Source organism: Capra hircus, chromosome 19, assembly GCF_001704415.2.
Source record: "Capra hircus breed San Clemente chromosome 19, ASM170441v1, whole genome shotgun sequence".
NCBI classification, from domain to species: Eukaryota; Metazoa; Chordata; class Mammalia; order Artiodactyla; family Bovidae; genus Capra; species Capra hircus.
Genome location: NC_030826.1, coordinates 44,658,504 through 44,780,399, shown reverse-complemented (window position 1 = coordinate 44,780,399; position 121,896 = coordinate 44,658,504). Strand labels below are relative to the sequence as shown.

The following is a 121,896-nucleotide window of genomic DNA, read 5'->3' as shown; positions in this document are numbered from 1 at the left end:
ACTCACCGCAACCAGAGAAACCCCGTGCACAGCAATGAGGACTCAGCGCAGCTAAAAATAAAAACATTCATTAATTTTAAAAAGGGGTTTAACAATGAGAATACTTTGCCTCTATATCCTTCTTTCTAATCTTCCTGATAAACAATTAACTCTGGTGAATGCACTCAGCAGTCAGACTCAGCAAGCCTAAAGCCAAAGACGGGGTGGTTTTCACTCCTGGACAATTTCAAAAGGGGCAGACCACAATGCCAACAGCCAGGCAGGTGGTTATTATTATCATTATTTTTTCTGAGAAGAGAATAGAGTTTATTAGAGTGGGAGACGCGATTAGAACAACAGGCTAGCTCAAGGGAGAGCCAACTCTTTTCAAGGGTTAGTTGCAAATCTTTATAGCCTTAAGAAGTGAGTGAAGTGAAGTCATTTAGTCATGTCCAACTCTTTGCAACCCCATGGACTGTAGCCTACTAGGCTCCTCCGTCCATGGGATTTTCCAGGCAAGAATACTGGAGTGGGTTGCCATTTCCTTCTCCAGGAGATCTTCCCAACCCAGGGATTGAACCTGGGTCTCCCTCATTGTAGGCAGACACTGTACCATCTGAGCCACCAGGGAAGTTCTTAAAACAGAGACAAATTCTACTGGAAGGGTGGTATTAGGATGGCTAGGATGTTATACTATGGGTAATTAGTGCAAAGCAATAGAGGAAAACAACAGAATGGGAAAGACTAGAGATCTCTTCAAGAAAATTAGAGATACCAAGGGAACATTTCATGCAAAGATGGGCTCGATAAAGGACAGAAATGGTATGGACCTAACAGAGGCAGAAGACATTAAGAACAGGTGGCAAGAATACACAGAACTATACAAAAAAGATCTTCAAGACCCAGATAATCACAGTGGTATGATTACTCACCTAGCCAGACACCCTGGAATGTGAAGTCAAGTGGGCCTTAGGAAGCATCACTACAAACAAAGCTAGTGGAGGTGATGGAATTCCAGTTGAGCTGTTTCATATCCTAAAGGAGGATGCTGTGAAAGTGCTGCACTCAATATGCCAGCAAATTTGGAAAACTCAGCAGTGGCCACAGGACTGGAAAAGGTCAGTTTTCATTCCAATCTCAAAGAAAGACAATGCCAAAGAATGTTCAAACAATTGCACAGTTGCACTCATCTCACACGCTAGTAAAGTAATGCTCAAAATTCTCCAAGCCAGGCTTCAACAGTATATGAACCATGGACTTCCAGATGTTCAAGCTGGATTTAGAAAAGGCAGAGGAACCAGAGATCAAATTGCCAACATCTGCTGGATCATTGAAAAAGCAAGAGAGTTCCAGAAAAACATCTCTTTCTGCTTTATTGACTATGCCAAAGCCCTTGACTGTATGGATCACAACAAAATGTGGAAAATTCTGAAAGAGATGGGAATACCAGACCACCTTACCTGCCTCCTGAGAAATCTGTGTGCAGGTCAGGAAGCAACAGTTAGAACTGCACATGGAACAGCAGACTGGTTCCAAATAGGGAAAGGAGTACGTCAAGGCTGTATATTGTCACCCTGCTTATTTAACTTATATGCAGAGTACATCATGAGAAACCCTGGGCTGGATAGAGCACAAGCTAGAATCAAGATTGCCAGGAGAAATATCAATAACATCAGATACGTAGATGACATCACCCTTATGGCAGAAAGTGAAGAAGAACTAAAGAGCCTCTTGATGAAAGTGAAAGAGGAGAGTGAAAAAGTTGGCTTAAAACTCAACATTCAGAAAACTAAGATCAGGCACCTGCTCCCAGCACTTCATGGCAAGTAGATGGGGAAACAGCGGAAACAGTGAAAGATTTTATTTTGGGGGCTCCAAAATCACTGCAGATGGTGACTGCAGCCATGAAATTAAAAGATACTTGCTCCTTGGAAGAAAAGTTATGACCAACCTAGACAGCATATTAAAAAGCAGAGACATTACTTTGCCAACAAAGGTCCGTCTAGTCAAGGCTATGGTTTTTCCAGTAGTCATGTATGGATGTGAGAGATGGACTATGAAGAAAGCTGAGCACCAAAGAATTGATGCTTTTGAACTGTGGTGTTGGAGAAGACTCTTGAGAGTCTCTTGGGCTGCAAGGAGATCCAACCAGTCCATCCTAAAGGAAATCAGTCCTGAATATTCATTGGAAAGACTGATGCTGAAGCTGAAACTCCAATAATTTGGCCACCTGATGAGAAGAACTGACTCATTTGAAAAAACCCTGATGCTGGGAAAGATTGAAGGCAGGAGGAGAAGGGGATGACAGAGGATGAGATGGCTGGATGGTATCACCAGCTCAATGAGTTCCAGAAAAACATCTATTTCTGCCTTATTGACTATGCCAAAGCCCTTGACATCTCTTGGGCTGCAAGGAGATCAAACCAGTCAATCCTAAAGGAAATCAACCCTGAATGTTCATGGGAAGGACTTATGCTGAAGCTGAAGCTCTAATACTTAGGCTACCGGATGTGAAGATCTGACTTACTGGAAAAGATCCTGATGCTAGGAAAGATTGAAGGCAGGAAAGGGGGACGAAAGAAGACAAGATGGTTGGATGGCATCACAGACTCAGTGGACATGAGTTTGAGGAAGCTGGTGATGGACTGGGAAGCCTGGCGTGCTGCAGTCCACGGGGTGGCAAAGAGTCAGACACGACTGAGCGACTGAACTGAACTGAACTAGGTTTGTTATTGCTTTTCTTCCAAGGAGCAAGTGTCTTTTAATTTCATGGCTGCAGTCACTGCCTACAGTGATTTTGGAGCCCAAGAAAATAAAGTCGGTCACTGTTTCCATTGTTTCCCCATCTATTTGCCAGGAAGTGATGGGACTGGATGCCATGATCTTCATTTTTTAAATGTTGAGTTTTAAGCCAGATTTTCACTCTCCTCTTTTATCTTCATCAAGAGGCTCTTTTATTCCTCTTCACTTTCTGCCATAAGGGTGGTGTCATCTGCATATCTAAGGTTACTGATATTTCTCCCGGCAATCTTGATTCCAGCTTGTGCTTCGTCCAACCTGGCGTTTCCCATGAGGTACTCTGGCTCAGATCATCAACTCCTTATTGTCAAATTCAGACTTAAAGAAAGTAGGGAAGACCACTAGGCCATTCAGGTATGACCAAATCAAATCCCTTATGATTATACAGTGGAAGTGAGAAATGGATTTAATAGACAGTACCTGATGAACTATGGACAGAGGTTCATGACATTGTACAGGAGACAGGATCAAGACCATCCCCATGGAAAAGAAATGCAAAAAAGCAAAATGGCTGTCTGGGGAGGCCTTACAAATAGCTGTGAAAAGAAGAGAAGTGAAAAGCAAAGGAGAAAAGGAAAGATACAAGCATCTGAGTGCAGAGTTCCAAAGAATAGCAAGGAGAGATAAGAAAGCCTCCCTCAGCGATCAATGCAAAGAAATAGAGGAAAAGAACAGAATGGGAAAGACTAGAGATCTCTTCAAGAAAATTAGAGATACCAAGGGAACATTTCATGCAAAGATGGGCTAGATAAAGGACAGAAATGGTCTGGACCTAACAGAAGCAGAAAATATTAAGAAAAGGTGGCAAGAATACACGGAAGAACTGTACAAAAGAGATCTTCACAACCCAGATAACCATGATGGTGTGATCACTCACCTAGAGCCAGACACCCTGGAATGTGAATTCAAGTGTGCCTTAGGAAGCATCACTACAAACAAAGCTAGTGGAGGTGATGGAATTCCAACTGAGCTATTTCACATCCTGAAAGATGATGCTGTGAAAGTGCTGCACTCAATATGCCAGTAAATTTGGAAAACTCAGCAGTGGCCAACAGGACTGGAAAAGGTCAGTTTTCATTCCAATCGAAAGGCAATGCCAAAGAATGCTCAAACTACCGCACAATTGCACTCATCTCACACACTAGTAAAGTAATGCTCAAAATTCTCCAAGCCAGGCTTCAGCAATACGCAAACTGTGAACTTCCTGATGTTCAAGCCAGTTTTAGAAAAGGCAGAGGAACCAGAGATCAAATTGCCAACATCCGCTGGATCATCGAAAAAGCAAGAGAGTTCCAGAAAAACATCTCTTGCTGCTTTATTGATTATGCCAAAGCCTTTGACTGTGTGGATCACAATACACTGTGGAAAATTCTGAAAGAGATGGGCATACCAGACCACCTAACCTGCCTCTTGAGAAACCTATATGCAGGTCAGGAAGCAACAGTTAGAACTGGACTTGGAACAACGGACTGGTTCCAAATAGGAAAAGGAGTATGTCAAGGCTGTATATTGTCACCCTGCTTATTTAACTTATATGCAGAGTACATCATGAAGAATGCTGGTCTGGAAGAAGCACAAGCTGGAATCCAGATTGCCAGGAGAAATATCAATAACCTCAGATATGCAGATGACACCACCCTTATGGCAGAAAGTGAAGAGGAGCTAAAAAGCCTCTTGATGAAAGTGAAAGAGGAGTGAAAAAGTTGGCTTAAAGCTCAACATTCTGGAAACTAAGATCTTGTCATCTAGTCCCATCACTTCATGGGAAATAAATGGGGAAACAGTGGAAATAGTGTCAGACTTTATTTTGGGGGGCTCCAAAATCACTGCAGATGGTGATTGCAGCCATGAAATTAAAAGACACTTACTCCTTGGAAGGAAAGTTATGACCAACCTAGATAGCATATTCAAAAGCAGAGACGTTACTTTGCCAACAAAGGTCCGTCTAGTCAAGGCTATGTTTTTTCCAGTGGTCATGTATGGATGTGAGAATTGGACTGTGAAGAAAGCTGAGCGCCGAAGAATTGATGCTTTTGAACTGTGGTATTGGAGAAGACTCTTGCGAGTCCCTTGGACTGCAAGGAGATCCAACCAGTCCATCCTAAAGGAGACCAGTTCTGGGTGTTCATTGGAAGGACTGATGCTGAGGCTGAAACTCCAGTACTTTGGCCACTTCATGCATATAGCTGACTCACTGGAAAAGACCCGGATGCTGGGAGGGATTGGGGGCAGGAGGAGAAGGGGACGACAGAGGATGAGATGGCTGGATGGCATCACCGAGTTGATGCACATGAGTTTGAGTGAACTCTGGGAGTTTGTGATGGACAGGGAGGCCTGGCGTGCTGCAATTCATGGGGTAGCAAAGAGTCAGATACGACTGAATGACTGAAGTGAACTGAACTCTGCATAGAAATTAAATAAGAAGGGTTGACATACTAAATAAACAGGTTGATAAACAATATATAGCCTTCACGTACCTTTCCCAATTTGAAATCAGTCCACTGTTTCAGGTCCAGTTCTAACTGTTGCTTCTTGACCTGCATACAGGTTTTGCAGGAGGCAGGTAAAGTGGTCTGGTATTCCTATCTCTTTAAGGATTTTCCACAGTTGTTGTGATCTACACAGTCAAACGCTTTAGCATAGTCAATGAAGCAGAAGTAGATGTTTTTCTGGAATTCTTTCACTTTTTCTGTGATCCAATGGATGTTGGCAATTTGACCTCTGGTTCCTCTGCCTTTTCTACATCTAGCTTGTACATCTAGAAGTTCTCAGTTCACATACTGTTGAAGCCTAGCTTGAAGGATTTTGAGCATTAGTTTGCTGGCATGTGAGACAAGTGCAATTGTGCAGTAATTTTAACATTCTTTGGCATTGCCCTTCTTTGGGTCTGGAATGAAAACTGACCTTTTCCAGTCCTGTGGTCACTGCTGAGTTTTCCAAATTTGTTGCCATATTGAGTGCAGCACTTCCACAGCATCATCCTTTAGGATTTGAAATAGCTCAACTGGAATTCCATCACCTCCAGTAGCTTTGTTTGTAGTAATGCTTCCTAAGGCCCACTTGAATTCACATTCCAAGATGTCTGGCTCTAGGTGAGTGATCACACCATCATGGTTATCTGGGTCGTGAAGATCTTTTTTGTACAGTTCTTCTGTGTATTCTTGCCACTTGTTCTTAACATCTTCTGCTTCTGTTAGGTCCATACCCTTTCTGTCCTTTATTGTGCACATCTTTGCATGAATGCAGGAGACCCAGGTTCAATCCCTGGGTTGGGAAGATCCTCTGGAGAAGGAAATGGCAACCTCCTTCAGTACTCTTGCCTGGAAAATCCCATGGACGGAGGAGCCTGGTAGTTTGCAGTCCATGGGGTTGTAAAGAGTCGGACACGACTGAGCAACTTCATTTCACTTTGCATGAAATGTTCCCTTGGTATCTATAATTTTCTTGAAGAGATCTCCAGTCTTTCCCTCTCTATTGTTTTCCTCTATATCTTTGCACTGTTCACTTAAAAAGTTTTTCTTATCTCTCCTTGATATTCTCTAGAAGCCTGCATTCAGATGGGTATCTTTCCTTTTCTCCTTTGCCTTTTGCTTCTCTTTTTTCCTCAGTTATTTGTAAGGCCTCCTCAGACCATTTTGCCTTTCTGAACATGCGTATTTCATGAAGGGGCTTGGGTAGTATATGCACCTTCATGAAGGGGCTTCAGCAGAGGGATTTAATATAGAATAACGGAAAATGTTGACAGAGTTCAGGTTTTAGTTGATAGAAGTCACAAAGTCAGAAAAGGTCAACATTATTCCTTATTTTTCCTTCAGGCTGGTAACTGAGCATGCAGTTACCACCCTCCACTTGGTGGGAGGAAGGGTGGGGATGTGGGGGTGAGGGGGGCAAGGGGACTTAGTTCCTGTAGCACAACTCAAAGATGTATATCAGATTATGTCCAGCCCTTGAGGAGGAACTAGGATTCTTGTTTCATAGCTGAATTATTGTTTCCTGATTGCAATCCTTTGTTCCTTTCAGATCATTAATTACTGAGACCTGTTCAAGGGTAAGCATTGTGGCCAGGCTTAGATCACGAAACAGCTTATGCAGAAAATGGCTTCTCTTATGTCAAAAAGCTATATTGAGTTCTTTTCCTCCTAGGACTTCCCCATATCCCCCCATTCTATCTGCTTACACTGGGACCTCAACCTTTCCAGAGATATGAGGGACATCTTCCCTGAAGAGGTGGGTGGAGCATAAGATCCCAGCAGGGATCAGCGGAGCTTCCTCCCAAGAACTGGTGTGTCCCCCATCCCCCAGTCCTGTAAAGCCACCCCAAAGTCCCACGGCCCTGCGTGTAGTGGTACCTCTTCCACACGCAGGCCCTAGTCTCACTCGATAGAAACCTGCTCGTGTTAAATGTCTCAAGAATGTCAGGACCCACCCCCCACCCCCACTTTTGACCTTTGGTTCTCTGTACCCCTCCTTTTTAAAAAAATATTTGGCTGCGTCAGGACTTCATTGGTTTGTGGGAGCTAGTTCCCTGAGCAGGGATGGAACCCCCTTCATTGGCAGCATGGAGTCTTAACCACTGCACCACCAAGAAAGTCCCTATTCCGATTCCATTTGAAAGAGAAATATCGCTTCTACGACGGAAAGCAAACAACCACAAGGCTACGTGAGAATAACTGCTTGAGCGAGTGTGGCGCAGGCATGATGGTAAGTTACTAGATAATGCCGGGGGACCTCAAGGTGTTCCCTTGATACAAGCTGTGCTTAAAACATACAGGCTTTTCCTGAGAAACGCCAGGCGGGACAGAAGCTCCAAGTTGGGCCTGGGCTCTGCCCATTTGGCTACACTGATTCCCTGGGGGAGGCAAAAATAGGGTAGGCGTTGGTCCCATTTTACAAGCGGGGAACCTTCTCTGGAGGCCAAGTGACGGCCCCAGTTCTACGCAGATGAGGTCGGGAACTCAGAAGCCAGGATCTCGCCTGACACAGATCCAGCGGAAGGCGGGCAGTGCAGCGGCAGGCGGGCAGTGAGGACGCATTCCGCCGGGGGCCGGCGGCCTTGCTTCTCCGTGCCCTGCTAGGGTACAGTGACCGTGAGCCTCCCAGACCACGTATCTACTCCGGGGCTGAGAATCCTCAGGCACGGGAGCGCTGGCCCCGCCCCGTAGCCCCTCCGGGCCCCACGATTGGCTCCACGGGCAGGGGCGGGGCCGGACGCAGAGCTGACGTTACGGCGTCAGGCGCCGCGGGAGTCGCTTCCTGTTGTCAGTGGCCGGGAGGCCGCGGCGTCCCATCCGAGGCTTAGGGGTTGCAGCGGCTGGCACTGCCCCCGCCCCCTCGCTTCTCCCTTCGGTGAGTTAAGGATCCGGGGCGAGGCGGGCAGCAGAGGGGCGGCGAGGCCGGGACGCATATGGGCAAGGGGACACCAGCCCTTTCCCTGAATCCAGACCCCTGGTTGCCTTGAGACTGCCTTGCTTCTGAGCCCTCACCCTTCCCAGCCCAAGCTCCGCGCCCCACTCCAACCCTAGCCTTCGGCCCGCTCTGCCGCTGCTGGCCTGTCCCCTCCATTTGCCACTCGTGACTTGACCCTAGGGCTTACCACCCGACCCCCTCCCCCCACCGGTCTTGCGTAAATGCAGCCTCATCCTTGACCTCACTGTAGCCCAGTTCCACCCCTGACCTTGACCACATGCCTCTGCTTCCCCCCAACCCCTTTGGCGATCCTCATGCTGCACACTAGCCTCGATTCTGGTTCGGTTCGCCCTTTTCATGATCAGCCTTCTTATCCTAATCTTACACACCCTCTGCTCAGCTCCCCAAGGTATGCCCATCCTGAACACCCCATCTCTGTCCCACTCTCATTTAAGACCCACCACCAAAGTAGATGCCCTGTTGAGCACACGCTTTTCTTTTTGGTAACTGATCTCAGCCCTTTCTCAAGTCTTACACACCTCTTGCCTTCACAGACTCAACCCCTCACTTCTTAGCCCACCATAGACTTCCTATCCATCTCCAACCATCAGAGGACACTCCTGTCCCTAAGTCTTTGCTAAACTGCCCGCGACTCTTGGTGCCCAGTTCTTAACGTCCTCACCCAATCTTACTAAAAATGAGGTCTCCTGCCCTCTCACCTCTGCTGTCCCCATCTCAGTTCTACACCCGTTTTTCCCTTAACCCAGTCCCCACTCAGTCTGAGAATTAGTGAAGAGTCCCCCTGCCAGCCTCACCAGCTGCCCCTCAACAGCCAAATGTCACTGCCTGCTGGGAACCCAGCAGTTAGACACTGAGGGGCTTGATGGGTACAGGCAGGGCTTCAGGTGGTAGGTTAAGTGTGGAGAAGTAGAGCTCCCTGCCTTGGGTCAGGGTCAGGGATATTTTGCCCAGGTGTCTGGTCCCCTGGACTTGCCCCCTGAAATTGTATGTCTAACATTCATATTAAATGACTTGTGCTGCTGCTGGAATGGTAGGTGTCACCAGATACCTGGAAGGTGAATAATGGCCGCTCACCTGGCTCCCACATAGCCTGGGGCAGTGGAAGCCATCACTTCCTGTTGGTTGGTTTTCTGGCCGGGAATAAGCTCAGGGAGTACCACTGTGTAGCAGTGTTCACAGAGCCGTGTCCATGAGTGTGGTCACTTGTTATGGACCTTCGCCGGGTGCTCCTGCCAGCTAGAGCTGAGAGCAGGCCTGTCCTGACACTGAACACAGGGAATGCAGTGGATGCCAGAGATGATGTTACACGTTGTGAGGAGCGTAGGTGAGAGGGCTCCCAGGGGGCTACAGGCGCGTACAGCGGCTGTTGAATCACTTCCTCTTTCTGCAGGTGCTGGATCTTTGAGTTTGGGCTGTTTGGTTACCCATGAACATGGGGAGCCCAGATATCTGAGTAGCTGAGGCAGAGGGACATTCCTGAGGCCCCACTTTCAGCATTTATCATCGCCTGGGCTTTGGGAGTACCTGGCTTTAGAGGCCATTTGGTAGCAATTTTAAAGGGTCCCCAATAGGACCTGTTGTCTTTGTTTGCCATTCCTAGTCTCTTTTTTTCATATTTATTTACTTATTTGGCTGCACTGAGTTCTAGTTGTAGCACGCAGGATCTTTTTAATTGCGGCATGCAGGATCTAGTTCCCTGACCAGGGATCAAACCTAGGTCCCCTGCACTGGGACCATGGAATGTTAGCCACTGGACCACCAGGGACGCCCTCTTGCCATTTATAGTCTTGTTCCTTTGAAAAGTTGAATGCTCTCCTCCCTTCAGTGTCCCCCTCGGCACCCTATTAAGGTGGCATACATTGAAATAGCTTTAGCCAGCTGGCAGGGTGGTTTAATGGAAGGTGTTCCATCCTGGCTGAGAACCATATACCTCAGCTTCCCTCAGCCTGTGAAATGGAGATTCGTGCCCTGAGCCTTATTTTTGTTTTATTCTTCTGTACATCCAGTAGATATTTTTTGAGCACAACTGTGTGCTGTGTGTTGCTCTAGGCACCAGAAATGCAATGGTGAATGAGTCAGACAAAATTCCTGTTATCATTCATTCAGAGTTAGTTGGTCCTTGCTGGAATCCTAAGGATGAGACAAGAATATGGGGCAGATGGGTGTTATTGATGGAAGGAAGGAAGAAGGAAAGAAAATTGCTCTGTCTTCACTGACTTCACATTTCTGGCCTTACTCACTAGCCTTTGGTTTGGGAATCACGGGGCTAGAAATTTCTCTTCCTCTAGCTGGCATCTGATGACTTCAAAGCCCGTTCCACACTCTCCCCACTCACTTCTCCTGCCTCAAGACACTTGTCCAGAAATGCAACAGTCTTCAGGTGGAAAGAGGTATACTTTACTCACTCAGCACTCACATGTCTGAAAGATCAGCTGCCCTTCTGAATCAGAAGATAACTTTGTCCTTCTTTTCCAGCTGTAAACCATGACTCATCAGTTCATACAGCAGCTGGATGGCTTAAATGCCAGACTGTTCTCAATAGCTCCGTACAGGGTTGGATTCAGGCCGTAGAGAGCAGGCTGTTGGGAATAGCTGAGAAGTCTCTAAGGAGAGGAGGCTGCTGTTTACTGATGGATGGAGTGTTTCAGAACTGAAGAAGCCCAGCAGTTCTTTCCTTCCTTTAGTGTAAGTCTCATCTAAGCCATTCTTTTCTTTTCTTTCTTCCTTGGTGAAGTGAAATTGGACATACATAGAAGGCCAGGCAGCATAAGAAAGAAAAGCAACCAGAACAGTTCCTTCCTGTGTGTCGGAACATTTAAGAAGAGACAACTGTGAAACCTGGGTACCATGGAAAGGACTTGGCCTCAGCTGGTTGGGACTACAGACTTGATGGGTAAGATTGTTTGAGTTTCTGAGTGCAAAGTTAATTATTACTTAGTTCCAAAGTAATAAGTTTTGCCTGAAACTCTTAGAATCAAAGACCTGAGACACTTTGATCTGGCGAAAGACACAAGACTTAGAATGAGGAAACCAAAGAGTTCTATCCCTACTGAGCCTCAGTTTTCTCCTCTGTAAAATGGGGATAATCACCCTTCTCTCACAGGATTGATTTAAGAATTACATGAGATTAGAGAAGCTTGAAGCGTTGAGTCCAGGTGAATTGATACTTGGGGGGAGAGGTAGACTTTTCAAGGTTAGGATTTGCCTAAGGGGCAGACAGAAGTCACCTTTTCTGTCAGACTCCACCAGTGGTGTTTGAAGAACCTTTTAGCAGTGTTCCCCACATTATCCCCTTACTCTTCTTAGCCTAGGTCTCTTTGCAGCCCCGCCCCGGCCTTTGGTTTGGTTTTTGGTGTCAGTGAAGAGTGTTCTGAGGACAGGAAGTGAAACCCGTCCCATGGGAAGGTAGACTGGGGGGCCTGGAGAGGGATGGAGTGCTGACCCAGCAGTCAGGAGACCGAGCCCCATTCTGGTTCCATCAGCAAGTTCTCATGGCATCACCCATCACACTCCTGCCTCTGAGCTGATTCCCGCCTCCCTGAGGCATGCTGGGGCAGACCCACATAGGCGGGGTGCTTTGGCTTCTTGCAAAGAAAGGTGTGCCCTAAAGTGTGGCATGAACCCCAAAGCCTCAGTCCTGTTTTGTGAATTATCAAGTGGCCATTGCCTTCTGAACTCCTCTGCGCTGTCATTCTGTAGCTTTTCTGACACTTGGTTTTAAAAGTGACGGGTACTTGTCTGGCCCTGCTCTGACCTCTCAGCATCAGTCTATGTGCGAAGAGACCCTTTCTGGCCTGGAGCACCTGCTTACTAACAAGGTTACCCTCCCCCCACACACACACCCATGAATATTATTTTCAGTTAATTCATTATGAAGCCTTAATGAACCCAGGCTATTGTTTGAGTTGCTGAGGCCTAAGCCTTTCCTGTCCTGACCTGTGGCTGGTTGAGGGAAGGGCAGCTGTGGGGCTTGAGGCTCCTTCCAGAAGAAGCAGGCCTGAGGGGAAGCCTGTGGCCGGAGGGGAGGCCTGTGGCCACTGGAATTACTGAAGGGGATCGGTGCCCAGGGTCTTGGAGCCAGAACACCTGGATTTGGCCTCCTGAGCCATACAAGTTGGCCTGGAAGGAACGTTGTCCAGAGGGACTGTCTGCAATACCGGTCCTTCCGCTTGGGGTGCTGGTGGCCGGAAACTGGACGCGGCCCAAGAATCCCTGTAGGTGGGAGGGGGAATGAAGTGAGGGTGAGGCGGTAAGACAGGGCCTGAGGTCAAGGGTTGCATCCTGTGGTCCGTCACGCCCTGACCAGGGCTGGCTCTGCAGGGGCCACCCTCCAAACCCCTCCCTCACTCCGTGTGTCTTCACTGGGGGAGGTCAGCTCTGGGTCCTGTTTACCCTCTGCCAGCTCCAGGGACCAGGCACTGAATCAGACCATCTCCCACCGTTAAGGGCCACGCTGCCTCTGTCACTTCCAGATGTCGCGCTCATGTCCTCCTGTAAACCTTTCCCTCCAGGCTGACCTCAGTGTCCCACTGCAGCCCCTCACCTGGACCCCCAAGGCCTCCCTGCCCCCTTGTCCCTCCCTGCATTCCCCCTCACCTACACCCACCTCTTCCAGAAGGGAGGTGATCATACTCCATCAGTCTGAGAGTTTCCCTCGAGCAGGTGTGACCCTTGTCCTGGCAGTGGGTGGTAGAGTTGGCCACTTACCAGCCCTGGAATCTTGGGAATTTCCTTTACCTGCATCAGCTTCTGTTTCTTATCTGTCAGACTAAGATAATAAAACACTCCCAGGGTGGTTATGAGAAATGAATGAGGTGATATATGTAAAAGGTACAAAACCCACTGAGCGTGCCTTGGTTTTAGTAACGTCTTTGGGCCGTGAGTTTCGGTTGATTGTTTTTTTGGATGCACCACATGGCATGTGGGATCTCAGTTTCCCAACCAGGGATTGAACTCACAGCCCCTGCAATGTGGAGTCTTAACCACTGGACTGCCATGGGACTCCCATGGGCCATGAGTTTTTGAGAGCAGAGACAGCAATAACCCTTTTTTCTTTTCTTTTTTTTGGTGTCCCCTCATGCTCAGTTGTGTGGCCACTCGAGATTTGTTTAGATGTGAGTGTGCCTGTCCCGTCCTGGTCTGTACAGGTTGCTGAGGTGGGACCAGGCAGCAGCCCCCTCAGGTTCAGGCCAAAGTCCCCACCATCCCCCAACATGCCACCCTTGGCCTAGTTGCCTCAGGAGAAAGCCAGCTGCCCCAAGAGATGTCTCTGCATACTGACTTGAGCTGCCTACACACGCTTATTTAGGCAGTGGCATCCTTTGCCTATAAATTTGAATGACCGCATCCCCTAGGGTTAGAGATACCATTTATCCTTGGTAAATATCAGGCCCTGTGCTTGGCGCTGTCCACACTCATAGTCGCCATCCAAGAGGTCTGATACATGCCCCAGTGTGCCAAGTTGGCTAGTGGCAAATCAGGATTAGAACCCATGTTGTTACCCTTTAGACATGTGCCTGTGCTGTTCAGGCTGGACCCTCATGGCCCGAAGGAGAAGCAGCGGCGTGGCAGGAGTGCCATTCCGTCTGAAGCCATGCCAGTTGTACTTTTCCCCACTGAGCTGGCCAAGCCTGGGCTAGGAGAGGAGTCAGGGGACAGTTGCAAGGCCCAGGCCCCGAATGTGAATTGTGAGCTGCTGTTTCTCAGCCCCTGTGGGTTCTTGGCGCCTTCAGCTGCAGCAGCGCCCTTGCACCCTCAGCTCTGTATCAGATCTGCCTTTCGTCCCCTGCCTTTTTGTGCCAGTGTTTGGTGTGGCATGAAGGGCCCTTTCTGGGCTTCTCTGGTAGCTCAGCTGGTAAAGAATCCACCTGCAGTATAGGACACCCCGGTTTGATTACTGGGTCAGGAAGATCCCCTGGAGAAGGGATAGGCTACCCACTCCAGTATTCTTGGGCTTCACTGGTGCTCAGACAGTAAAGAATCCACCTGCAATGTGGGAGACCTGGGTTCAGTCCCTAGGTTGGGAAGATCCTCTGGAGGAGTGCAGGGCAACCCACTCCAGTATTCTTGCCTGGAGAATCCCCATGGACAGAGTAGCCTGGCGGCCTACAGTCCATGGGGTCACAAAGAGTCAGACATGACTGAGCAACTAAGTACAAAGGGCCCTTTCTACCCGCCTTTTGGGACAGACCCACCCTTGGCACCCAGGGCTCCTCTCCTCATGAGGTCCAATCCATCAGCCTTTTTTTTTCTTCCTATTTCCTTCCTTAAAATCCACGCTCAGTTTTCACATTTGTATTAAAACTCCTCTCAGTTGCAGTTTGCGTAAGATAGGGGTGAGGTGTGGTGAAGACGTGGGCCGGCACAGTGATTATCCCTACAGCCGTGTCTTCTCTGCAGGTGTCATGTGAGTCTCTTGGGGAGCTGCTGCTGGAGTGGAGATGCTCTCAGGGGTGGAGAATGGACTGGACCCCCGGGCTGCCATCCCGGTAGGCAACAAGGGAAGATCAGGGTGGGAGAAGGGGTGCCTTGGACAGCCATGTCTTTGTTTTTTCTGACTTTGAAATGAATTAGCACTGTTTAGAAAGAGAAGCCTCGGGTTGAGAAAAAGTTGTACCCAAAAGATCCTGCCCAAAATCATCTTATTGGTGATAAAATGGGGATTTACATAAAACAATGGGGATTGAATATAGGTTATCTGAAGACCAAGGATTTCTCCGAAGAAGATATACAGATGACCAATAAATACATAAAAAGATGCTCAATATCATTAGATGTTAGACAAAGACAAATCAAAACCATAATGAGGAAAATAGAAGTAAAGTCACTAGTGTAGGAAACAAACATGGTTATCGGGGGATAAGGGTCGGGAAGGGATAAATTGGGAGATTGGGACTGATATACACACTAATATATATAAAACAGGTAACTAATAAGGACCAATACTTTGGCCACCTGATGCAAAGAACTGACTCATTGGAAAAGACCCTGATGCTGAGAAAGATTGAGGGCTGGAGGAGAAGGGGACAACAGAGGATGAGATGGTTGGATGGCATCACTGAATCAGTGGACATGCATTGGGGACATGTCTCCTTCTCCTTCACAAACTCCAGGAGATAGTGAAGGACAGGGAACCTGGCGTGCTACAGTCCATGGGGTTACAAAGAGTTGGACATGACTTAGCAACTGAATGACAACAACAATAAGCACCTGCTGTGTAGCACAGGTCAATAGTCTGTAATAGCCTTTATGGGAGAATAATCTTTATATATATAGTTATATATTTATATAGTTATAGTTATATATATAGTTATATATATATAACATTATATATAAAGTTGTATATATATAGTTATATATATATATATATACACACACACATCTGATTCACTTTGCTGTGCCCCTGAAACTAACACATTATAAATCAACTATACTCCAACAAAAATTTTAAAAATAAAAATTTTTCCAGTAAGGAAAAAAAAAGCCATAATGAAGGACTTCCCAGGTGGTCCAGTGGTTAAGACTCTGAGTTTCCATTGCAGTGGGTGTGGGTTAACTCCCTGGTAAGGGAACTAAAATCCCACATGCTGAGCAGTGTGGGGGGAGAAAAAAACCATATTGAGGTACTTCTTCATACCTACTAGGATGGCTGTAATGACAATGGCAGACAATAATAAGTGTTGGTGAGGTTGTGGAGAAGTTGGAATCCGCATCCCTTGCTGGTGGGAGTGTAAAATGGTATAGCCACTGTGGAAAACACTTTGATAGTTCCTCAAAAAGTGAAACAGTGTTACATACAACCCAGCAATTCCATTCCTAGGTATATACGGAAGAGAACTGAAAACATATGTCTACACAGAAACTTGTATGTGAATGTTCATAGCAACATTGCAGCTAAAAAGGTGGAAACAACCCAGATATCTATTAATTGACGAATGCATAAATAAAATGTGATATATCCGTGCAATGGGATATTATTTAGCAATAAAAAGGAATGACCTACTGATCCATGCTACTACACCGACTAACTTGAAAACATACTAAGTGAAAGAAGTCAGACACAACAGGCTGCATGTTGTGTGATTCCATTTATGTGAAATGTCCAGAAAATAGGCAAATCCATAGAAACAGAAAGTAGATCAGTGGTTGCCAGAGGTTGGGGGAAGAAGGGAATAGTGAGTGATTGCTAATGGGTACAAGGTTTCTTTTGAGGGCAATGAAATGTTCTAAAATTAGATAGTAGAAATGGTTGCACAGTTCTGTGAATGTACTAAAAACCACCGAGCTGTGTGTTTTAATGAGCGGATTTTATGATATGCAAATTATTTCTCATTAAAGCTGTTCTGACAAAAGAACATTTAACTTTTCAAAGAACATTAACAGGGATTGTGTTGTCTAAAATAAAAACCAGTGAGATATTTGTCCATAATCCTGTCACCTAATAATTCAAACCAGTTTTTCTGTAATCCCTTCCAGTCCTTTTCCAAACCCTTAGGTAATTTTGACATATGTACTTCTATTATGCTAGAACAATCTTAACTCTGTATTTCCAGAGGACTTTATGTATGTTTAAATATAGGCTTTCTCTAGTTGCAATGTGCGTCGGCTTCTCTAGTTGTGGCTCACGGGCTCTTTTTAGTTGCCCCAAGGCATGTGGGATCTTAATTCCCTGACCAGGGATCAAACCCTGGCTCCTTCTTCTGAATCCAAAGGTGGTTTCTTAACCGCTGGACCACCAGCGAAGACTCCTGTTTATTCATTTAGCAAACATTTACCGAATATACATGCCGAGAACCAGGACCATTGTTGAGGGCATGAGGATGAATAAAAAGCTAGTCCTGCCCTCAAAGAGTACCCCCGCTCCAGTGCTGTGAATCACAAGGTATTGTTTCTGTATAACAGATAGGAAATTGAGGCTCAGAGAGGTTAAGCGGAATATCGAGGTGACCCAGCTGGTGACTACCAGAACTGAGCCTAAACCCAGGCTCTGACTGCCAGGTCTAGGATCTTTCTTCCTATAAACCATGCTCCTGTTTCTGGGTGTTTTTATTGTTCTAACACAGCACTTTTTGCCTCTTAACTTATTGACTCTCTGTGGAATGTTGGTCATATGATTAAGATTGGTAAAATCTCACTCCCGCCCTAGATGAATTACTTCAGCTCCCATATCTGTAACTATAGTGGAGTCAGTACTTAAACACAAGGTTTATATGGCTGTCAGCTCACTGCTGTTTGGTTTAAAAAGCAAGCAAACAGGCCCTGGCAGTCCAGTGGTTAGGACCTGGTGCTTTCACTTCTGTGACCTGGGTTCAATCGCTGGTTGGGGAATTAAGATCCTATAAGCCTCGCAGCATGGCCAATAAATAAGTACATAAATTTAAAAACTGAAAACCAAGCAAAAAAAACCCCACAAATATCTTTGCAATAATTAATAATAATCGCAACACTTCTCAGTGTGATTTTTTTCTTTTTCTTCTTTCTCTTTATTTTCTACCATTAGCCCTACTAAATTTTTTCTTTTATTTTTAATTAAAAATTTTTGATTTTCTTTTTTTAAAAATTTTAAAAAAGAAAAAATTTTAATTTATGTATTTGGCTGCACTGGGTCTTTGTTGCTGCATGCAATATATTTAGTTGGGGCATCTGGGCTCTAGCTCCCTGACCAGGGACCCCTGCATTGAGAGCGCACAGTCTTAGCCATTGGACCATCAGGGAGGTCCCGGCCTGTCTTAGTCATGTTGCAGAGATACACGGATTTGTGCTTGCGTGGGGACCCATGTGTTTGGCAACAAGCAGAATGACATTGCAGGGGTCGCCGCAGGAGCCTCTAAAGACCTGTGTTGTGTCTGGCGCTGCCCAGGTCATCAAGAAGAAGCTAGTGGGCTCCGTGAAGGCGCTGCAGAAGCAATACGTGTCCTCGGACGCAGTGGTCACGAGCGAAGACGGAGATGCCAACAGCATGTGCAGCGCCCTGGAGGCCGTCTTCATCCACGGCCTGCATGCCAAGCACATCCGCGCCGAGGCCGGAGGGAAGAGGAAAAAAGGCGCCCACCAGAAGCCTCTGCCTCAGCCCGTCTTCTGGCCTCTCCTGAAAGCTGTCACCCACAAGTGAGAGCTGCTGGGTGGGGACGGGGTTCACGTCGGAGTGGAGCTTCAGAATGTGGGGCTCCGGGCTCTTCCTTCCAGGACTTTTCTGTGGAAAGCCACAGGGAGCCCCGTGGTGTGGAGAGGAGATGGCCCAGAGGAGGGTGGTGTTAGCCCAGGCCTCAGTGGACCCCTCAGGCAGTGGCCCGGCGCAGTGTCGAGCCCCAGGCTGGGCACCCTGAGTGGAAGCAAGAGCTGTCTTTTTTCCATCCTCTGGCAAATTCTGTAGTTGCAACAGAAGCTATGTGGCCTGCAAAGCCTAAAATCTTTACTGTCTGCCCCTTTCCAGAAATTTGCTGACCATGCCTGAGGATGTTTGCATATTTGTGTGCTAAGTAACATACTTGTAAGGAGGTAGGGCCTTTTTTTTTTTTTTCAATTTAAGAAGAGCAGCCTCCAACCAGAGCGTCTGAATGTGTGCCCTGAGACATTTGTCTTGTCTGCCCTGCCCTGAACCGCCTGGGCTTTGGAGCAGGCAGCTGGCATGGAGCCTCTCTGGTCTATTAAATGCCCCTGGTGTCTTGTCAGTCCTGCCCCAAGGAGTCATGTCAGTCTCCAGTCTTCCTTTTTGTGCCTCCTGCCACTGCCCTGTCTCAGGCTCTCACCTTAATTCTGGGTGGAAGTGCCTTTCTAAGTGTCCCCCTTATCTCCTTCTGTCTTTTCTTCGGTCAGTCGGCCAGCCTTTAGTGAGCTCAAGCTGACCCGAGCTCCATCCCTGGGTTCTGCAGAGTATGGTCAGTGCTCCTGCGGGGGAGCCATACACTGGGGATGGTGTAGTCAGAGGAGGGGCATTTACAGCAGACACACATTTTAGGAGCTGAGTTTGGTACACATGGGGCCAGGACGGAACACCCTGCCCTGAAGTCTGCATAGCTATGGGCGTGTAGCTTTTCTGAGCAAAACCCTGTAGCCATCTGTCAGGCTGGGGTCTGATTCACTTGCCTGGGGCCCCGGAACCTGTATCCTGGTCTCATTCTCTACAGAGTTCTAATGCACAGCCAGGTGTGGGTACCATTGCCCCATTCTGCTTCCCCCATTTGATACTCAAGACTCTGTATTATTACCTCGCCTTGCAATCGGATCTTCCGCTCCTCCTCCCCAGGCTGCAGCCAGAGCTCCCCACTCCTGTTGTAGTCTGTTGCTCTTCTCCCCTTTATGCCTTTTTCTCCATCGGTCTCTTACACCTTGGAAGTTCCCCTTCCGCCTTTGCCTCTTGAAATCCCTTAAGGCCCAGCGCAGAGACCCCCTTTCTATGGCATTTTTCTTATTCCAACCCAGAAGTGATTGCTTGGCCCCCACCACAGTGCTGCTAACAATAGGGCTCACCTCAGTATGCCCTTGAAAAGTCATTACCTAGACCGAGGGTAGGGACCATGTCTCGACCCTGTGTCTTCACAGCTCCAAAGACCTTGCCCTGGGGGCTCAACAGACGTGTCCCAGATGAGCAGATGTTGTCGGGCCGGACAGATAGTTGTCATGAAAATGGAAATGATCCTTCATGATACCAGCCTAAGAACACTGGGGGTTATAGCTGAATCTTTCTGAATTTCCCTTTAAATGCTGTCATCCAAGAATTTTTCATGCCTATGTATACTTGCAGTCATTGTTCTTGGCTCTTGCTAACCAGTAGATAAAATGACATCTCGGTGACTGGCAGTCGTTTCTTGAAATGTGTCTGTTCTCCATCTTCCCAGACACATCATCTCAGAGTTGGAGCACCTGATCTTTGTGAGCACGGACGTCGGCCGCTGCCGGGCCTGGCTGCGGCTGGCCCTCAACGACGGCCTGATGGAGTGCTACCTGAAGCTGCTGCTACAGGAGCAGGCCCGCCTGTGCGAGTACTACCAGCCCACAGCCCTGCTCCGCGACGCCGAGGAGGGCGAGTTCCTCTTGAGCTTCCTTCAGGGCCTGACGTCCCTGTCCTTTGAGCTCTCCTACAAGTCTGCCATCCTCAACGAGTGGACGCTCACCCCACTGGCCCTCTCGGGGCTCTGCCCACTGTCAGAGCTCGACCCCCTCACTACCCCTGGAGCTGAACTGCAGCGGAAGGAGTCCCTGGACTCCATCTCCCATTCCTCGGGCTCAGAGGACATCGAGGTCCAGCACTCAGGCCACAAGATCCGACGGAGCCGGCAGCTCACTGCCTCCTCCCTCAGCCTGGACACGGCCAGTTCATCCCAGCTTTCCTGCAGCCTCAACTCTGACAGCTGCCTCCTCCAAGAGAATGGCTCCAAGAGTCCAGACCGTTCCGAGGAGCCCATGTCCTATGACTCAGACCTGGGGATGGCCAATGCCGATGACTCGGACATGTCTCTGCAAGAGTGAGTTCCCCTCCCCCACCCCTTCCCCTTCCTTCCTGCTTCTCTTCTTGTTCTCCCGCCCTTCCTGGAGCACATGATTGCCTGTCGCTGAGCTCAGGATTTCTTGTTAGAAAGACAAACAGAGGTCATAAACTCTCCCTCAGGGACCAGAGTTACTGGGAGCTGTACCTGGAGACAAGCTGGGGCTCGTGGGGAGAATGCATAGAATGCATTTAAAAATATATATTTATTTATTTATTTGGCTGTGCCAAGTTAGTTGCAACACTTGAACTCTTCCATCTTCATTGTGGTATGCAGGATCTTTAGTTGTGGCATGGGAACTCTTAGTTGTGGCATGTCAGATCTAGTTCCCTGATCAGGGATCAGACCCTGGCCCCCTGCATTGGGAGCATGGAGTCTTAGCATGGTCCAGCAGGGAAATCCCTGGAATGCCTTTAGATGGGGCTTAGAGCTGGTTCCAGCCCCAGCTCTGTCCTAGGTGACCTGTGACAAGTTAGTTAGTCTCTCTGAGTTTCAATGTCAAATATCATTGTCATCTTCATCGAGAGAGAAGGAAACCAATAGTTCAGAGCTCTGTGTACAATTTCCGAAAAATACAGTGAAGCAGAGTGCACAGCGTGATCTTCTGGGACCTCATGGAAGGTCTTCTGGAGGACATAAAACCTAGGTGATGCCTGCACGGGAGTGGCAGGCAGATGGGGACGAGTGAGTGTGTGGAGGAGGAGGACATAGAGTAACAAACTTGGCTGGAAACAGGAGCCTGGGCAGAGCCTTCCTTCATTCAGGCTTTTTAACATTGATTTTTGATAATCTATTTTTATAGTTAAAAAAAATCTAAAATGTGTACAGTGAAAAATCTCTCCCACCCCTGTAACCATAAATATTAATTTCTTACATATTTTTCCAGTGTCTCTAAATCCAGCTGTAGCATGCGTGAATATATAGATTTGAACTTTTTCTTTCTTATTTCTTTTTTTTTAATTGAACTATAGATGATTTACAGTACTGTGTTAGCTTCAGATATATATATCCTTTTATAGATTCTTTTCCTTTATAGGTTATTATCTTTCTTATTTCTTTTTTGGCTGCGCTAGTCTTCGTCGCTGCACATGGGCTTTCTCTAGCTGTGACGCACACAAGCTTGTCTGGTTGTGGCACATGTGGCTCACGGGCTCTGGAGCGCAAGCTTAGTAGTTGGGGTACACGGGCTTGGTTACCTCATGGCATGTGGGATCCTAGTTCCCCAACTAGGGATTAAACCCATGTCCCCTACATTGAAGTCAGATTCTTTACCACTGGACCACAGGAGAAGTCCTTTATCTCTTGTTTCTTATTTCCCCACTTCTTTCCACAAAAGCTAGTATAAATTATAAATATACCATTCTATAGCTTACCAGGGCTTCCCTGTGGCTCAGTGGTAAAGAATCTGCCCACAATGTAGGAGACCCAGGTTTGATCCCTGGGTTGCAAAGATCCCCTGGAGAAGGAAATGGCAACCCACTCCAGTATTCTGGCCTGGAGAATTCCACGGACAGAGGAACCTGGTAGGCTATACAGTCCATGGGATCACAAAGAGTCAGACACGACTGAGTGATTAACACACACACATATACCTTATTTGGGAGATCTTGTCATATCGGAGCTTCTTTTTCTATTACATATTTGTTCACTGTATGAATGTACCTTAGTTTATTGAATCAGCCCCGCGTTTAATGGACATTGGAGTTCAGGGTTTCTACAGATAACCTGTGAATGTGGTCCTTTAGCTCTATGCGAGTTCTCTCTGTTCAGTAAATTCCCAGAAGAAAAATTACTGAACCAAGGGGTAGATTAATTAATGATTTTTATAGATGTTGCCTATCTACACTTCATCAGGGGTATGCCTGTGTCCTCTCAGCCTTGACAACAGAAGGTATTAGCAAACTTTTGGATGTTATCTCATCTGATAGGTAAAAACGGTAGCTGTTTATGAAGCATTCCCTCTAGGTAGGACTCATTTTTCCATCAACTGTGTTAGGACCTTCCTTCCACAACTGCTGTCCCCACCCTCACCCCCACCTTGGTTCAGGTCTTTACAGGGCTTGTAGGAATCACACCAGGACTGGGTGTCCTGGACTGGCCCGGAAGCAGATCCAGTTTCAAGCCAGTTCTACCACTTACAAGCTCAGTGGTGTCCTGCATATTACTAACTCTTTTGGAGGTTCTGTTTATCTTTTTTTTTCCCCAGAGTATAGTTGATTTACAATGTTGTGTTAGTTTCTGCCGTACAGCAAAGGGATTCAGTTGTACATATACATCTATCCACTCATTTTTATATTCTTTTCCCATATAGGTCATTAGAGTATTGAGTAGATTTTCCTGTGCTGTACAGTAGGTCCTTATTGTTACTATAGTTACTGTCTCATTGCTTCTTTATCTTTAAAATGGAAATTCCCTCATAGGGCCGTTTGAAAGTCAAATGAGATGCCCATCAATCAGTTGCACACATAAGAATGTGTGGTAGTTCCCAGAAACGGCTTCTGAACTTTGAACACATCAGATGGAATTTTCATGTGTCCAAATGGAAGGATTAGATATAATGTTCTGAGGAGTGACCCCTGCCCCAGAGATGGCAGGGCCCGAGGCGTGCCTGACTGTCAGCCACCTGTCCTAGCCTTTGGTGCTTCTCCCCCCACAGACCAGCCAGGCTTCTCTCTGTCATGTGTCTTGCCTTTATCTTTCATGTGTCTTGTGATTGGAAAATTCCAGCCTAAGGTTGTTGAATCAGTGACCATCCGCCCTCCTTCAGGGGAAGTGTTGTCCTGGGTATTCTGGGGGAACGGAAGGGAAGATGAGGTCAGGAAGTGTAGACCCAGACTGGACAGTGATGTGGGGAACCAGATACCACACACACGCAGAAGCAGCCATCACCACCGTTCTTCGAGCATCCACAGAGACCAGCGTTTCTTGGAGTGTACGTTTTAAGGGAGATTCTCACCAACACTTAAAGAGTTTACTTACGTTAATGTGTTACTGAAATGTATGTGACTTAAAATTGGGTGTAAACACATTGTGCTTAAACTCTTACATCTATGAAAATCAGAACATCTGCAAATTGGGAATTCCCTGGTGGTCCAGCGATTAGACCTCCATGCCTTCACTGCTCTGGGCCCAGGGTTCAATCCCTGGTAGGGGAACTAAGATCCAGCAAGCTGGGCTGTATAGGAAAAAACAAAACAAAGCTACATATCAGACCTGAAATGCAAAACCCATTTCAAATGAAATTTATCAATGTTTGGCAGAAACCAATCTACAGTTTACCTTGTGAAGAGATTAACTGGCTCTCACAGCCTCTTTTGCATTCGTTAGGTCTGAGTTATAATTATCGCTGAGAAGCACAGGTACAGTCTAGTGGTAAAGAGTGTGGACTCAAGAGCCAGGCTGCCTGAGTCCTTCATCAGCCAGCTTTACCAACTCAGGCAAGTTAGTAAACCTTTCTGACCTTGATGTCCTCATCTGTAAAATGGGGGTGAGAATGCATCAAAGGAATGCTGGGGCGATGCAGCGAATAGAGATCTTCAAGCGTTTAGAACAGTGTCTGACTCAGCATGCGTGCTGGTGGTGTGATTTTACTTTTGGGTGCCTGTGACATCAGCTCTGCTTGTCCCCATATCCACTGCTGAAAAACCTTGCTTAGTAATATTTGTCAGAGGTCACCGTCATGAGGCCTTCCCTTGGGGGAGAAATGATTCTTGAGTATATGTAGCCCACCTCTGTGCCTTTATTAGTGGCTCTTGACTGCCAAATAGTACCGTGTATCACCACCATAGTTGGCATGTTCAAGAAAACCACAGGCTCAGAATTGCTTATGAGGAATCCTTTATAAGGTAACCATTCAGATTCTCCAGGCCATGCTTTTTATTTATTTTACACATGTAAATACTCATAATACATATATTTTCCCACCAGATTGCCCTCTAAATGAAAGCACAAAGTTAGAAACTTCAAATAGAAAGTTTTTGGTAAACAGGGCCTTGCACCAGACCCCAGTGGAAGGACTGTAGCAGTTTCACAGTTTCATTTCTTGGTTTTTCTTTTTTTCACTGTTTCATTTCTATGTTGTATTTTATAAATCCAAATATAAAGCTGTCAAAACGTATGACAGTTTTCTTTCTTTGCCTTTGCTTCACGATCTCATCTCTATCGCTTTATCCCACTTGATGTACATGCCTCTTATTCTCACTGGATCCTGAAGACTGGTACCAGTTCTGATGAAGCACTGTGAACTTGATTTCACCTTGCCTTTAGTTTTGATTTGACAGAAGCTCTAATTGATCACACAGGCCTCTTGCCGTTTAGTGGCATTTCTCTAGGCATTAAATCACTCACTTATTCTAACACGCCATCCATTCTTCTCATTAAAATCTTTTTTCTAGATCAGGATTCATGTCTATTTGATAACCATTTTGGCAATGCTAGTGAGTGTTTCAATAAATCTGCTCCTTTGCTTACATTTTTATGTTTGTGTACAGGGAGGCTAAGCAGCCTAATCAGTGATAATGAGGTTAGTGTTTATTGAGTACTTATTTTGTGCCAAACCCTGTACTAAGCACTTTACCTGTATTATCTCATTTAATCTTTGTCAGAGTCATAAAAGATGGATGCTGTTACCACATCTGTTTTTCAGATAAGGGAATTATGTCTGTGAACTTCATGTTCACATTGTGGGGCCCACAGCCACGTGCTAACCAAGGCCAGGTGGACTCAGGGGCCCTGCTCTTAATCACTCACCACACCACCTCCTGGGAGCCCACAAGGAGTTGAGACCTCACAGAGGACCTTGTGAAAACTCTGCCTCGCTAGTTCATTTTGGATGAGGCCCCATTCTGTCCCAGCGGTTTGGACACATACAATTGGTTAGCAAATGTCCCTTCCTCGTTTGCTGGTGGAAACTCCCCTTTTCTCTCCAGAACTCATCATTGCCTTCTCCCTACACGCTGCACTCTTGGATTTCTCATGGGTCTGTTTTCAGAGTGCAGCTTTAGAGCAGGAATGAGCCCCACCTGCCTCCCCCCATAACTCCCACAAATACAACTGTGCCTTTCTCTGACAGGTCATCCATTTATTTGCTGTGCTGTGCTTGGTTGCTTAGTCACGTCCAACTCTTTGTGACCCCATGGATTTCTTTGTCCGTCGGGATTCTCCTGGCACGAATATTGGAGTGGGTTGCCATGCCCTCCTCCAGGGGATCTTCCCAACCCAGGGATCGAACCCAGGTCTTCCGCATTACTTATCGAGACAGAATTCACATACCATAAAATTCACCATTTTAAAATGTCGTTTTCAGTGGTTTTCACGATAGTCTCAAGGTTGTGAATTCAACATCTATACTATCTTTTTTAAAAAAGATTTATTTAGGTGCATTATGTGTTAGTTGCGCCACACAGGATCTTGTATCTTTGCTGTAGCCTACGTGATCTTCAGTTGCAGCACGTAGGATCTAGTTCCCTGACCAAGGATCGAACCCAGTCCCCCTTCGTTGAGTGCAGAGTCTTAGCCACTGGACCACCAGGAGAGTCCCCAGCATCTACTACTATCTAATTCAAGACTATTTTCATCCCTTACCCATTAGTTAGAAATTTACCTATTTTGGACGTTTAATATCAGTCAGGTCATGCAATATGTGGCTTTTTGTGACTGTCTGCTTTCACTCAGTACCGTGTTTTCAAGGTTCATCCACGTTATAGCACATATCATGGCCAAATACTATTCCATTGTCCATTGTGTAAGATATACTACAGTTTGTTTATTTATCCATCAGTTAATGGGCATTTGTTTTCTTTCTGCTTTTTAGCTATCGTGTTGCTACGTGTATTCATGTACAAGTGTTCTGTGTGGACATGTTTTTAATTCTCTTGGGTATGTACCTAGGCATAGAACGGCTGAGTCCAGTAGTAACTCTATGTTTAATATCCTGAGGAACTATCACATCATTTTCCACAGAAACTACACCATTTTACATTTCCACCAACAACGTGTAAGCGTTCCAATTTCTCTACATCTTTGCCGATACTTGGTATTTGCTACCTTTTTTATTATAGCCATCCTACTGGGCATAGAGTAGTATCTCATTGTGGTTTTGGTTTGTATTTCACTATTGTCTCATGATTTTGAACACTTTTTCTTGTCGTTGTTGGCCATTTGTATGCTTTCTTTGGAGTTATATCTATGTAAACCCTTTGCCCATTTTTTAAGTGGCTTTAAATTGGGTTATTTATTATTAAGTTGTAAGAGCTCAATATTCTGGGTACTAGACCCTTAGATATATGGTAATATTTGCATATTTTGTATGCAAATATTTCTATTAGATATATTTTTTATTAGTTGCTTATGCATTAGATGTCATATCTAAGAAACCATTGCCTGATCCAAAGATATGAAGCTTTATGCTTGTTTCCTTCTAAGAGTTTTATAGTTTTACTTCTTACCTTTAGGTCTTCGATCCATTTGGGGTTAAATTTTTCTTTTTTGGCTGTGCCACGCAGCTTGTGGGAACTTAGTTTCCAGACCAGGCATTGAACCCAGGCCAAGGCAATGAAAGGGCCAAATCCAAACCCCTGGATCGCCAGGGAATTACCTAGGTTAATTTTTTTTTTTTTTTACTGTTCATTCATTTATTTAGCTTCATCAGCTCTTAGCTGTGGCATGTGGGATCTTCATTGCGACACGCAGATTCTCTAGTTGTGGCCCATGGACTCAGCAGTTGCGATACACAGACTCTCAAGTTATGGTTTCTGGGCTTAGTTGCTCTGTGACATATGGGATCTTAGTTCTCCAGCCAAGGATTGAACCCACATTCCCTGCATTGCAAGGTGGATTCTTAACCACTGGACCAACAGGGAAATCCCTTGGGGTTAATTTTTTTTTTTTTTATGTGGTGTGAGATAGGGGTCCAACTTCATTCTTTTGCATGGAACTATTCACTTATCCCAGCACCATTTGTTGAAAAGACTGTTCTTTCCCCACTGAAATGTCTCAGCACCTATGCTGAAAATCAGTTGCTGAGAAATGTGTGGGTTGGTCCCCTCTTCTTGACTAGAATCCTTTAAAATGTTGTTTGGGGTCATGATGGTATAAATAAGAGCAGAGCTCACCTAGAAGGCAGTCAGATGAAAACCTGAGATCTGAAGTCCTTGTTTCCATGAGCCCACACGCAGGGGAGCTTGATCTGTCTTCTGCACCCACTCCAAGCCTTTAAGGCAGATGTGTGTGATCTCTTGGGCTCCAGACAGCTCTTTTGACACCAGACCCTGCATTTGTCTATAGCATCCTCACTGGGTTCATAAGCAGAGGTGGAGACAGCAAACAGGTTTACTTCAGAAACAGAACTCAGATCCTCTGAAGCCTCAGGAGAGGGAGGGAGGGAGGAGCAGCCACTAGCCAGTGCACATTCCAGAAGGTATAGCTGTGTGTGTGTGTGTGTGTGTGTGTGTGTGTGTGTGTGTGTATACACAAGGGCAGTGACATTGGCCCCCTTAGCCCCAGACGTTGCCACTGAGGGGCAGGAAGCACAGTCCCATCAGGCACACCCCCCATGGACGTGGGCACGCATACCACATCCCCTGTGTGCACTGTTCTCCAGCAGCAGCTTCTGGAACTGTGAGGCTTCTCTGGCTCGACGCCCGGCCCATCACCCCAACCCTGCTGCCCAGTTACTGTTCCAGGGACAAAGAGGATCCTCACTTCACCCCAGCCCACATCCCAGCGAGTACAGTGCTGGAGCCCAGCCCGGAGACACCATTCACCGGGGCTCTACCAAGGTCACCGTGGGGTGGGACAGGCCACACGGCCATTTGGCTGAGCAGACTTGCCCGACCCACAGTTAGCCCGCTCAGAGGGTAAAAGACAAGCAGTTCCCATTCGCCTCAAGTTCAGCTTTTGTCACCCAAGACCCTGGGCCGCACAACTCACCTGGCCACCGAACCTGCCCAAGTCCCAGCTGGAGAAAAACTTTGGTGGGAGGGTCTGTGTGTGGGAGCTGGGAGCACTGCCATGACTAAGAGGGTTGTTTTGTTCAGTCACAAAACAGCAGTTTTCCACTTAGCCTTGGGCATTCCAGCTGACAGCCCCATCACACGGGTTTCTTTGTTTAAAAACTTCTAGGGTGTTGTCGGAATTCAGCAAAGCCCAGGTAAACTCTGTGCCAGCCAATGAACCGAGCCGAGAAACGGAGGTTCTCACGCTGCAGGCCCCGCTCCCCCTCCCTGGCCTCGACACCAGCACGTCCCTGCACTTGGAGGAACCAGCAAAGCCCCGCCACGCCCAGGCCTCCCCTGGGACTGGAGATGGGGACCACAAGCAGGAGCCACTTGCCCAGGTGCCTGGCGCCCTGGGCTGGCCGCAGCTGGGCCCTGCCCAAGCTGTCCTTTCAGGGAGCGCTTCAGGCCAGCAGCCTCCTCATCCGATGAGAGATGCCACCAGAGCAGCCAGCCAGGAAAGCGGCCAGCAGAAGCCCCCGGAGGATGGCGGACCTCGGCTCAGCCTTGCAGTTCCCTCCCCCACCAGTCCGGTGAGTGGTATAAGCTGAGTTTGGGGGGAAGGGACTGGAGGAGGCAGGTGTTGGTGCATGTCTCAGAGCCAGTGTAGGGTTTCCCCAGCTAGTGACCCAAGTGGCCTCTGCCTTCTCCCTCTGAGCCCCCTCGCCTTGCATGGTTCAGTGTTAATAGAACATGGTGCTGATGGAGCTAATGTTCTGTGGGGTGTGAGTAGTGGATGGGAGCAGGGCTCCTTGCCCATCACTTCCCATGGGGATCTCTATCACCTGCACACCCACGCCGTGGAGAAGGTAGTTCTCTCCCGACCACAGGCTCTGCTCTTCACCACGGACACTCACCAGCTTATGCCTCACTGAGCTTTGGTTTCCTCCTCGGTGCTTGTTATTGTTTATTTATTTACGTAGCTGCATCAGGGCTCAGTTGCGGCATGCGGGATCTTTTGTTGTAGTGCAGGGATTCTCTAGTTGTGGCTCATGGGCTGACTTGCTCCACAGCATATGGGATCTTAGTTCTGCAACCAGGGATCGAACCCGAGTTCCCTACATTGCAAAGCAGATTTTTTTTTTTTTGGCCACTGTGTCTTTTTTTTTAATTTTTTGAACTTTTTATTTGGTATTGGGGTATAGCTGATTAACAATGTTGTGATAGTTTCAGGTGAACAGCAGACGGGCTCAGCCATACATATACATGTATTTATTCTCTCCCTAATTCCCCTCCCATCCAGGCTGCCGCATAACACTGAGTAGAGTTCCATGTGCTATACAGTAGGTCCTTGTTGGTTATCCATTTTAAGTATAGCATCCCAAACTCCCTAACTATCTCTTCCCTTCCCCTTGATAACCATATGTGTGTTTATTGATCACATTAAAATGAAAGCATTTAAAATATGTATTTTTAATAAAATATAAAATTAAAGTTTTAATCAGTTAATTAAATGATATTTTAATTAAAGTTTTAACTAAAATTAAAGTTATTAAAATTAACTTCACCTTTTTTTTTGAACTTTCTTTAATGTGGGTCCTAGAGCATCTAAGATGACCTATGTGGCTTGCATTGTGTTTCTTTGGGACGACACTGTTCTAGAATAAGCTATTCCAGTGTGTTGAAGACCTGAAGAAGCCAACCCTGGAACTGTCTTGGAAAGACCCCTGAGGGTAGAGGCTAGAACTAGGGGCCCTACTACTGCAAAGCAGTAATCAAACTGTGAACTCGAGTTCTTATGCCATTTCACATTTGTTCTTGGGTCATGAAAAGCAGAAGTAGGAACTGAAGTGCACGTGTACCCACACAAAACCCAGAGCTCATCCCAGCTATGTCTGGGGCTCATGTTGGGCATACAGTCTTACTCTTTCAACTCTATCCACAAACGTCCCTCCTCTGGCCTGTAGCTTCCAGATTCTATAACTCAGGATGGGCCAGGGCCATGAAATTGACTACAGGGGGCACCCCCACCCCCTCTTTTAACAGCTTTATTGTGATATAATTCACATACCATACTATTCACCTAATTAAGTGTATAAATCAGTTTTTTTATTCATACTTGTACAACCATCGCCACAGTCTGAGTTTAAATATTTTCATCTTCCATTAAACAATCCCCCTCCTCATTAGCAATGACTCCTGTCCTTGCCTCCCACTCTCCTGCCTCTCCTCACCTTGCTCAACCCCAAGCAACCACTAATCTACTCTGTCTATAGATTTGCCTGTTCTGGACATGTTACATATATAGAATCATATAATCACATTCGTGATTGGCTTAGTTTCAATTAGCAAAATGTTTTTTAAAGTTCATCCATGTTGTGGCATGTATTAGTACTTTGTCTTTTTTTTTTTAATATCCCATTGTAAATTCCATCATATGGATGTATCACGTTTTATTTATCCATTCATGAGTTAATGATCATTGGCATTTTTCCTACTTTTTTGACTGTTGTGAATAATGCTACTATGAACATTCATGTATAATTTTTTGCTTGGACATATATTTTTAACTTTTTTGGATGCATAGCTTGAAGTACAATTTTGGGATCATATTGTATCTCTGTATTTAACCTTTTGAGAAACTGCCAAACTGTTTTCCAAAAGCAGTTGTCTTGTTTTATATTTCAACCAGCCGTGTATTTCTGTGCATCATCACCAACAGTTCTTACTTTTTTTTTTATACGAGTGGTATCTCATTATGGTTTTGATTTACATTTCCCTGATGACTAATGATGTTGAGCATCTTTTCATGTGCTCATTATCATTTGTGTTTTTGTTTGAAGAAATGTCTATTCAAAACATTTGCTCATTCTTGGGAATTCCCTGGTGGTCCAGTGGTTAAGACTCTGTACTTCCAATGCTGGGGGATACAGGTTCAGTCCCTGGTCAGGGAACTAAGATTTCCACATGCCTCGTACCATGGCCAAAAAAGATTGCCCAGACTTAAACAGGGTTATGTAATAAGTTACAGTTTTTTTGTGTGTTCTGGACGCTAGACCTTTCTTAGATAAGTGATTTGCAGATTTTTCTCCCATTTTGTGCATGATCTTTTCACTTTCTTGATGGTATCATTTGAAGCATGAAAGTTTTAAAATTTGATATAGTCTCTTTTTTGTTAAGCTTGTACTTTTGGTTTCATCTCTAAGTACTCCTTTTCTAATCCAAGGTCATGGAAAGTTACTCCCATGTGTTCTAAATGTTATAGTTTCATCTCTTACTTTTAAATCTATGATCCACTTAGAGTTAATTTTTGTATTCAGTAGAAGAATGGTGCCTGACTTCATTTTTTTACATGTGCTTATGCAGTTGTACGAGCACCATTTGTTGGAAAGACTGTTTTTTTTTTTCTCACATTTTTATTTATTTATTGGCTGGGCTGGGTCTTCACTGTGGCTCAAGGGCTTCTCGTGTTGTAGCACATGAGCATGGTTGCCCAGCAGCATGTGGGATCTTAGTTCCCCAGCCAGGGCTCAAACGCATATCCCCTGCTTTAGGAGGCAGATTCTTTACCACTGGACCACCAGGGAAGTCCCTGCTAAGACTACTGTTTGCCTGTTGAATTGTCCCACTTTCCCCTTTAAACATTTTTTTTGAGAAATGAAGTATTTAAAGCACCCAGATCCTCAGTGTACACCTCAGTGGATACTTATATATCACATGCACTCTGTAACCACCATCCAGATTGAGATATAGAACATTTCCAGCCACCAGAAGTTTCGCTTCTGCCCTCTTCCACTCACCGCCCCCCCCACTCCAAAGGAAACCACAGTTCTGACTTGTAGCCCATAAAGTCTTTCCTGTTGTTGAACTTTATATAGATAGAATCATATAGTATATATTCTTTTAGTTCTTTCACTGAACGTTATATGTGTGAGCCTCATCTATAGCCTGAGGTTCTTTTCCATTGTTCTGTAGTATGCCACCATAAGAATACAGATTCTTTACCACTAGCGCCACCTGGGAACCCCACAGAATATATCACAATGTCCCATATAGTCAATTCCCGTAATGTATTCACTGTCCTGTAACAGACGTTTGAGTTGTTTTCAGGTTTGGGCTATTATGAAGAAAGGAGATATGAGCATTCCTATACTTGCCTTTCAGTGAACCTGTGTGTTCGTTTCTGCTGCTGCTGCTGCTGCTGCTAAGTCGCTTCAGTCGTGTCCGACTCTGTGTGACCCCATAGACGGCAGCCCACCAGGCTCCTCTGTCCCTGGGATTCTCCAGGCAAGAATACTGGAGTGGGTTGCTATTTCCTTCTCCAGTGCATGAAAGTGAAAAGTGAGAGTGAAGTCGCTCAGTCATGCCTGACTCGTAGTGACCCCATGGACTGCAGCCTACCAGGCTCCTCCGTCCATGGGATTTTCCAGGCAAGAGTACTGGAGTGGGGTGCCATTGCCTTCTCCATTCGTTTCTGGGTGTGCCTCTAAGAATGGAATTGCTAGGTCACTGGGGAGGCATGTGTTGAGCTCTAGACAGGGAAGCCTGGCGTGCTGCAGTCCATGGGGTCACAAAGAGTCGGACGTGACTGAGCGACGGAACTGAACTGGACTGAACTGAGATACTGCCAAACAGTTTTCAAAGGGCTTGTACTAACTTATACTCACATTTGCAACGTGAGCATTTTCATTGTCCTTCGTCATAGTCAGTGGTATTGGCAATCTTCTACATTCTGGCTACTCTGGTAGGTGTGTAGTGGGGTCTCACTGTGGTTTTAATTTGCATTTCCCTGATGACTAATGATACTGATGCCTTTTCCTCTGCTTTTTGGAAGCATTCTTTAAAGTCATTGTCCCATTCTTGAATTGAGTTGTGTTTTCCTAATTGATTTGTAGCAGTTCTTTATATACTATGGGTGTGTCTTTTATTGGAGGAAAAAATATATATATAATAGCAAATATGTTCATATAATCTATGGCTGGCCTTTCAGTTCAGTCGTTCAGTCATGTCTGACTCTTTGCAACCTCTCAATGGTATCTTTTTAGTATTATTTATTTAGCTATGCTGGGCTTTGATTGTGGCATGTGGAATCTTTTTTTTTAATATTTTCAGCACGTGGGGTCTGGTTCCCTGCCCAGGATCAGACCTGGGACCCTCTGCATTGGGAGTGCGGAGTCTCAGCCGCTGGGCCACCAGGGAAGTCCCATCAGTCTTTCTGTTTTTCAATCAATGTGTTTTGTGTCTATTTTTAAAATCTCTTTCTACCCCAAGGCTATGAAGGCTGTGGAAATCCCTGTATTTTCTTCTAGAAGCTTTCTTATTTTACCTTTTACAATTAGGTATATGCTCCACCTGAGCTTATTTAGATCTGGTGTGAGGTCGGTGTTTTCCACATGGATGTCAGGTTGACCTCGCGCCGTTTATTGAATACGACTATAAATCATGGCGCCGTGTACGTGTGGGTCAGACTGTCCTTTTTTGCTATCCCAAAGGTGACTTCAAGCCCAGAATGTCACAAGGCCCTGAAGGCTGTGACTGAAAACAGCAGCACGCTGAGGTTGAAGAGAAAGGCTCTGTGGCCCCCGCTAAAGGAGAGGGATGTCCCCTGGGGTTGGCGGCTGTGGGCCCCAAACAGGGTTCCCCAGAGTGCCCTTGACCGGGGTGCATTCACTCCTGTCCAGGGCTGGCTTCTGCTTTGCAGGCTCAGGCATCCTATCTTGCCAGGGTCCCAAAGCTGGTGGACGGACAGCTTGCTTTGTCAACGAAAATCTTCCTGTGCTCACCAAGTTTTGACACCTCCCCCAACGCCACCCCAGCCTCCATGCAGCTGCTCACAAACCGAGCACCTTCCAGCCCTGGCTTTTACATTTTTTAAAATAAGGTTACTTATTTATTTTCGACTGTACTAGGTCTTCGTTGCTGTACACAGACTTTTCTCTAGTTGCGGTGAGTGGGAGCTACTCTTTGCTGCGATGCACGGGCCTCTCACTGCGGTGGCTTCTCTTGTGGAACACGGGCCCTAGGCTGTCAGGCTTCGGTAGTTGTGGTTTGCAGGCTTAGTTGCCCTGAGGCATGTGGGATCTTAGTTCCTGGACCAGAGATCGAACCTGTGTCCCATGCGTTGGCAGCTGGATTCTTAACCAGTGGCCCACCGGGGAAGTTCCTGCAGCTTTTGCGTTTGCTGTTCCCTCTGCTTGAACGGTTTCCCATCTCGCTGCTTTTCCTCAGTGTCCTTTCAACCTTCCCTGACAACCCTGTTTCAAAAGCACCCTCCCCAGTGACTCTCTTTCCCTCTCACCTGCTTCACTCTATGGCACTCTTCACTTGGTTAGATTCTATCTTTGTCTACTCGTTTATTGCCTTATTTCTGTCTAGAATATTATCTGCATGATACAAAAGACCATGCCTGGTCCCTTAGCTCTGAGTACTGTACCTGAGAGAGAGTAGGTATCGGTGAATAGTTCTTAAGTCCTCCAAAGACTCTCAAGATGCCAGCTTGTAAGTTTACATGGAGGAATGCTCCACTGGGTGCATGGGGCAGGCAGGTCAGTCCAACCAGGTCACCCGCTGCATCCTGGCCAGCCTCAGGGCAGTCTGGTTGCTGGAGGGTTGCTTGGGGAACATGGCATCAAGGCACCAGAGGCCGAGCCCAGTGTAAGGTGCTGGTCCCTCCCGGGGCCTGTCCCCAGGGGGCAGCTGTGTGCCCATCCGTCCCCCTTTCCCAGGAGACAGTCCCTGTGCTGCCCCTGGGATTCGACTCTTTCTCTGCTGCCGTCACTTAGTCATTGCTGTTTATCCGAGAGCCATTCAGCCTTGCTTTAAAAATTTGTTTTTAATTAATTTTATTCAGAACCCCAGCTATGGGCCCAGCGCTACGCTTGGTAGGGTGATGGAGCAGGACAGAGGCCCTGCTCTCTGGAGACAGACACTGGATTAGACAAAGGCCATCTGCATCACAATTACACTTGTGTTGAGTGCTGGGAAGGACTGGAGTGACTCTGCGTATGTGGCATCTGGAAGGTCATGAGTTGGTTTCTCAGTTTGACTCCCAGAGGACAGTCTGACTTCTAAGACTTGGCTCTAATCACTCCCTTCAGGGACCACTGACAAGTCAGGCTACAGGCAGTCCTTTCACCTGACAGGATGAGGACAGACTGAACAAAAGGGATGTTTTGAAAGTGGTCTAGAGACCTGACATCTCACCCCTTTGCCAGACCCCTCTCAGGGATTCAGCTGTTGTGCGTAGCATCCTGGTACCTGTAGTAACTCCACGTGGCATTCTTCCGTCTTGGGTGCTGGTGGCAGGTGCTGCTCTGGCTTAGATCCTGGGTCAATGGTGATCTCCCCCAACAAAGGAACAGGCCAGATGTGGGGCCCTGAGTGAGCAGGAGGCAGGAAGGTGGTGGGGGGAGGGTGGGGGAAGTGGTGTGCTTCCCCCTCCCTGTAATAACTCGAGATTCTGGAGTGGGGCACAGCTAAAGAGCTCAGTCCAGGCTCATGTGCAGAAGCTCCCAGTGTTCCCACTGTTTTTCTCTATTGCTTAAGAGAACAAAAGCTTTTCCCCAGAGTCTTATTTCCTGGTGGGCAGCCTGTGGTCACTGGGCCATGTGTGGACACTTCCCAGCAGTGTCCCTCTCCTCCCTGGAGAGAGAGGCCCTCACCAGTGAGCATGTTGTTGCTCAGTCGCTAAGTCATGGACTGCAGCGTGCCAGGCTCCTCTGTCCTCCACCATCTCTGGGAATTTGCTCAGATTCAAGTCCATTGCACTGGCGATGCTCTCCAACCACCTCATCCTCTGCTGCCCCCTTCTCCTTTTGCCTTTTCTCTTGCCCAGCATCAGGATCTTTTCCAATGAGTTGGCTTTTCGCATCAGGTGGTCAAAGTACTGGAGCTTCAGTTTCAGCAGCAGTCCTTCCAATGAATGTTCAGGGCTGAATTCCTTTAGGATTGACTGGTTTGATTTCCGTGCAGTCCAAGGGACTCTCAAGAATCTTCTCCAGCACCACTATTTGAAAGCATCAGTTCTTTGGCACTCAGCCTTCTTTATGGTCCAGCTCTCACATCCATACGTAACTACTGGAAAAACAGTAGCTTTGACTATACAGACCTTTGTCGGCAAGGTGATGTCTGTGTTTTTTAATATGCTGTCTAGGTTTGTCATAGCTTTCCTGCCAAGGAGCAAACGTCTTTTAATTTCATGGCTGCAGTCGCTGTCCAAAGTGATTTTGGAGCCCAAGAAAATAAAATCTGTCACTGCTTCCACTTTTTCCCCTTCTATTTGCCGTGAAGTGATGGGACCTGGTGCCACGATGTTAGTTTTTTGAATGTTGAATTTCAAGCCAGCTTTTTTACTCTCCTCTTTCACCCTCTTCAAGAGGCTCTTTATCCTCTTCACTTTCTTCCACTAGAGTGGTATTGTCTGCATGTCTAAGGTTGTTGATATTTCTCCTAGCAATCTTGATTCCAATTTGTGATTCATCCAGTCCAGCATTTCGCCTGATGTACTCTAAGTTAAATAAGCAGGGTGACAATATACAGCCTTGACTCACTCCTTTGCCAGTTGTGAACCACTCAGTTGTGTATCCAGTTCTAACTGTTGCTCCTTGACCTGCGTACAAGTTTCCTGGGAGGCAGGTCAGGTGGTCTCGCACTCCAGTCTCTTTAAGAAGTTTCCAGTTTACTGTGATCCACACATTCAAAAGCTTCAGCATAGTCGGCAAAGCAGAAGTAGATGTTTTCCCATCCAATGCCGCTAAGTCGCTTCAGTCGTGTCCGACTCTGTGCGACCCCATAGACGGCAGCCCACCAGGCTCCCCTGTCCCTGGAATTCTCCAGGCAAGAACACTGGAGTGGGTTGCCATTTCCTTCTCCAGTGCATGAAAGTGAAGAGTGAAAGTGAAGTCGCTCAGTCGTGCCCGACTCTAGCAGCCCCATGGACTGCAGCCTACCAGGCTCCTCCATCCATGGGATTTTCCAGGCAAAAGTCCATCCAGTAAATGTTGGCAATTTGCTCTCTGGTTCCTCTGCCTCTTTGAAACCCAGCTTGTACATCTGGAAGTTCTCGGTTCATGCAGCTACATTGAACGATTTTGAACGTAACCTTGCTAGCATGTGAAATAAGCACAGTTGTATGGTACAGCAGCATACAGCATCACAAAATCCACATCTGTCTCCTTCCTTGTTTCCTCACCCCACCTTTGTTATTTTACATTGAAAACATTTGGACAGTCAAGATTTATTCCCTCATGTTTTTGGGTTTTGGGGGGGACCATGCTATGCCTGTGACTTGTGGGATCTTAATTCTTCAACTAGGGACTGAACCCTGGGCCCTCAGCAGTGAAAAGCACCAATTCCAATCACTGGACCACCAGGGAACTCCCACCTTATCTTTAAAATATATATATATATATATAAAATATATATATTATATATGTGTAAATATATATAATATATGTAAATATACATATATATATATATATTTTTTTTTTTTTTTACTGTGTTGGGTCTTAGTTACTGCATCAGGTCTTAGTTTCAGCATGTGGGATCTTTAGTTGTGGCATGTGGAATCTAGTTCCCTGACCGAGGATTGAACCCAGGTCCCCTGCTTAGAAGGTGCAGAGTCTTAGCCACTGGACCACTAGGGAAGTACCCCCCTCATCTTTTATAATTCTGTACCAGGCACAAAGAATGACCATTCCAAACAGCTTTGTAGGTGCTAGGATGGAGGTAAGCGTAAAATGCCATAGGAGCCCAGAAGGGATCTCAAACCTACCTGGGGGTGGGTTGGAGGGGGTGTAGGCTGAGGATGAGTAAGGACAGCTTCCAGGAGGTGATGAATGACCTCTGAGCTGAGTCTTAAGGAAGAGTGGTCTCTCCCATAAGGGTTTCCCAGGTTGTGTGCGCCAGGCTCCAGGAATTTCCCTGGGTGGCCACGGGATTGCTCCTGCAGCCCATTTTCCTTGGGGAGTTCCCCTGGGTCTTGATGACTTAGACAGGCTTTGTTCAGGATCCTGAGTTGTGAGTGGTCCCTGGCAGTCACCCTGATTGACACATTGTCCTGTCACTGGCAGAAGGAAGCACCTGCTGGTTCTGAGGGTTTTGGAAGAAGCTTTGGAAACCAAGCTCTGTGAGCCTCTCTGCCACCAAGCTCCTGACTTAGAACTCACCACTCTTGGCTTAAGGAACTTGACAGCATCTGAATGGATTAAGCTGTTCAAACCAATCCTTCTGACATTCTGGGCAGCTCCAGCCCCCCTCCCCTTCCCTGTCTGTGGGAGTGGGGAGGGCAGTGTTAATTTAGGGGTTGGAAATAGCAACATTAGGGTGAGGTTTTTGGCACTTAACACAACAACTGGGCTGGTTGCAGCCCTTGGGTGACTCACTTCCTCTGTGTAGACAGCCACTGAGGGCATCCAGCCAGCTTCCTTGCCTCTGCTCTCCCATGATGCTTAGGCACAAAAAGACAGGGAGCACTTGAAATAGTGAAGAAAAAGAGCCAGAATTCATTCCCACGAGCCTCCTGACCCCCCACCGCACTTCCGTCAGCCCAGTGAGTAACATCAGATTCAGGGAGATAGCAGCAGAAGGGAAGGGGCATGGCCTGGCTGCCTGGAGCCTTGGGGACCTGCTCAGAAATGGGAAGTAGACGCAGAGGAGCTAGTGATATCTCTGGGTCTTGCCTGCCCATGCCTCCTCCATCTCAAACCCTACAAGCAGCGCTGAAAAATTCAACATCCCTTTAACAAATGGTGCTGGGACAACTGGATATCCACATGCATAAAGGTGGATCCTTTCCTCACATCATATACAAAAATTAACTCAAAATTGATCACAGATCTAGGGATAAAAGCTAAAACTGTAAACCCCTTTGCAGAAAACATAGGAGTAAATCTTTGTAACCTTGGCTTAGGCAATAATTTCTTTTTTTTCATGTATATGTGTTTATTGATTTGGCTGCATCGGGTCCTAGCCACAGCACGTGGAATCCTTTCATTGCCGCCTGCAGGCTGTTCACTGCAGCATGGGGGCTCTCTAGTTGTGGCATGCTGCCTTAATTGCCCCATGGCACATGAGATCTTAGTTCCCTGACCAAGGGTTGAACCACTGGTCCACCAGGGCAGGCCCAGGCAGTGGGTTCTTAAGTGTGATACCAAAAGCATAGAGACAAAAGAAAAAACAGAGAAATTGGTCTTCATCAAAATTTAAAAATTTTCTGCCTTAAAGAAAGTGAAAAGTGAAAGTGAAGTCGCTCAGCCGTGTCTGACTCTTTTCGACCCTGTGGACTGTAGCCTACCAGGCTCCTCCATCCACGGGATTCTCCAGGCAAGAATACTGGAGTGGGTTGCCATTCTCGTCTCCAGGGGATCTTCCCAACCCAGGGATTGAACCCGGTCTCCCGCATTGCAGGCAGACGCTTTAACCTCTGAGTCACCAGGGAAGCCTTAAAGGGCACTATCAAGAAAGTTAAAAGGTAACTCACAGAACTGGAGAAATGATTTGCAGATCATGTATCTGATATGGGCCTAGTACCCCGAACTTAGAAACCTTGCAACTTGTATTTGCTTCCTAGGGCTTCTGTAACCGGAGAAGGCAATGGCATCCCAATCCAGTACTCTTGCCTGGAAAATCCCATGGATGGAGGAGCCTGGTAGGCTGCAGTCCGTGGGGTCCCTAAGAGTTGGACACGACTGAGTGACTTCACTTTCACTTTTCACTTTCACGCATTGGAGAAGGAAATGGCAACTCACTCCAGTGTTCTTGCCTGGAGAATCCCAGGGACAGGGGAGCCTGGTGGGCTGGCATCTGTGGGGTCACACAGAGTTATACATGACTGAAGCAACTTAGCAGCAGCAGCAGCTTCTGTAACAAACGACTATAAACTAGATGGCTTGCAACCACAGAAATGTATTATAGTGATTACGCCTTATCCACAGGGATATGTTCTAAGATCCCCAGTGGATGCCTGAAACTGTGGATAGTACCAAATCCTATATATACTATATTTTTTCCCATACACACATACCAATGATAAAGTTTAATTTATAAGTTAGGCACAGTAAGGGCCATCCCTAGTGGTCCAGTGCCTAGGATTTCACCTTCCAACGCAGGGGGGTGCAGGTTCAATCCCTGGTTGGGAGGCTAAGGTCTTACATGCCTGGTGATCAAAAAATCAAAACAGAAAACAGAAGCAATATTGTAACAAACTCAATAAAGACTTTAAAAATGGCCCACATCAAAAAAATCTGTTAAAAAAATTAGGCACAGTAAAAGATTAACATAATAATAAAATAGAGCAAGTATAACAGTGTTCTGTAACAAAAGTTACGTGAATGTGACCTCTCAGCCCCTCAATATCTTATTGTACCAATGTAATGCCTTTTCCATCTTAACTTTAAGCACTTATTCACGTGCTGTGGGTATAGCTTCTGTAGTTTGAGGTGCAGCAACAAAGCTGGCACAAATTTATTTTTCCTTCTTCATCATCTCACAGATAGAAGACTTTCTTACCGTAGATCTTAACAACTTTTGAATATCATTTCTTTCTTTCCTTATTTAGTGGAGAACTTTTACTGTGTTACTTAAAGACAGCGCTTTACGGCTTCTCTGGCAGATCCGAATTGCCAGCATCTTGTGCTTTGGGGCCATTATTAAGTAAATCAGGGTTGCATGAGCACAAGCACTGCGATGTCACAATGGGCGATCTGATAACCAAGAGGGCTACTAACGAAGTGACTAATGGTGGGACAAAGGGGTGATTCACACGTCCCAGGCAGGATGGAGAAGGCGGATGAGAGGTTTCATCACACTACTCAGAATGGTCACAGTGCAAAACTTGTGAATTGTTTACTTCTGGAATTTGCCACTTAATGTTTTTGTGGAAAATATAGTTGGCTGTGGGTGATTGAAACCATAGATAAGGGGGAACTGGTGAATCTGATGGTTCTGGAGGCCAGAAGTTCACTGTCCAGATGCTGGCAGGGTTGGTTCCTTCGGGAGATTCTGAGGAAGAATCTGTTCCACGCCTTTCTCTCGGCTTGTAATGTCAGCAGCAGCCTTGGGCATTCCCTGGCTTGGAGACACATCACTGCAGGCCCTGCCTCTGTCATCACACGGGGTTCTCCCTCTGTATCTCTGGCTTCACTTGGTGTTCTCTGTGTGTTCTCTTTTCTCCTCTTATAAGTAGATGAGTCACGTTGGATGAAGGGCCCACCGTACCCCAGTATGACCTCATCTTAACACATTTGCAACAACGCTACTTTCAAATAAGGTCACGTTCTAAGGTCCTGGGGGGTAGGATTCCAGCATATCTTTTTCAGGGTTGTGGGGGGGACACACACAATTCAACCCATTACACGACAAAAGAACAAATAAACCAATTTGAAAATCGGCAAAGGATTTGAATAGACCTTTCTCCAAAGAAAATTTACAGATGACCAATAAGCATATGAAAACATGCCCAGTGTTTTCAGACATCAGAGAAATGCAAATCAAAGCCATAAGTTTGCACTTCATATTATAGCCATACATTCATCTGACTATAATCAAAAGTACAGATAATAATGATGGAGAGGATGTGGAAAAATTGGAGCCCTCATACATTGCTGGTGGGAAGGTAAAATGGTACAGCCACTTAGGAAAACAGTTTGGAAATTCCTCAAATGTTAGACGTAGTTATCATCAGTTGAGTTCAGTTGCTTAGTTGTGTCCAACTCTTTGTGACCTCGTGGACTGCAGCATGCCAGGTTTCCCTGTCCATCACCAAGTGCCAGAGCTTGCTCAAACTCATGTCCATTGAGTCTGTGATGCCATCCAACCATCCCATCCTCTGTCGTCCCCTTCTCCTCCCGCCTTCAATCTTTCCTAGCTTCAGGGTCTTTTCTAATGAGTCAGTTCTTCGCATCAGGTGGCCAAAGTATTGGAGCTTCAGCTTCAGCATCAATCCTTCCAATGAATATTCAGGATTGATTTCCTTTAGGATTGACTGGTTGGATCTCCTTGCAGTCCAAGGGACTCTCAAGAGTCTCCTCCAACACCACAGTTCAAAAGCATTAATTCTTCGGCACTCAGCTTTCTTGCTTTCTTTATGGTCCAACTCTCACATCCATAACACAGCTACTGGAAAAACCATAGCTTTGACTAGACGGACCTTTGTTGACAAAGTAATGTCTCTGCTTTTTAATATGCTGTCTAGGTTGGTCATAGCTTTTCTTTCAAGGAGCAAGCGTCTTTTTTATTTCATGGCTGCAGTCATCATCTGCAGTGATTTTGCAGCCCAAGAAAATAAAGACTGTCACTGTTTCCACTGTATCCCCATCTATTTGCTAGGAAATGATGGGATCAGATGCCATGATCTTCATTTTTTGAATGTTGAGTTTTAAGTCAGCTTTTTCACTCTCTTTCACTTTCAAAAAGAGGCTCTTTAATTCCTCTTAGCCTTTTGCCATAAGGGTGGTATCATCTGCATATCTGAGGTTATTGATATTTCTCCCAGCAGTCCTGATTCCAGTTTGTGCTTCATCCAGCCCAGCGTTTCTCATGATGTACTCTGTATATAAGTTAAATAAGCAGAGTGACAATATGTAGCCTTGACATACTCCTTTCCCGATTTGGAACCAGTCTGTTGTTCCATGTCCGGTTCTAACTGTTGCTTCTTGACCTGTATACAGGTTTCTCAGGAGGCAGGTAAGATGATCTGGTATTCCCGTGTCTCGAAGAATCTTTCACAATTTGTTGTGATCCACACAGTCAAAGGCTTTAGCATAGTCAATGAACCAGATGTTTTTCTGGAATTCTTTTGCTTTTTCGATGATCCAACAGATGTTGGCAATTTGATCTCTGTTTCCTCTGCCTTTTCTAAATCTAGCTTGAACACCTGGAAGTTCTCAGTTCACGTACTGTTGGAGCCTGGCTTGGAGAATTTTGAGCATTACTTGCTAGTGTGTGAGATGGGTGCAGTTGTGTAGTACTTAGAACATTCTTGGCATTGCCTTTCTTTGAGACTGGAATGAAAACTGACCTTTTCTAGTCCTGTGGCCACTGCTGAGTGTTCCAAATTTGCTGGCATATTGAGTGCAGCACTTTCACACATCATCTTTTAGGATCTGAAGTAACTCAGCTGGAATTCCATCACCTCCACTAACTTTGTTTGTAGTGATGCTTCCTAAGGCCCACTTGACTCGCATTCCAGGATGTCTGGCTCTAGGTGAGTGATCACACCATCATGGTTATCTGGGTCATTAAGGTATTTTTTGTTATTGTATTATCCATCAATTCCACTCCTAGGTGTGTGCCGAGAGAGTAGAAAACATGCATCCACAGAAGAACTTATGCATCAAGGTTCTCTGCAGCATTATTCATAATTGTCAAAAAGTAGAAAACTACTCATATGTCCATCTTCTGAGGAGCAGATATATAAAACATGATAAATCCATAATTGGAATATTAATTGGTAATAGAAAGGAATGAAGTAATGATACATGCCAGGACATGGATAAACCTTGAAAACATCATGCTAAGGGAAAGAAAGTGAAAGTGAAGTCACTCAGTCGTGTCCGACTCTTTGCGACCCCATGGACTGTAGCCCACCAGGCTCCTCCTTCCATGGGATTTTCCAGGCAAGAGTACTGGAGTGGGGTGCCATTTCCTTCTCCAGGGGATCTTCCCGACCTAGGGATCGAACTCGGGTCTCCTGAATTCCAGGCAGATGCTTTAACCTCTGAGCCACCAGGGAAACCAGTTTCAAAAGACCACATGTCATAAAGTTTCATTTATACATATTCAAAATGGGCCAACCTAAGGAAACGGGGTTTCCCAGGTGGCACAGGGGTAAAGAATCTGTCTGCAATGCAGAGACACAAGAAAGGTGAGTTTGATCCCTGGGTTAGGAAGATCCCCTGGAGGAGGAAATGGCAAGCCACTCCAGTATTCTTGCCTGGAGAATCCCATGGACAGAGGAGCCTGGCAGGCTACAGTCCATGGGGTCACAAAGAGTTGGACATGACCGAGTCCTCACACATGGAAACAGAAAGTAGATTATTGATTGCCTGGAACTGGAGTGGCTGCGGGGAAACAGGGAGTGGCTGCGGATGGGGTTTCCTTATGGAACAATGAAAATGTTCTAAACATAAATTGTGGTGATGGTTGCACAACTCCATGAGTATGCTAAAACTACCGAATTACACTCTTTTTTTTGTTGTTCACATCATGTTAGATCTTAGTTCCCCAATCAGGGATGGAACCCAATCCCCCTGCAGTGGAAGGGCTGGAGTCGTAACCACTGAACTGCCAGGGAAGTCCCTGAGTTATACACTTTAAATGGTTTAATGTTATGGTGTGAATCATGTCTCAATAAAGATGCTTTTAAAAACAAACAAACCTGCCTTTCCTTCTTTCCCAATAGAAAAGCAAGAGCTGGATCTCAGAAGATGACTTCTACCGGCCTCCCCGGGAACAGCCCAGAGAGAGTCCTTCTGATGCCACCACAGCTTCTCCCAGAGGGATTCCCGAGTCAAGGCCTGGCCTCCTTGTGCAAGAACCAAGACGAAGCTGCTCCATGGAGGCCTTAGACAAAGCTTGCGCGCCTTCCCCAGGAAGCGAGAGAAGCAGGGCTGCCCCAGCGCCGCCAGATCACAGGAACTTCAGGGTGGTGCATCGCCGGCAGATGGGTAGGCAGCTCAGCGGGCATCTGGGTGCCGCACTGCGCCTGAACAGTGCCTTTCGGAGAACAGTTTGAAAGTCCTCTCTTGCGTAACCAATTGGGCAGCATCTTCTCCCAAGAAAAACCTCATCCCAAAATGTAATAAGGAACACCCTTGCAGAGTAATTCAGGAAGGCATTTCAGGAAGAGTACTGTATTTTCTCATAAAATCTTTTTTTAAAATTTTATTAGAATATAGTTGATTTACTCTGTCTTGTTAATTTTAGGTGTACCGCACAGTGAATCAGCCACACAGATACATACATCCACTCTTAAAATCTTAAGAAAGTAATGCTCAAAACGGCCTGCAAAGTACATGAATGCTGTTTCATACACGAAAATGGAAAATAACTTCCCTGAAACTCTCCTATAAATCTTAATGATTATACATAAGATTATATGTAAGATACATAAGATAATCTTATGAGTGTATAGGCCTCTGGACTCTGTCTGGAGCCCAGAACGAAAGCCCCACCTCTTGAAGGCTCAGATGTTTCAACTGCTCCTCCCTAAGGCCCTTCTCTCAGATGGTTTATTTAGCAGCTCTGGTGGGGTTTATCAGATCTGCAGTTTGTTCAGTGTCCTCTGTGTGCAGTTCACAAGGAGGCCAGCTTGACCTCCACACCCTATGAAATTCCATAAAGCATTAAATAACCATAACCTAATTTTTATGTCTGGCACAGCCCTGGTTTCCATGCCACCTCCTCTTAGGTTTTTCTTTCAGCCCATGTAATGGTTACAACCATACCAGAGAAGGTGTGCTTTATACCTGCGTCATCAGGTACCCGGAAGGATAGGAAGGCCCTGCACAGTGGTTTGAAATCTCTAAGGCTAGTCCAAGCTGGGAGAGAGAATTGTGTGTCCTTTGGACCCCCCTTTTTTCAGGAAGATGGCTAGCCCCCAGGGATCAGGGAGCCTTGGGCTGTGTGTAGTACACACACGCCCTACTCAACAGATACTTATTGGGCACCTGCGATGTGCCAGGTACTATTCTAGGTGCTGGGGACACAACAGGAAACCAAGCCAGGTCCTTATCTTCATGGGAGTTGTATTCTAGTGTGAGAGACAGGAAATAAGCAGATGAACAAGTGAACGTATAGTCGGGGCGGGTGATCATTCCTGTGGGGAATAGTAAACGGGAGGTGGGCAGGGTACCATTTCATAAAGGACGGCCAGGGACTTCCCTCATGGTCCAATGGTTACGAGTCCACACTTTCACTGCTGGGGCCCACGTTCAATCCCTGTTCGGGGAATGAAGATCCCGAAAGCTGCATGGCACGGCCAGAAAGTAAATAAATGAATAAAGGCTGGCCAAGGAAGCCCTCACAAATTAGGTGACATGTGAGGTGGCTTGAAAGGTGGGGAGAGAGGCATGAGGCGATCGTTGCATTTCAAGCAGGGAGAACGTGTGCAAAGGCCCTGCAACAGGAACATACTTGATGTGTCCAGTAAGCAGCAGAGACCAGAGTAGCTGGAACAGAGGAGATGGGAAGGGGGTGGCTAGAGATGAGGTCAGAGTGATGGGGGGGCCTCATGGGCCACAGTAAGGACGTTGGCTTTTGCTCTGAGAGAGACACGATCTGACTTGGTGGACTCTCCGGGGGAGTCATCCTGGCTCATTTCTTGAGGCGCTTCAGGGGGACATAGACCAGTCAGGAGGCCACAGCCATAAGCCTGGCCAGGAATGATGGTGAACCAATCCCCCGTGGTAGTGTTGGAGGAGGTGAGAAGTGGAGGAAGGCTCTGGATATACCAAGAGGATTTGCTGATAGATTAGATGTGGGGTGTGAAAGGGAAAAAAAGAAAAAATCAAGGATAGCTCCAAAGTTTTTAGCCCAAGCATCTGGGAGGATGAAGTTTGCCATTTTACTAGATGAAGAACATCAGGAGAGAAGTGGGTTTGGAGTGGGAGAATCAGGAACACGTTTTTGGACGTGTCAACTTTGAGAAGCCTATTAGACATACACGAAGCAGATGGAGATCAGAATCTAAAGCTCAAGGGTGAGGTCCAGGCTGGAGATAAAAACTGAGAAGTTGTTGGCATAAAGCCCCAAGACCAGGGAAGATCAGCTAGGAAAAGTGGGTATTAGTAGAGAAGAGAACCAGGGCCGAGCCCAGGGCCTCCATGAAGAGGCCAGTGAGAGGAGAGAGCATCAGGGAGACAGGAGAGGGGGGCCAGTGACGGCAGAGAAGACCCCAGGAAAGGGGGGTGCTGCTGTGTACAGTGATGCTGATGGACCAGGCCAGATGGGGACCAACAGCTAGGCTTTGGACTTGGCAACAGGAGGGCCTGGTAGCCTTCCCAAGGGCAGGTTCCGTGGACTCGGGACAGAAGGCTGCTCGGAGGAGGCTCAAGAAAGAACAGAAGGAGGGGGACCCAGAGACATTCCCACACCTCCTCAAGGGGGTTTCTGTAAAGGGGACAGAGACCCAGGGTGGTAATTAGAGATGTGAGTAGAGTCGAGAGATATTTTTAATGCTGGGAGAAATAACAGCGTGTTTGTGGGCTGGTGGGAATGATCCAGGAGAGAGGGAGAAGACAGTGACGCAGGAGGGGCAGAAAAGATTGCTGGAGAGACATCCTTGTCCTTGAGCAGGCGGGGTGGTGGTGGGGGGACCCCTGCGCAATTGCACAGATGGGAGGGTGGCCTCAGACAGAAGCACAGTCAGTTCATCCCCAGCGACAGGGCTCAGAGTGTGGCTGCAGATGCTGGAAGGGGAGGGTGTAGTGAAGCGCCCATGGAGGTGATTGTTGACGTGCTTTTATTTTCTCAGTGAAATTCAAGAGCACAGTCATCAGCTGGGGCGAGGGTGGGAGGGAGGCTCTCAAAATACGTTCCCATCCAGCCGGCGGTGGCCTGTGTTCTCCAGGTGGTCACGGAGTCCACACCCAGGACAGGACTCAGGCCCCGGAGATTATCCAGGGTGACGAAGGGCCAGGCCTATCATCTAAAGTGCCTCTTTCTGCCTGCAGGGCTGTCCAACCCATTCCGGGGGCTCCTGAAGCTGGGCACGGTGGAGCGGCGGGGGGCCATGGGCATCTGGAAGGAACTCTTCTGCGAGCTCTCCCCGCTGGAGTTGCGCCTCTACCTGAGTGGCAAGGAGCGCACCTGCGTGGACACCTGCTCACTGCTGCGCTGCGAGTCTGTGGGGCCGGCCCACAGTGATGGCCGCTTCGAGCTGCTCTTCTCCGGCAAGAAGCTGACCCTGCGCGCCTCGTCCCGGGATGAAGCCGAGGACTGGCTAGACCGGGTGCGCGAGGCGCTGCAGAAGTGCCGGCCCCTGCAAGAGGAGGAGTGGGTGACCATCCAGCACCCGGAGCAGCCCGAGGACCTTCCAGAGGCCTCCCAGGGTGGCCACCCTGCCCCCTCGGACCTGCACTCAGAGGCTGAAACCCCCCAGGGCCTGCAGTTCAACTGGTCCTTCTCCCAGGTGCCTGAGCCTGATGCTATCAAAGAGTCCCTTCTCTATCTGTACACGGACCGCACATGGATGCCCTACATCTTTTCCCTGTCCTTGGAGTCCCTCAAGTGCTTCCGCGTGAGGAACAACGAGAAGATGTTAAGTGACAGCCACGGAGTCGAGACCATCCGAGATATCCTGCCGGACACGAGCCTCGGGGGCCCAGCCTTCTTCAAAATCATTACGGCCAAGGCCATCCTGAAGCTGCAGGCCGGGAATGCCGAGGAGGCTGCCCTGTGGAGGGACGTGCTACGCAAGGTCCTGGCGTCTTACCTGGAGACGGCCGAGGAGGCAGTGACCCTGGGCGGCAGTCTGGATGAAAGCTGTCAGGAGGTGCTGAAGTTCGCCACGCGGGAGAACGGCTTCCTGTTGCAGTACCTGGTGGCCATCCCCACAGAGAAAGGCCTCGACTCCCAGGGCTGCTTCTGTGCAGGTGCTGACTCCCTGTCCCCCACCTCCAGCCTGCCCGCACTGGGGTTCCTGCTCTAGGCTCTGCACTCCTTCCTGCTCCCCACAGGCGCCCCCATAATGCCTTGGGGATGTTGCACCAAATTAAGCTGTTCCACGATCGTATTATATTCTTCTGGAGCTAGGGCTTCAGATATTTTTGCAAGCTTTTACAAGTGTACACAGGTATTTAATTACAAAAATAGGCTCATACTACTTGCTGGCCAACAGAACTTTCTGTGACGATGACAATGTTCTAGAATCTGTGCCATCCAGTAGCATAGCTACAAGCCATGTGTGGCTACTGCATACTTCGCGTGGCTTCCTGGTGTGGAAGGAACTGAATTTTCATTTGCCTTTAATAATATATGTGTGTGCATGCTCAGTCATGTCTGACTCTTTGCAATCCCATGGACTGCAACCTACCAGGCTCCTCTGTCCATGGAATTTCCCAGGCAAGAATACTAGAGTGGGTTGCCATTTCCTCCTCCAGGGGATCTTCTCGACCCAGGGGTCGAACCCACGTCTCCTGGGTCTCCTGCATTAGCGGGCAGATTCTTTACCACCGAGCCACCTGGGAAATCCCTTTTAATAATATATTTAAATGGACACCTTTGGCTTGTGGCCATGATTTTAGACAGCTCAGCTGTATCTATTGTTCTGCAGCTTGGCTTTAATCCAGTTAGGAATATGCACATTCTTCTGCATCAGTACATCTGCTCTGTCATTAGCATCATCAGATCCAGTCCTTCCATGCCAGGCAGCTGGGCCAGATGCTTTCTTTGGATTGTCTCATTTAATCCTCACAACAGCCCCGTTGGGATTTGTCTCTATTTATAGCTGAGGAAACTGAGTCACAGGACTGGTGAGTACCTGTCCTAGGTTCACACAGTGAGCGATGGTGGAGCCGGAAGAGGACTTAATGGCCCCAGAACCTGTGCTCTTAGCCAGGCGCCCACAGGGCCTCTCCACTCCCATGCTTTCAAGGCTGCATGATTTTCCCTTGCTCACGTCCCATTTTTAGGTCTTCTCCCTGGTCCAGACCCCCATTTCCTTCAGCCCAGGCCCTCCAGCTGAACTGTGAGGAGGTGGCCCTGCCGCACAGAGAGATGCAGCTCTGTGTGGTCTAGGAGCTGTCCCGTCGGGGTGGAGCGTGTGGGACTGGAGGGGAAAGCCTGCTTCAGACATCTGAAGGAAGTGGTCTGCGGTTGGTCCCCCTCCCCCGCCCCCCTCTGCAGAGCAGAGCTTCTTGCAGAAAAAAGTCTTCAAGCCCCTGTTCACCCCTTGCCCCCCTCCCCCACCTGCCAGCCCCTAACACTCACATTTTGCCCTTTAATCCACGGGCTCCAGGTTCAAAGAGGAGGCCAGGCCCCCAGGACTAGGAGGACGGCTTCCCCACTGGGGATTTGGATGCTAGCAGGCAGCTTTCCCCGCACCTGCCACCACTATCTTCCCCGCCTCCGCCAGCCCCCAGCCAGCCAGACTGAAACTGGAGAGCTTCTTTCTGCCCACAGAGCTCTGTGGCCGGGCCACTGGCCTCTGACACCTGGCTTGTATCTCATAGTTTACTTTCAAAACCTCATTTAAACTTTGTAATAACCCCACAAAGTAGCAAATAGTAGCTGAATTGGAATCTTGCAAAAATTCAGTGAGGGTCAGAATGAGACAGCCCATACACCGAAGAACCTGCCCTCCTAGTCTCCAGGAGGCTGAAGGGACTCCCCCTGGCCCTGTAGGAGGCAGGGCCTGTGCTCAGGATTTGAGCCCTGCCTCTGGTGCCCTGGGCACACCCTACTTTGATTCCCTCTGCCCCCTGCTTTGGGGGCCTCCAACAGAGGGGCTGAAGCTGGTCCCTGCACCCCATCCTGAGGTAACAGGCCCTGGCTTCAAGCTGGCACCAGGCCATGTCCACCACCTTTGTGTCCAGCCCCGTGTCCCCAGCTCCTTGCCGAGACCTTGACTCCCTGCTTCCGTTTCTGGGCCCCAGTGGAGGGGTGAGCTTAGCAGAGGCTGGGATTGGTGGATAAGCCATAGAAACATTGAACAGAGGCAGTTAGGAAAAAGAGAACGCGGGCTCTGCTCCAACCTGACCCAAACTTGACTCCAGCTGTGCACCCAGTCGTGGTGTGAGTGGGCAGGTTTCCTAACCTCTCTGTGCATCAGTTTCTACAGCTGGGAAACAGTGACAATAATTCTTACAGAGTTTTGTCGTAAAGGTTAATTACCAGAGTTGATTCTGATTGGTGGGAATGTGAATGGCAGCTGTTTTTATCTTCATGCTCTCCATTCTAATCTGGCTGCATTCCCTAGCAGGTAGGCCCTTTGCCTCGGCAGCTACTGTGTTGCTCAGGAGCTGACTCTGGCCCCACTGCTGCTCACCCTCCCCCTGTTCCTCTCCCCAGGCTGCTCCCGGCAGATCGGCTTCTCATTTGTGCGACCCAAGCTCTGTGCCTTCTCTGGCCTCTATTACTGTGACATCTGCCATCAAGACGATGCCTCAGTGATCCCGGCCAGGATCATCCACAACTGGGACCTCACCAAGCGCCTGGTAAGTCTTGAACCCAGCCTGTCATCGCCGTACAGGGCTGCTGAGCAACAGAGAAGGGGTCGCTCCTCTTTGCAGCTGCCGTTCATATGTTTGGGGGAGTTTGGCTCTAGAGAAGCCAGGGTCACTAGTTTAGGCTCCATGATGTGGGGGAGCAGACCAAGAAAGTAATTTGGTGCTGGTCTACAGCGCCTGGGCAGAGCTCTGTCCATGCCTGCCTTGGTCCTCAGGTGGGAATCAGGATGGTTCACTGTAGCTCCCCATGGGTGCAGATAAAACTGCTTAGAGCACCAGCGTAGACAGATAGGCAGAAATGATAGAATAGATTAGATATAGAGGATGGGTGGATGGGTTAGGTGGGTAGTTGCATGCATGGGTTGAGGGGTGGCTTGGTGGATCGATATGAATGGATGGATGGTAGATACGTGGATGGATGTATAGATGGGTGGATAGATGAATGTAGATGGGTAGATAATGGATGGATGGATGGATGATGGATGGATGAATGGGCCAGCCAGCTGGTACACTTCCCCCTAGGAGCAGTCAACCTTTTCCAGGGATACAAGCATCTACTTTTTGTTACTTTTGGAGTCATACTGAGCTTATACTGCTTTATAACATGTTTGTTCAGTTAGTATTACATCTTAGATACTTTTTGATGTTCACCAAATGCCTTTAAATATGATGTATTCTGCAGTCTTTCAGATTTTCCTCTTCTTCAGCTGAGCTCATCTACTTACATAGCTGTGTTAAGCTGCGCAAACTCTTCCACTTCCCACTTCCTTGTCCATGCTGCTGCTGCTGCTGCTAAGTTGCTTCCCTCATGTCCAACTCTGTGCGACCCCATAGACGGCAGCCCACCAGGCTCCTTGTCCATGAAAGGGGGTTAATTACAGTGTCTGTCTCCGGGCAGTGAGGACTAAAGGAAACAGAACCCCCCAGTCTCTTAGATGGTGCCCCTTCCCTTTCCTAAGGCCTCACCTTCTGCCCCTAATTCATTCGGTCAGGGTCTGCCTCCAGAGGTGCGGACTTGGCTTTCTCCCAAAGGCACAGATTTCTGCTGAGACAAGACACAGAAACAGGAAGTAGCTGTTTACTTCTCTCAAGACCCAGGCCTGCCAGCCATGCTGTCTCCTCATATGTCCCCATCAGAGCCCAGAGAACATAATTCTCGGAACCTGTACCACCCTGACCTCCACCCCCTGGGGATGGAAACACCTGTTACCTTCGCTTTGGTTCTCTTTCTCTTTTTTTGGCCATGTTGCATATGGGATCTTACTTTCCCCACCAGGGATCGAACCGCACCGCCGGCATCGGAAGCACAGAATCTTCACCACTGGACCACATTAGCTTAGAGAAGCTGCAACATTAGCTTCACTTTGGCTTTTTTGTTGGTTACCTCATCCTCACCCCTGCCCTCAGTGTTAAGTATTTAACTAACTACATGGAGAAAATTAAACCTCAAGATGACCACAAATACAAAGAACCCTCTGGTCATAAAACACTCTCACCATTTACAACATCCGGATGCCCCTGTTGAGCCATCTCCCTATTCACTGCCGTAGTTTTGGTGCCACTTCCTTTTTCCAACTAGAAAATTCTAACAATTCCCTCGGCATACCTAAGGTCAGGAAGCATCCAACTCTCTCAAAGACGCCAGACCTGGGAAAGACAGGAAGGTTCAGAATAGGAAGTGGCAGGCTGGCAGGTTAGGGGCCCCTTGTTCACTGTCTGGCTGACCCACTTGTGCAAGGCCTGGCTGGCACTTGGCAGGATGTCAGCCCAAGCCTGGGGCTTCTCCCTTTGTCTGTCTCCTCCACACCTGTAGGGGAGGAACAGTCCCAGGAGAGCTCAAAGCTCCTGCCTGTCTATGTACTTGGCAGTTTTCAGCGTGCATTCCTGCATGTTATTTCATCTGGGCCTCACCCTAAGCCTGGGGCTGAGTGTGGGCAGGGCTGGGCAACAGCAGTCTGACCTGAGTCACTGACTCACCAGGCCTTTGCCAGTGCGATGCCTGTGGGCTGGGGGCTGGTTCCTCAGGGCTCTGGGAAATGGGAAAAGATGGAGATATCAGTGAGGTGAGACATGCTGGGGAAGCCGGTAGAGCAGCCCCTGGCCTGACAGTCTCCTCTGGGCCTGGCCCATCCCCCGGGGCCAGCAGACAGACGCCGGGACCACACAGGCGCCCACAGAGTCTGATGGCAACTCCCATTCACCGAGAAGCTGCTTACCTGGATTTTCTTTTAATCTAAACTCAGTCCCATACAGTAGGTGCTTTTATTTCCCCCATTTTACAGATGAGGAAACTGAATCACAGAGAGGTTAAGTAAGTTTCTTGAGGTCATACAGTTGAGAAGGGGTGGAGCCAGGATCCAAAGCCGGACTAAGCACTGCAGGGTGACTGATGGTGGAGAACACCTCAGCTCCTCCATCCTTATCCTCCCCAAAGAAACTGCAGGGGAAGGGGCTTCTCTTTGTAAGTGAGGAGGCCAAGAGTGCAGAGACAGCACTCAGTTCACACCTGGGCTCTGCTTTCTTTCTGGTGGCTTGGATCAGTCACTTTAGTTCCTCTGAGTCTCAGTTTCCGTATCTGTAAAATGGGGATGATGACACCTTCCCCTCTGGGTTGTTGTGAGGGTGAAGAAAGGATGCGGTCAAGGTGCTTAGCCCAGTGTTTGGCAAATAATAGGTGCTCTGTACTTGGTATTAGGGTCAGGGCTGAGGGTAGAACCTTCCACGTCTATCGTGTGGGAGAAACCCAGATTGATCACTCAACTCCACTTGGAGACTTGGAGGGAGGCCCTGACCTGGTTGGTGCTGTTAGCGAGGACGGAAGAAGCTCAGGAAACCTCTGGTTAAGCTGTATCTGATCCATGGTTTCCTGTGGTTGGAGCCTGACTCAGATCGGTCACCTGATTCCTGAGTTGGCCCAGGGTAATGTCTGTTTCCTTTCAGCAGAAAAGGGGCAGGGGCAGGGAGGCCAGGAAATAGTGGGAAGGATCTGTGAGGCCCAGGAGAAGAGACGTGTGGACCCTCCTTCCCGTCCCCATGTGGTCAGGCAGAGGCAGCCACTGGTGCCAAGGGGGAAGAGTGGGTTTGGAAGCCAGATCAACTGAGTTCAAATCCTGACTTATCTGAGCTGTGGGCCTTGGCCAAGTCACTTCCTCTCTCTGAACCTCAGTTTCCTCGTCTGTAAAATGAAGATGGTGCCGCTTCCCTCGGCAGGTGGCTGGAGGGGTGAGCGAGAGAGTAGGTGGCCCAGTGCCTGGTGACCTCAGGTGCTCACGAAATGGCTCTCCTGTCTTACCCTCACTGCCCGGTGGTGTCCTCAGGTCTGCAGGCAGGCCCTGAAGTTCCTGACACAGATCCGGGCCCAGCCCCTCATCAACCTGCAGCTGGTGAATGCGTCGCTGTACGAGCACGTGGAGCAGATGCGCCTCATCGGGAGGAGCCGGGAGCAGCTGAAGCTGCTGGGGGACTACCTGGGCCTGTGCCGGAGCGGAGCCCTGAAGGAGCTGAGCAAGAGGTGAGCACCCGGACACGAGGACACACACACACACACACACACAGAGAGGGACACACACACACACAGACAGAGACACAGACACACAGACAGAGAAACACACAGACAGACAGACAGACAGAGACACACACAGAGACAGAGAGAGACACACACAGACAGAGAGGGACACACAGACAGACAGACAGACAGAGACACACACACACACAGAGACACACACACACAGAGAGAGACACACACACAGAGACACACACACAGAGACACACACACAGAGACACACACACAGACACACACACACAGAGACACACATATGCAGAGAGAGACACAGACAGACAGACAGAGACACACACACACAGAGGGACACACAGACAGAGACACACACACAGACACACACACAGACACACACACAGAGACACACACAGAGATAGAGAGGGACACACAGACAGAGACACACACACACAGAGACACACACACAGAGACAGAGAGAGAGACACACACAGACAGAGAGGGACACACAGAAACACACACAGCGATAGAGACACACACACACACACACACAGAGGGACACACAGAAACACACACAGACAGAGACAGACAGAGAGAGACACACACACACACACAGACACACACACAGAGACAGAGAGAGACACACACACACAGATATAGACACACACACAGACAGAGAGAGAGACACAGAGACACAGTCACAGAGAGAGACACACACACAAAGAGAGACACACACACAGACACAGAGACACACAGACAGAGAGACACACACACAGACACAGAGAGAGACACACACAGATGCACAAAGAGACACACAGAGAGACAGAGACACACAAAGAGACACACACACAGACACACACTGACACACACACAGAGACACAGACACACACAGACAGAGAGACACACACACAGAGACAGAGACAGAGACAGACCACACACAAAGAGAGACACACACACAGAGACACACATAAACAGAGACAGAGAGAGAGATACAAATACACACACAAAGAGACACACAGAGACAGAGAGACACAGACATACCACAGACAGACACACACACAAAGAGACACACAGAGAGAGAAACACTCACACACACAGAGACACAGACATATAGACACACATACAGATTCAGACAAACACAGGCACATACACACACACAGGGACACATACACAAAGACACACATACACATGACAGATACAGACACACACAGAGATACAGATACACACACACAGAAACATACACACACACAGGGACACAGACACAGAGACACACACACAGGGACACAGACACATACACATACAGATACACATAAGAGTGGCTTGCTCAGTGCCTGGACGTGGGGACACACACACACATACTACACACAGGGTCAGTGCACAAGCAAGTTCTCGGGAGGAACGCCAGGGCTGGGTGGGGGACTCCCTCTCTGCATTCAGGAGTGGCTTATATTTGTGCGTGTAATGCATTCATTCATTTGACAAGTGCTTATTGAGAATGCACTCAGTGCCGGGCGAGGGGTGTGGGCTTCAGGGCTGAGCACAGTGGACTTGGGTCCTGCCCTCTGGAGGGCACAGCAGGGAGCAGGGCAGTGGCTTCCCCCAGGAGTGAGGGTGGAGGAGAGAGCAGGACGCTCTGGAAGTACAGCGGAGTCGGGGGTCTGACCCGTATTGGAGGGTGCTGATGGAGGAGGGGGCTTCCTGGAGGAACTGACCTCCAGTGTGAGACCTGTGAAATGAGTGGGAAAGAGGGGATTTGCAGGAAAGAGTGTTCCAGACAGAAGTAGTGATGTGCATGGGCTGTGGATGAAGGCCCTGTGTGTGGAAAGAACAGGGAGAAATTTCCGGGCAGTGAGAAGGGAAGCGGGGATGTGGTGAGAGGAGGCTGGAGACGCGAGAGGGGCTGGTCTCCTGGCTCCCCGGGGCCCCACCAGACCTCCGCCCTGGCAGCAGCCCTCCCCAAATCCTTGCAAGAGGACAGGGTTGGGGCAGGACCCTCAGGATGCCCTGAACAGAGCTTCTTGGTGCCCAGTGCCTGGGGGAAGTTTCAGTGCTCAGCTGGGGGTGGCGGGTGACACCTTCTATGGGGCTATGCTGTCCTGGGGCCCCGGGAGGACAGACCTCGGGTGGACGAGCCGGTGCCTGCTGCCCAGCTAGGCTTCATTGCTGGTTTCTGGGGACTTGGAGCAGCTCACAAGCCCCTCCACGTTCCCCATGCAGCCACTCCTCCCGACAGGGCTGATGCAGAACCCCTGTCTGCTGGGCTCCCCTGCTCAGCCCTAGTCCCTGCCCTCCCAGGGCTGCTCTGCACTGGAGAGATGCTGTGGGGAACCCTCTCTTAGGCAAAGCACAGAGGCTGGCCCCTCACAGGCTCTCAGAGTAGCTGGCTGATCCCTGGTCTCCTCCACAGGGCCTGGAAGAGCAGAAAGCCTTCTGGGGGCCACCATGAGGGACCCAGATGGCTGCTTCTGGGGAGGCTATTGCTGTCTCCATCATCAGTGGGTCCTCACTCCCATCCTTTCTGAGATTCCAGGACCCAGGGCCCCAGAGTCTGCCCTCCTGCCCCCCTGTCCAGGGTGGTGAAATCTCAGGTCAGGTGGGACCCTGTGACCCTCTCCAGTTCAGGGATGTCTGCAGACCTGAGTAGACCGGCTGCCTGTAGGGCGGGTCCTGAGTGCCAGCCTCATTTGCCCATCCCTACCCTGCTGAGATTGGTCAGCAGCCTTACTGGCCTGTCCAGCTTGCCCTGTCTGCAAACTGGGGGCGATCTTGCCTCTTTCTTTCTGGTTGCTGTTTCCAGCCTTCATGAAAGCAGGGCCAGGCCTGTAGAAGTCCCATTTCAGAAGCAGCATAGGGTGAAGAAAGAGCTCAGGAGGCCCCAGACTTGCTGTGTGACTCAAGGAAGTGGCTTTACTTCTCCGAGCCTCAGTTTTCTTGTCTATAAAATGGGCCAGTGATCCCCATGTTTATGTGGCCTGCTGGAGTTGGTGAGGGCCACATGAGGGGCCCAGTGTCTAGGGAGAGACAGAGACAGGTGAACAGATGGCCCTGGGTCAGGGAGGCCAGTGCTGTGAGGGAAGGAGGCAGAGTGCAGAGGGCCAGGGAGCTTCTTGGAGGAGACGGCATCACCTGAAGGTTTGTGGAGTTTTCTTTCTCCTTTTAAAAAGAAAAAAAAATGATTTTCTTCTTTACAAAGATAGTATTCAAATAGTATTAAAGGGAACCAAGCAGAAAGCTGGGGTCACCCTTCTCCAGTCTGGCCAGATCCCACTCTGTCCTCACTCACGGGAAAGTGGAGTTGCCCCAACACAAATGGCATCGCCCTTGTGGTGAACCAGGGTTTAGTTAGAGAACCAGAGGAAGCCTGGACTGGATTTTCTGCAGGGAACCCATGGCTGTGGGGGGTTGGGGAGTAGAGGGGGAGCGTGGCTTGCCAGGATCTTCGCAGGGCTCAGCGCAGCCAGATCGTGGGTGCAGGGGCTAGACCTCGAAGACCCTCCGTGCCACCACAAAGGCCTAGGATTTTATTTTGCTGGCAGCCAAAGCTGTTGAGGAGTTCTGAGCCCGGGATGGTCACACTCCCATGAAGACCAGTTTGGCAGCAGTGGGGCGTGGGGGCTGGTGTGGTAACTGGCACAGGAGGTGAGGAGGCCTGGACTGAGGTGGTTGGGGTGGAGGCTGAGAGGACAGGAAGGGTTGAGGAGAAACCGGCAGATCTTGGGATCCCCTTTCTCTCAGGAGGCTGCGCTGACCTCCCCTCCACAGCAGCTGGAGGGCCTCACTAAGGGCCTCACAGGCCCAGGGTAGGTGGCCTAGCTGGCCCCCTGAACTTCCACAACTCTGAGCAGAGGGCAGACGACAGAGAGGACTGTCCATCCAAACAGGCCCCACCCTTCCTGCCAGCTCAGGAACAGCCTGTGCGCCCCCTCTGCCCCTCCCCCTGCGTTTTCCTGGTGATAAACGGCAGCTTCCTGTTCCCAGAAAGCTGGACGTTTACCGGGGAGACCGGCAGGTTGCCCTGAGTGGCCACTTGGCAGCGCTGCGTGGGCTGCCTGGTGGAGCTCACCATCTCGGCCCTGGGTGGGGTTCCTCCTAGAAACGGGGCCGTGCCCTGGGGTGGGCACAGTCAAGCACCCACTCCAGATGCCGCGGGGCCGGGCACCTTCCTGCCTCCAGCTGTCTGGAGTACCCTGGGGCAGGCTCCCGCGCATCCTCGGACTGGGGAATTCTCCCCCCACCCCCACTATCACACAGACACAGCAAGGCCAGGCAGGGATTTTTTGCAGCTGTTTCCTGTCCATCTCTCAGGATGGATCCCTGCCATCGGTGAGGTGGAAACTAGAGCCAGGCTGGTGGCAGCTGAGCCCTCGCCCTCTGCCCCCACCCCCACCTCTGAAATGGGATCTGTGCACTCAGGACACCTCAGCTCCCCTCCCACAGCGCCAAAACCAGATGCTTAAGTGTCCGTCCCTAAGCTAGACCAGGGGCTACAGTAGGAAGGCAGAGGCCACGTCCGGTGCATTTCTGTCCCCAGCACTGTCCCTGGTACATGATGGTGGCAGTAATGACAACAGCTATTAATAACAGCCTCTAGGCATTCACCTGGGAGATAAGGATGCAGGCTCTGGAGCCAGACTACTGCTTTCAGACTCCAGCTATGCCTCTTACTAGCTGTGTGACCACAGGCAAGTTCTTTAACTTCTCTGTGCCTCTACTTCCTCTTCTCAAAATGAGGGTTATAATAGCGCCAACCTCACAGGATTCTTGTGAGAATTAAATGAATTAATATATATCAAGCCTTTAGTCCAGTTCCTGGCTCCAAGCGTTAGCTTTCATCATCCTCCTCATCATTATTTTTTAAATAGACTTTTAAAAATATCTTAAAAATTTTTTTCAACTTCATTGAGTATAATTTACAAAATTGTAAGATATTTATAGTATTTTTGTGATGATTTGATATATGATTATTCTGTGAAAGAGTTCCTCCCATCTTATTAATTCACACATCCATCATCCTCACATATTTTATATGTATTATATATATATGTATATATGAAAAGTGAAAGTGTTAGTCACTCAGTCGTGCCCAACTCTTTGTGTCCTTAAGGACTATAACCCGCCAGACTCCTCTGCCCATGGAGTTCTCTAGGCAGGAATACTGGAGTGGGTTGCCATTTCGTCCGCCCAGGGTTCTTCCCGACCCAGGGATTGAATTTGCATCTCCTGCATTGCAGGCAGATTCTGTATCATCTGAGCTACCTGTATAGTGTGTGTATGAGAGAGAGAACATTTGAGTTCTGCTCTTAAATTTCACTTATGCAATACAATGCTATCAACTATGGTTAATAATTATTCATTTACTGTGTACAAGGCACTCTGCCAAATGCTTTTAATAAATTATTTAATCCCAAAAAGAGCTCTCTTGCTCAGGTGAGGAAACCTGAGGTTCAGAGAGGTTAAGGAACTTGCCCAAGGTCCTGACAGCTGGGCACCTGGAAGTCCAGGACCCGAGCCCAGGCTGGAGCTGTTTCTCCTTGGTTAGCGGCGCTGAGGGAATGAAAGCAAACACAGGTGGGCCCAGATTCCTTCTGAGGAGCCTCTTGTCTTTTCTTTGAAGGCTCAACCACAGGAATTATCTCTTGGAGTCGCCTCACAAGTACAGTGTCGCCGACCTCCAGCAGGTGAGAATGCCACCCCTGAGGTGTGTGTTAGTCACTCAGTCATGTCCGCCTCTTTGTGACCCTATGGACTGTAGCCTCCCAGGCTCTCTGTCCATGGGGTTGCAAAGAGGCCAGGCAAGAATACTAGAGTGGGTTGCCATTCCCTTCTCCAGGGGATCTTCCCGACACAGGGATGGGACCCGACTCTCCTATATTGCAAGCAGATTCTTTACCGTCTGAGTCACCAGGGAAGCCCAGAGGAACCTAATTCCTAGCAACTTACTCCTGGAGAAATCAGAAAGGGAGATGTTGGGGCAGGGGCTGCTGCCTGCAGTTTACTGAGGCAAGCCATCCCATCTTCAGCCTTTCAGCAGCTCAGAATGGCTGTCCGGCCATCCACGCTTCCTGGGGCAGTGACCGAGCCCTTGGCCCGCTGGGACAGGCAGGCACCACAGGGCTTAGCCGCCTTCCAGGCTGCGAGGGCGTAGGGAGGGTGAGGGTTTGGGACATTCCTTTCCCCTTTCCTCGAGGGAGGGGACAGTGGATTCTTCTGCGCACAGGGACTGCACGCCTGCCTGCATGGCTCGGCCTCTCTCGGGGAGGTTTTCTTGCCCAAGTGGAAGGAAACTCCTCTTGGGGTAGGAGTGCTCCAGGCAGGGTGCCAGGAGGAGCAGCAGGCCACGTTTTGCAGACGGCCTCGGGCTTGGCACGGCCTCTCAGAAGGCCTTGGCGGCCGGCGCTTGCCCTCCACAGATCGCGGACGGGGTGTACGAAGGCTTCCTCAAGGCCCTGATCGAGTTTGCCTCCCAGCACGTCTACCACTGTGACCTGTGCACCCAGCGCGGCTTCATTTGCCAGATCTGCCACCACCACGACATCATCTTTCCCTTTGAGTTTGACACCACAGTCAGGTATGCAGACGCCATGCCCGCCACCCTCCCCACCACCCCCACCCACGGGCTGGGTGGGGGGCAAGTCCCAGGTGCCACTGCACGGGGGACTAGCCGAGCCCTCACAGGACTCCCTGCCTCCCCCGAGCCACCCGTCTTCCTAGGGAAGAGGTAGCTGCTGCCCCTTTGAGTTGCATGGGGAGGACCTCACTTTTGTCCTCTGCAAACAGGTGGAGGAGGGACTGGGTGAGTTACTGGCCTGGAGTGCTGGCACAAGGCCGGGCACAAAGTGGGCACCTGGTGGGCAGTACCTCCCACTGCCTCTGCCCCGTAACGATTGTCCCCAGTCATCACTCATTATCAGAAGCCTCTAAATAGAAAGAGGCCTCCACCAAACTTCCATTCCAACCCATGTGGGAGTGGAAAACTAAGCCGGTGGGAGTACCAGTTCATTTTCAGTAGGTGTCCCCAGACCCAAACTCGACCCCCCAGAACAGACCTGGGGCTGAGTTTTTTAAGCCGTAGAGTATTTGGAACACAGGCAAGGAATCGGTGAGTCTCAGCAGTATTTATAAGAAGGGAAATAGAATAGAGGGCATTGGTGTGCATCGTGGGGCTTAGAGATCAGCACTGCGGCGGGAACCTTTTGTCCCAGGATGGAGAGGCAGTGCCCCGTGCCTTGCGTGGCTGGGTCTGGTCAGGAGCACTGACCAGCCTCGAGCCCTGGAGGCTCGAGGTCCCAGCAGTGCTTGCGGCTTTCTCCCAGGTGCGGCGAATGCAAGACCGTCTTCCACCAGACCTGCCAGGCCGTGGTCAAGAAGGGCTGCCCCCGCTGTGCCCGCCGGCGCAAATACCAGGAGCAGAACAATCTCACCTAATCCCACCTCTTGTCCCCACCCGGGACCCAGGGCTCAACCATCCCAGCTGGGTTGGCCACCAGCCTGGCCACACTCTCAAGGTGTCACAGAGCCAGGAAGACTCTCAGATGAGACCAGAGCACTGGCCTACAAGAGGGAGCCCCGGGAGCCCCTGATGACACCTCCTGCCCCCTATCCATCTGCTCCAGGAGGCACGGACACCAGCAGGTGCCCCATGTCTGACAGTGTGGGAGGAGGGGGCCTTTGCACTAATTGGCCCAGCTCCCCTCACTGACACCCCATCCCCATGAGGGCTGTTCAACACTGTGGAAACAAGACTTGGGGAGCATTTTCAATTCCACATTCCTGATTAAAAGGTCTAGTTTTTTTTATGGTGGGTTTTTTCCCCTTCATATTTCGACAGAAAATATTTTTTTATTCTTGACCCTCCATAAGTCACCCAAGAAATCCAGGCATTCTCACCCTGAGCAAATGTGTAGAAACTGCTCAGGCCCAGCCTGGAGGTGGGTGGTGGCTGGGTGGACCCAGGACAGAGCCCACCAGCTGGCGGGTGCCTTTCCTTAGCCCTCACTGGGCGCTTGCTGCTGACAGCTCCTGTACAACGTGCCAAACTGCCGTGGGCCAGGCAGGCTCAGTCCTGAGGACCACGTTCTTTCCCCTCCTCCACCCCCATCTGCTCCCTAGTCCCCCCTCCACCTGAAAAGCCCTTCAATTTCTCTGTGTCAGAACCCACCCCCCATCCCTCCTGCAGCTCTCCTATAGCCTGGGATCTTGGTCCCGAAGGAGGAGGGCTATGACTCGGAACCAGCACTGTCAGCACTTTGAGCCTTCCTTGGTCCAGAGAAGGGTTGTCATCTAGCCCTCCTCACTCCTACCCCCGACTGACAGCCAGATGGGCAGGGGGTTGCTGCAGACGCATTTCAGGAACGCACCCCCGCCTGATGGACCTGTGGGGACCGAGGTAGGCTGGGTCCACACTGCCCCCCACCATCCTTCCACGAAGAGTGCCAGCCCTGCTGCAGAGATGCACAGAGACACGCAGGAGAAGCCACCTGTGGAAGGATGCTCAGCCAGTTTATGAAGCCATGAGTTCACAAAGTTTTGCTGGACTAGCCCAGGAGGGCCGCTGCCAAGAGATTGGAACATTTCATTGGAGCATGACTGCCTTTGGAAGGGGTCTTCAGGTGGAGCCTGAAATTGTTTTCAAAGCGATATTTAGACCCTGGGGCTTTGGGGGGCATGATTTCTCTGTTGCCTCTCCCCTATTTCTCCTGGACCCAGCAGGCCCCCCTCAGCCCTGGGACCCCCCGACCATCTTATCTGTGCTCAGCTGAGATAGGAGGCCTCAGGTAGATATCCACCTGCACTGTCAAAAGACGAACCCACTCCCACCTCTCCCTTGGGGTGATTCGGCTGCTGAGTCACCTGCCCAGCCCTGTGGAGCTGGATAAATTGTGCAATAGAATGGAGGAGGTGGTGGGCGGGTCAGGAAAGGGGCTGTCACACAGCTTCTTTGTCCCCATCACAGAAGATAGTGCACACCTGTGCTCAGCGTACCAAAGCCTCCTAAACCAGAAAGTGGATCCTTAGCCCCACCCGCACCCCCAGCCAGCATTAATGCTCCACCAGAAACACAGCCTGATCAGAGCCATATTTGGTGGTCCTGGGGTGGGCAGCACTGCCTAAGCCCAGCCCTGTGAGTGTATTCTGTATCCCAGAAGATCCCTAGGTGGCAGTGGGAATGAGGCCCTGGAGAAGCCCACTTTGGTTCAGCGGGGCCTGGCACACCACACTCCCCACCTTCTCCAAGACCAGTAGCATTAAAGCTGACTGCCTCCCTCCCACCACCAAAAAGCTGCTGATGCTTTCAGATGAGCTGATTCACCCTCTTCACCTCCAGTGGAAAGCTGGTATGAACCTCAGTAGTGCCCACACTATTTTTAAAATCTCGTTTAATGCAATAAACTGTTTCTAGTGCAGGGCCCTGGCCCTGAGAAGTGCTTTGCTATGTACCGAAGGAACTGCGGCCATGTGACTTGAGTGATTTTGCAGTAAAGACCTGCTGTTTCTAACCTGTGGTCTGGTTTCTGAATCTGAAAGCTTCCACTGACTGGGGGAGACCACAGGCCCTCAGATACCGTCTGATAGCCTCCACTGTTCTCTTCTCAGTCAGTCCCTGGGCACAGGGGAGGGCTGGAGGGGGGTGGTTATAGGTAAACGGCATGGCGGCGGCGGGGGCGGGGGGGGGGGGTTAAATAGGTAAACATTTGCAAGCAGGGGGCTTGTGTGCCAGGAGTGAGCATGGAGAATAGTAAAAGTAATTCTTCAGTCTGCCTGCCCTTCTTGCCTCTCCTCCGAGTCAGCCCTTCCCCCGCCATGGGGTAGGATTTCAGGGCCTTTGGGGAGGTTTATTCACATACACTTATGTAACTGAAGCTAACGCCTGGAATCCCACTGTGATGGCTTCTTTCCTGTTCCTTAAATGTCAAAGCACAGACCCCTGACCCTGGAATGTGTGAAACCATTCACACTGGTCATCCAAGGTGAGAGAAGAGGCTCAGGAAGGAAAGGCTTGTGAGCAGGGCCGGATTCAGGGCTCATGGTTTCAGGGCTCCACCTGGCTTTGGCTGCCAGCTTTCCTCTGAAGTTCCAGCAGAAGTCTGGGGGGTGGGGAGGGCCTGCAGGAGGAAGCCCACTGCTGCCCTTGTAAAGACAGGAGAAGGAAACAGGCTAATTCCCAGGGAAATCAAGGTGCAGGAACTTGGGACTGAAAGATTCATGTCTGCAATTTCCTGTCCTTGAAGCAGCCTTTCTGGCCTTTGAGGAAGCGCCCTCTGCCCATTTCGTGAGCCCCAGCTTCGCTCGGGGGCAGCAGGTGGTGGGCTCGGAGGAGCCTTGAGGGACCTGGTGTGAAGAGGCGGGACCCAGAAGAGCACACGGCCAATGTGCTGCCTTTAGACTCAGTCATCCATCCTTAGCAAGGTGTTTCTGAGAATACTTGTTTCTCCCTTCCCCCTCCTGCCTAAAGGAGGATAGCGGATGGGGGGTTTGGAGACCCCAATTCAACCCTAGAGGAGGGCTCATCTCGTAATAAAATTAGTGATAATAGTAACTCATCAGATGTGTGTTCTTACAATGTGATGGTAACAATACGTTAGCCTGACCTGCTGCAGTCTATGGGGTCACAGAGAGGCACAACTTAGTGACTGAATACCAACAACAATCCTATGAAGTGGGTGTTACTGTCCCCAGTTTACAGGAAAGCAAACTGAGATGCAGAGATAAGGTGAGCATCTTGAGTTCAACCCCAGGAGGTTGTTCTGAGCTTTGACGGATTGGCTGGGGGTTAGGGGGGCTCCTCCCCCACAAGGATCAAGGCCAGGAGGTAGGGGAAAGGGGGTGGAGTAGAGCAGCAGTGGAGGGAAACCTGACCCGCCTTCCTCCCCGCTCATCCCACCGTCCAGGCTCTGCTGCCTTCCTCCAGGAGACAGCCAGGTGTGGCCCAGGATCCCCGGGAGGCGCAGGGGAAGGGGGTGGCGTCTGCGCTCCTCGGGCGCTGGCCCGTCCCAGAGAGGACAGGAAGCCAGGACACCGGGGATTGTCTCTCGCAGCCGCAGCCCCAGCCCCGGGAGGAAGTTCTGCCGGGTGCTCTCTCCCGGTGCCTCCCTCGCTATATTGTTGAACAGGAAACAGGGCAGCGCGGGAGCGGGGCGGTGGAGGAGGGAGCACCGGACGCCGAGCCCCCCGCGCGCCTACCAGGACAAGTGGAGGCGAGGCCAGCGAGCGGACACCGAGGTGCTGGGCGGACTGGGCGGGGGTGCTGATCTGGGGTGGGGAGGGGGACTGCAGGTGGCGGGGTCCTCACCCGGCAGCACCAAGCACCCTTCGCGCACCGCTCAGGAGCCGGAGCTGAGCGGTCTTGGGAGGAGCGCGACTCTGGACGGATCTTGCCCTCGCTCGGGAGGAGGTGGGAGGCGAAGGGCTGCCCGCCGTCCTGGGACAGGAGGGACCCAAGTGCAGGCCCCCTGCGCCGACTCAGGCGTGGGCGCCGCTGTGACTCTTGTCTGTCTCCCAAGCCGTGCACGCAGGGCACCTCCTGGTGAAGGGTCGGTCCTCTCGCTACAGGGATCCTCCCCGCTCCCACGATCCCTCTCCTCTTCGCTCCCCGCAGGATCGGGGAAGGAGACGAGGATCGGGTCCCCTCCCCACCCAGCCAGTGACCCAGCGCTCCGGGGAGCGTCTCTGCAGCGGGAACCCCGCTCCAAGCTTTTCCAGGCCTGGCCGAGCTGAGTTCAGAAAGGGCCTGGGGAGGACGAGGATGGGACCGGAGCGGCAGTGCCTGCAATCCGGGTGGTTCAGGATGCAAATAGCCTTGCTAGGACTGGGGACGCTCCAGCTAGACGGCAAGCGGGGTCGAGCAGTCCTGAAGCATCGCGTCCGCGGGACGCAGTGCCTCTTGGAAGCCTATCCCGAGCGTGGGGGTGGGGTGCGGCAGGGGCCGGACCCTACCCTCCCTTGGCTCTACTCGTGTACCTTCCGTGCCCCTTCGGCCGCAGCCCTCCCTGCCCCTGCCCCTGCCCCTGCCCCTGCCCCTCCCTCAGGCCTTCTCCTGCTCAGGTCCCGCCTCCAAGGCCCCACCGGCCCAGGCGGATTTCTTCAGGCTCCGCCTCGCCCCTCCCAGACACCGCCGCTTCGGGAATTGAAGGCGGTCCTTCCAAGCGTCCCTCACCTTCTTTGCTCTCCTTGCCAGCTCCAGCTCCCTGAAGTCTCTCCAGCCAAGCCGTCTGAAGCCCCGCCCAAGGAGATGGCAGGGCCCTAACCTGCATCCATCCGCCGGCTCCACCCAGCCCGCCCATGGGCTCCTCGAGGCCCGCCCTGCCGACGTAAGTGAGAGGCAGGGGGTCCGGGGAAGGTGGAGAGAAGGGTGTCCTCCTTAAGCTTGGTTGGCTTAGCTCCAGTCAGCTCACGGACCCGCGTCCAGGGCGCAGTGTGCTCAGTGGCTGTTTACACTCCTTCCCCGTCTAGGAAAGTTCGAGAACGTAGAGAAGGAGCGCTAGGCGCCCCGCGGCCAGACGCTGTGCCTTGGATCCCTCAGACTCAGAGGCCGAGCTCCCACCTGCACCTGCGGGTCGCAGGTCACCGTCGTGGGGCAGTCGGTGTGGCCGATGTAAAGGCTTGGAGGCACCAGCCTCACAGACGGGCTTCCAGTTGGGCTGTGACGCCGCTCCTCCGACACACCTGGGGCCAGGCTGAGCCTGTGGGAGGGAGAGTGGGTTGTGGTGTTCACTCCGGGATAACTTTGGGGGTCCCTTGGGTACACCGCACGGATAGTCACTATCAAAGAGTGCATTCTCTAGGGGCCACTCTCATGGGTCAATATAGAGACCGCAGGGCAGGGGGCAGGCCGCAAGGGCCAAGCCTCTCTCTCTGGACGTGGAGGTGGGAGCCGGAGCGCAGGGGGCGGTGCTGGTCGGTTTGGGCGGGCGGGGCTCCGGGGTCACGTCTGTGGCTAAGCCGCTGGAGAAGAAAGAGAAACCAAGAGAACCGGTTTCCCCGGCCTTGGCAGTCGCAGCCCCTTATGCCAAGGCCCTTGGACTAAGCAGGGCAGGGACACTCCCAGAGTAGAGCGAAGCAGGGGCCGCTCCCAGAACCTGCACCCCAACTCTGTCCCCCTCGGGCCTGAGGCGCACGCGCCGGGGTGGGTGGCTGGGGTGATAGCTGCCAAGGACGGGATTCCCTGAGGGTTCCTGGAAGTGTCGGGACAGGGCAAAATGGAGGTATGGGCTATTTTTCCCACTTTACAAATGCGGAAACCGAGGCCCAATTTTTATACACACGTGATGTCAACTTTATCGCGGGCTGCTGCTGCTAAGTCACTTCAGTCGTGTCTGACTCTGTGCGACCCCATAGACGGCAGCCCACCAAGCTCCATCCCTGGGATTCTCCAGGCAGGACCACTGGAGTGGGTTGCCATTTCCTTCTCCAATGCATGAAAGTGAAAAGTGAAAGTGAAGTCGCTCAGTCGTGTCCGACTCTTTGCGACCTCATGAACTGCAGCCTACCAGGTTATCGCGGGCAGTCCCCACCAACCAGCCTTAAAGCTTCCCTGGCTTTAAAGCCGGACCGTTGTTCGCCACCATCTCCCCACCGAGGGATAGAATTTTATACTCCAGGCCGCAGAATGAAAGGGCTGTCTTAATTCCATCGCTGCGTGTAAGAATTAAAACCGTAGAGATTATTTCATCCAAGCCCCGCGTTTTAGAGATAGGAAAACCGAGGCCCGAACGTACACGATTGTAGCTTCGGGACTCGAAGTCTTCAGGCTCCCCTGTGCGGAGCGCGGCCCTCTCGGCGGCCCTGACCTCCGCGCCCCTCCTTCTCGTCGCCCACAGGGACACGCGGCGGCGGCGATGGCGGCGGACGTCGAGGGGGACGTGTACGTGCTGGTGGAGCATCCCTTCGAGTACACGGGCAAGGACGGGCGCCGCGTCGCCATCCAGCCCAACGAGCGCTACCGACTGCTGCGCCGCAGCACCGAGCACTGGTGGCACGTGCGGAGCGAGCCGGGCGGCCGCCCCTTCTACCTGCCGGCGCAGTACGTGCGCGAGCTGCCGGCCCTCGGCCACCCCGCGCCCGCCCCGCCGCCGCCCGCGCCCCTCCAGGGCCCCGCAGCTCCCGAACCGCTCGCCTATGATTACCGCTTCGTGAGCGCGTCGACGCCCGCCGCACCCGACGGCGGCCCCGCCGAGCCCCGGGGCCGCGCGGGCTCCCTGTGCGGCCGAGCTCGACCGGGCGCGGCCACCCAGCGTCGAAGCCTGGCGCCTGGCTCGCCCGCCTGCCTGTACACGCGGCCCGCGGCGCCCGTGCGGCCCGCGCAGTCCTTGGACGACCTGGCCCGCACCGCCGCGCCCCCTGCCGGCCTCCTCGGGAGCGGAGGCGGCTTCAAGGCCTGCAGCGTGGCCGGCTCATGGGTGTGCCCGCGGCCCCTGGCGCGCAGCGGCTCCGAGAACGTCTACGAGGCCATCCAGGACGTGCGCGGCCCCTCGACGGAGCAGCGGCCGGAGCAGGTATGCTACTGGGAGTCGGGAGCGGGGAGACCGGGGCGGGGGTTACTCCCCCGCTCCAAGAGCCCGGACGCTGGGAGACCCTCTGAGCCTTAAGTCCCGGCTCGACGGAGCAGCAGTGTCTGCCGGCTTTGACCAACTCGCTCACGCCGAGCCTGACTTTGCTCAACCATGAAACCAGAGGGGTACAGGCACACTCGAGATTTCTTATCTGCAGTTCCCAAATGCCAAAGCTCCCTGGAGCTCAAAGGGCTTCTGTAACTCAGTGAATGGCAGAATTTAACTTGAGCCGATGTGCGGCCGTGGGCAGCCTTAGTATACCCCATTTAGTGTGAATATTTAAGTTTTGCTGTAGAAGTTCAAGTAAACCCGATACGGTGCCGCCCAAGCCTTGCTGGGAGCGTTATGCCCCCTGTAGCAGGTGCGGGCCCGTTACCTTTCTAAAATCCAAACCATTCCAAAACACATCTGGAATGAAATAAGGGATGGTGGCGGAGTGTCGCCGCCGGCTCTACCTGCCTCGCGTTTCTCACATGAGCTTGGGCTTCGGAGGAGATAATGGATGTGAAAGTCAGGGGTCTGCTTCCTTTTTTTGGCTGGTTCCAACATTTTAGTTCCTTTTTTTTTTTTTTTTTTTCGATGGGTTTGTTTCAGAAATAAGTCCAGTTATAGTGAGGATGTTCTTTTTGCCTCAGAATCTGGTTATGTAAATTTGGGGATTTCTGAAATAATATTTAAATATTATTTTAAAAATAGGGGCACGTTTTAAAAACTCTTACAACCTCAGAATACTTTGCTGGCCCGGACTTCTTCAAGTTTAGGGACTTTTCCGGGAAAGATGGGGGGAGGGGTTGGTGCTCAGGCCCCCTTCTGACATCTGCTGCGGCTGTGTAATTATGGGCAATCCACTTCCTCACTCAGAGTCTCAGTTTGCGTTTCGACTAAGAGGCTAGGGGACGGTGGAGAGATGACTCCTGAAACTTGTGAGTCTCTGATTTCCTTTTTTGGACCCAATATGATTATAATAAATATTGATGCCTGCCACGTGCGGAGACTGAGTCTGGGATGCCCAGAGGAAGGACGCACCGTCCCCATCTGCGAGGCCCCGGGTCTTCACTCCTCCTGGTCTTCTTATGGCGCAGTGTTCAGGATTTGAGGCTATACAGACTCGAATTTGACTCTGCTGGATCACCTGCCAGCTGCTAAACGAGTCACTTCATTCCCCCCGCCCTCTTGTATACACGCAGAACAATATCAAAGGATTCGAGTTGTTGAGAGCCTTAAAAGAGGTGAAGCGTGGAAGTGCTTGACACGTAGTAGGCGGTCTGCCAAGACTGGCTGAGGGCCCGCTCCACCTTCGCTAGTTTTTGCAAGGGGCAACCCGCCCTCTGGTGGCCACAATGGAGAACAACGTGCGGCGGGCAAGGAAAGAGATCGAGGACCCTGAGGGGAGAGAGCTGAGGAGGTGGAGGGTGATGGAGCCAAACCCTTGCGTCAAGCGCCTCTGCCAGCCCACCATCTATCTATTCCATCTTCTCTGGAATGGCTGCACGCCTGCTCTCCTTGCCCCCGGCGCCGCTCCGTTTCTTCGGCAGACTCTCGCGCCTCTCCACATTCTTTGTCCTTGTGATGGTGGGAATATCTGTTTGGCTCTTGGAGGTGCACTCCCTTCTGGAGGTGGGGGACTGGCCTTGCTCTCTGAACCCCAGCTCCTGGCATCGAGCCTGGGCCAGAGCCTTAAGGAGTGTGCTGAGGAGGGACAAAGAGAGGCAGCTCCCTTAACCATGAACCTGGGCTCTGCAAGTCTGCCCAAGGGGCATCACAGCAGAGCCCAGGACCACAGTGGGAGAAGACCTCCCGCCCAGATCCCAGTACCTCCTGAGCTCAAAGAAAAATCCCAGCAGCCAGCGTCTCCGCCTCGAGCCTCCAGCTTCTGCAGCTGCAGTGGTGTTTTAGGAGTAGGTGGACATAGATGATCAGCGTAGGGGGTAGGGCTTGTACAGGGAGGAACTGAGGTGACTGCTGGAGACCTGGGTTTCCACCGAGATTCTCTGCTCAGTCGCAGCTCTGGCCCTAATTCACTGTGTGACCTCAACAAGTCGCTTAGCATCTCTGGTCCTGTTTCCTCCCCTGTGTAATGGGAATAAGACCATGCTCCCCGTGGCCTTGTTTTATTTGAGTGTCAGCTGTCGGCCTCCCTTGACACTCCATCCAGGACAAACTCCAGAGGAGGGGAGTTGGTTCCTTCCTGGGAAGGAGGTCCCACCCTGCTCTCTGTTCAGCAGCACTTAGAGGAGTTTCCTGAAACGTGAGCCTGCCTGTAATCTCCTTGGAGGAGAAAGCTCCCACCTTTCCCCCTCCATTCACTAAGTGTGAATTGATGGAACGCCTGCCAAGCACCAGGTGAGCCTTTGGATCTAAAGGCGACCGAGGCACGGCTCCAGCTCTGGGTGGCTCACTGTCTGGGTTGGGAAACTGGCAGGAGGGGACAGATCTTCAGTGTGGGGCACAGGCCGTCGGTGATGGAGCTACTCGAGGTGCTGAGACGCGTGGGCAGAGGCGAGGTGCGAGCAGGTGTGGCACCTTTGGGACCTTACAGGTGGGGCTCAGGGATGAGAGTGTGGGGTCGGGAGTGGATGGTGTCTTGCTGAGCAGGGACTCATGGGCTCTCGGCAGGAATTTGGGCTTTATTCTGCAGCTATTGGAAGGCTCTCAGCAGAGAGGGGAAGGGGATTGAGGGAAGACCCCTGCAGCTGGGCCTTGGAGAATGACGAGGACCTTCGCGGTCTCCCAGGCACGCAGTAGTGGCGGGAGATTTGGGAGGTAGGCTGGGTGGGACCTGGTGGCCAATGGGCTGAGGGGGTGAGGAGAATATCAGGAGGAGCTCGCCTCCCAGCGTGCCCTCTGGCACTGGCAGTGGTGCTGTTTGCGGCCTGGATACTGGGGAGGAGGTGGTGGAGGAAAGAGGCGATGCCTACTCTGTCCGTGCCTGGCTCCAGTCCGGGACAGCTAGGACTGCTGCCCAGGAGGAGGCCCCCGGCGTGTGATAGTGGAGTGATGGGGGTGGACAAGAGCGCCTGAGACAGTCCTGGGGCCACGGCATTCGAGACAGCCCTGGGGCTAGAGCGTTTGGGTGATAGAGGGAGGAGAGAGGAGCGAAAGAGGAAAGAACAGTGGGAACAAGAAGGGAAAGCAGCAGAGCACTGGCCCAAAAGCCAAGGAGTGTCCAGAAGAAAAGAGAAAGTGAGATAAAGGTCACTGGGCTTTATTGGAAGCGGCCACCAGAAGGTCAGTGGCTACCTTATCAGGAGCTGGTCCAGGGGTTGCTGATGGCAGAAAGCAAGGGTCAGAGGAATGAAGGCTGAGGACACAGGTGCAGAGTGTAGACAATTCTCAGAAGCTAGGCAGAGGGGGAGACCCTGTGTGGCCAGATGTGGGTGTAAATCTTGGGTGGGGGCTCCCCAAAATCTCCTGAGAGGGGCAGGAAGACAGGGAGGCAGAGGATGGCGAGGAGGTAGTTGAAGAGATTCCATGCCAGGAGAAAGAAGTGAGGAGCAGAGGCTGGGAGCAAGGGGGGAGGAGGAGGAGGAGGGGAGAGGGGGAGGGATGTGTGGGTGGAGGTGACGTGGGGTCATCAGAGCAGGTGGGGACAGTGTCCAATAGGTGGACCATCGGACAAGGGGAAAGGGTGGTGAGGAGGGCAGGATGATTGGCAGAGGCAGGGACTGGCGCCCCTAGAAGTGAGAAGCCTCTACCACATGGGGCATTTCACCAGTCACCCAGCTAGGCTAGCATGTAGTAAGTGCGTGCTGTGGGTTGGCCACTGGGACACACAGCCTGGGAAGACGCAACAGCCCCTGTCTCAAAGGGGCTAACAGTTCCATGAGCTCTCACTCATCCTGTGAGCTCTCACCCTCCCATTGCTCACTTTGGCAGCACATAAATTCAAATTGGAACAATACAGAGGGGATTAGCACGGCCCCTGAGCAAGGATGACACGGAAGTTCGTGAAGTGTTCCATATTTTAAAAAACAACAACTCATATTCCCAGTGGCTTGGAAGGCAGGCCTGGGCACACCCCACACTTGCCCAGAGTACAGACAGAGGTTCAAAGAGGTTTAGTGACTGACCAAAGGTCACACAGCCAGGAGGAGGCGGTGTCAAGACCAGATGCATTCCTCCAGGCCCCAAACCCCACGCTGACTCCTAGGCTGAGTCTCAGCCAGGCGGCTTTCAGGCCTGGCCGCCCCGTTCCCCTCAGCAAGGACAGTACAAGCCCAAGGCAAACAGGTATTCACCTTTCAGAATGCCCGGTATGTGCCCAGCCATGTCATGGGCACCGGGGCAGAGAGGAGGCAGGAATTCTCTGCGCCTGATGGTGAGGTGGGAGAATGAGATGTCCCAGGAGAGGGTAGAGGGCCTTCCCTGGTGGCTCAGTGATAAGGGACCCACCTGCCAATGCAGGAGACACATTCAATCCCTGGTCCAGGAGGATTCCCTGGAGAAGGAAATGGCAACCTGCTCCAGTGTTCTTGCCTGGGAAATCCCATGGACAGAGGAGCCTGGCGGGCTGCAGTCCATGGGGTCGGACACAATCGGTAACTAAACAATAATAACCGGAGAGAGGTAGAAGCACCCCTTCCGAGGAGGGAGAGGTGGCGGGGGAGGAAAGTGGAGGACTCTACCGGTCCTCCCCGCCCCCCGCCCGCCCCATGCTGCCAGGAGGCAGTCTGGGAACCCAGGGAAGCCGGGTGAGGAAGGGGCCTCTGTGACTCCTCCCCAGAGACTGCAGGGCCCACCCCTGGGCCAGGGGCCGTTCGGCCCCGGGGATTTCAGGGTGTGGTCACCACCGCGCCCTAGAACGACTCAGAGGTGGGAAGGGCCAGGCCGGCCACCTGGACTGGAGCCCGCCCCTGCCGCCGGGCATTGGCCACTGGGAGGAAGGGGTCACAGCCCCAGCGTCCGCAGCGTCTTAGGCAAACAGCCCAGGAGGTGCCGCACCTGAGCAGCTTCCAGACGGCTAGGAGCCCCCGGGCGCTCCTTCCTCCTCCTCGGCCAGACCGGTGAGTGACCAGGAAATGTGCCCTGGAGTCGGGACCCTGGGGGAGGAGGGGCGCGCCACGCGGTTTTCCCACACCCTCCTGCGTCCCCTCCCGATCATTCTGTCAGCCCACCCCAGAAAAGAACCCACCTGGTGACCCCTGCTGCCACGTGCCCTGCCCTCCCCTCTGGATCCCGGCCCCGCACTCCGTGGGACAGACTCCAAGGGCAGCCCCAGGGAGCTGTGACCGAGATGAGGGAACTGGCCTTGGGCAGACCCAGCGGGATCCCCCTTTGGGACCAGCTGGCGGGAGGGGGGCTTCTGTAAAGGAGGGGGTGGTCAGAACAGAGGAGCAGAGGCCAAGTAGAGGGACTCACGTGTCCGCTTGTCCGCCCTCCCTTCTAACAGCTCTCCCCACTGCCCAGTTAGGATAGCTCTCCTAGAGTGGCCCAGCTGGTTTCTTTACACCTGGCCTGAACTCACCCTCCCCGTGACTCACCTGCAGCCCCAAGCTGACCCGAGAGCCCCACTGCCCAGCCTATGACCTGGTTTCTGAAAGAGTATGTCCTAGGGGACGCCCCCTCCCATGCTTACCCACATTGCTGGCCGCTGAGAGCCCTCCCTGCCCACTGTTCCCAAGATAGAAAGTCACAGCCTCCAGCCCTGCAGGCTACTGTCGCTGGGTGGTCCCCCCACCCCTACCCCCACCCCCAGCCTGGGTCTCACCTGGCTCCCTTCAGCCCCCAGGCTTCCTGAGACAATCCCCTGGCAAGCCCACCAGCCTCCCCACTTCCTCCCTGAGCTCCGCAGCTTGCTTCGCCCTGTTTCTATTTGCTCTGTTCTTCCTGGAGCTGTCGATCCTATAGTGGGAGACGATGGGCAGTGGTACCAAATGCCAGCCCTCATGGCCAGTCAGTGTCACGTCCTGGGCACAGGAAAGCCCATGATCATGACGGGGTACCCGATGATCAGAACACAGTCACTGTTCCACGGCAGAGTGTTGGGGCGATTTGGAGCTGGATCTAGGTGGGGCTTCCCTGATGGCTCAGATGGTAAAGAATCTGCCTGCAGTGCTGGAGACCGGGATTCATTCCCTGGGTTGGGAAGATCCCCTGGAGAAGGGAATGGCTACTCACTCCAGTATTCTTGCCTAGAGAATTCCATGGACAGAGGAGCCTGGTGAGCTATGGCCCATGGGGTCGCAAAGAGTCGGACAAGACTGAGCGACTAACACTTTCACTAGGTGGAGCAGTGAGGGGACACTTGATGTTGGTTGGTGTCCAGTGAAATGGGGCTGCTAGGGCTGGGCCCCGGGGAGGGGTGCGTGCTCAAATTCAGAGACTCTGTTTCCAAACTGAGGAAAGATTGTGGTGTTGGGGGATTTCCAGAGCTGCTGCCTTGGTGAGGTGAGGCCTGCAGGGCCCTCTGTCCAGCCCCAGCTCTGGGCTCCATGCCGCCACCCTGCATCTCTCCTTCCCCTGCCTGGAGGTCCGCAGCGAGCATGAAGGGGAGCAGGTCAGGGGTATGTGCCTAGGCTTCGCGTCTGTCCTAGAGGCTGCAGGCACTTGGGCCCGAGAGGGGCCTGCCTCCAATCCTGCCAGCCATCTTCCTTCCTCATTATGCAACTGGAGGATCGTTGCCTGGTCTGAATTTGCAAATTACTGTTTCCCCGATAATGGCTTCCCCGTGGCTCAGCGTAAAGAATCCACCTGCGGTGCCGGAGCCATAGGAGACGTGGATTCAGCCCCTGGGTGGGGAAGATCCCCTGAAGGAGGGCATGGGGTGTATTGCCTGGAGAATACCCACCAGTTCCCTTGTGGTTCCGCGGGTAAAGAATCTGCCTGCTATGCGGTAGACCTGGGATCGATCCCTGGGTCGGGAAGATCCCCTGGAGAAGGGAAAGGCTGCCCACTCCAGTATTCTGGCCTGGAGAATGCCATGGACTGTACAGTCCATGGGGTCACAAAGAGTCGCACGCGCTGAGCGACTTTCACTTTCCCTTCACATTCTGCCTGGAGAGTCCCATGGACAGAGGACCCTGGAGGGCTACAGTCCGTGGGACTGCAGAGTCAGACACGACTGAAGCGAGGGAGCACGCACGTTCCCCCTATAAAGATAGTTTATGTGAGTGTGTTTAGTTGCTCAGTCGTGTCCGACTCTTTGTGACTCCATGGACTATAGCCCACCAGGCTCCTCTGTCCATGGAGTTTCTCTAGGCAAGAATACTGGGGTGGGTTGCCATACCCCCCTCCAGGGAATCTTCCCCACCCAGGGATAAATCCCAGGTCTCCCTCATTGTAGGCAGATTCTTTACCATCTGAGCCACCAGGAAAGCCCATAAAGATAGTTTAACCCCATTACAAACATTTGGATAATGGGGGGGATTTAAATCTAATGATTCGGGGTTTTGGTTTCTCGCCATCCATTCTGCTTACATGTTGGGGAGTTTTACAGACATAGGGTTGTCCCAGTATATGCTGACATTTATGATGCACTTTTGCGCTTCCACATCTCTTGATTCAGTAAAAAGCAGGTAATGCTACCAGGCACTGGAAACAATGAAAAATCAGAGGTGGTCCCTGCCTGAAGGTAGCTTACATTCCAGAAGGAGCGACTGACAAATAAATGACAGTTACACTATTCTGTGGTGAATTCCAATGCAGGGTGCTATGGGGCACACGTGCAAGGAGCACACCCGCCTCCATCCCACGTCTCTCAGGCAAGAGGGAAATCGACAATACTGTCCAAGGAGGTGATCTCAGAGGTGAAATCTAACGGCATCTACAATTCAGCCTCCTGAGAAACCTTCTGGACCTGGTGCTTTGTCAGTGGCAGATTTTATTTATTAATTTTGCTCATCAATGGTAATTAGTCTTTTTGGGTTTTCCACTGGTTCGCTAATTTTGGCCATGTCATTTTTTAATTTATTTTTGGCAGTTTTTTATTTTGCCAGGGAAGTGTTCCTTTTTTCTAGATTTGTAAAAGCTCCACTTTTGTAATGGATTTCCTTCTGGCCTAGTAAACAATTCTTTAAGTTTTCAAAGACAGAGAAAACCTGTACATTTTCTTTCTTTCTTTGGTTGCATCAGATCTTCATTGCATCCTGTAGGATCTTGGCGGCACACAAACTCGCTAGTCGTGCCTTGCGGGCTTAGTTGCTCACTGCCTGTGGGATTTTCCTGGCCCAGGGATCAAACCTATGTCCCCTGCATTGACAGATGGATTCTTAACCAATGGGCCACCAGGGAAGTCCCTGTATATTTTCTATACAAATATTTTTGTATACTTAAGGGATGTAAGGTTCCATATGTATCAAATCAAGTTTATTGATTATTCAAATACAGTTTCTTTATATGCTTCTTTTCTTCTTTTGTTCTGATTCTGATAGAGGTTTATTAAATCTCCGTCTCAGATTCTCTCTATAAAGTGCTTCATGAACTTTTTAAAAAAAATATTTATTTATTCATTTATTTTTATTTTCGGTTGTACTGGGTCTTCCTTGCTGCGCACAGGCTTTCTCTAGTGATGAGTGGAGGCTACTCTTCATTGTGGTGCACTGGCTTCCCACAGTGGGGGCTTCTCTTATTTGCGGTGCATGGGCTATAGAGAGTGGGCTCAGTAGTTATGGCGCGTGGGCTTAGTTGCTCCGCGGCACGTGGGATCTTCCCAGACCAGGGATCAAACCCATGTCCCCTGCATTGGCGGGGGATTCTTAATCACTGGACCACCAGAGAAGCCCTTTTCTCGTACTTGTAATACTTTTTCGCTTTTTCTATTTAACTATAATGCTATTGGGAGCATACAGATTTTGATTGTCCTGTCATCACAAACTGTGCCTTTGTATCAGTATGTTATATCCCTTTTTATCTTGCTTAGTGCCTGTTGCTCAGTAGCTCAGCTGTGTCTGACTCTTTGCAACCCCATAAACTGCAGCACACCAGTCTTGCCAGTCCATCACCATCTCCCAGAGCTTGCTCATCACTAAGTCGGTGATGCCATCCAAACATCTCATCCTCTGTCATCCCCTTCTCCTCCTATCTTCAATCTTTCCCAGCATCAGGGTCTTTTCTAATGAGTCAGATCTTCGCACCAGGTGGCCAAAGTATTTGAACTTCAGCTTCAGCATCAGTCCTTCCAATGAATATTCAGGATTGATTTCCTTTAGGATTGACTGATTTGATCTTGCAGTCCAAGGGACTCTCAACTGCAAAGCCGCTTCAGTCATGTCAGACTCTGTGCGACCCCATAGACGGCAGCCCAGCAGGCTCCCCCGTCCCTGGGACTCTCTAGGCAAGAACACTGGAGTGGGTTGCCATTTCCTTCTCCAGTGCATGCAAATGAAAAGTGAAAGTGAAGTCGCTCAGTGGTGTCCGACTCTTAGCGACCCCATGGACTGTAGCCCACTGGCTCCTCTGTCCCTGGGATTCTCCAGGCAAGAGAACTGGAATGGGGTGCCATTGGCATTGCCATTGCCTCTCTCAAGAGTCTTCTCTAATACCCACAGTTCAGAAGCATCAATTCTTCAACACTCAGCCTTCTTTAAAATAATAGTAATAATAATAATGGGTGAAAATAAAGGACACAGAGAGATACCAGCAAGTGAAAGGGTTAAAATAAAATGAAATAAAAAGGAAGCATGACCATATTAATAACAGAAAGGTAGAATTTCAGGTTTAAGCTTTTCACTTGCTTGTATCTCTCTGTGTACTATTATTTTCAACCATTATCATTTTTCTATTTAAAAAAAAAAAAGCATATTTCTTGTGTGTATCATATCACTGCTTTTTACACCCAAGCTGTCTCTTAATGGGATAATTCAGTCTGTTCACATTTCATTTAAGAGTTGGTACACTGTCCTTGATTTTGTTACTAGTGGTTTATGTCACATTTATTGGTTTACCTTGTGGCATTCTTTCCCCCTTCGATGAGGTTGCTATTGATTCCCTTTTTTCTCCTTCTGTTAATCTCTTGTCCTTCTGTACTTTCCCCATCATTAGTGGCTTCTGCTTTTCCCTCCAGTTCCTAATCCAGTGTGTTCTGGAGCGTGTGTGTGATGAGGATTCTTTTTCTCGGCGACCCATCTGGAACTCACAGAGCCCTGCCAGTCTGTAGACTCGGATCTGCTTTTCAGCTTAGGGAAATCTACTTGTTAAAGTGACTCTTGTTTCTTTTCCTTTTTCTTTTGCATGTTGGCTCTCCTGGCTGGATCTCCCAGTTTCTTATCTTCTCCCTCTTTACTTCCATCTCTATGTGCTTTTGCTCTGAGGTTTGAGATATTTTTTCTGCTTGATCTCCCAGGCCACATATTTGAATATCAAGAGTAACTATCTTCTCCTCCAATTAGTAGTACAACAATATATTTATTTTAAAGTTCTAAAGCAGTCCTTTTCTTCTTCTTTTGTGCCTTACTTGAATCAGAGAGTTTTTTCTTCTTGTTGTTCACATTGTAATTATATTTTCCAGCCCTCTATCTTGCCAATAGCCTCAAGGTATGCGTTTTTTCTTTTAAACTAGGTTATATACTTACGTTTTTTTTTTAATCAAAGCATTAAAAAGTATATAACAATAATTCTCATACACATCATTTTCCTTGCCCTGTTCTTTATCAGCTTAAAAGTTACCACTTAAACCAATTCTTTCTCTGTTCTCTCAGAGTTGCTTTCTGCAAACACAGACTAGTATAATATATTGATTATTTTCTGTCTGTCTTACACAAAGATAGTATGCAGGATATCTTGTTTTTTATTTTTTCGCCTTTTTGATTTAACCATGTGCCTTGGAGCTTGTACATAGAAAGTATCCTTCCTTATAGCTACATGCTTCCCATCGTAGGGATGTAGCATAAATAATTTAACCAGTCCACTGTTGATGGACACTTGGATTGTGTCCTATCTTTTGCTATTAAAAACAACATTATAATAAATAATCTTTTAAACCTGTACAGATAAACTGCAGTGAAATCCCAAAAGTACAGATGCTGGGGCAAAGGATGAACAGTAGGCATTTTTTAGATGTTAACAAATTTCTGCATTCAGGGCTTATATCAATTTGCTCTCCCACCAACACAAATGAACACGTCTGTCTCCCCTCAGCCTTGCCAACTGTCATCAGAATTTTGTTTTCTGCCAATCTGATCCTAAAATACATTATCTTAAGGTAGCTTGAGTTTGCATTTCTCTTTCCAGTGAGAATGAGCATCTTTTTATGTATCTGAGGACTATTTGTTTCTATTTTTCTGTGAATGGTCTGTTTCTGTCCTTGGCCCATTTATATATTAAGTTATTGGTCTTTTTTTTTTTTTAATTTCTAGGTGGTCCTTCTATGGGGAAAATAGCCCTTTGTCTATTACATGAGTTGTACTCCCTTGTCAAAGTTCATTTTTTGGCTTTGCTAATGATACTTTTTCGCCACTCAAGTTTTCTTGAAATGAGTTTGTGTAGCCAAGTGTATAAACCACTTATCTTATGGCGTTTAGATTTAGAGCCTTTGTTAGAAAGGCTTTTTTTTTTTTTAAGTAGAGAATTTTGCTCATATTTTCCTCCCTGAGTATTGTTATGTCTTCACTTTTAACATCTGAATCTTAGGGGTATGTCTGAGTGGACAGAGTAAGGTATAGACTCATCTTTAACTATCTTTTTTTTTTTCTGGACGGTCACCCAATTGTCCCATCCCCCTTTCCTACTGACAAGTTCTTCCCGCCATGATTTGTGATGGTGTCTTTAGTGTGTCCTGAGTCCTAGTCATGCTGGGGTCTGATAGCAGTGGCCTGTTGGGTAGCTCTGTTTGTTCCATCTCTCTCCAGCCCCATCAAAGGAGTGATGTTGATCATATATCTTTGCTCATCAGGACTGGAGGTGAGATGCTAGAACGCCCCCCTTCGTGGGGGTCCCTAGAGGAAGCACAGAGGCTACTTGGCCCACCTACTTGGCTCCCCATCAGCTCCTGGGGGCAAGGGGTCTGGACAAGGCTCATCCTGCCTTCACTCCAGGGTCCCATGGCAGGCACAGTTTGCCCCAGGATTTCCCAGGTCCCAGCCTGTCTCAGGGCCTCTCACCTGTGCCAGCCAGGTCCTGCCCATTCATCTTCCCCAGCCCCTACTTGGCTTGGGCAGTAGAGGGTAGCAGTTAAGAGGGGAAGAGAAGCAGGGCATGATTAAGCTGCCATATTTCCAGAATCCTTGGCCCCAGAACTGTATCTTAAAGGGAGAGAACTTCCTTTGTCTGTGATAGGTTGGGAGTAGGGGGGAGCTGGAAGGGCTGGTCTGTTTTCGGATAAGAAATAATGAATACCTTGCGGAGTAGTAACACTGAGGATGCAGAAGAGTTAAAAAAGAAATTTGAAGGTTTTTTTCCTTGCCTTTTATTATGAAATATTTCAATCAGATGAAAAAGTAAAAAAGAATACTGACATGAATATAATTATACCTATTACCTAGATTCAACAATGACTATTTTCCATGTTTGTTCTATCTTCTTTGCCAAGAATAAAATTATAAAAGTTGTAAATTCCAGGCTTCATTATATTTCACCCTTGAAAACTTACCTGATATCAGGGCTTCCCTGATAGCTCAGTTGGTAAAGAATCCTCCTGCAATGCAGGAGCCCACGATTCGATTTCTGGGTCGGGAAGATCCCCTGGAGAAGGGATAGGCTACCCACTCTAGTATTCTTGGGCTTCTCTTGTGGCTCAGCTGGTAAAGAATCCACCTGCAATGAGGGACACCTGGGTTCAATCCCTGGGTTGGGAAAATCCCCTGGAGAAGGGATTGGCTACCCAACTCCAGTATTCTGGCCTGGAGAATTCCATGGACTCGCAGAGTCGGACATGACTGAGCGACTTTCACTTCACTTCACTTGAAAACTTCAGCATGCATCTCCTAAAAATGATCTTCTTCTCTGTAACCATGATACCATTACATTAATGCCTTAATATAGTCTAAGATTCAGGCCATAGTCAAATTTTCCCAATTATCCTAAGACAAGTCTCTTATAGCCCGTTCAAACCAGGATCCAATCCTATGCATTCATTGCATTTGGTTGAACTCTCCCTAGACAACTCCTTCCTTTTCCTTCTGCCCTGACACAAAGAGACCAGACCAGTTGTCCTGTAGAATGTCTGTTTTATTTATTCTTAAAATATTTATTTCTTTGGCTGCACCAACAGTAGTGGGTGCGTGGCATCTTCAATCTGCCTTGCCGCATTCGAGACCTTTTTTAGTTGTGACCTGCGGAATATTTAGTTGAAGCACATGAAATCTTTAGTTGCAGCACGTGAACTCTTAGTTGTGGCATGTGGAATCTAGTTTCCTGACCGGGGATCAAACTCAGGCCCCCTGCATCGAGAATTCAAAGTTCCAGCCACTGGACCACCAGAGATATCCCAGAATGTCTGTTTTAGATTTGAATGTTGGCTTCCCGTGGTGATGTTCCCATGTTCCTCTAACCCTGGTGTTACCCGGGGACTGGTGAGTCTGAAAGGTTTCCATAAGTAGGGTCGCCAGGACTCTGAGACAGATGAGACAAGAGAAGCAGGAATCAACGGTGACTCTAGGTCTCTGCTTGAGCACCAGAGGTGATGCTGGGATGGGGAGAAGGAGGAAGATGAACTCAGTTTGTGTATCTTTTCAGTGGCTTTTTTTCAGTATCTTTTCAAGGACTTCCCCGGGCAGTTGGATTGCTCAACCTGAAGATACAGTTGAAAGTTGTTAACCCAATAAAGTGGGTTGAGCTTTCCCAGGACAGTCGGGTGAGAAGCAGAGATGAGATAGCAAGCACCCAGGAGACAGGCAAGAGGCCGTAGCCTGAGGCATCCAGGAGTGAGAGGATGATACAGACTACTGACGAGAGGAGCCAGGCCAGACCAGGACCAAACTTGCCCTTGAGGAGGTTGTAGGAGACCTGAGCGAGGGGCTGGAGGTCTGAGAGAGCAGATGGCGAGATGCTAGGTGAACAGACTCCTTTGAGAAGTTGGCTCTGAACAGAAGGAGGGGAGGGCTGGTTCCAGTGTTGTAGCCACGCATTCTGGGAAACAAACTCACTCAGAAGGACAATGCAGATAGTGGAGTGTAGTTTTATTACACCGGCGGGCCCAAGGCAGAGTCTTCTCTTAGCCAAGGACCCCGTTTTCGTGAAAGCCTTATATACCCTAAGCATACGTGCCCAAACCCACCTCCCCAAATTCCCTGAACCTAGTCTAAACAAAGGAAAAAGAAAGATACAATCTAAGTTAACCTGTGATTCATATGCCTTAAGCCTAGGTAGTTAACAGTGGACAATTATCAATAGGCTTGTGGTCATACCCCAATAAACATAATAGAATGTATGATTCTGTTCAGTTACACAGATGATTAGGGTATTCTTTTAGCCGAGGGAGAGACCTGGGACTCTTCCTTCCGGGGGACCTGGTTTTCCATTTGGTATGTCATTTCCATAGATACTGGGCATACCATAGAGAGTGTGAATCAAAGTCCACAGTCGGGCCCAAGATGGAGTCCTGCTTTCAAGATAGAGCCTGTTCTGTTTCCTCCTTCACCAGGGGCACACTTTTTTTCCCCCCAAGGTGGAGAGGCCTTGAGTTTGTTGAAATGCCAAAGGGACAAATGCAGTCAGGTGGATGGGACTGGAGATTTGAGATGAGGCAACTCCTGAGCAGATGAGAGTCACTTGGGTTCCCAGGGCTCAGGTTGGGTAGGTCGGCTTGGACAGACGGACCCTGAGCCCCCAGGGGAGGGAGAAGGAAAGGTGAGCACAGGTGCAGACTGGCTGGAGGGGGCGGCAAAAGATGACCACCCTGTCACATTGTCCCACCTCCTGAGGTTGGCTCAGGAGGGTCCTTGACAGACCATTTCTTTTTCACTAGTTAATTGTTTTGGCTGCACTGGGTCTTCATTGCTGTGTGCAGGCTTGCTCTAGCTGTGGTGTTTAGGGTCCACTCTCTAATCCCCGTGCTCGGCTTCTCTTTGCGTGGCTTCTCTTGCAGGCTACAGTAGTTGTAGCACATGGGCTTAGTTGCCCCATGGCACATGGAATCTTCCCAGTCCAGGGGTCGAGCCCATGTCCTCTGCACTGGCAGGTGGATTCTTAACCACTGGACCACCAGGGAAGTCCGACAGACCACTTCTGATTCCTCCTGGCCCAGCAGCAGGAGACCTCCTGGGTGTCTGCCAGCCTTACTCAGACCCCAGAGGGTGGTGAGTGGTGAAGGGGCTCCACCCCAGGCCTCACCCTGGAGGAGCAGGCCAACCAGACAGCTTCTCGAGGTCACCAAGAGGCTAGGGGCAGAGTCCAAAACCAAGGGCACTCAATCAAAACCCAAAGTCAAGAAAAGCAGAAATATAACGCTGCTGTCTTCCCCAAGACTGCAAGTGGGATGGGAACTAGGGCATCAGCTTGGCTCCTTCACACCAACCAACCCTATGAGAGAGGAGAGAATGGCAACTGTTGAATAAAGAGACTGAGGCCCAGAGAGCCCACGGGTCTCCCAGAAAGAAACTGAGGCGGAGTCTACACAAGACACCAGGTTTCTGGACTCCAGCTCTATTCTTATTTCCTTTTAATTGAAAGGAGCTTCTGCCCCAATTCCAGGAGAAGAACCTCACCCCAGGTCATTTACCATTGGAATCTCATCACACTAGATGCCTCCGGGGGGCGGGGCCAGGCATGGCTACCTGTAGTCTAAGGTTTGAGAACCCCTGCTGGCTGACCCCCAGCCTCCCCACAGCACGTTGGTGACAGCGTGGCTCTGGGTTAGGGGTGGGTACGGAGTGAGACCTGGACTCTGTCCTGGAGAAGGCGTGCTCAGAGGAGGGGCAGACGCCAGACCTGGGGCGGTTCTGTACTCGGCTAAGTCCCTGGGGGCAAAGATCACCATTCATTTCCACCCCACCTCCAACCCCCCCACCCCCCCCACCCCCGCCCCACCCCAGCTGGATGGCAGAAAGCAGGCTCTCAGGCCCAGAGTCAGCCAAGGAGGACCTGCCCACCCTCCTCCATCCAGCCTCTCTAGCCAGTCCTTGGGCCAAGTCACTGGTCTGCAGGCATTTCCCTTGCCTCTGGCTCCAGAGAGCGGAAGGGATTTTCTGGTTGCACCTGCTCCTGACCCGACACTTCAGTGAGGGTTTGGGGAAGATGGGTGAGGTGCTGCTGGCTTCTTCTGTTCCTCCCCCAGCATGTGCCTCGGGTGTGGTGACCGAGGAGGACCCCGCGGGGAGCCGCCGCCGCCCCCCCCCCCCGTTGTCACCACCTCCTCTCACTGGGGGAGGGGCAGCCTCCTCGGTAACCCAGACTGGCCGGATCTGTGTGGGGCTGGCTCCATCCCTGAAGAGTGGGGCCAGAGCCCAGGGCGGGAGCTCAGGGGTGGGAGCCAGGCCTCTTACGAGGAGGGACCGCGGGCGGGGTGCTGGCTGCCTTTCCTGTGGTCCCAGTCCCCTCCCGCCACTGTCACGCCTGGCCTCTGCCTCGGGGAGACCCTGTCGCTCCTGGTTCCTGCCACAAGCAGACGCTGCTCCCCCGTTGCACCTGCAGGGCAGTGCCGAGGGCCTGGGTTCCCACGCCAGTCCTCTTCTCTGCCTTCCCCACCCAGCTCCTCCCTAGTGGCTCAGCTGCCCTGGAATTTACAGTGGCTCTTCCCATCTGTCTTCCGGCTTGGCTGCACCTCTCTAGGTGGCTGTGTGTGTGTGTGTGTGTGTGTGTGTGTCTCCTGGCCCTCCAGGTGGAGACAAAGTGATGTGTCATATGTGTAACAAGGGTGAGGACTCCAGGTCTCTCGGGGGGATTAGTGTGTCTCTGGGCCACTGGCTTCTAGATTGGGGCACAGGGGATGGTAGAGAGGCGGTACTGGAACTCTGAGGGCAGAGTAGGGCACAGGCCCCAGACTTGCTCTGGATGGGGCTTCCCAAGTGTCCCACACCCCAAATCCATGCCAGGCCTGGCTCTGCTTGGGTGTCCCCATGCTGAACCCACAGTGGATGCAGAGGAGAGCCCCCAGGATGTGGGCCAGGGAGGAAGGAGAGTCAGGGCTTGGAGCTAGAGGATGACTGATACGTGAGATGAGGGCCCTGGGATCCTGGTGGAAGGGTAAAGGTCAGAGCTTCCTGTTTAGCCACTGCCAGAGCGCAGTGGTGGGCGCATGGGGCTGAGGAGGAAGCACCTCTGAGGGGGTTAATGAAGACAAGATGGACCCAAGGGCTTGGAGGACAGAACACAGTTTCTCACCCAGGACAGGCTGTGTCTGTCCTCTGTGAGCACCCACCTGCTGAGGAGTGAAGAGACAAGAGGCTAGAAGGAAGCTCTCAGGGTAGGATGGGAGACTAGTCCATGCCCCCTCTCTCTGGTCCATGGAGAGCGGGGAAGGGGCCTGGCCATACTTGTGCATGTGTGTGGGCACGCCGGCAGGGGTGCACACAGGCGTCTGGTGACCAAGGTTGCAGGAGGCAGACCCAGGCGGTCAGGCGGGTAGATGGCGGTGTGGTCAGAACCCCTCCAGTCTTCCACGTGGCTGGAGGGATCCGGACCCAGCTCCCTCTGAGACCATATCTGCCCAAACCCCTTCCTTTTTGAGATACTCCCCCCCTGCCTCTTCACATACAAGCTTCCTCTTTTCCATCACATCCTCCCTGGGCTTTAGGGGAGTCGATGGCCACTCATTGTCCAGTCTCCGGCAGCTCAGGCTCCGGCTGCCCCCCCTGGCATCCCCCATCTGTGCAGCCCACCCTTCCCTCACCCATGGGCCTAATGCCATCCTCCGTGAAGCCTGCCCCATGGCTATGTCTGGGCCTGGGATTCAGAACTCACTGGTAATCAGAGCACTGAGTGGGGTGGTCCGCGGTTTCCCTGGACATAAAAATACCCCCGACCGGAGGCACCCCCACCCTGTCTCAGGCAGCCTCCGTCTCAGGCAGCACTTCCGCAGCCCTGACAGGAAATGGGCTGGAGGCTCAGCCTCCCGCCATCTCAAGGCAACTTCTTGTTTCCCTGTTGCCCCGTGCCAGTCCTGGGGTTGTGCCCCTTAACTCCACCCCCAAAGCCTTCCCAGGGCTGCATCCCAGCAGCTCAGAGGGGACAGGATGGTGGACATCACCGCCAAACTGACCAAGAGGCAGAGTCGGGACCTGCGGGGACAGGTAAGGGACCCTGGCACTGGGAGTGAGCTCAGCCTTTGATGGGGATGGCAGAGGAGCCTGTGGGGTCCAGGGGCTGCCAGTCAGGCCTCCATCCTCTGGCTCCGTTAGGAGTTCAGGGAGCAGAGTCAGGAGCTGGGAGCCTCACAAAGGTTGGGACTCCTCCCTTCTTTCTAAACTCTTTCCTTCTCCGAGGCCCCACCTGTCTCTCCGGGGGTGGCATAGGGATGCTGAGAGGCAGTGATCCGCTTGGGGATGGTGGACGGGGTTGTGGGGGGAGGCAGTGTGGAGAAAGGGGCAAGCCTGTCACCTGCTTGTGGGCAAAGGGAGGAGACTGGTGATGAGAGCGGCTGGAGGGCTGGGGGAACTGGGTAGCTGGATGTGGTGACAGCTGGGCCCTTCTTGGCTCTGTTCTCGGTTCTGAGGTGGGAGACCACTTCTTCTTTCCCATTCAGTGTCCCCAGTGTCTCTCACCTGCCTGGGGTATGGGCCCCCAGAGCCCCTGGTGCCCCAGACAGGCCCTGTGGATGGGCTGTGTCTGCATCTGGCCTGGGCCTCCAGGAGCTGGGGGCGGGGAGGCAGCCCCACTCCAATCTGTCCGAGCTCCCCCTGGAAGGCCTGAGGGCCTGGAGAGCTTGGTTCCGCCTGGCTTCCAAGAGCCAGTCTGCACCTGGCGGAGGCTGTGCCAGGAGAGGAAGCCACCTCTGTTTTATTAGTAGTACTGTGGGGGCTGTACAGAGAGTTCTCGAGTTTGAAGGGGCCTCAGGGCTACTTCAGTCCAGCTCTTTCTGCAGGGCTGCAGCAACCCTAGCAGGGGTTGGATTCCACTCACCTACCTCACAAGAAGGCCCCTCACAACCTGCCCAGGCAGCCTGTGTCTCTGGGGCAGCGCCAATCCTTAGATTGCGCTTCCCTCTAAGGGGCATTGCCCAGCCCCTGTTTGGCCTCTGATTGCAGTCTGGAGCCCCACGGTGTAATTCTGTGTCTTCTCTTCCTGCTGACAGCCCTGTCACATGGGCGGGGGGGCAGGGCTAACTTTCTACCTCCCAAATCTCCTATGTACCAGCTGGGGATGTTCCTTGTACAAGATTCCCATCAGCCCAACCAGCCTGGGACTCCCCGTGGACTCAGCCAAGGCCAGCAGCCTGGCCAAGTGGAAATCCCCATGTCCAAGAGCCTGTCTCCTTCATTGGTTCCCTTCCAGCTCCTGTCCCAGGGAAGAGCAAGGTCATTGCCTCAGTGGGTCCAGCTGGGGTGGGTAGGAGGTATCTCTGATTATCTACCTGCCTCCATCCTGTCCTCCCAAGGATTTTCCTGGTTTCCTGCCTGAATGCTCATTTTCAGGAAGTTCTTGCTCAGAGCTAACCCCAGTCTCTCCTATAGTGTCAGGTGTGTTTGGGTTTCTTTTCTTTTTTTTTTTAATATTTATTTAGCTGTGTCAGGTCTTAGTTGCAGCATGCAGGATCTTTCATCGCAGCTCACAGACTCTAGTTTCGGCACATAAGTTCTAGGTATGCTTGGTTTAGTTTGTTGCCAAGTTTGGCGTGGAATTGACTTGCATTCCCTGGTGGCTTAGACTGTAAAGAATCTGCCTGTAATGCAGGAGACCTAGGTTCAATCCTTGGGTCGGGAAGATCCCCTGGAGAAGGGAACGGCAACCCACTCCAGTATGCTTGCCTGAGGAATCACATAGACAGAGGAGCCAGGTGGGCTACAGTCCAGGGGATCACAAAGAGCAACTAACACTATCACTTTCACTCAAGCAGTGAGTGTTTCTGGTGGATTGGCTGTGTGCCTCGGGGCATTGGACCATCCGCTGGGTGCTCAACTGTGGTCAGTTACATCATCTTGGGTGTGGATGTCAAGAATCTCCTGCCTTTGAGGGGGCAGAGAAGGTGGACAGATGGGTGGACAATGAACGGACCACCAAGGCAGAACGCCATTGGGCCCAACAGAAGGACTAAGCAGAGTGCCAGCTGGTTAGACTTCTCACCGGAGGGAACACACTTCCCCCAGGTGAGACTTGTGAGCTGAGCACAGCAGAGGATCAGGACTTGGACAGACAGGGAATGGAGATGGGGTGGGGGGCAGTTCCAGAGTGTGGGAACTTCTGGAGCAAAGGCACAGGTCAGGGGTGGGCGGGGAACACTGATTAAGAAGATGCCTTTTGTGTCTGGGGGAGGGTCAGCAGGCTGGTGTGGTTGGAATACAGGATGCCACAGGAGATCTGTTGTGGACAGAGAAAAAAGAAGTGGTGTGGAAGGTCCCATTTCAGCCAGACAGGAGTTTGTGGGGCGAGGGAGCAGAGTGGACTGGGAGGAATGCTCAAGTCTTCTTGCCACCTCCAGGCCTGGGACCCGTCACACTATCTAAACTGGTAACACCCCCTTCTATTTTTGCTTTCTTGTCAGCAGCAGTCATCACCGAGGTGCAGTGCATTTCCTTATCACTCTGCTGGGTTCCCTCCCCACCCCACACACCATTTACACGCGTGTGCACTAGTGTAGCAGCCCCACCACGGCAAATTTGTGTCTGATTGTCCTTGGCTGCATTCCCAGTGCCCAGACATGCGCCCGGCACACAGCAGGCAGATCTTTGCTGGCCAGATGGATGCTTTTGCAGGCCCAGTGAGAGGTTGCGTTGACCAGGACGCACTTCCCCTCTTGAGTAGTTTATAGCTGAATGAAGGTGTTACAGAAATGGAGGAACTTCTATGATTTGTTTTTTTAAAGAGACTTATTGTCCAAAAAAAAAAAAATTGTTGCTGCAAAAAAGAAAAAACTGAAACAAAACCAAACCCAATTCCTATAATTACACAACTCAGAGATAACCTCTGCTAACAATTTGGAGAGTTACTTTAAAAATGCAAAATGGAAATTGTGCCAAGTTTACTATAAAAAAAATTTTTTTTTAATTTGGCTGCATCGGGTCTTAGTTGCAGCAGTGACACAGAATCTCCATTATGGCATGTGGGTGCACAGGTTTCTCTCTAGTTGGGGCTCATGGGCTTTAAAGCTCATGAGCACAGTAGTTGTGGCACATGGGCTTAGTTGCCCCTTGGCATGGGGGTTCCTAGTTCCCTGAACAGGGTTCAAATCTTTGTTCCCTGCGTGAGAAGGTGGATTCTTAATCACTAGACCATCAGGGAAGTCCCCGAGTTTACCATTTTGAAATCTGCTTTTCCCTTGTAACATTATGCATTCTTAGAACACAGTATTAATCTCATGCTATTCTGCTGTCTGGAGTTTGATAGTGTCATTATTTTTCTCTCTAATGGGTACTAGGCTGGGAGAAGGCAATGGCACCCCACTCCAGTATTCTTTCCTGGAAAATCCTATGGACGGAGGAGCCCCGTAGGCTGCAATCCATGGGGTCGCTAAGAGTCAGATACAACTGAGCGACTTCACTTTCACTTTTTCACTTTCATGCATTGGAGAAAGAAATGGAAACCCACTCCAGTGTTCTTGCCTGGAGAATCCCAGGGACAGGGGAGCCTGGTGGGCTGCCGTCTATGGGGTCGCACAGAGTCGGACACGACTGAAGTGACTTAGCAGCAGGCTGGGTGTGGTGGTCACACAGGAGAAATCTCAGGTAAGGTCTTAAACCTGACACCTGAGCTGAGTCCTAAAGGAGGAATAGGAGTCAGCCAGGTGAGAAAGCGGGTAAGGAGAGGTTCAGAGTGTGAATGAGCTGAGGTCTGTAGCAGACACAGCAGAGAGGGTGGGGGCCTCTAGCAACTGGGTGCTACTGGAGCTTAAAGTTCAAGGTAAGGGCCAGGAGTGGCAGGAAATATAGGCGGGGAGACAGTCTGGTGATGGAGGGCCTCTGGTGCCCTGGTAAGGGCTTAGACTTTGCCCAGCAGGCAGGGAGCCCTGCGGCCGTCAAGCATGACCAGGTTTATATTCTGTGTTAACTGGACCCTCCAGAGGGTAAGGGTTGCGGGGGCGGGGCGGGTGGGGGGGTTGCCTAGCCAGAGTGGGTGGATCTGGCTCTTGACCCCGCTTCTCTCTCCCACTTCACTTTGCTTTGGTGGGGTGGGGAGAGAGGCATACCCTTTTTTTTTTTTTTTTTTCCCCCTTCCTTCTTCTCTTTCTCTCGTCTGGAATGGATTCTGAGGTCTGCAATTCCTGTACTGGGGAAGTGTCAGCTCCAAATCCAAAACCAGAGGCAGTGTGGGTTCCAGTTCCGGAGCTTTTTTGGAGAAGGAGGAGGGAAGGCTGGATGTTCTTGGTGGGGGTTGTAGAAGGCAGCAGGGCCCCGCCCTCAAGTGTCCTGAGGCCATTTCTCTGTTCCTACGCAGTCTTTGACTCACACCTGTGAGTGCGCAGCTGGGAGAATTTACCTGTTAGTATTTTACTATTGTTAATAATTAATGTAGCTGCCCCACGCTTCTGGGGCGCTTCATATTTTACAAAGCACTTTCCAGAACAAGTCCTCATTCTCTCTTCACTACGATTTCCGATTTCCGGAGCGAGGGCAAGGCATACATTTTGCAGTTTGGGGAACCGAGGCCGAGAGGTGCTGAGACTTGCTGAAAGTCGCCCGAGTGGCGAGTGTGCGAGTGGGGACAGTGTGACCGCTGAGCAGGCCCGAACACGTCTCCTTCCTCCTCGAGCAGGTGGACGAGCCCCCGGAGCCCGTGTACGCGAACGTAGAGAGGCAGCTTCCGGCCACATCGCCCCGCGCTTCCGCGGCCCCTCGCGGTGTGGGAGAGTCGGTGTGGGAGACACACACGGACGCGGGCACCGGGCGCCCCTACTACTACAACCCGGACACGGGCGTGACCACCTGGGAGTCGCCCTTCGAGGCTGCTGAGGGCGCCGCCAGCCCGGCCACGTCCCCGGCCTCGGTGGGCAGCCACGAGAGCCTCGAGACCGAGTGGGGCCAGTACTGGGATGAGGAGAGCCGCAGGGTGTTCTTCTACAACCCGCTGACGGGAGAGACGGCTTGGGAGGACGAGTTCGAGGACCAGCCGGAGGACGAGCAGGAGATGCAGCAGAGCCTGAGCCCCAGCAACCAGAGGGTGAGGGGCGGGGCCTCGCTCGAAGGGGGAGGGACCTTGTCCGGATGGGCGGGGCTGACTTTCAGGGCCTCTGACCCCGCCTCCGGCTCTGCACAGCCCTGGGGACTGAGAGGGAGGGGCCTTGGACGTGGGTGGGTGGGGCTATCACTGAGGGCCTTTGACCCCGCCCCTCTCAGCTGGGGAGAAACTATGGTGGGGGGCGTGGCCTGGGCCGAAAGGGCGGGACGCCAGAAATTCTCCTGGCTCTGAGAATTTCTGGCTCTTCTGCTCCTTGCAGCCCCCCACCCCTGAGACGGACTACCCTGATTTGCTGACCAGTTACCCAGAGGAAGACTATTCCCCCGTGGGCTCCTTCAGTGAGCCCGGCCCCGCCTCTCCCTTTGCCACGCCCCCAGGCTGGTCTTGCCATGTGAGCCCAGATGGGCAGACGGTGTACACCAACAACATCACCGAAGAACAGGTAGGGGCGGCGGACAGATGGGCGCAGACGGTCGCGGGGTCGCTTCCCTTACCACTCAATAGTGAAGTTCCCTCACGGGCTCCATGCCAGTCCAAGACTGTATCTCCCACAGCCGCCCCTTTAAACTCCTTGGGGCGGTGTTGGGCTCTGGAGAGAAACTTTTGTTCCCCTATCCTGTGAACTAAGGGGCCTGACCATACCTCTCCCCACAGTGGGTAAGGCTGGAGAACCAACATGGGAAGCCTTACTTCTACAATCCAGATGACGCCTCCGTTCAGTGGGCCCTGCCCGAGGTAACCAACTGGGCAAAGGAGAGTGCCTGGGAGAGAGGTGGGGGCTCAATATGACAGTTTCTTTCTCCCCAGGTCCCAGTCCCTCTCCCTGCCCCTCGAAACAGCCACAAATCCAACCAGAACAGTGAGACCCCAGCCCAGGCCACCCCCCCAGAGGAGAAGGTAAGGGAGGGGGCATGTAGGACCTGGCAGGACCCCACAGAAAAATTGGGGTGTTTCTGGAGGTTCTGCGATTAGGTCTGGAGGCACATCTCCACCATAGGCCCAAGCACTACCCTGGGCTAAAGGAACCTGGGTTCTGGGTTGTCCCAACTCAGAGCTGGACAAGGCTGGGGGCTGGAAGGATGTCTCTCCTGCTGCTGCGGCTTCTGTGGGAGCAGGCACCCTCCACCACCGGCCAGGTGCCAGCAGAGAGGGTTCAGTGGAGACTCAGGCCCAACCTGTGGGGAGCTGCTGGCTGAGAGGGAGAGTGGCTTCTCCCCTTCACTACCTCCTCCGTTGCCCTCTTTCTCTAAGGTCAAGACCCTGGACAAGGCAGGCGTGCTCCATCGCACCAAGATAGTGGACAAAGGAAAGCGGCTCCGGTGAGAGCTCAGCTCCCTCCAGACCCCAGGGTGGGCCTTAATGATGATGTTCACTGAGCACCTCCTATATGCCAAGCTCTTATTAACCCTTTATGAGGTCCTGCGAGGACCCTGAGGCACAGAGAGATGACTTGCCCAAAGCCCTTTGACTGCCAGGTGTTAGCCCTGGGAGTCCACCTCTCATGACTGGGTGCCCCAAGTTCTTAAACTCTGTGCCCTGATCCTGAGGGTGGAAGGGGGCGCCTCAACCCAGGACCAACCCAAGCCCTGCCACCACTGTCCCTACCCAGGAAGAAGCATTGGAGTGCCTCCTGGACAGTGCTGGAGGGTGGAATCCTGACTTTCTTCAAAGACTCGAAAAACTCAGCTGCTGGTGGCTTGGTAAGCCCCAGACCTCCAGAGCAGGGGCCACCCCATCTGCTCCTGACTCCCGAGGGGCTTTGCTTAATCAGGTTTGCTGAAGGCTAGGTCTGAGACCGTGGAATGTGAGGGTCCAGGGAGCTGGGCCTTGGCAGGGGCGATGAGAGCAGATCACCCCAGGACAAGCACATCCAGTCACGTCGGGTGTGGGAACCAGTCCCTGAGGATGGACAGCTCCAGCCTGGTGGGCAAGGAGACTGGAAACCAGATGCACCTGCTCGCAGAGATGGGACTGCACTCCTTTTTCCTTTCCTTTCCTTTCCTGAGTGGGCAGATAGCAAACAACCAGCCAGCCCCCGGGCTCCATGGTTCTAGGAACTCTTGGGTCTCTTGCCTCCAGGGCCATGACCCTCATTGTGCCTAGAGCCAAGGGAGCCTGGTGGATTGGAGCCAGGATGCTGTGACAGGCCAGAGCTGAGCTGCGGGTGTCCTGAAACCCAACCCTTTTCCCTTTCTCCGCAGAGGCAGCCTTCCAAGCTCTCCATCCCTGAGTTCACGGTGGACCTGAAGGGGGCCTCTCTCACCTGGGCCCCCAAAGACAAATCCAGCAAGAAGAATGTGCTGGAGGTGAGTGGTGGGGGTAAGGAGAAGGAGGAGCAGCCTACTGATGGCTTGGGGCCCTGACTAAGCAAGCCCTGAGCAGGGGGACCCTGGCAGAGCTAAGGCTGGAATTCTCGGGGCTCAAAACCAAAGCTGTCCCCACCTTGGGGATCTGTCCACACTGTTTCCTGGCATCAGGCTTCTGCAGCTGCCTCTCCAGGAGCAGAGCTCCCTGGAGCCCTTTGTCCCCAGGTAGAGGTCCCTGGGGAATAACACTCATGTATGGAAGGGCAGTCCTCATCCCACTGCTTTGGCCTGAGACAGACAGGAGATGCTGGGTTCCCCCTACTCAGACTGATAGGCTGGGACACCTCCTCTGGCTGGTTAGAACCCAGCTTCCAAATGGAAGTGAATAGACCAGGGCAGGGCAGTGGACACATTTCTCAGGCTCCCCCACAGGAAGAGAGGCCAGATGGGGCCCAGGCCACACCCTTCACTGTCCATGTGTTGTCTTGTTTTTTAAACTACTCTTGTCCTCACCTGGGCTTCTCCAGGCGGCACGGTGGTAAAGAATCTGCCTGCCAACGCAGGAGACGTAAGAAATGCGGAGTCGATCCCTGGATTGGGAAGATCCCCTAGAACAGGGAGTGGCAAACCCACTCCAGCCAGCATTTTTGCCTGGAAAATTCCAGGGACAGAGGAGCCTGGTGGGCTACAGTCCATGGGGTCGCAAAGAGTCAAACATGACTGAGAAATTAAACAGGCAAGCACCCTCACCTCAATCTCCAAGTGTTTTGAGGCAGCTCACAATGAAAATGCATATAGGTGAGGTGGTAAAAGCTACTGAAAAGCCAGGAGCAGGAAAAACAAGTTAGAGGAAGAGGGCAGTGTGGAGTGGGATTAGGAAACAAGGGATATACAAATACTAAGGTTATTGTTGCTGAAAAAAAGTCAGCTCCTGGTTTCCCGGCAGCCAAAGTGAAGCATGACTCTCATTGGGTCAGGGGAGTGAGGGGGAAACCATTCTAGATTTTGAGGGAAATCAAAGCTTTTTCCTAACCCTTGGCTCTAGAAGAAATTTTTAGTGTGCAGCTCTATTCTAGTTTAGTAAGGGACTCTTGGGGTTGCTTCAGGTAACATTTGCTGAAAGCCAAAAAATGCATGACCTTCCATTTCAGCTCAGAAAAAGCAGTTCTGCAAGGAGCTTGAGTGTGTCGTTTAATGATGATTCACCCAGTTTCACTCAGTTTCAGAAGCAGAGTATCCACAGAGCAGGGGCTTCCCTGATGGCTCAGTGGCAAAGAATCTGCCTGCCAATGAAGGAAGCACGGGTTCTATCCCTGAGTCAGGAAGATCCCCTGGAGGAGGGCATGGCTACCCACTCCAGTATTCTTGCCTGGAGAATTCCATGGACAGAGAACCTGGCAGACTATAGTCCATGGGGTGTGACATGACTTAGGAACTAAACAACAACAATCCACAGAGCAGAGCTGGAAACCAGTTGTATCTCCTGAGCTCTGATCAGTAGGTCTGAAGCCTTCCCCAGACTCCACCGAGTAGAGCTCTGTGATCGACTAGCTATGTCTGTTGTGAACATCAGGTTGAGGTGGGACATCATATTTTAACTGGGGGAAAGTCTTCAAACAGTGCTTTCTGAATGTCACCTCTCTGACTGGGTTTTTGATGAAAGTTTCAGAGTAGACGCTTCTGAGTTGTCTTTTCTGGCAAAGACCAGAAGGCAGATGGTGTTCTTGGAGGCGCCTCAAACTGACAGGAAGGCTGACAGTCTGGAATGGAAATCCTGGAGTCCCCCGCTTCCCACTGGCTGGCAGTCATCTTTCCTCCACTCAGGGGTGGAAAGAAAGTGAAAGTGAAAGTCATTCAGTTGTGTCTGACTCTTTGTGACTCCATGGGTATACAGTCCATGGAATTCTCTAGGCCAGAATACTGGAGTGGGTAGCCTTTCCCTTCTCCAGGGGATCTTCCCAACCCAGGGATCGAACCCAAGTCTCCCTTATTGCAGGTGGATTCTTTACCAGCTGAGCCACATGGGAAGCCCAAGAATACTGGAGTGGGTAGCCTAACCCTTCTCCAGGGGATCTTCCCAATCCAGGAACTGAACCGGGGCCTCCTGCATTGCAGACAGATTCTTTACCAACTGAGCTATCAGGGAAGCCTGCCACCTGTAGGCAACTTCGGATTTTTCTCAAGCATGCATGCGTGCTAAGTCACTTCAGTTGTGTCCAGCTCTTTTTGACTCTATGGGCTGTAGCCTATCAGGCTTCTCTGTCCATGGGATTCTTCAGGCAAGAATACTGGGCTGGGTTCCTGTGCCTTCCTCCACGGGATCTTCCCCACCCAGATAGAGAACTCTTTCATCTCACCTGCATTAAACAGGCAGGTTCTTTACCACTAGTGCCTCCTGGGAAGCCCTTTTTCAGGAGACCGCCCTAAATACTGTATCATCGAGGATGGCCGGTCTTCCTAGTTGTCCTAGTGGCCCCTGACAATAGCTGGCTTGACAATAGCTGCCTGTGCATTCAACAGAATCGATGTCTTGTACATATATTGATACATAACTAGACAGATTTGCCTTCCATATGAAACTCGAATGTGAACTGATTACCGCTTTTGAGACAGCTGCTGAAAAGAATGGCAATTGTTTTAGAAGCATTGTTAGGCCATTCGTTCTCTGGAATAACAGATAGGGCCCCTGTCCGTTTAGATTAGAATGAGGTTGTGCTCTCACTGAGGGTCTCTGGTCTTTGCAGAGAGGAGGATGGAGTAGAACACGCAGGTTTGTTTTGTTTTGCCTTTGAAAGCATTTTAAATTTCATTCAAGTCCAAGTTAAATAATTAAGACAGCCAAAGCACTGCGCTGCGTCTGGAAGCTATAACCTGTCTGAGACAGCTTTATCTGTTCATTTATTTATTCAGCTGTGTCGAGTCGTAGTTACAGCACACAGGTTCTTCGTTGTGTCGTATGGATCTTTCATTGCGGAGCATGGACTCTCTACTTGGGGTGCATGGGCTTAGTTGCTCTGCTGCATGGGGGACCTTCGTACCCAGACCAGGGATCCAACCAGCGTCTGCTGCATTGCAAGGCAGATTCTTAACTGGACCACCAGGGAAGACCCTCAGACAGTTTTTGCTGACTCTTATTCTCTCACAGGACCCAAAGGCAGGGCTGGTATGAGCTGCAGCAACCAACCATTCCCATCCACCTTGAAGGCTTGGTTCTCAGAGCCAGAGGCCGAGGAGAGATCCATCCAAGTTAGCCTTGTTCTTTGTAGACTTCGTTACAGAAACAGCAGTCAACTGATAAAGAACCCAGGTGGTTAATATCTGCTTGCGACTCAATAGTATAGAGTAGTGGCTTCAGGGCCTCCCACACAGAATTCCTTTCATTGATTTTTTGCTGGCTGTTGCTCTGGGTAGGCCTCCCATGGGGAGGCAGGATGGGGTAAGGGAAGGCACACCAGATGGCTAAGCCATGGAGTTCTGCTGCACTCAGATCCTCGCTCCATCAGTCACTAGCTGTGTGTCCACAAGGAAGTTGCTTAAACTCACTGAGCCTCAGTTTGCCCATCTGTAACACAGAGATGCTGTTACCTACTTCTTTAAGGAGGTGGAATACCTTGGCTTGGGGAGAGGACCTGGCTCTATTAGTCTTTGGGTTCCTGGAGACAGGAATAGATCACCTCTACCCCTGTATCCCCCTTGGGGCTTAGCCTTGGGGCAGACCCAAGAAACCAGAGATGACTGAGTGACTTGTGTCCCACCAGCTTCGGAGCCGAGATGGCTCAGAATACCTGATCCAGCACGACTCGGAGGCCATCATCAGCACCTGGCACAGTGCCATCATCCAGGGCATCCAGGAGATGGTAGGCAGAGCTGGGGGCTGCCAGGGCTGGTGGGGAGGGGGTGGCCAGCCATTATGCAGGGCAGCTGTATCCACTGTGGGTGGGGCCCTCCACTTGGGTACTGGGAGCTCCATGACACTGGTGGGTAAGTAGTCCTCTCTGCAGACACAGATGGGCTGCTGAAGAAACAGCCTTTCTTAAGTAAGTGAATCCAGCCCCTGGGGTTGGCCCTACGGGATGCCTGTCCAGGTATCCTAGAGTAGTGACCCATTCCACACTGAGACAGGAGAAAAGTAAATACTCTGGTAAACAACCTCAGGCTGGAGAGAAAGGCTGAAACCAGAAGACATCATTTAAAAGGACTGAATTGATGGGTCTACTGTTTTTTTAAGTTCAGTATATCAATTGCATAAGTAGAGATGGGGCAGGCCCACTCTGACAGCTCTTCACCTGGAAACAGCCTGGGGCTTTTTGATCCTTATTCCCTATTAAGGAAATAGGCAACACTGGATGCCCTGCTTGGCTATATTAATAATGGTAGGAATCCAGATCCAGAAAGGTGATGCTGGTGAAGTGGTTGGCAGTGCTCTGGTCCCAGCTCACACTGCGAAATTTAACTGGGAGCCACGTATTGCGAAATGCTGACCTAGTGGAGTGTGTACAGAAGAGCTAAGGAAAATGATGGTGAAGGGGACCAGGAACCAGGAAGTGGTAGGGGTAGTCAGGATGAGAAAACGTGAGGGAGAACAGGATGCCTGACTCCAACACCTGGAGGGCTCCATGCAGCTAACGGAGGGGTGTGTGTGGGGGGGGGGTGTAGGGGGCGGTGGTGGGGGGTGGTGGTGCATGGGTTCCCTGATGGAAGAAAAGCTGAGTTGACCTGCATAAGGGAACAGAGAATTCTCTGCCTGGGAGTCTTCAGTCCAGGCCTGCTGGGAGGGCATTTCAGTCCCTCACCCCATCCCAGAAGGATCCCCCCAGCCCGCCCCCCGCCAGTTGGCCCCAAGCTCTGCCTCTCTGAGACTGCGTGATTCTAGTCCGCAGACCTGCCTCCTGAGGAGGAAAGTGAGAACAGCGGCGTGAACTTTGGGTCCAGTGAGCGCCTAGGAAGCTGGCGGGAGGACGAGCCACGGCCTGGTGCAGGTGTGCTTGGGTGGGGGTGAGGCGGGTGGAGGCGGATGGCAGACACCCTTAAGGGGAGCGGTGACCACCGGGCTGGGGCCGCCGGGCCGACCAACTGTGGTGCCAACGACTGACCCAGCCCTCGCGTTCCCATTGGCGTTGGGCAGCACCGCCCACCCCCGGGCCCGGAGGTCTGGAGGGAGACATCAGCAAGGTCCGGCAGAAGCTCCTCAAGTTCCTGCTGAGGCGGCCCACGCTACAGTCGCTGCGGGAGAAGGGCTACATCAAAGGTACCCGAGGGACCCGGAGAGCGGGGCGCCAGTGGCCCAGGGGCCAGGCGGCGCTGACGAGCCTCTCCCCCAGACCAGGTGTTCGGCTGTCCGCTGGCCGAGCTGTGTGAGCGCGAGAAGAGCTCAGTGCCGCGCTTCGTGCAGCAGAGCATCCGCGCCGTCGAGGCCCGGGGTATGTAACCGCACCGGCCGGGCATTCCCGAGCCTGAAGGCCTCCTTCCAGAACCCCAGACGGAGACCTCCAGGGAGGGGGTGGGGCGCAGGGTCGAGGGGGAAAGAACGAGAGCTTCCGAGCAGGAATCAGAGCAAGGGCTTTAGCGCCAGGCCACTGAACCCGGGGTCAGCGCCTCCCTCCGCTCCAGGGCTGGACATCGACGGTCTGTACCGCATCAGTGGGAACCTGGCCACCATCCAGAAGCTGCGCTATAAGGTGGACCACGGTGAGGCCCGCCCCCTGGCCCTGCCCCAGGCCTGCAGGCGCTTGAAGGAACGAGCTGACCTCTTCTTCCTTCCCCCCCTACCCCCTTGACCCCCCGCCGCAGATGAACGTCTGGATCTGGAAGACGGGCACTGGGAGGACGTTCATGTTATCACCGGCGCCCTGAAGCTCTTCTTTCGAGAGCTGCCCGAGCCCCTCTTCCCCTTCTCACACTTCCGCCAGTTCCTCGCGGCAATCAGTGAGCGCCTGGGGGAGGTGGGGCGGATAGGGTACGGTGGGGCTGGTCTGCCTCACGCACGCTCCTGCGGCGACCAGGCCTCCCCGCCAAATACCGAAGTCAGCCCCGTCTGTTTCCCCCCTCTCCTCCCTCTGACCCGACCCTTGCTCAGAGCTACAGGATCCGGCCAAGCGTTTCCGCTGTGTGCGGGACCTGGTGCGCTCGCTGCCCGTCCCTAATCGCGACACGCTGCGGGTGCTCTTCCAGCACCTGTGCCGGTGAGCGCGGGGAGCTGCGCGGGAATGGGGAGGCGGCCCGAGGGGACCCCACCCCTCTCCCCCCAGCTCTGGGCATTGATTCCAACCTTCCACCCCCGCTGCAGGGTGATCGAGCACGGAGAACGGAACCGCATGTCAGTGCAGAACGTGGCCATAGTCTTCGGGCCCACGCTGCTGCGGCCCGAGACGGAGGAAGCCAGCATGCCCATGACCATGGTGTTCCAGAATCAGGTGGTGGAGCTAATCCTGCAACAGTGCTCGGACATCTTCCCGCCGCACTGACTGCCAGCCCCCAGCCCCACCCCAGCTGCTGGGCCTGGGAGTGGGGGCGGCGACAGTGGTCCTGCATGGGCAGCTGGAGGCCGCACGGCTAGACTGTTAATCTCTGGCTGAGACCTCCGCCTCGCTCCGGACCGTAGGCGGCTGCGAGTTCTGCAACCCCTCGGTTCTGAGGGCATGGTGACCCCTGGTGGGCAGTTCTTAAACTGTAGGGGTTCCCCACCCCCACACCCCACCGCCGGAGTTGGCCTGTTCGGAGGTTAATTGGGTCTGTTCTTTACCACAGCGCCACCTACTGGGCACGTGCGAGGATGCAGGGTGGGGGGCGAGTTTTCTGGGACAGCTGCTGATGGCGGGGATGTGGCCGAGGGCGTTTCTGTCAGGCCTGCACCTGGTGGAGGCCTTCACGGCAACCCTGCGGGTCCCCGGCCCTGTGCGTGGCATCATGAAGCAGCAAGTGACAGCTTCCCTGCTGCGGAAACAGGACTGATCCAGTGGGCGGCTGAACTTGCTTTTCCCCAGGCCTCTGGGCTGAAGCTCCTGCCAGGCCCAGCCACTGGCTGGCTGTGCACCATTTTCATCCACTTTGCCAGTTGGAGTTCTGGGTCTCTGCACTCCCTTGATCCACTTTGTGCTCTGTGCAAGGGTTCTTCCTGGTCACTAAATGTGTACTCTGCACCTGCCACTTGACACACACCATTTCTACTCACAATCCCATTTGACAGATGAGGAAACTGAGGCGTACAGAGGCCAAGTGACTTGTTCTGGGTCTGGTGGGTGATTGGACTCCCCAGCTCGGCCTTCTGTCACACCAGAGCACAGCCTCCTGTGAAGGTGCCATCAGTTCTTTCAGCTCCCCAGCTCCCTGCAACAGCATGGCCTTTTGGGTAAAGCAGTGAAACGAAGCTGGTGGGTTCTGTCTGAGGAGGTCCCTGAGGGCAGAGAGGGAGTCTGCGCAGCTGTTCTTCTCTGGGGGAGGAATAATAGCACTGGCAGGAGTTATCCTAACCCCTCTCAGTGCCCTTGCTGTCATGTGTACCTGCCTGGTGCCCACCTTGCTGTGAAGACCTGGGAAAGAGACCCGCAGGGTAGGGGGAAGGCAGGCATGACCTCAGGAAAGGAAGTGTGAACCCGACCCCGGAGTCATCAGGCCCCCTTTCCCTTCTTAGACACAAACCACCTCAGTTTACGGGTCTCGGCCTCCTTCCCCCACCCACCCGTTCATGCATTCAAACAACAAAAGCTATATTTATTGACATTTGTACCACGCCAAGCATCTTACTTGGATTATCTCACTCGTTTCTCGCAGCTAATATTTATTATCTACTTTTCTGTGCCCGGCACCATGCTCTGGGGCAGGGATACCACACACTCCCTCCCTGGTGGAGCTTCTGGCCTGGTGGATGGGACTGACCCAAGCCCACCCCTGATGCCAGCAGGCCTGGGGCAAGAGTACAAATGAAGGCTTCATACCATACGTCAACATGTTGTAAAGTTATAAATCAAGCTGAACCGATAAAATGTGTTCTATTCTCCTACTTTGTTGTTTAATTTTTTAAAAAATATTCTCTTACTTTGTCATTGTTATGATTTAATTGCTTATTTTAGCCGTTGTGGATCTTCCTTGCTGTGCTCGGGCTTTCTGTAGTTGCGGAGAGTGGGGCCTACTCTCTAGTGGCGATGCACAGGCTTCTCATTGCAGTGTCTGCTCTTGCGGCCGAGCACAGTCTCTACAGCATGCCGACTCAGTAGCTGTGGGCCCCGGGCTTAGTTGCCCTATGACATCTTCCCAGACCAGGGATCGAACCCATGTCCCTGCATTGGCAGGTGGTTTCTTAACCACTGGACTGCCAGGGATGTTGTAATTCTCCCACTCTGACAAATATGCTTTTACAGTGACCTGGAAAGCCAGGTTCTAATGTTAACTTCTTTGGCTCTGCTCTCAACCCAGCCCCACCCCTAATCTTCCCACCCTTAGGCCATCCTGGCCCAAGGAGAGGGACACACGTGGGCCTTCCAACCACGAGTGCAAATTGCTGTCCCTGGTCGCCCCACACAGTCCACCCTCTGAGGGAAGGGACATGGGGTCCCACATGTCAGGAGCATGGTCTAAAGGGATGGGCCTGGGCTCTAAGGGGACCCCACAGAGTCCTCATTCTGGGGGGAGAGGCACAGAGAATGTCCAGAGTTGTTAAGTTGCCAAGTCGTGTCCAACTCTGCAACCCCACGGACTGCAGCCTGCCAGTCTTTGCTGTCCCGCACCATCTCCCAGAGTTTGCCCAAGTTCATGTCCACTGAATCTGTGATGCCATCCCACCATCTCATATTTTCTTACCCCTTTCTCCTCCTACCCTCTGTCCTTCCCAGCATCAGTATCTTTTCCAGCGAGTTGGCTATTTGCATCAGGTAACCAAAGTATTGGAATGTCAGCTTCAGCATTAGTCCTTCCAATGAGTATTCAGGGTTGAGTTCCTTTAAGATTGACTGGTTGATCTTGCTGTCCGAGGGACTCTCAGGAGTCTTTTCCAGTACCACAGTAGAACCTTCTAAAGTGAGACTCATGGCAGGGCAGGGACCCCCTCTCACAGGTCTAAGGGCAGAACTAGATGGATATTAAACAGCCAACTACTTGGCTAACCATGTGTGTATGGTAGCCGGGAAAAGTGCAGGGTGCTCTGAAGGTGTGTCACTGGGGTGTGACTGTCCCCCAGGGGCCCAAGATGCCTCTGCGGAAGTCACATTTGAGCCAAGCACTAGAGAACGAAGAGGAGTCAACAGGGTGAGGAAGTAAGGGAAGGGGTGTCTAGTCAGAGGAAATGGCATGAGCAGAAGCTCTGAAGCAGGGAGGCTTGTGGGGAGAACAAAATCTGAGCGAAGACCATGGTGACCAAAGCCCGCAAAGCCAGTGGGCATGGTGGGAGGTGAGGCTGGAGAGGCCGGCAGAGGGAGAGTGCTCAGGGCCTTGGGACCACGATGAAGGGGGGCCTGTGGCAGGACAGTGGCAGGAGGATCCTGGGGCAGGAAGGTCTTGGGAAATGTCAGCTCCCCACCCCAGCCCACCCCAGGTTTTTGACCCTGCCAAGAGTTTGGTGGGTGTTCAGTAATATAGTCACAGACATGGAAGTCCCGAAATCATCACATTCTATCACCAGGCGGAGCTTCAGAAAGCACCTACTGTGGGGACTTCCCTGGTGGTCCAGTGGTTAAGACTTCAAGCTCCCAATGCAGGAGGCCTGGGTTCCATCCTTAGTCAGGAAACTAAGTCCTGAGTACTGCAACTAAAAGATCCTGCAGGCTGCAACTAAGACTCGGTGCCAAATAAATTAATATTTTTAAAAAGAAAGAGAAAGCAGGAAAGAAATTACCTACTACCAATGAGCAAGCTCCTGGAGAGATGTCATAACTTACCTGAGGTCACAGGGCAGGTTGGTTGCAGAGCTTATTGTATGCGGTCTGAGCATCTACTGTGAGCCCACCAGAAGTCTAAAGAAGTGAAGTCGCTCAGTCATGTCCAACTCTTTGGGACCCCATGGACTGTAGCCTACCAGGCTCCTCCATCCATGGGATTTTCCAGGCAAGAATACTGGAGTGGTTTGCCATCTCTTTCTCCAGGGGAATCTCCCGACCCAGGGATCGAACCCGGGTCTCCCACATTGTAGGCAGATGCTTTACCGTCTGAGCCACAAGGGAAGTCCTTCCTCAGTCATAAACCCTCCACTGCAAGCTAGAAGGTGTACAGTGAATACATTTGAGATGAGTTGGATTTTGTCTGAAGACACAAAGATACATAGAAATAGTATCTGCTGTCTTGAAGTGCCATCTGGTTGGGGGGCAGACAAAAATAATTGGGGGTAGCACAGCTGATAAGGGCTGTCACAGGGGGCCCCCTCCCCATTTCTCTCTCCCTCTCAGCAGAAGCCCCAGGTCCTCCAACAGCCGGGCGTCTGCCCTGATGCTGCCCTAGAAACAGCCACTGGTGCCTGTCTGGATGCTAAGTCCGGTGGTCACGCCCAGCCCTCATGTGAGTGGACTTCTGAACTGCCTGTCATCCTAGAGACATAGCATCCTTCGCTTGCAGCAACAAGAGTCTTGGCCCAGCCTGTAGATGTCCCTGGCCCACTGCTCTCCCTCCACCCTCCCTGACAACCCTCATCCGATCCACTCCGGGGACTCAGTCACCAAGCCAGCACGTGCGTCACCCAGATCTCTGTCAGCAGCCCATACGGCTCTTTTCAGAGTTCCAAGTGCAAATGTCCACCCACATGGGTGGCTGCCAGGCACCCCAAGTGCAGCCTGCCTGCAACAAAACTGAAACCAGCCCCTCCCCCCTTTTCAGGGCACAGCACCTCCAAGCACCCGAGGCGCCTCTCCCACCACAACCAGTCAGCCACCAAGTCCCTATCTTCTTCCTCCTAAGTGTTTCCCAGCTCAGCCTCTCCCACCTCCACTCAGCCTCTCATCTGGATGGGCTCCTTCCCTTCCTGTTCCATCCTCCCCTTAGAAGCCATTTGACCAAGACCCCTGAGGCCCTTCCCAGCCACACCCCCCATCTCTGCACACCTCTGTGCCCATGGGTGTGGCTCCCAGCCCACTCCAGAATGTTCCTTGCCTCCCTGCCTTTGGGCCCACCGTCTCCCGTCTTCCTCCCCTTCCCCTGGCCTCCTCTTCCTCCTCCCAGCCTCATCTCACACTTGCCCCCAGATCTCAGATCTCTTCTTGTAGCAGACAGGCCTTTCTCTCTCACCACACTTGCCTCCCTGTGATGTAACTGCGCCTCCATATCCTTGTTGTCACCACTAGGCTATGGGCTACATGTCTTCAAGATGCATCCATGTAGCTCATGGCTACATGGGCTACATCATTCACTCTTAAGGCTAAATAACATTCCACTGAAGGCCAAATAACATTCCACTGTACGGATTTTGTTTTTGTTCAGTTGCTAGGTCGTGTCCAACTCTTTGAGACCCTATGGACTGCAGCACTCCAGGCTTCCCTGTCCTTCACCATCTCCTGGAGTTTGCTCAAACTCACATCCATTGAATCGATGATGCTATCCAACCAGCTCATCCTCTGTTGTCCTTCCCACCATCAGGGTCTTTTCCAATGAATTGGCTTTTCACATCAAGTGGCCAAAATGTTGGAGTTTCAGCAACAGTCCTTCCAATGAATATTCAGGGTTGATTTCCTTTAGGATTGACTGGTTTGATCTATTCGCAGTCCAAGGGACTCTCAAGAGTCTTCTCCAACACCACAGTTCAAAAGCTCAGCCTTCTTTATGGTCCAACTCTCACATCCGTACATGACTACTGAAAAAACCATATATGTGACATTTTTTTTCATCCATTCACTAATTGATGAACATTTGGATTGTTTCAAAGCTAGTGGAGGTGATGGAATTCCAGTTGAGCTATTTCAAATCCTGAAAGATGATGCTGTGAAAGTGCTGCACTCAATATGCCAGCAAATTTGGAAAACTCAGCAGTGGCCACAGGACTGGAAAAGGTCAGTTTTCATTCCAATTCCAAAGAAAGCCCATGCCAAAGAATGCTCAAACTACCGCACAATTGCACTCATCTCACATGCTAGTAAAGTAATGCTCAAAATTCTCCAAGCCAGGCTTCAGCAATACATGAACCATGAACTCCCTGATGTTCAAGCTGGTTTTAGAAAAGGCAGAGGAACCAGAGATCAAATTGCCAACATCCGCTGGATCATCGAAAAAGCAAGAGAGTTCCAGAAAAACATCTATTTCTGCTTTATTGACTATGCCAAAGCCTTTGACTGTGTGGATCACAATCAACTGTGGAAAATTCTGAAAGAGATGGGCATACCAGACCACCTGACCTGCCTCTTGAGAAACCTGTATGCAGGTGAGGAAGCAACAGTTAGAACTGGACATGGAACAGCAGACTGGTTCCAAATAGGAAAAGGAGTACGTCAAGGCTGTATATTGTCACCCTGCTTATTTAATTTATATGCAGAGTACATCATGAGAAATGCTGGACTGGAAGAAACACAAGCTGGAATCAAGATTGCTGGGAGAAATATCAATAACCTCAGATATGCAGATGACATCACCCTTATGGCAGAAAGTGAAGAGGGAACTAAAAATCCTCTTGATGAAAGTGAGAGAGGAGAGTGAAAAGGTTGGCTTAAAGTTCAACATTCAGAAAACTAAGATCATGGCATCCGGTCCCATCACTTCTTGGGAAATAGATGGGGAAACAGTGGAAACAGTGTCAGACTTTGTTTTTTGGGGCTCCAAAATCACTGCAGATGGTGATTGCAGCCATGAAATTAAAAGATGCTTACTCCTTGGAAGGAAAGTTATGACCAACCTAGATAGCATATTGAAAAGCAGGGACATTACTTTGCCGCCTAAGGTCCGTCTATCCAAGGCTATGGTTTTTCCTGTGGTCATGTATGGATGTGAGTTGGACTGTGAAGAAAGCTGAGCGCCAAAGAATTGATGCTTTTGAACTGTGGTGTTGGAGTAGACTCTTGAGAGTCCCTTGGACTGCAAGGAGATCCAATCAATCCATTCTGAAGGAGATCAGCCCTGGGATTTCTTTGGAAGGAATGATGCTAAAGCTGAAACTCCAGTACTTTGGACACCTCATGAGAAGAGTTGACTCATTGGAAAAGACTCTGATACTGGGAGGGATTGGGAGCAGGAGGAGAAGGGGACAACTGAGGATGAGATGGCTGGATGGCATCATGGACTCGATGGACGTGAGTCTGAATGAACTCCGGGAGTTGGTGATGGACAGGGAGGCCTGGCTTGCTGCGATTCATGGGGTCGCAAAGAGTTGGACACGATTGAGCGACTGAGCAACTGAACTGATGAATAATACTGCTGTGAACATTCAGGCATGAGTTTCTAAGGTGGAAATACTGTCTTAGTCAGCTTGGGCTTCTATAACAAAATAACATAGACTGGGTAACTTCAACAACAGAAATCATTTGTCTCAGTTCTAGAGACTGGAATTCTGAGATCAGGGTGCCAGCACAGTGGGATTGTGGTGAGGGCTCTCTTTCTGGCTTGCAGATGGCTGCCTTCTTGCTGTGTCCTTATACAGCAGAGAGAGGGAGAGGGAGGCGGGGAGAGAGAAAGTTCATCTCTTCCTCTTTGCTTTTTTTTGAGTCAAAAAATTTAAAAATCAAAAGTAAAAAATATTCATTCATTTATCAAATATTTTGAGGGGTAAACTTAACAATAGTCCAGCACTGACTACCATTGGCCAGTTTCATCTACAAGGGAAAGTGAATACAAATTCTTGAGACTTTGTAAAATGGGAACCAGCCAACTCACTGTAATGCCTCACTCAATATCCTTAAAAACTTACATTGCATTATTTGAAAACATAATTTATTTCAGCTTCAGTTTTATGAATTTATCTATAACAAGAATCAACCAATTAGTTATAGTACCTGTGATTCAATTTAAAAGTTATAATCAAGCTTTTTGTGGCATAGTTCTATAGTGAAGAAAATTGATGCATTTTAGGGCCAAATTTGGCTTCCCAGATAGCTTAGTTGGTAAAAGAATCCGCCTGCAATGCAGGAGACCCTGGTTCAATTCCTAAGTTAGGAAGATCCACTGGAGAAGGGATAGGCTACCTACTCCAGTATTCTTGGGCTTCCCTGGTGGCTCAGATGGTAAAAAATCCACCTGCAATGTGGTAGACCTGGATTCAGTCCATAGGTTGGGAAGATCCCCTGGAGGAGGGCATGGCAACCCACTCCACTGTTCTTTGCCTGGAGACCCCCCATGGATGGAGGAGCCTGGTGGGCTACAGTTCATAGGGTCACAGAGAGTGGGACAGAGCTGAGCACAGCACAGGGCCAAATTTATCAGTTTGTTTATTTTAAAAATGATTCTGGTAATGGCTTTCTTTTTTAAATTATTTTATATTGGATTCTAGTTGATTTACGATGTTGGGTTAGTTTCAAGTGTGCTCATCTCTTCCTCTTCTTATAAATACCCTAATCCCACCCTGAGGCCCCACCCTCATGATCTCATCTAACCTAATTACCTCTCAAAGGCCCCGCCTCCAAACACCGTCACATTGGGTGTTAACACTTCAACACATGACTTACGGAGGGACACAGTCAGTTCATAGGAATATGTCTCACTCTCTTCCATATATACTTAGGAGTGGAATTGCTAGTTCATACAGTAACTATGTTTAGCTTTTTGAGGAACTGTCAAACTACAGTTTTGGTCAAACTCTGTTTTTCTCCACTGATTGCATCATTGTACATTCCCAACCTGCAACGTGGGAGGTTTCTGTTCTCTATTGCCTGCTGTGACATCTGTTTGAGGCCTTCATTCTCCCCAGCCCCCTGCCCCCACTCTCTCTCTCTCTCAACAGGCAACCTCGCTATGCCACAGAAAATATGGGAACCCTTGCACATCCCACCATCAAGCTCGGAGCTCCCTCACCACAACCCCCCTCACCTCCTTGTCCCTGATACCTCAGAGCAGACCTCTCTCCAGGGTGCAGTTCATCTCTTGCCTTTGTTTCGGAAAGTATCCCCGATCACTGGCCATTTCCTCTCTTCTGCTTTTAATTGCTGTCTCTGGTTGAGTTCTGCAGGATACGGAGAGAAGCCTGTAGGCAGTTAACTAGGGGGCGTTCAAGGATTGTGTGGGATGGACCAAGGGAAAAGAGCTGGGCCAAGGGAAAAGCTGAACTGTGATGGAGGCCCATCTCAGGCCTCAGCCAGCCCCACAGGAAACTGAGGCTGGGACACGCTAAGTATGGCCCCACATTGTGGCAATGAGGCCAGGACTATAAAAGGCCTTATCTACCAGTCATTGGATCAAGGCTGCTTTGGACAATTAGGGGAGGGGGGGCTGGTGGTGGGGTGCATGAATTTGAGCAAAGAGGCTCTCTATAGCCCAGGGCTCGTCCAGAAGAGAGGGTCAGATGAGAGCTCTCAGCTGTCAACCTTCCCGAAGCTGTCCTGGAGGGGCACCTAGGTGGTACACAGGGCGACCACCACAACATCCAGCTGGCTCCTTCCTCTCACCATTTGCAGCCCTTGCTCACTCTTCCAGGCTTCCTTGGTGGCTCAGAAGGTAAAGAATCTGCCTGCAAGGCCAGAGACCTGGGTTCGATCCCTGGGTTGGGAAGATCCCCTGGAGAAGGGAATGGTAATCCACTCCAGTATTCTTGCCTGGAGAATCCCATGGACAGAGGAGCCTGGAGGGCTAGAGTCCATGGGGTCATGAGGAGTCGGAGTGGTCTGAGTGCAGTTCTGTTCTCCCCTTCTTCAGTCATCTTTTTGCATTCTGCTTAGGCAACCCTTCCTCAGGCAGCTCCTCTGAATGCCCAGCTTAGTCAGTTTTCTTGGTTATATACCATTGGAGACCCATGTGCCTCTCTTATCTCAGCTTGGCATTTTACAAGCATATATCATGATTATTTATTGTTATCTATGCCCAGTAGCGCTAGTGGTAAAGAACCCGCCTGCCCGTACAGGAGATAAAAAGAGAGGCAGCCTCGATCCCTGGGTTGGGAAGATCCCCTGGACTGGGGCATGGCAACCCACTCCAGTACTCTTGCCTGGAGAATCCCTTGGACAGAGGAACCTTGCAGGGCTACAGTCCATAGGGTCACAAAAGAGTTGGACGTGACTTAGAGACTTCACACGCATCCCCTGCCATGATACTGTAAGCCCCAGGAGGGTGAGGACTCTGTTGTTGCTCACCCGAGTATGCCTGGCACCTAGCATAGTGCCTGGCATGTGATAGGTATTCAGTAGGTACTCATTAATGAACCAACACATGAAAAGGTAGAAAGTCAGAGTTCAAGACCCAGCTCTGCCTTTTCCCATCAAGGGACCGTGGCCAGGTTGTACAGCTGCATGTGCTCCTATGGATGGTTAGGACATTCACACTGATCTTGGAGAGTTCTTATGATTATAAAATGAGACAGGTGCAACACACATGGCCCAGAAACTGATGCAGAAACATCGTGAGGTCCTGCTAATCTTCCTCCCTCAGACCCAAGGAGAGTCCTGGGTCCTGGGGCAAGACAGTCTCTACGATGGGACCCATGGAAGCGTCCTGGAGGAGCCCCCAGGGTGCAGCCACGGAGCAGGACAGCACACTGGGCTATGGCTTTCTTGCTTCCTGGCGGTCCAGAGCAGCCTTTTCTTTAAGACTGAGCCGCAGGAATGTATTCGCGATACCCAGGAGGATACCAGCATTCTGCAGAAACATTTTCATAGAGGCTTATTATTGTGTTACGCATGTAAGCAGCATCTGTCAATGGATAGTTCTACCACTCCCAGGCTGTATTCTTGTGAAATTTTATTAATATGTTTCAATAAAATGTCTTACTGAAATAGGACTAAATATTTAGCTGGTGAAATGTTTGCCTTTCAATGCTTAGTTAGCCTTCTAACATCATATAGAGGAACACAGCCATTGAAATGATTTAGAGTGATATAGAAAAGTGCTGAGGACTTGCCTGTGGTCCAGCGGTTAAGAATCTACCTGTGAATGCAGGGCACATGGTTTCAATCCCTGGTACTGGAAGATTCCACGTGCCAAGGAGCAACCAAGCCCAAGCGCCGTAGCTACTAGCCTGCACTCTAGAGTCCATGTGCCGCAACTGCCGAGCCTGTGCCCTAACAGTCTGTGCTTTGCAACAAGAGAAGCCCGCACACTGCAACGGGAAAGTGCCCCCCCCCACCCCCGCTCGCTGCAACTAGCGAAAGCCCAAGAACAACAACAAAGACCCAGCACAGCCAAAAATAAATAAAAGTAAATCAATTAATTTTTTTAAGTGCTCAGATATGATTTTCATACATGACTGTATCTAGATATGAAGCTTGAGATGTCTCAAATTTTTTTAACTTAAAAAAATTTGTTTCCCGATTACAAAATTTATGTCATCATTTAAAAAATTTGAGAGAAAAACTTAAAAAAAAAAAGACTGAGCCCCCAGTGTTAAGAGAAGGGTACTTTGTCCGCTTGAGGACCAGAGTATCAGAGATGAGAGAGTGCTCCCTCAGGCCAGTACAGGAGAGGACCCATTGGAATTAACAAGCAAGTCTCCCCAGGAAGAAAGCGAAAAGGAACTAAAGAGCCTCTTGATGAAGGCGAAAGAGAAGAGTGAAAAAGCTAGCTTAAAACTCAACATTCAAAAAATGAAGATCATAGCATCTGGCATCTTTAGGATTTAAAGGAAATCAACATTGAATATTCATTGGAAGGACTGATGCTAAAGCTGAAGCTTTAGACATCTGATTCGAAGAGCTGACTCATTGGAATAGACCCTGATGCTGGGAAACACTGAGGGCAGGAGGAGAAGGAGGCAACAGAGGATGGGATGATTGGATGGACGTGAGTTTGAGCAAACACCAGGAGACAGTGAAGGACAGGGAAGACTGGTGTGCTGGAGTCCATGGGGACACAAAGAGTTGAACATGACTAAGCAACTGAACAACAATCCCCCAGGTTGTGGGGCCCAGCCCCCTGTGCCCACCAAGAGGGAGTATTTTTCTATTGCCAGCCTCAGAGGAGAGCTTGGTTTATTGAAGGAGGCAGCCCTTTTCATTCAAAGGACTTCATCCTCTGTAGCCCACCAGTGACACAAGGTAGAGATAAACAGGTAGCTGATATGGCCAGCTGTGCTTTTTTTCCCCTTTGCATAAGCTATTTATTTTGAAAGAATTATTGACTCAAAAGAAGTCACATGAATAGTACAAAGAAGTCGCATGTACACATCACCCAGCTTCCTCCAGCGATGACAATTTACATAATTGTAGCTTGTTACAACGGAGAAGGCAATGGCACCCCACTCCAGTACTCTTGCCTGGAAAATCCCATGGACAGAGGAGCCTGGTAGGTTGCAGTCCATGGGGTCACTAGGAGTCAGACACGACTGAGCGGCTTCACTTTCACTTTTCACTTTCATGCATTGGAGAAGGCAATGGCAACCCACTCCAGTGATCTTGCCTGGAGAATCCCAGGGACGGGGGAGCCTGGTGGGCTGCTGTCTATGGGGTTGCACAGAGTCAGACACGACTGAAGTGACTTAGCAGCAGCAGCAGCAGCTTGTTACAAAAGCCAGAGAAGTGATTGACATTAGACCCAACTAGACTACAGACCTCTCTCAATTTCACCATTTTGGGCATTTTTTTTGTGTGTTTCTTTGTGTATAATTACATGGCATTTTGTTACATGTCTAGATTCATCTAACCACCACCACAAACAAGATACAGAATTGTTCCATCACCGTAAAAGAAATGGCTTCTGCTGCCCTTTTACAGGCTTGTCCTCCTTCCCGTTCCTGGATGACTGGCAACCTGGCAATAATTGTGTCACTTCAAGAATGTTATATGATGAAATCATAAAGTATGTAACCTTTTGAGGTTGGCTTTTTGCCCTCAGCTTAATGTCCTTAAGAGCCATTCAAGTTGTTACGTGGTTGGGTAGTTTACTACATGTTATCAAGAAGCAACAGTTAGAACTGAACATGGAACAACAGACTGGTTCCAAATTGGGAAAGGAGTACATCAAGGCTGTATATTGTCACTCTGCTTATTTAACTGATATGCAGAGTACATCATGAGAAATGCTGGACTAGATGAAGCACAAACTGGAATCAAGATTGCCAGGAGAAATATCAATAACCTCAGATATGCAGATGACACCACCTTTATGGGAGAAAATGAAGAACTCAAGAGCCTCTTAATGAAAGTGAAAGAGGAGAGTGGAAAAAGTTGCCTTAAAACTCAGCATTCTGAAAACTAAGATCATGGCATCTGGTCCCATCACTTCATGGCAAATAGATAGGGAAACAGTAGAAACAGTGACACTTCATTTTGGGGGGCTTCAAAATCACTGAAGATGGTGACTGCAGCCATGAAATTAAAAGATGCTTGTTCCTTGGAAGAAAAGTTATGATCAACCTAGACAACATATTAAAAAGCAGAGACATTACTTTGCCAGCAAAGGTCCATTTAGTCAAAGCTATGGTTTTTCCAATAGTCATGTATGGATGTGAGAGTTGGACTATAAAGAAAGCTGAGCACCAAAGAATTGATGCTTTTGAACTGTGATGTTGGAGAAGACTCTTGAGAATCCCTTGGACTGCAAGGAGATCCAACCATTCCATCCTAAAGGAAATCAGTCCTGAATATTCATTGGAAGGACTGATGCTGAAGCTGAAACTCCAATATTTGGCCACCTAATATGAAGAACTGACTGATTTGAAAAGACTCTGATGCTGGGAAAGATTGAAGGCAGGAGAAGAAGGGGACGACAGAGGATGAGATGGTTGGATGGCATCACCGACTCAATGGACACGAGTTTGAGGAAGCTCTGGGAGTTGGTGATGAACAAGGAGGCCTGGAGTGCTGCAGTCCGTGGTGTCAAAAGGAGTCAAACATGCCTGAGTGACTAAACTGAATTGATTCCAGTTATGCTTTTAAAGAGATTCTCTTTAATCTGTGAGTGGAGGAAGCGGGGAGGGAGATCAATTAGGAAGCTGCCAGAGTCCAGGTGAACATCACAAGCCAGACCTGGGTCCCTGTGAGGTTCCACATTACTTCCTGCCACTGAAACTGGCCCTCAGTGTATTCTGGCCTCAGGGTTCAGGGTGGGCTAGGAGAGATAGGATTGCGATTGCTGAAGCTGAGATGGCAGTAGGGGGCGCCAGAGGTCTTTTCCGCAAAGGGTGAGCCCCAACCCTGAATACCCAGGAGGGTTTGCCCAGAGCTTTAGGCCTCTGTGGGCGCTGGCCAAGAGAACCTAGAGTCTTGTCCCCCTACAACCCCCAACCCCCAAGTTTCAGCGCAGCCTCAGATTGCAAGGCTGGGAGATGAGGCTGATGATGTGTAGAAAGGGAGGAGGCCTTTGTGTCCATAAAATTCTCCAGCCAAGAATACTGGAGTGGGTAGCCATTCTCTTCTCCAGGGGATCTTCCCAACCCAGGGATCGAACCCGGGTCTCCTGCATTGCAGGCAGACTCTCTACCGTCTGAGCACCCAGGGAAGCCCTGGGGGAGGAGGTAAGGTGAAATGTGGACCAGGAGGAGATGGAGAGAGAGAGGGCTCTGACTCTTCATCAGCCCAGGGCTCCCACTCAGGGGGTGGCTCGGAGCTCAGGCCACCAGGCTGGACCCTGACACCTTCCACCCCATTCATTCTTCTCCATCCCTGACAGGTGCCCTCAGTTCTCAGCCCACTCTTCCAAGAACGCTCCCAAGACGCTGGAGCGCCCCATACTCTATCCGGCGCTCACATGCCTCTCTGAAAGACGCCTTTTAGCACGAGCCCACTCCCTCTCCCAGGGCTCACCCAGGGTGCTCTAGGCTCTGTGGGGCTTGCAGAGTGGGCCCTGGCTTCACTGTGCAGCTCCTCCTAACCGCTGGGGCAGGGAGAGGTGGGAAGAGAAGGGCATCTCCAGGGGCTCTGGCTCCTGTGGGCTTGGTGGAACAGTGCCAAGCGGCAGGCACTCTCTTCCAAACCTGCAGCGGCTCCACCATCTTCTGAATTCAGCCCACTCTCCTGGCGTGATCTTAAGGCTGTCCCAGCCTTCTGGTCCTCTGGCTTGCTCCACCCTTCTGGTGTTTGTGGATGCCCGGCTGCCAGAACTCACCAAGCAGCTTTCCACCTCCTGCCCTTGCTCAAGCTGGTCCTCTGTCAGTGCCCTTGCCTCCCCTCCTCCCATTCTCTTAGCTCTGTGCCCACTCCTCTAGGAAGCCCAGCACAAAGTAGGTTCAAAAAGTGGGAGTTCCCAGCCTCTGCGCTCCCAGGACATACGTGTGTGTATTCCATAATAGAAAATTGCTCTTGTAGCCTAATCGCTGGTAGGTTACATGACTGCCTCCCCCAGAGACTTCACATTCATCTGGTTCCCCAGAGCCTGGTATTCAGAGGAGCCAAGTAAAGTCTGATCAAATAAATGAATGAATGCATCCGTTGAAAGATCTTTGAGCCCCTCTTCCTTTGATCCACTTCTGCCCTCCTCCCCTTCCGATTATTCCTCTGGTTTACTTAAAGGGTGCTCCTTCCCCTGCTGCCCCTAACGGTGGCATGCCACCCTCCTCTCTGGTTTGCTCTGCCCCTCTCCCTAGGCAAGCTCCCTCACACTGACAGCTTTAACTGCTGCGCTTACTCCACCAGGGCCCCAAATCACCCCATGGCCCTGAGCCCTGTGCATCCTTTGCTTGTTCTTATCTATCTTTCCCACCACCCATCTTTCTCATGAATGTTAAGGTCCGTCAGAGCAGAAATCTTATTCATTGGATTCACTGCTGCACCTCTGGCACCCATACGTGCTCAGTGAATATTTGTGAAATGAATGAATGAATAGAGAAATGGGAGACTCTCCCTGTGAGGTCCTGCAAACAGTTCAGATTCCACACATCACAGATTGATTTCACCATCTTCTCCCTCACACAATTTGCTTCTCCAGTCTCTGCTAACTCCCTCCCTCCTCCCAGTCCTCAAACTTAAAAACCCCACAGTCACCCTAGACATCTCCTTTTACTCTCTTAACACATCAACAGCCACTGCATTGTCCCGATTCTACCTCTTTCCAGTCCCCACATTCACCCCAGTCCCTGGCTCACCCCTGCTTTAGACCCTTGACACTTACCACCTGGACTTCCTCACCTCCTCCTAACTTGGGTCCCTCACTTCTATTTCTGCTTTTTATTCACATTTTCATCTAAACGATTTTTCTAAAACATCAACTTCAATATGTCAACCCCTTATTAAAAAAAAAGAAAGCAAAAAACACCTCATTGGGACTTTCTGGGCGGTTCAGTGGTAAAGAATCCACCTGCCAATGCAGGTGATATGGGTTCGGTCCCTGATCTGGGAAGATCCCACATGCTGCGGAGCGACTAAGTCCATGCACCACTACTGAGCCTGTGCCTTGAGTCAGCAAGCCGCAACCAAAGCCCAAGTGCCCTAGAGCTGGTGCTCTGCAACAAGAGAAGCCACATCAATGAGAAGCCTGCACACCGCAACTAGAGAGTAGCCCCTGTTCACTGCAACTAGACAAAAGCCTGCACAACAATAAAGACCCAGCACAGCCAAAAAATAATTCATTTAATCAAAAATTTTAAAAATCCTCATTGCAGTTGTGCCCACCTCACACAGTGGGTGGTATAACTATAGGAGGCTCAGGACAAAGGGTAGACTGAGGTGATAATTAACATGGAGCTGCAAAATGAGAAAGTTGTTTCTTTTCTAATTCTTTCCAACCTTCTCTTTTGGGGGGCAGGGTGCACCATGCAACACGTAGGGTCGTCCCTAAACCGGGAACCAAACAAGAATACTGGAATGGGTTGCCATTTCTACCCCAGAGGATCGTCCTGACTCAGTGATTAAACCCCCTGGAGGGATGGAACCCAAGTCTCTTGCATCTCCTGGTTGCCAGGTGGATTCTTTACCACTGCCTCACCTAGGAAGCCACCAGGGAAGACCTCTAATTCTTTCCAGCCTTCTGATATCAAGGTATCAAGGGGAAAGTTTCCACGTGCTGCTAGAATGTCATTAACACCTCTTTTTCACTTGCTAATCTTTTAACAGGATTCTAGCCATGCTGCCAGCTGTGTGATATTTAGCTAGAATATAGTAACATTGTCTTCTTTTTATTTTCTGTATTTTGCAATTACCTACTATCCATGAGATGTGATATTGATTTTTTATTCATAGTAATCATGGTCGATAAAATTAATTTATTTGGGAAAAGATATCATAAATCATATATCCATCAAAGGAATAACATCCAGAATTATATAAAGAACTCTTGTCAATAAGGAAAATGAAAAGAAGTGAAAAAGCGAATAGAAAAATGAGCAAAAGGCTGAAACTTTTCAAAGAAAGATGATATATAAAGGACCAATGAACAGATGAAAAATGCTCAACCACATTAGTCATCAGAGAAACGTGAATTAAAACTACAATTTGATATCCCTGTACACTCACCAGGACTAAAAAGAAAAAAAGGACTTTCAATATCAAATGTTGACAGGACTGTGGAGTAATTGGAGCTCTGACTCATTGGTAGTGAGGATGTAATTTATAACAACTACTTTGGGAAACTGGCCATATTCACTGAACCTGGGCATTTCCATACTGCTCTCTGACCTAGGAATTCAACTCCTGGTATAAACCCAGCAGAAATGAGTATGTGTGTTCACCAAGAATCATACATAAGAATACTCATGGCAGCTCTATCATAATAGCCCCAAACTGAAAACAAGTTACATGTCAGCAGAGAATGGAGAAATACATCCTGTTATATTCACATAATGGAATGCTGTATAAAAGTGAGAATGAATAAATTGAACTACACAAATGTTTAGCCAGACACATTAAAAAGAACAGTCTTTACAGTTGCATTTATGAGATGTTCAAATGCAAATGAAACTAATCTGGGCTGTTACAACTCAGAGAGTGGTAACCCGAGGGTCTGTATCTAGGAGGCAATACTAGGCCAGCGGCTAAGAGCTCATAATATTATTGACCTGGGTGAAAAATTGTTTTTTCTTACTTGAGTGAAAGTCAGTTGATTTGTGTACTTCTTCATATGTGTTGTAGGTCAAGAAGAAATGACTTAAATTTGAGTTTTTAAAAGTGAAACATATAAAGACAAGTGTTTCAGGAGGGATAAATGAGGAGTTTGGAATTAACACACACACACTACTATATATAAACCAGATAACCAACAAGAACCTACTGAATAGGTTTGTGAATCACTTTGTGAATCACTTTGCTATATACCTGAAACTCACACAACATCATAAGTCACCTTTACTCCAATTTAAAAACATAAATTTTTTTTCTTTTTAATTTATTTTTTTATTGAAGGATAATAGCTTTACAGAATTTTGTTGTTTTCTGTCAAACCTCAACATGAATCCGCCATATGTGTACATTTATCCCCTCCCTTTTGAACCTCCCTCCCACCTGCTTCCCCATCCCACTCCTTTAGGTTGATACAGAGCCCCTGTTTGAGTTCCCTGAGCCATACAACAAATTCTAATTGGCTGTCTATTTTACATATGATAATGTAAGTTTCCATGTTACTCTTTCCATATATCTCACCCTCTCCTCCCCTCTCCCCATGTCCATAAGTCTAAAGAAAAAAATTTTTTAAATAAAGAAAAGCATTTAGACAATGAAAATCTGAAGATATGACAGGTCTCCTGAAGATGGAGCTGAAATGGCCCGTGTTCAGGGAATTCTGCCCTTGGTACTCAAGTCTGAATGGTTCTCCCTGGCTTCTCAGGTCCTGTATCATGTCATGGGGCATGTATCATGTCATGGGGCAGTTCAGTGTGGTGGTTAGGAGCACAGATTTGGGAACCTGATGAGCCTGAATTTGAACCTGAGCTCTGCCACTGGCTATATAGGACTTCAGACAAATTTCCCAGCCTCTCTGGGCACCAGCTTATTCATCTATAAATCACCTTTGAGTTGGGCTTGATTAGTGAGACAGTGTGGTCCAGTGCTGGGCACACAGGATGGCCAGGATAAATGGAGCCACACCCAGAGATGCCTATTGCTCACTCCACAAGACCTGCTGTTTCACACCTCTCTGCATCCCTAAGTGTCTGTTCTTCTGGAACACCCTTCTACCTGGTGGTCATACAGCCCATCCTTCAGTGCCCATCTCAAGCACCTCCTCCTGTGTGATGCCACACCCTACAGGAGGCTTACAAAAAGATTAGGACTCAGAAGGCTCAGATGAGTTAGCGTTTTTAACAATAAAGTATTTTTAAATTAAGGTAAATTTAAATTGGGGCTTCCCAGGTGACTCAGTGGGTGAGGAATCCACTTGCAAAGCAGGAGACTCCAGGGTCGGGAAGATCCCCTGGAGGAGGATCACCTTGGTCACCTAACAGGTTCCAGTATTCTCTCCTGGAGAATCCCGTGGACAGTGGAGCCTGGTGGGCTACAGTCCATGGGGTCGCAGAGAGCTGGATATGACTGAGCACAAATTGAGGTATGTACATTGTTTTTTCAGACATAATTCTACTGCATACTTCATACTACAGTATAGTGTAAACATAATTTTTATAGGCACTGGGAAAGCAAAACTTTTGTGTGACCCCTTCTATTGAGATACGTGCTTTATTGTGCTGGTCTGGAGCTGACTCTAATATCTCCAAGGTACCTATGTACGGTTTATTACTCCTTTAGTGGTGGGCACCTTGTAGGAGAAGACTCTGGGAAATACTTGCCGAATAAAAGAATAAAGAGCCTTTCAAACGATTCTAGTGTCTCTGCCATTTCCTGGTGGGGTGGGGCGGAGGCTGGTTCCCTTTGCGTGCCCGTAAGAGCAACAGACACACAGCCCCGTGTGAGGGACCTCATTCACCTCGGTCCAGCATGGGCACCACGAGATGTGTTGTGGGTGAGTGGTTATCACCATGACGTCAGCCTCAAAGGTTAGGGATGTCCCCAAGTCATCCCAGTTCCCTTTACCGCCCTATATGGATAGGTCACTCATGAGAGTAACTCCAACTTCTACTTAACCTCTTGGTCACCTAACAGGTTCCCTAAGCCAGGCACTTGCTGATTGAGACTGTGACGCTTCGTTTTCCACTTCTACAAATCGCTGTTGAGCAGGACAGGGAAGAGAGTGGGGCAACTTATTCAGATGTGACCTCACAGGTGACTTAGCCATCTCAGTGCTTTAGTAAAACATAGTTTACTAAAACATGTTTTAGTAAAATATGTAAAAAAATATTCCCTTTGCAAAGCAAGAGCTAGAGAACCCCATCTGAAACCTGAGCAGCCCTCCATGACATGGTCATGCCGCCTTCAGCCCGCCCCTCACCTGTACCCCATCCTCTCCCCAGACGTGCAGGCGCTTGCACAGTACCCTGGCCCTACCCCTCTGCCCAGAACATCACGCCTCAACTTTCCAGCCTCTGAAATTCAACTCAGAGCTACGGTGATCACCAGTGCCAGGTCTGCCGGGATAATGGTGGGAAAGGCAGGAATTTCAGCCGTCCTGTCTCCTAAGTGGAGACAGAGACAGACAGAAATCAAGTGTGGGTGGGGGAGGGGCACCAGGGTCAGAGAGGAAGCCCCAGGTTTGAGGAGGGGAGGCTTCCTGGAGGAGGCTGATGCTTTGGTTGCTGATCAGTTTGCTC

At 50.4% G+C, this 121,896-nt stretch overlaps 2 protein-coding genes and 1 long non-coding RNA gene across 8 annotated transcripts; 2 read left to right on the top strand and 1 right to left on the bottom strand.

Annotated features, from left to right (window-relative positions):
• On the top strand, nt 8,021–64,797 carry PLEKHM1 (pleckstrin homology and RUN domain containing M1). Of its 2 annotated transcripts, XM_018065267.1 has the most exons (13): nt 8,021–8,124; nt 10,940–11,098; nt 14,605–14,693; nt 18,065–18,312; nt 20,043–20,669; nt 28,812–29,217; nt 45,024–45,288; nt 48,295–49,215; nt 51,632–51,777; nt 55,107–55,300; nt 60,915–60,978; nt 61,711–61,868; nt 62,614–64,797. In XM_018065267.1, exons 3-13 carry the CDS (start codon nt 14,646–14,648, stop codon nt 62,723–62,725), a joined length of 3,189 nt encoding a protein of 1,062 aa, XP_017920756.1. In that variant the 5' UTR covers nt 8,021–8,124; nt 10,940–11,098; nt 14,605–14,645; the 3' UTR covers nt 62,726–64,797. The 2 variants fall into 2 exon arrangements, with proteins under 2 accessions (XP_017920756.1, XP_017920757.1); XM_018065268.1 differs by lacking the exon at nt 10,940–11,098.
• On the bottom strand, nt 51,784–67,536 carry LOC106503276. Of its 2 annotated transcripts, XR_001296905.2 has the most exons (4): nt 67,455–67,536; nt 53,767–53,818; nt 53,396–53,436; nt 51,784–52,831 (listed from the first exon to the last, which is right to left on the bottom strand). It is a non-coding gene; the product is annotated as an uncharacterized LOC106503276 (long non-coding RNA). The 2 variants fall into 2 exon arrangements; XR_001919759.1 differs by having other exon boundaries at nt 51,784–53,436.
• ARHGAP27 (Rho GTPase activating protein 27) lies at nt 67,501–103,293 on the top strand. 4 transcript variants are annotated; one of them, XM_018065270.1, is made up of 17 exons: nt 67,501–67,608; nt 69,118–69,792; nt 92,566–92,970; nt 93,248–93,430; nt 93,643–93,723; nt 93,796–93,885; nt 94,240–94,307; nt 94,598–94,688; nt 95,190–95,294; nt 99,053–99,151; nt 100,168–100,273; nt 100,420–100,542; nt 100,616–100,714; nt 100,905–100,982; nt 101,085–101,219; nt 101,371–101,476; nt 101,581–103,293. In XM_018065270.1, the coding sequence occupies exons 2-17, from the start codon at nt 69,136–69,138 to the stop codon at nt 101,756–101,758; spliced, it is 2,604 nt and encodes an 867-aa protein (XP_017920759.1). In that variant the 5' UTR covers nt 67,501–67,608; nt 69,118–69,135; the 3' UTR covers nt 101,759–103,293. The 4 variants fall into 4 exon arrangements, with proteins under 4 accessions (XP_017920759.1, XP_017920758.1, XP_017920762.1 ...); XM_018065269.1 differs by having other exon boundaries at nt 92,563–92,970; XM_018065273.1 differs by lacking the exons at nt 67,501–67,608; nt 69,118–69,792 and adding an exon at nt 74,839–74,852.

Coding starts and splice junctions, on each gene's coding strand:
- PLEKHM1 (XM_018065268.1), top strand. CDS start 14,646: ATGCTCTCAGGGGTGGAGAATGGACTGGACCCCCGGGCTGCCATCCCG. Junction 20,670..28,811: donor TCGGACATGTCTCTGCAAGA/GTGAGTTCCCCT, acceptor AAAAACTTCTAG/GGTGTTGTCGGAATTCAGCA. Junction 55,301..60,914: donor CTGAAGGAGCTGAGCAAGAG/GTGAGCACCCGG, acceptor TTTTCTTTGAAG/GCTCAACCACAGGAATTATC.
- ARHGAP27 (XM_018065269.1), top strand. CDS start 69,136: ATGGCGGCGGACGTCGAGGGGGACGTGTACGTGCTGGTGGAGCATCCC. Junction 93,431..93,642: donor ACAACATCACCGAAGAACAG/GTAGGGGCGGCG, acceptor CTCTCCCCACAG/TGGGTAAGGCTGGAGAACCA. Junction 100,543..100,615: donor GGAGAAGGGCTACATCAAAG/GTACCCGAGGGA, acceptor CCTCTCCCCCAG/ACCAGGTGTTCGGCTGTCCG.